General features: G+C 46.2%; 1 protein-coding gene across 1 annotated transcript; it reads left to right on the forward strand.

The window, feature by feature from the left end:
• Positions 1-6,039: 6,039 nt before the first annotated feature.
• Positions 6,040-80,937, forward strand: HS3ST3A1 (heparan sulfate-glucosamine 3-sulfotransferase 3A1). Its single transcript, XM_065416104.1, has 2 exons — positions 6,040-6,566; positions 80,319-80,937. The coding sequence occupies exons 1-2, from the start codon at positions 6,040-6,042 to the stop codon at positions 80,935-80,937; spliced, it is 1,146 nt and encodes a 381-aa protein (XP_065272176.1).
• The last annotated feature ends 63,242 nt before the right edge of the window (positions 80,938-144,179 follow it).

Here is a 144,179-nt window from a genome sequence, read left to right on the forward strand (position 1 = left end):
TGGGAGAACTGTGCTCACTGCCAGAAATATAACCAAAAAAACCATTTATAGTTGTACCATATAGTTGGGCTGGGGCCATGTATGGGATGTTTCAATCCCCCAAAAAGGAGAAGTTGAGGAAACTAGTGAGCGAGTGCAAACAGGGCTGTCTGATGACAGTCTGTAAGTAACGTTAGCGCTAGTATCTGCTGTTCAAGCCAGGCAGCATGATCCAGTGCTAAGGACAAAGGCCTGAGAATAACTAGTATTGGGATCTATTCCCAGCTGTGCTTCTGACTTGCCGGACTAGCTTGGAGGACTGATTTAACCTCCCAGTGCCGCAATTCCCATCTGTGAAAAGGGGGATAATGGTGCTCAACCACCTTTGAAAAGAGCTCTGAGATTTACTGATGAAACGCAACATGGCCCTGATTCAGCAAAACTCTTACGCCAAGATAACTTTACGCATGTTCTCAAATCCCATTGATTTCAATGGGCTGTAGATCAAGCCTTGTAAATCCTAAAGGCTAAAATCATTTTTACGATAAACTTCCTACATTTCTCTCCTTTTCCCTCCAAAAAAGGTTGCCTGTAAGATTTGAGAAAAAATTGTTTTCTGAGATTCAGCTGAAAACAAGGAATCTCTTTGAGGAAATATTGTGATCAGTTCAGGAACCATCCCACAAGCACCTGCAGGATTTTATATTTCTTTTTCATTTATTTATCACATCTTTAAAAATGTATCAGCAATTTAAATGAGGAGAAGAAGAAGAAAGTGAAACAAAGAATACACTAGCAATCAATGAAGGGGATCTGGCTATAGAATGAACTTCCAGGGAAGATTAGATGAATCCAGAGTCTTTACAATCTTTCAAAAACAACGAGGAGTCCTTGTGGCACCTTAGAGACTAACAAATTTATTTGGGCATAAGCTTTCGTGGGCTAAAACCCACTTCATCAGATGCATGGAGTGAAAAATACAGTAGGCAAGTATATATATTACAGCACATGAAAAGACGGGAGTTACCTTACGAAGTAAGGGGGTCAGTGCTAACGAGACTAATTCAGACAGAGTGGATGTAGCCTATTTCCAACAGTAGACAAGAAGGGGTGAATATCAACAGAGGGAAAATTACTTTTTGTAGTGCTAACGAGGGTGGATGTGGCCCATTCCCAATAGTTGACAAGAAGGTGTGAGTATCAACAGAGGGAAATTTACTTTTTGTAGTGACCCAGCCACTCCCAGTCTTTATTCGGGCCTAATTTGATGGTGTCAAGTTTGCAAATTAATTCCAGTTTTGCAGTTTCTCGTTGAAGTCTGTTTTTGAAGTTTTTTTGTTGAAGAATGGCCACTTTTAAGTCTGTTACTGAGTGTCCAGGGCAGGGCTGCCCAGAGGCGGGGGCAAGTGGGGTAATTTGCCCTAGGCCCCCACGAGAATATAGTATTCTATAGTATTGCAACTTTTTTTTATGGAAGGGGCCCCTGAAATTGCTTTGCCCCAGGCCCCCTGAATCCTCTGGGTGGCCCTGGTCCAGGGAGATTAAAGTGCTCTCCTACTGGTTTTTGAATGTTACCAGGGCTTTGGAGCTGTGCTCTGGCTCCGCTCCAGCTCCAGCCAAAAACCTGCAGCTCCACTGCTCCGGAGCTGCTCTGCGCTCCAGCTCCAGGCTCCGCTCCAAAGCCCTGAATGTTACAATTGTTGATGTCTGATTTGTGTCCATTTATTCTTTTGCGTAGAGATTTTTCGGTTTGGCCAATGTACATGGCAGAGGGGCATTGCTGGCACATGATGACATATGTCACATTGGTAGATGTGCAGGTGAACGAGCCCCTGATGGTGTGGCTGATGTGGTTAGGTCCTATGATGGTGTCTCTTGAATAGATATGCAGACAGAGTTGGCAACGGGGTTTGTTGCAGGGATTGGTTCCTGGATTAGTGTTTTCGTAGTGTGGTGTGTAGTTGCTGGTGAGTATTTGCTTCAGGTTGGGGGGCTGTCTATAAGCAAGGACTGGCCTGTCTCCCAAGGTCTGTGAAAGTGAGGGATCGTCCTTCAGGATAGATTGTAGATCCTCGATGATATGCTGGAGAGGTTTTAGTTGGGTGTAGGTGACGGCTAGTGGCGTTCTGTTACTTTCTTTGCTGGGCCTGTCCAAACCTTTCAGAAATCCTGCCAAACCTGAGAAAGCTTTCCCCCAATAACTGAAATAAGATTCACAGCATCGAACACCATTTTGTGCTTCCTTTAAAGCCCTAGACAGGGCTTCCAAAGAGAATAGCCAGAGATTCCATGAAGTCTGCTAGGGAATTAAAGATTTGCTGCTGTGGAAGGTACTCAGCTGGTGATGGCTGGCAATACAAAACCTTAAGATAGCTAGATAGATTAGCTAAAACTATAAAAGAAAGGAGAAAAGGACAGAACAAAAATATAACTGAATCTGTCATGATGGCAAAATGTGTATCAATATTGCTATGTTCAGTGGAACTACAGTGTGAAACATCCCTTGTTCTGAAGTGCAAACTTCCTGAAAAATCATGAATATTACCCTGAAAATGGTTATTTTGTATTAAAGCCGAAACAGTTGAGGTGCGTACATTCACAAATATAGATAAATAGATTGTACTCTTCTAATATTTCTAACATTAGAAGTACAGTATTCAGCAGTGTTTATACCAAAATGCATAAATCTAGAATAGAAATTTAACAAGACTTAATCTTGAACCCCAATTAGTGCCAAACTCTGCCTCCAGATCCATGCCTTTTACCCTAAGTGAAGTGAACGGGATTTGTGCATGCACACCTGCAGTGGTGCCAATTCAGATGTTTCTTGGGGAGGTCAAATTCCAGTCCCCTCCCAGCCAGGACCCCATTCCTGTCCTATTTTATCCCCTCCCCCTCCTCCCAGAGGAACACTGGGTCTCACTCAGCCAGTGAATCTCTCCTCTCTCTTACCCATAGTGCATGAGCTGGTGCTGCCAGGAGTCGAGTTCTCAGGGGACTCCTCTGTGCCCCACTGTACAGGAGCAGACTCCCTGTGTGCCAGGTCACGATGCTATTCACTGATTTGGCCCAGCCACCCCTCCGTCTGTATGGAGGGGAAGACGAGTCAAATGTCACTGGCATTGTGACCACAGAGCTAGTCATGATTTTCAAGGTTTTCTCTGCAACCAGAAGACCTAAAACTTACTTTTTTTTTTCAAATGAAAGTTGAGAGTCTAATCTAGCCACATGCCTCCAGGAACTTTAAGAAAAACACCAAATATCATGAGACTTGTGATAATATCACAAGAGTTGGCAACTGTAGAGACACACACACCCTGTGCCAATGTGCTTTCTTATGGAGACTTCACTTTTGTTCTTTCTTGATTTTGTTTTCCTTAGTCTACTCTAAAATAACAGTTATTTAAATTGAAAATACAGGTTGCTCTATATGTCTGGAAAAAACATAACAACCAGAGTAAAGAACTCAAGCTGCATTAAATTGATCAGATTCGTTATATAAGACCTGCTTCCAATATCACTGAAGTCAGCTAAGTTTGTTCGCTGACTTTTATAGGCTTTGTATTGGGGGCCACATTTACAAAAATATTTAGGGACTTATGATGCAGACAGATATCTAGCTGGAGTTAAATGCCTAACTTGTTCAGGCCCTTTAGTAAATACCACTAGGTGCACTTATATGCATCTTTAAGTACCTAAATACCTTGGTAAATCTTGCCCCAGGCCCATAAAGTAAGTCAGTTTCACAAATTTTAGATAAGCAGTCTTCTCTGGTTACATGTATCAGGAGTGGGTCTAGATCTTGAAAATCATCAATTAAGGATGTTTATTTGCTAAAAGAGAAAAAAAGTATTATCAAATTTCTAAGCAGACCTAGTAGAATAATTCATTGTAAATATTTGTTATGAATTATAGTCTGTTTTCTATTTACAAACACATTTATATAACTCAACCCACGCTGCAGACGGCTAAATAGTATTCCTTGCAATTTTTTTATCTTCATTGAATAATTTGAAAATACACAAGCTCTACTTCCAAGTAGCTGAAGTCTAATTGCTTAGCTACATCCACACCAAATAAACAGAAGAAAAAATCCAAGTCAAGTGTTTCATGTGCAAGTGTGTTTAAAAACTCTATAATCTATGACAAACGTTTCATATTAAAAGGACATTCCCACAGGCAATGAAATAATGAAGCCCTTAGTATCAGGCATTCCAGGCATGAAGATGATAGCTATTTCAACATTTTATTTACTCTCAAAGGAGAATAATAAATTCTGAAAGCAATATGTGTATATTTATGACAAACTGAGGGCCCAGTCATGCAACTCAATCCTGAAAGCATAAGTGTGTTCCATTGAAATCATTGGGGCTGGATCTGGTTTCAGGACTTCATGTACTTTATAAATTGCTTCCTACCAGTCTATGACCAGAATCCTGCAAAGATTTATGCAGGTGCCTAATTTTATACATTTGAGTAGTCTCATTGACTTCAGTGGGATTACTCCTATGTGTAAAATTACTCATGTGCATGAGTGTTTGCAGGACCAGGGCCTAAATCAGAAATTTGTGCTCCAATACCATGGTGATGGATATAGTATGAAAACCTAGGTGGATGGATGGTTACACAGTCAGATACAGTACTGGATAGGTCTATACTCCAGGTTTGTCTTGATACAAAGCCCTTATGGAAAAGTCCTATAGAATTTAATAGAGAATTCTTAAGCTATAGAATTTTATAATGCTCTACAAAATTCTAGAAGATGATTTAAAATAGGGTTCTATAGAAATCACCCCAAACCCTATAGAATCTAATAGGATGAGATCCTTTCTATAGAATGTTTAAACCATCCTCTAGAATGCTGGAGCAGGGATACAATTCTCTATTAATACATCCTATAGGATGCCTTAAACATTCAATAGAAAGTAGATCATTCATTATTAAATCCCATAGGGTTTTAGAATAATTTCGACAGACCCCTATTACATTTCTGTAGAACCCGACTTCATTTCATCCCTAGTTATAATCCTAATAGGGCTTCCTCCGTAAAAAAGGCGACTTCTGTGCTTGCTCTGTTTAAAACGTGTTTGGTGAAGAAGAAGAAGCTATTAAACGCTTAGGGTGAATTACAAACTGGTTTTCCCCTAAATCTGCCTGAGCTTGTGACAATAGAGAATGAGATGAGCCTTTGGCTACAAAATCCACCTCTAGTTGGAGGCTGATATAAACACGGCGTTCAATGTACCAGTGGCTCCTGCGACTAGGGGAAGGGGGGTGGGGTATTCAGCGCAGCCCACGCCCCTCTCACTCCATTGGGTCATCAGCAAGGGCTGCACGACCCCCCCGCCTCCAGAGTCCAGCCCCGGCTCTGCGCTCCGCATTCCCCTCGCTCAGGGGCGCGTCCCGCTCGCTGCCTTTGGAGAAGTTTTGCTCCAGCTCCACGTGTGGCAGCAGCTGGAGGCGAGAGGGGCGGTGACAGCAGCCCCGGAGCGCTCCCCAGCCCCCCCTAGACAGGTCTCGTCAGCCCAGGTGGCAAGAGAGCGGAGCCAGAGGCTGCAGCCGGAGGAGGGAGGCGAAGCCGGGAGCCTGGAGTGGCTCTGTCCCGTTGGTTCGCAGCGATTCTCCTGCCGGGGGTGCGCCGGGGGTGGTGGGGCTGTGGCGAGCAGCGGCTTCAGTCGTGCAGACTGTGACACACACACACACACACACACCCCGCCAGGAGACTGGCCGGGCGGGGGCCGGCGATAGGTAGGACCGGGACCTGAGCTCAGGGACTCCGTTAGCTACTCGCCCTTGGCTGGGAGACGGGATCTGTTCGCGTCGGGGCTTCCCCTCCTGCGGGGCTCGGCAGGAGCCGCCTGCGGATGATGCCCCCCTGAAGCATCACCCTTAAGAGACCCGGGGGTGAGGGGGGACACAACCCGAGCCCCCTCCCAGCTCCAGGGCAGTGACAATGCGGCCCGGGGCAGCCCTGCGCCCCCCCGCTCGCTGCTGACTCCGGGGGCGGGGGGCATGGCACCTGGCTGGGGGGCCGCCTAGCATGGCCGGGGGGCCGGGCAGATGCCTCGGGCTAGCATGGCAGGGAACGGGCCGTCTGCCCCCGCCGCCTGCCCCGAGCCTCTGCCCCGCAGCGTCTTCAAGAAGTTCCTGCTTATGCTCATGTCCCTGCTCATGTCCCTCTACGTCTTCTACTGCCTGGCCGAGCGCTGCCCCAGCTTGCCCGGGCCCCTGCTGGCGGCCGCCCCGGAGCAGGCGGCGGGCGGCGGCGGGCGGCTGGAGCCGGGGTCCCCCTCGCTGGCCAGCTGGCCGCCGGCGGCCCGGAGGAAGCGGCCGAAGCAGCAGCGGCGGCGGCCCGACGTGCCCGGCCGAGGCGCGGGGTCAGGCGGCGGCGGGGAGCCCCCGGGCACGCTGGCCCTGCTGCTGGGCGAGGGCAGCAAGCGGCTGCCGCAGGCAATCATCGTGGGCGTGAAGAAGGGCGGCACGCGGGCGCTGCTGGAGTTCCTGCGGGTGCACCCCGACGTGCGGGCCGCGGGGGCCGAGCCCCACTTCTTCGACCGCGGCTACGAGCGGGGCTTCGGCTGGTACAGGTACGGGACGGGGGGCGAGAGCCGCTGCCCTCGGGGCTGGGAGGGGGAGTTACAGAGGTTTCCTGCTCCCGCCCTGATCCCCAAAGACACCCCCTCCCCCCATAGCTCTGATCCCCAAAGACTCCTCAGAGCCCCCAGCCCTGATCCCCAAAGACACCCCATAGCTCTGATCCCCAAAGACCCCTCAGAGCCCTGATCCCTGACCCTCAAAGGCCCCCATAGCCCCTCCCAGCCCTTGATCCCCATAGCCCCATCCTCAGACCCCCATAGCCCTGATCCAAGACACCCCCTCACCCTGATCCCTATAGCCCTCTCCAGCCCCCCAGCCCTGATCTCCAGACACCTGTAGCCCACCAGCCGTGATCCTTGAAGACTCCCTATAATTCCCACTCCAGCCCTGATCCGCAAAGACACTCCTCAGCCCCATAGTGCTCCTTCCAGCCCTGATTCCCAAAGCCTTTCCCAGCCCTGATCCTCAAAGTTTCCTCCACCTGTCCGACCTCCATACCCTTCCCCACATCCCTTCTGCCAGGATCAGGTCATGGAACATGATCAGCAATGTCTCATTTGTCCACAGTTTCATCAGTGAAGGGGAAACGGGGTGGAGGAGAGAAGAGGGGAACAGCACTCATCCTAACCCCGTCAGCGCAGGGGGAGCCCAGCGTGTGGGGAGGCCACAGCAAAAGTCATTTTATAAGGAGGGTTCCTCTCAGGGACAATCAGCTCTTGAAATGGGCTCCAAAGTTTTCAACCACCTATAGCATGTGATTCATTTAGTGACTGGCTCGTTTTCTTCCTAAGGCTTCTTTAGTGATTAAAACAAACAAAAAAGCAATAGGCATTCCTATCCCCTCCTTCTTATTAAGGAAGGGAAGTACCATGTCAGGATGTTTAGGAATTGTTGGGTGTTTTTAAGGTATATTTTGAAGGCTAAGGGCAAGTCTACACTACAAAACTAAGTTGACCTAAGTTACGTCCAGGTACAGCCACTGCAGTAATTGAATCAGTTTTACATGTCCACACTACGCTCCCTGTGTTGTCAGTGTGTGTCCTCACCAGGAGCTCTTGCCCCGATTTAACTGCCAGAGTGGGGCATTGTGGGACAGTTTCTGAAAGGCAGCAGCAGTCTACATTGACACTGTGTTGACCTAATTACATCAACATAAATGCTAAGCCCCTCGCAGAGGTGGAGTTATTAAGTTGGTATAGTGGGTGAGTTACATCAGAGAGAGCTACATTTTAGTGTAGATGCTTACAGGGTTAGGTTGATGTAAGCTGCCTTATGTTGACCTAGCTCTGTAGTGTAGACCAGGCCTAAGTCCATGACAAACTATATTTTGAAAGTCTGGCTCAAGGCTATCAGTTGTGTTTTTCTGCTGTGATGAATGATCTAAAAGATTTAACTCAGCATTTCACTTGATTTTTGTGTGTGTTTGTAACTTCCATGTACTTAACTTCACACACACGATGGGATTGCTCAAATGTGTAAAATTGAGCAAGTTTACAGGATCAGGGCCTAAACCACTATTTTCAGTGGAAATTTGGCTGATAATTTTAGACACCATCCTGATACGAACATTTCTTTAGATGATCTTAAAAAAACAAGACTTGTTGCAAGAAAACTGAACGTTTTGTTTTTAAAAAACATCTCGTGGGAAAACTAAACTGCTTGTGGATGAAAGTAGATGAAAACTTAGCAATACACTTCAGAGCCCTGCTTTTGTTCGATTTTTGTTTTTTGTAAACTGCCTGGCTCATCTTTCTTTTTAAGAAGGAAAAATATCATGTGGAGGAAAGCCTCAGAATTCCCCTAAATTTGCTGTTGTATTTGTAAAATCAGGTAGTAATCCCTGTGAAAATGAGATAAGATTGTATTTTAAAGTAAGCAACTGACAGTGTGGAAATAAATATGTTATCAGGTATTACAAAATCAAGCAAATAAACAACCTCTAAGAATCTAGTCTTTAAAATATATTTCCTCCATTTAAGTATGAGGAAAGTTATAAATTTCATTCATATAATTTTGGACAATCTGATAATAAAAATGTCAGTGGTAGTAATTATCCATAAATAGCTATGAACAAAGTCAGGAAAGAAAGCAAATGTTGTTAAGGTGTCTTTGTTTTATGTTTTTTTAAAAGTAATTAATTTTTCATTTGCAGGAAAAGAAAGTAAGTGTGAGCTCTTGACAATGTGAAAACAGAAATTAAAGCCATAGGGCAATACTCCTAGTGTTATTAGTTAGATTTTTTTTCCTGATGTGTCGTAGTAATTTAAAGTTAATAAAGTTGTGTCCTCTGGCAAGTTCATATGAAAATGACTTGTTGGATCTAAGAATAGGTTGTCCTCCTTTTGCACAATAGAAATATTGGGTTTTTGCATCCGGCAAACAAGCGAAAAAGAAGGCACTTGAAGTCACTCTAAAACTTGTAACTGTCATTTAACTCTTACTGATGTTTTAGTGGAGGGTGGTATTTGGTTAAGATTGTGATGACTATACTGAAATCAGCAGTATCATCATACAGAAAGTCAGAGTCTAGCCCGAGCGTTTGTGCAATATATTTTTGCAAAGGGAAGAGACCAGTGTGCTTCCATATATTGCACTGGATAGAATGCACCTTATTTTCTCAGATTGCAGGGTGTGTGTTTTTTTTCTGAGAATAAATATTTCCTCTTGGGAGGGCTGAAGCTGCCTACAGAATGATATTTTTAGTGTGTGCTTATCCAATTTTCCATGCACTGACCCTATATCGGAAAGGAAATATTAAAAACAAATCTGAAAACCTCAAGAACTTTAATCAACTCTTGACTTTGAAAAATAAACACATGGCTTTGGGAGAGGGTCTGCCATTATTTATGGTTGGTAATTCAGGAAATCTGTTCTTTTGACAATGGATTCCTTGATTCGTTGCAGAGGAGATGGCACTGTGGGTTGGCCCAATCCTGGAAATCTTGCCTGAGCAAGGAATACAGAATCAGACCATGTGTCAGTGACATACATTATTGCACAATATATTTCTTAGTGTCTGGGGTTTAATTTTCAAAGAGTTTGGGCTTGATCTTGCCCATGTGAGTAGTTCCCCTTCAGGCTCTTCATGTAATCACAATGTTTTACCATTTGATACTGGAGTGTTTACATTAATTGCTTTAGTTTGTTTGCTGTTTGATGTGTTGAGTTTCACTGTTTTGCTATTAGCTCTGTGGAGATTGAAGTACAGTGAGTTCTTTGTATGGGGCTATTCATTACTAGGCACCCAATCCTGCAACTGTTACTCATGTGAGTAATCCTTACTAACATGTGCAGTTCCAGGTATGTCAGAGCTGCAGGATCAGAAAGTCGGTAATCAGTTAAATGGCTCTGTTTAAAAACATTATTTAAAAAAATCTTTACATGCGTTTGTCATGATCTTTGAGTAGAACTGAATACTGGGAATATCGCCAGATGTTTGCTAGTATCTCTTGATTGCTTGTCTTTGGAATCACCATCTTAGGTTTCAGATTTATTTTTATTTTCAAGCAGGCAGACTAAACAGCATCATTACAGGATATAAACATTTTAGTTCACTTTCGGTGGCCTTAGGGAATCTCCATGGGCACTGAATGCTTTATCTAAAAGGTAACAAAAAGGACCAGGATCTTTACACTGAAATGGAAAAGCCGTTAGATGCTAATATTCATAGATGTTTATTGACAGCAGCAGCTAAATAGCAGACTTAAGGGAAGAGAGGGGATCAGTGGATTTTACATGTTTTATGAAGTTGATGTGTTTGGATTCTTGAGAGATCATTCAAATTAGACTGTATATTGTCACAACAGTGCCCCTCACAGGCTGAGAAGAGAGAAGCAATGTTGACCACAGAGGAGATAAAGGGAGAACATCTATTTGGAATAAAAGACGAGCTTTAGTAGCTGTTGCATGTTATTGTGAGATCCTTTTAATAGGGACGTAAGTGTTTGGAGAGGCTGATACCAGAAGTACAGCAAGATCAGATTTTTTTTTAACCGATGAATTAAATTGTAATGCCTGTAGGATAGCAGACTCCTAAGGCAAATAACTTGTAGCAGAGCTCTGTGCTAATAAGTGAAAGTCTCAACACCTACTGTGGTTCCAGACAATAAATGAAACCGATCTAAAATGCTGTATGTTAAATCAAGTGGAATAATCACCTCTCCTCTTAGACTGCATTGCGTCTGTTTAAAAGGCAGCTCGCCTACAGTGAGGTTTATTTAAAAACAATCTCTGTGATTGTATTTGGTTGGTGTGACACCTACATGTGCATTTGCATGTGGTTTGAATATCAAGGGAAGTTCAGTGCCTACAACAGCTTTCTCCATTTCAGTTTTGCGAGTACTTAGTTCATAAGGGAAGGAAGGAGGGGAAACAGCCCACAATGGTCTCATTGACTTTAAAACACAGAAATCTCTGCTCTGGTCCTGAACAAGTCTATTGAGTTGACAGAGTTCAATAGCAGGTGAACCTGTGTATTAATAGAGCTGAGCTACCATCCCCTCTACCCAGCACATGACTGTATACAGCCTGGGGAAAACTTAGGCTATGGGGATAATGCAATCGAGTAAGAAATGTCTGAAAGAAAAATACGTGTTTGTTGATGGTATTGTGAGCCTCGCTGTTTCTCTCTGATCCTTTGTTAGCTGTGCACCGATTCAGTCGCCCGTCGGAATGTCATTATGCTGTCAGTCACACAGGGAACGTTTATTTCATATGTTTTAATCTCCCTGCCTTTGTAATGCTGCTGCCACTTGCACTAGAGAAAAGCTGAGCTAATGTCATTAGGCTACAGCGTTCTGCAAGAGATGAAAGATTACTCAAGGTTTCTCTGTCAGGCTGGGAGTTTCCACCCTGATGCCTCTAGACCTAGGAAGTTCCATGTCCTTGTATCAATATCCTCTTGGTTTTTTTTCAAGGCAAGCAGTAATGCTTGAGGGTCAAAGTGAGCCGGGAGTTGTTCAGTTCCTGAAAAAAGAATGGCAGGAAAAGCAAGTTCATAGCAGCTGGGAGCAGCTGTAAAGGACCTTCTTGTGCAGTGAGTTTCCCAACCCCTGTGCCTCAAGCCTCGATTCACACAAAGAGTCTGAAATGAAATCGGAGCCTCCGGGTCTCTGGAGGTCAGCCGCTATTGCAAGGTTGTATGGCCAGAGCTCATCTGGACAGCAAACTTCAGAGGAGCGGAGTGGGAGTCATTTGCCACTCGGCGAGTGACCAGAGGACAGTATGCATTTTGGGTAGAGTGGGAATGTTTTAAAAAGAACTAGCACGGGGGGAATGTTTTAAAAAGAACTAGCGCAATGAATGAGAACTGCGAGCAGCCCAGATGGCCCAACCATCATGAGTAAAGTACTGCAGAGCAAACTACTTGGTGTAAACACCAAAAGCCCTCTTCTCTCTAAGGGGAGGTGCTTTAGCAATTGTGAGCCACAACCGTCCTCAGTCATATCGCTATGCCTGGTAGGGGAGACTTTATGTACCGTACAAATTTCCTCAGGGTAAGTGAGATTTTTCCCCTTCGTCACGCAGCTTGGCTGACAGAGTCTTTGGTTTCTAGATGTTGATGTGTCCCCCACGATACTGGAACTGCGAGCCTTTATGTTGTTTGTATTCTTTGCGGCTAGATAATTATATTCGGGCATTCGCTTGATCTTGATTCTTTTGGTTTTTTAATTCCTGGTTTATACACCCCCCCCCAGTGTGTGCTCGTTGTCGGAAGTTTGGCCGTTAAAGCGGATTTAAGCTTTCCAATCCCTGTGTTCAAGGACGGAGTCATTATTTTTTGGCCGGTTTTTCTTTTCCAAGAGACGGTTTGTGTTGGGGAGGCTGGAGTTCAGGAAAGCTCGTTTACATGAAGCCACAACTTTAAATGTTTTTGGGAGAGGCGCCGCGTTCTATGAACTCTGCTTCCCCAACACAAACCGTCACAATTGCCTGCAGATTGTAGAAGTGACTTTGCAACCTGCTTATAATGAGCTTAGGCTGTGTAGGGAAGACAGTGGGAGAGAATGGGAGTCCTGAATTATGTATTTGTATTGCAGTAGGGCCTACAAAGCCCAGTCATAGACCCATCGTGCACGGTGCTGTACAAACAGAACAAAAAACGGTCCCTGCCCCAAAGAGCTTACAATACAAGACAAGAGACAACCAGTCAGACGGGGGAGTGCAGTGAGACAGTGTTGGCCAGCATGATGGGCAGTGGTCTGAGCACACCAGCTGCCTAACTTGTGGAGATTTGTGTAGGCCTCATGGCAAAGGAGAGTTTTGAGGAGATGCCTGAAGGAAGTTAGTAAGGTCGCTCTGTGGCCATTTAAAGGGAGTTCCTCCCTAGCCTGGGGGACAGCACAAAGGAGCTTGTTTGAAAATTTGACAAGTGGGCAATAGAAGCTGGTCATCGAATGCAGCATAATATGATGAATGGAGTCAGAGAGGGGAAGTGTGGTTCAGTGGTTCAGGTGCTCGCCTGGTCTCAGGGGACCAGGTGCAGTTCCCTGCTCTGCTACAGACTTCCTGTTTGACCTTGGGCAAGTCGCTTAGCTGCTCCGTGCCTCAGTTTCTCACCTGTACTATGGGGATAATAGGCCTGCCCTCCCTCACGGGGGTATTGTGAGGATAAACACATAAAGATTGTGAGTTGCTCAGATACTGTGGTGGTGGGTCCGGGGTCATAGACATACCTAAAATAGGTAATCTGGTAATTGGAGTTCCTGTTACAAAGTGACCATCAGGTTAGTGTGATATTTATCTGTGGGCAAAACACCTTCACTGTGAGGAAAACCCTAAACGTGCTTTTGTAGCTGTGGAGCGTCCTCTGGCAGTGAACCTGCAGGCACGGGGTTGGGGCAGGAGAGCTGTGCAAAGGGGATTACCTCGCACATGATGCAGGGCTCCATGTCCTTTAAAGGGCCAGATTCACCTGTATGTTCCAGCTGCTTTGAGCTACTCTTAAGATACAAAGCAGCCATAAACCCGCTCTGACTGTCCAGTAAAACCAGATTTATGGCTGCTTTGCATCGCCGGAGTATGCCGGTGAACTTGGCCCCCAGTTCACAATACTATCTGTGTGGAATGTCTTGATTAGGGCAAAGGCTGACTAGTTTAAGAGAGTGAATAGACAAGTCCTCAGTGAAAGCTGAAAGAGACAAGTCCCTTCTATCACAATCCGCTCCATAGCCTTGTGTCTTACGTCTGCACAATTTGACATTGCTTGGGAACTAGCTTTTTTAACCTCTCTTCACTACGCGATGTAGAGCGCCATCTAGTGTGTACACATGGGGGAAGATTAAAAAAGCAACATCGATTCCACATACCCAGCACCCCGTGGGACCCAAACTTATTTTGGGTGGTTAATTTTTTGGGGATAAACCAAAGGGGTTTTGTTTTGTTCAGCTATTTTCAAATAAATGTCATCTTTGATTTCTTGTGTGGGGAGGCTGAAAATATACAGAGTTCCTTTCATTTCTAGTCATTTAGGATAACTCGTCGTTTTGAACAGGAGGAGGTCTGTGACAGGGCCAGGTTTCCAAAAGAGCCCAGTTCCCATTTAGGCACCAGAATAAGCAGTCCGATATTTTTAAGTGCTCTGCAGCCAATAACTCCCACTGTGACCCTTACAACCAGGCTTTCAGTGCTGAGCTGGGAGCTCTTTCAGAAGCGTGGCCTCACGTCTGGCTGCCTAAATGGGAGTGGAGCTCTCTTGAAGACTCAATCCTGTTTGTGGGTTCTGAGCAGTATTGAGAATCTGGCTCTGTACATCAAAGCCTTCGTAGGCAAAAGTCCCAAGGCCCAGTCTCATGGAAATCAGCTTTGAAACACCATTTGGCTGTCATGGGAGGGGATTAGGGCCATTTTCCTGCAATTAAAACTGAGGGTACGTCTACACAGCAGCAGGGCTGTGTAATTTCCTGCTTGGGTAGACGTGCATGAGCTAGCTCTGCTCAAGCTAGTGCTCAAGCCGCAATGGCATGTGTGGCGGCTTGAGCTAACCACCCGAGAATGTACCTTGGGGGCTGGGCAGGATCATATTCAGACAGCTAGCCTGAGGGTATGTCTACACTATGGAGATAGCTGCGTATACTCTGGAGGTTGTGTCGACATTGGTCAGTTCCCAGCTGCTGCGTAGACATATCCTGAGTGGCTCATTTTAAAAGCATGCATGAAGCCAGCATAACAGTGATGCACTTATCTCCATTTTTAATAAGTAGCTGGTGCTATCTTTGATCTTGCAAACTCTTACTTACACAAATATCCCATACACAGGCCAGTAGTGCTGCTGCCTTCAGGGGGACTTTTGTGAGTAATTGTATTGAGTCTTTGGTCCCTGGGTAGAAACCTGCCTCCATTGAGACAGTGACAAAACTCCTATTCACGTCACTGGAGCCAGGATTCATCCCCATATCTTTTGAAGCATAATAAGAAATTAGGCATATGGGAGTAGTTAGTTTCTTTCCAAAGTGCTCAGAAGAGGGAACAAGTGATAAGAAAACCTGAGAATAAAAATGTTCTCCAATCTCTCTCTCATGTACACATTAACACTTCTTAGCTACTAATTACACTTTTCTTTCCCTTGAGAATATAGGAGTAACCCAAACGGTTTGCATGCTGAAAGGGGGTAAGGGGAGAAGAGGTGATTGTTATGGTCATAAATCTTAGCAAATTCTCATTAAGTACCTTTATTATGGAAGGGAAGTGGATTAGGTTGCAGCTGTAGTTACATTCCTGGGGCCAACCCTATAGCACTTTCTCACATAAGGAGCCCAAAGTAAATCAGTGAGACTATTCATGTGGGTAAGGGCTGCAGGATTGGGCTCTTGCAGTTTACTGCTGTGCTCACTAGCTTCCTTACCCCAGATATCCCAGTTGTTTCCAGCCCTCTTGGCGCTAATCTGCCTTCAGGGAAATTCAGTAGCTATGCAGAGATTTCATACAGTTTGTAAACTGAGGGACCTGATCCTGCAAGCATGACTCTTATAAGGAGTCCTTACTCATATGAGTAAGTCTATTGGCTTCAGTGGGGTCTCCTCATGTGAGTAAACTCTGCAGGATCAGGCCTATAATTAGAGATTGTTTGGGAGAGGGGGTTCTAATTATTCTTAGTCTTTCTATTTCATCAACTATGTGATTCTGCAAGAAGAAAGATGCATATTTTTGTTCCTGCTGAGGTCATTGCTTTCTTTTCTTTGCGGAGAAGTTCATAAAATAATGTTCCTGTTGCAGCACCATCTGTTGCAGTGATACGATCTAAAGTTCCCCCAATCTCCCGCATTCTACAAATCTTGTTACTGGTTTAGTAATACAGCCTAGGACACTGCAAAAAGGAAATTCCACCCTTCGCCCTGTGGGATGCTTTGGAAGCTAGAGAGAGGCTGCATTCAGTTGGCATTGATTTGTTGTTCAGATGTTTTTGATGCTGTACTGCAGAGGTGCCAGAATGTTGCTCTTTCAAGGCTGACCATGCTGGTAACTTGACACCTTATTTGCATAAATTGCAGCTGGTTGCAGATGCCCCAGTATTTAACACAGGTGCAGCCTATGGTGGCTATGGTGCTCAGCATGCAATGCAGCATTTGGGTTCCATTGGCCTGCCCCAACAATCTGAGATGTGAAGGTCCGCACCGCCACGTGAAAGTAGGGAAAGGGGAAACTAGTGGCAGCATTGTAGAACTCTGCAGATCTTGTGCGGCCTGTTATCTGTATCTTTATGTGCCCAGCTCTAGACTGTAAATCAGGATCTGAATGATCAGGCTGAATTTTCAGTTTGATGGGCCTGATCTAACTCCCACGGAAGTCTGGGGGGGAAATCTTCCCATTGATTTTGATGGAAATTTCACAGAATCATAGAAATCATAGAAATGTAGAACTGGAAGGGACTTTGATAGGTCATCTAGTCCAGTCCCCTGCACTGAGGCAGGACTAAGAATTATCTAGACCATCCCTGACAGGTGTTTGTTTAATCTGCTCTTTAAAACCTTAAAAAAGCATGAAGAACTATTTGCTTTAATTCCCTCCATGGCATATGCCTTTTAAATACTTGCCTACAGCAGCAATTTCAGTTAAGTATAACACCTGGTAATAAAGGATTTCAGTTTTTAAAGGGTTTTTGTAATTTCATCATTAATACAAACATATTCTTCCAATGTTTCTTCAAACACAATGTCTTTTCTTTCTAACCTCTGCCCCAGTCTCTTTATATATAAACCAGTTCACTGCTGCAGGCATATCTAAATGAGATTTACACTGTTTAGGATTCATGGGTTTCTTGCTTTCTTCGATCTTTTGATCTTCCTAATCGGTGGGGGGAAAACATTTTATAAAGCCTGTTTGCAATGTTAAAATTCAGGTGCTTAAAATCCAAGTTTCTTCTCTTCTGATTGTAGCAAAAGTTTGTAGTTTTCATTGCTTCAGTATTCTTGGTTTATTTTCTTCCTGAATCGTTAACTTCCTATTATGGTCTCTAGGAAGCAGGAGAGGTTATGTCTGGTTAAGGAAGTGGCATGCGTTCTGGCTTGACCCACATGCTGTTCACCTATTGAAGTAAAATGGGGCTTTGCTTGGATAGAACCCAAATCTGAAAGGCCATATTCGGGCTGGCTGGGTGCACCACACAAAACCAGGTAGGAAACTGCATGGTGGAAAATGTCCAGCTGGAATTCTGGCTGAAGAGCTTCAGAGGGGCTCTGTCTCAGGTCCTCCATAACAAGAGCCCCAGAGTTTCATTCTGGGCTAGGCCCTCAGACGCAGGGGGCATGATCTACGTAAACACGCTCCCCTGAAGTGACAAGAGCTGTGAATAGGGAAATGGGGCGGGTGACATATTAATGCTTCTTTCGCTGCGTAGTCTCTGTGGGCCGGGTTCTCTGTTCAGCCACATTCCTGCAGTCTCACTGGCTACAAATGTGTACCCTAACTCATAATGCTACTTAATCCATTTTAGACTTAAAGAGAACGACAAAGGTTTTCAATGATTAATTCCCCCCCGGAGAAGTATTATTGATGAGTAAACACCAAGGCTAGCTAAAACTCTTACCACTTTGAAAGTCTGTCAGTTGTAAAGAGGCACCGTCGCATGGTTTAGATTCCAAGGTTAGCTGATTTGAGGTTTTTTAATGTTTGTTACATGAATCTAATAATGAACAGAAAAGTACCTGGACCAAATTGTCCAGTCTTTCCAGTAGATCAAAACATGCATTGATTTCAAGCCCAGGGGAGTTCCTCCATGCAGACACCATTCATCAAAGACTTTGTTGGGGCAAGTACGTGGGAAAGGGTCTGGTGGGCCGAAGGGTTTGATTTCAATGAGAGTTTTTCTTACGCTGGGATTGCAGTTTGGCTCTTTGTGATACGGTTTGTTTTTTTCCTTAATTTCAATAAAAAGGATTTTGTTTGTAATGTTTAAATATCTTCCTCTGCGACGTTGGACATTCAAACCCCACATCACTGGGGAGAGCTGGTGGAAAAATTTTCAGCAGAGCAGTTGTTCGTTGGAAAAGGCTGCTTCATTGACATTGAACGTTTTTGTGGGAACGTGTTGATTTTCAATGAAATTATTGCCGGGAAAGTGTTGAAACAAATCATTTTGACATTTGTGTTTTGATAATGTAAAAAACCTTTTGTTTCAGCTGTATCATTCCATTTTGTTTCATTTCAACTTTGATATATCTTAATTTCAATTATATTGAATATGATATAATATACTATTTCATACCATAATGTTTCAACATTACCAAACTGAACTGTTTTGATTGGGCCCAGATTACAGTTTTTTGGTGTTTCTGTTCTGTGAGAAATTTTTGACTTTTTGTTCCAGTTTGGAACAAATATAAATTTTGAACTGTTGGACTTTCCTGCAGGACAGAAATTCCAGTTTCCGACGAGCTGTAATTCCATGGTAGCGAAGGAAGACCAGGACATGAAACTGAGGACGATAAAGGGCAATGCCAACCAGTTTGGCTTCACTCTCCAGTCAGTGCGAAATGTTGAATGTCAACAAACCCCACATATACTAGTGAATGGGATGTTTTAAAGCCCTTTCAGATTTAATGAACTGCAGTACCCTTGGCTCGGCTAGGGCATTGTTTTTCTTCTATATGGGGACAAATTCTCCCAGTCTGCAGACTGTCCCACTGGATACATGGGCCAGTTTGTGTTCACAAAGGGCCCACGCCAACTGCCAGTGAAGTTAATGGAAAGAATCCTGGTGACGTCAGTGGTTGCTGGGTTGGGCTGGAGTCTGAGTATCATCTCCTCTTGGAGCAGTGGTGTTCAGGTCCGTGGAGCCTGTGCCCCACCATCACAAGATGAACTGAGATCCACGTGGAAAACCTTCAGAACGCAGGGACATGCAGGGTGAGGACTGACTCCTATGTGCTGTTCCCTGCTGTCTGCATTGCCTTCCCGAACTGTTCCTAACCCCTCTGCAGTGGGCAGGTGGCACAGAGCTGGAAAGGGACAGCATTAACTCCTAGAAAAGAGCTTTCCTGGAGGACAGTGCTGTGTGGAGTTCTTTTTGTTCTGTGTTTGTATAACACCTAACCCAATAGAGTCCTGATCCACACATGGGGCTCCTGGGAGCTACCACAATAGAAAGAATAAGTAATAACTATAGTGACATGTTAACCTTTGTGCAGGAGCCTGGAAATCTGTTTTCACCCTCCTTTAACAATGATAATGACTTTCCCATTGCGGATAATACTTTGTCCATTAGATGTTCAAAGTACCATATGGCCATTGACTAATGAATCCTCACAGCACCTATCAGATAGCTGGATTATCATCATGCCCATTTTACAGATGGGCAAACTGAGACAGAAAGGTACCTTGACTTGCCCACAGTCACCCAGTGAGTCAGTAGCAGAGCCGGGATTGCAACGCAGGACCTCTTGATGCCCAGTTCCGTGTTGCCACTTGTTAGTCTCTCGTTGTTGTGATGGGTTAGGAGAGCACCAAGGAAAATCCAGGTACAAGAACTGGTGGTGGGGTTCTGTGGGGTGGGGAATTTCCAGCATGGTGCTCCCAGTGTATTGTCGGAGGCGCTACCTTTCATTCTACACATGAAATTGTGGTCCTTATGCTTGAGGTCGTTCAAAGTTCTCCTGACTCTTTTTACACGGTGTCAATCCTGTCATCCTGGCTGAATGCCAACTCAGGTAATTCTAGTCTCCATCCCTAAAAATTGACCCGGCGGTTTCAATTGGCTATGATATCTTTATTCCCCTTTCACAAACTGATGGGCAGTGTGCTACTGGCATCAACTGATTGCTGGATTCCAGCCCAGGACTGGTTGAATTTCAGTGGTGGGGAAGGGATCCTTTGCCTATAATCTGCAAAACAACATGGGATCCTTGTGTAAGAAAAGCTCTATGTAGTGGCAAGGGATGATGATAACGTTCTAGCCGAGCCCTGGCCTCTCATACGGCGTGAATATTAACATTTATTTACAGTCATTTCCATGGCTTTTCTCAGTGTAGCATCTGAATGACAGTGACTGTTAAACAATCAGGACAGTTTACATCCTCTAGAAGAAAGAACTAAAGCCAGCTGTCGTCATGCTGAGTGCTCAGTGCTGTCTCCACTGCATCTGATGTTGTATTGGGCCACAAAAGCAGGCTGGTCTTTCAACTCTGATCACACGGTGGATGGGCATGGGCTATGTGTGCCACTTGTACAGCTGGGGACAACATGTCTGATGGCTTCAGCAGGCCACCTAGGACACATCTGAATCTCTTTGTTGAGTTGCAGCCGCTGTGTCACTGATTTGATGTGTATATATATTGCATTAGCACGAGAAGGCCCCAGGTGAGATCAGGGCCCAATTGTGTTAGGTGCTGTGTCGACAAATAGAAAGATGCGGCCTCTGCCCTAAAGGGCTCACGATCTAATGAGACAAAGAGCAGCTGCAAGGTGGGGAAAGGGTTATGTTCCCAAGAGGGCTGCCTGGCACTCTGTGCAGTGGTGGGGCTTCTTGTGAGCACGTTCCTTTAGATATGTTATTTGTATCACCAGAATGTAGCTTTAGCCAATTTCCGACTGTGTGTGTGGGGCTGGGGGTGGGAGGCTGCTCGGGTTGGATGTGGGGGACAGGAAGGGGAGCGAGAGAGGGTGAGGGGAATGGGAGGAGAAGGGCAATGAGGAGGAGGGCGGGGTAAAGGGGAACCAACAGCCAATGGCGATACAGAAAAGGAGGGGTGGAAATCCAGAGTCTTGATTTTACCAATTATGGGGCAGGGCTGGCAGGGAGCGGTGAGAGCTCCATGAGGAGAGGAGGCCACTGGGCCCAGTGCTATGGGTCTGGCCGGGGTGGTACAAGAGGGCTCCGTGCCCTTGCTGTCGCTAGCTGCTTGGGAAAGGCGCTCTGGGAGTCTGGGGATTTCCAGCGCTGGTGACTGGGGTGGGGATTAGGGAAAGGACAAATCCAGAGCCTGCAGGAGCGAGAGAGAGGAGCGTTTCCCTCACCCAGCGAGATCCTCTCTCTGGCATCCCCTCCTGGCCATGCCAGATGAGAGAGGCAGCCAGACTCCTTGCTTGGAAAAGGCCAGAGCAAAGAAAACAAAGTCCTAGCCACATACATCACGTTCTTCATCACAAATGCCCTGTGCTTGCTGTGACGGGTTGGACCCCTCCATCCAGGGTGCCATCTGCTGTGCTGGGGTCCCACTGAGCCCACCCATTCCACCAGCCTAGGATTCCTCACCCTGTCCTTGCTGTGCCAGGCCCCCAAGCCTTCTCTGGCACACACACAGGTAAGGCCACACCCAGCTGCAGACACAGACTGAAATCAGCTCTGGAGATTTACCCAGCACTCGCGTGCACACCTCCTTTGGGGTGTAAACCCAAAATAATATTGCCTTGGGCTGTATAGAGAGATGTGTACCGTGCAAGCTCATAAAAATCACCCCCTCCCTCAATGTGGAGGGAGATATGCACAGCTTTTTGTCTTCTCTTCTCCCCCCCCCCCCCATATGAATTGCACAAACTGGGTTTTAGAATAGATAAAAACAAGTTTATTAATTACAAAAGGTAAATGTTAAGTGATTATAAGGGATAGCAAACAGAACAAAGCAGATTACTGAGCAAATAAAACAAAAAACGCAACCTAAGCTTAATTCACTAAAGGAACAGGTTACACATAGTAATTTCTTACGATAAATGTTGTTTTAGGCAGGTTGCAGAGTTTCTGCAGCTTAGAGTTCCAGTTATTTCTCTTCACAGGCTAGACCCCGTCTCAGCCTGGATTCAGCCCTTGCCGTTCCCCAGCTTAGTTTCTTTGTTTCTTCAGGTGTTTTCAGCAGTCTTCCTTCTTGGGCGGGGAGACAATGGAGAAGAGCCCTGATTGACTTACTTCCCAGCCTTAAATAGGATTTACATAAGGCAGGAATCCTTTGTTTCCAGTGGAAAAATACCAGCAGTGTCCCAAGTCGTACTCCGTACCAGGTGACATTATCACATGACCTTGCAGTGTTAAAGCCACCATGAGACAAGGCGCCTCGGCACCTCTACACTTGGCAGTTCATAGTCCTGGCACTTGCCACATCAGTTAGGAAAGTAAAAAAATTGCTTGAGCCCCAGCACCTCTTTCATTACAAATTAAGCACTGTTGCAGAGCTACCAGTGAGTGCATGGTTGGAGTGTGAAGAGCAGCGGATTGGAGCTAAGAAGTATTTGCAAAAGATCTCACTGAAGTGGGACTTCATGTTGCAGGGCATCAGTGGCCCACCTTGACCAATGTCCTCTCTTCTACAGCACCCTGCCCAGGCTGTTTCAGAGACAGACGTTGAGCCTCATTCCCACTTCACTCTGCACCAGGTCTGTTTGTGCAGTACAGTACCATTGGGCAGTATTTCTCGCTGATCCACCTGGTGAGCCGTGTGTTCACCATGCGCTTGTGCCATTATGCTGAGAGCCCAAGTCTCAACACTATTCCCCACAACCCATCCCGACTGAGTTAATTAATACTGTGCCTGACTCATGTAGGTAGAGGAAAGTGCATTATCTGGGGCTCTGTAGGGGATCAGTAAGGAAAGCATGAGTGTTCTCCTGTGCCCCTTGACAACAGAGAGTCTGCCAGTGTTTGTCATTAGACAAATGCCTCCCTCTTGCTCTCTGTGTACTCAAGTAACTGGCCATTATCTCCTTTAATCCTTGTAATAACAGTGTCAGGGTGTCAAGAAGTCTCCATTGCACAGGAGCCATTGAGCGGGGGGGAGGGGGGGGGAAGGAAGCTGGATTGTGTTTTTGAAAAGGCCTGAGAGAGCGAGAAACGAGCAGGTTCTAAAGGGAGCAATTAGCCAGGGAGAGCCGCTGCAGTGGATTTAAAGAGGGAATGCAAAGCTCTCCAGGCCCAGCTCCTGCTCCCATTGCTTTCAACACGACCGTTGTCAGTGGAAACAGGATTGGGCCCTCAATCGCCGCAATTAAATTGCAAATAATTTCCTGCGAAGGGGTGAATTTTCCAGTAGGCATATGAGAAATGTGAGGGTTTTAGGGGGAAGGAGAGAACTCTGCACTGCACCCGCGTTCCAGGGTCACCCTAGTAATAATGAAAACCTCACACTGAATAGCTTCCTCCTCCAGTACTCTCATGAGGCCGTGTTTTGCAGTCCTTACTCAATCACAATTCCTGCTAAATCTTGTTGGGCTTGGGCCTAAGGATTTGTCTGTTAAGAACCTGTCCATGGGTGTAACTACATCAGTTTAGTTACCCTGAATCAAACTGCTAATGGAGAGGTTAAATTAATTAAACTAATCTGGGTTCAGCCCCATTTTACCCTAGCGCAGCATATTTCCACTGATGTCAATAAAGCCATTCAGTTACCTCAAGGCACGCTTTCTTAATATAGACAAGGTCTGAGTCAGGACTGCTGTTTCCCATTCTCACAAACTGAATAACAGTGTAGATCTTCAAATTCTGTGATCTGGCGGGGAACAGGAGGCGAGGTGAAATGACCTAAATAACAAATTATTCATTGTGAATTATTCACTTGGTTCTAGTTATCAGGCCAAAGTCAGAGAACACTGGAAACAAATGTCCTTAGCTCTCATCTTAGCGAGGCCAGGTGAAAGCCAGGGCACTAAGGGTACGTCGACACAGCAGAAAAAGGCCCACCGTGGTGAGTTTCAAGGTATGTCTACACATTAAAAACCGGCGGCTGGCCCATGCCAGCTGACTTGGGCTTGCAGGGCTTGGGCTAAGGGGCTGTTTAATTGCGGTGTGGACAGTCAGGCTTGGGCTGGAGCGTGGGCTTCAGGACCCTGCAAGGTGGGAGGGTCCCAGAACTTGGGCTGCAGTCTGAGCCTGAACATCTACACTGCAATTAAACAGCCCTGCGAGCCCGAGTCAGCTGGCACGGGCTGGCCATGGGTGTCTAATTACAGTGTAGACACACCCTCAGAGCTCAGGTCAACTGACTTAGGCTCATGCTGTGGGGCTAAAATTAGCTGTGTAGATGTTTAGGCTCGAGTTGGGGTCCAGGTTCCACGACCCCCTTCCCTCATGGGGCTCCAGCCCGAGTCTAAGTGTCTACACTGCTCTTTTTAGCCCTGTAGCGAGAGCCCTGCAAGCCTGAGTCAGTTGCCCCCCTGGACTCTGAGACTTGCTGCTGTGGGTTTTTTTGCTGTGTCCCACCTCTCCCTCTCAATACCCATTCATAAGCCAACCCCCTTCTCTGGTGCTTCCCTTTTTTACTAAAAAAATTCAGCTTATGAATGAGTATATACGGTGTGTATATATTATACATAGATACATGCTATCCATAGAAGCAGTGTGGCCTAATGGATAGATAGCACCCTGGCTTGGGATTCAAGAGACCAGGGTTCTCATTGGCCATCTGGGTGACCTTGGCAACTAATTTTACCACCTTGTGTCTCAGTTTTCCCAGCTGTAAAATGGGGATAATGATACTGACTTCCTTTTTAAATTGCTATGAGACCTACTGATGAGAAGCACTATATGAGAGCTAGGTATTATCACAATCTATATCCCTGTTATAGAATCGATATCCGTCTCAGCATGTATTGTTCAGGGAGGTTTGATTCCCTGGGCATTACGAATGTTCCACTGCTTAGGTACCTCTGTTATGTTTGCTCAACAGCAAGGAGTGGTAGAATGGGAAGCAGGGAAGGATGGGTGAACAGTTTCTGTGGGTTCAAATGCCCACTTAAGTCACCAACCAGAAAATGCATTTCATTGTCTTCTCCACGTGTGCATGTACTAAAATCACCATGCAGCTTAGCATGCGGGCCAGCTGCTGGTCAAGAGAGGCCTGGCACCTCTAGGTGATTTAGGTCAGGAGGGAGGTGCATTAGCAAAGGCCGGTGGGTGGCTCTTGCCCCGTGCTTGCTTCTGCAGCGCCTGGTTTCAGTCTGTGCTGAGGGCCCCTTACTTTCAGGGGCAATAAATTCACTTGCATACTTTCAGGAATAAAGAATAGCAGGAAATGCAAGCAGCTGGCTGCAGTCTCTGAAGGGGCCAAGATGGGGGAAGCGCTTCACACTCTGACCCAAATACACTGCACAAGCGTTTAATTGAATTAGATGGTGTCAACCACCGTGAGTGCAATTCAGCCTCACCGTTAGCTGATGGAGCTCCATTGAAGTCACTTCGTTTGGCCACTTGTGCCTACTCCACTCAGCCCTGCCTGCATTGAAGTAACAGGACACTTGTCACTTGCAGGGTGCCTTACAATCCATGGTCTAGTGATGCCGCATTCAGAGCTGGATGGCTGTGGCTGGAATTGCATATCAGGGCTTGGAGAAATTCCTGAGCTCCAGCCGAAAACCGAAGCTATATTTGCCGATTTCAGGGGTGTGTGTGTGTGTGTTTTATAGGCTTCATCTGTTCATCGTTTCCTAATTACAGATGATTAGGAGGCCATTTGGCGAAGTGACAGCTAACTTTCAGATCCCGGCTTATGCATGGATGTTTCCGTTTCTGATTCACCCATCTGTGCAATGCTGACATTCAAGTGTCTTTGGCTTCATCAAAAAACAAACTGTTTAAAAATTAACACTCCTCTTTCTCCAACCCATCCACGCGTACGCCCCCAACACACACTCCAAAATCAAGGCTGCAAGAGGGAAATCTCTGGTTACTAAAACCCACCCTTCTCCTAACCCACCCCCATCAGCAACGAGTACAGCCCAAAGAGGGATCTTACCCTGCCGAGGTGTAAAAATTCCCCCACTCCAGGCTGTCTGCGCAAGGCAGAGAGATCACTAACAGATGGTTTCCTGCTGCTGTTGAAAGTGAAAGCCATTTGCTTGATTTAGCAGTTGGGACTCGCCAGCCCTCCTGGGCTAGACAGAAGGCTGCTGGTTTTCAAGTTGTCCTCTAGGTTCTTCAGTACATGAGATCCATCCTCTTACGTTGTTGTTGGTTTTTTGGTTTTTTGGGTTTTTTTTTTAAAACTATACAACCATCCTCCTTTCCCACCCAAAGACTATTCTGTGGAGCCCAGCTTCCATCCAGCTCTCATCTTTCATGTCATTTCTGAGTGTGCCTCAGTCAATTTCACCACAAGGCCACACCTCATTCTGCAGCAACTGGAACTCCTGTACCTTGTTAAAGTGTGCATTCACTCCCTTTAATTGTGAGTGGTAAAGGGAGCAGATATAAACTGAGGGGGATGAGAGATTTAGACACAGTGGGATTTAGACACACTGGCGAAGACTTTGCTCATGGCTGCACTGGGTAAATCTGGGATAAAATGAAGAGTGACTCTGGATTTAGACTAGTGCCTCTGAAAGCAGGATTTGTTTTGGTGGGCCAAATTCAGCAGTGATTTATAGGTAGTCTTGGCAGAATTTGATTTTTATTTTTTGTAATTTTGACGGACAGTATCGATGTTCATTTTAAAATATATTTTCATTTGTATTGATTTAAATTTTCACCGTTGTGCAAAATTATAAGTTGTAAGCATTTTTTCCTATTTTTATCAATTTAAATTTTCACAGTTATGGGAAATTATGGGGGATGTCAGACAATAATTATTTAATGACAATAGATGCTGAGATTCAGAAACTTTGAATTTGAATTTCAGAAGCTTTATAACCATTATAACACACATTGTCAACATCACATATCAAAACAGATAAAGTAAGTATCCTTAAATCAAACTCTAATAAGTTCTCAAGCAGCATTTTTCTTATTTTGCTTCTCTGTACATTTTGATTATGGACATATTTGTCTCTGTACGTACGGCGAAATTGACGTTACCGATAAAAATCTTGTCCTACCATGTGGACGTATAGGCTGGTGCTTACATGCTGCCAACCTCATTCAACCCCATGCTGGTGCTTGGGCTGCTGCAGCGACGGAGTGGGCTGCAGCTGTGATTCGCCTCCTGTTGTTATAACCCCTGTAGGAATCCTGGCAGCAGGCACTAGCTGGGGTGTAGGGAAACCCACATCCCGGCATTCCTGGCCCACCTTGGAATGCCCCGATGTTCCCACTCTGCGGGTGTCTGCAAGGAAAGAGCAGATCCAGTGCTTTGGCTGGTGGAGCGGCGTCAGCGGGATTCATTGACGGGATGGGCAGGCAGTGCTACATCTTCTAGAAGAAGATGCACATTAGAATGGAGGGGTGGCCTCCTTTTACCTGCACCTTCTTACACCCTCTGCTCAGCTGCTTTTCCTGCTTTACTCTTTTCCGGCTCCTGTGCAAGTTACACCACTATAGATTCTATTACAGGCAACTACCCCAGCAGTGGAACTTAAATCCCATTAACCATCACCTCTGACTATGTCCCAGTACAGTCCCTCTCCAGCAAGGGGCTGTCTCAACTATGTGTAATGATGTGGCGGAGATACCCCGCCCCAAAAGGACAACAAAGGATCTGACCAAGGGGCTCATTAGAGCTGAGTGCAACTCTTTTTACCCTAGCGGAACTAGCGGACAGCTGGCTGGCTTTAGTTTTCGGTGCTCATGACCCTTTTATGATATACAATCCCCCTGAAAAAAAAAAAAAATACAGGCCATTCAATTAACTCAAGTTTGCCGAAAGTATCTCTCACTCTTTTTTTTTTTTTTAAGACTAAAATAAATACTGTCAAAGTAAATATAAGAATTTTTACAGTTACGGGGCCCGTCTGTGGGCTGTAGAAACTCTGGTGCCTAGTGTTTTGTGCCTTGATATTTGATTCTTTGGCTCAGGTTTGGCCCACTGGAAATCTTTCCAGTGTTTTTCCATCCGTGCAGAATACCAAAGCTTACAGCCCATAAATCCAAGAGTTCGGCCATCGGGGAGCTGAGGGGGCCGGAAGAGGGAGATGAAGACAGAGAGGTTTGCGTACCCAAAGTTTTTGCATCAGGATTGTGTTTCTTCAGATTTTGAATCTGTCTTTCACACTGGGCATGTTTATAGGGCCATTAAATCCCAGGCTGTAAGGGAGATCAGAGGAGGCATGGAGGGACTGTAATGTCAGGAATTGGACTGGGTTTCATTCTCCCCTTCCTCTGGGGCTGCCTCAGTGGTCACACTTGGGACAGGATACGCTGCGTCTGCTCAGCTGGCCTAGTGGAGAGACCTATCTGAGCCCGGCTGTGTTTCGAAATGGATGGAGACACTGATACGTCTTTCCTCCTTCCACAGGGAGGTTTTTTCTGGGTTTCCTTTGGTCAGGCCAAGATTGATGCTGCGACATGTCGGGCTTTGCTAAAGGTCCCCCTGGATGTGTTAACTCCTGCATTTGGGGACGTTTAATCTTTTTTCCCCTTTATAGGTCCCCAAAACAATTCATAGAGTTTTTTTTCTCTTCAATTCCATCCTGTAAAGTTGGTTGTGAATTTCACATCAGCAGCGGACCAAGTACTTGTGTCCCCTCCTCCCCCGCCCGACCGCCCGCCTCATCCAGTCACTATGAGATCTAGCTTTTGCCTGGAACTAATCTTCATGTCTAAGTCCAGTTACTGCTGTGAGCTATAGCATGGCTTTTGAAACAGAATACAGTATTTTTCTGGCCATTTGATACATAGCTCCTCCTAGATTGCTCATCTCCTCTCTCCTCCCCTGCCTATAATAGCAACTGTTCGGAGTGGAATAAGATACAGATTTTGTTGTTGTTGCTTTTTGCTTTCTATCCTGGATGGGGTAGAGTCTCTGCTGTCCATCAGCTGCTCAAATTACCTTGCCTCTCCGGATCTGTAGGGGGATCTGCAAAAGATGGTGAATGCATTTAAGAATTGCTCAAGCCAATTAGTCTCCTTGGATAAATGCTTCCAAGGAAATTATCAGCAAAGGGGTGGAGGGGAAGCAGAGCCCTATCTGATCTCCTAAGCCCAGGGGCTAAACGCTTGACTTATCCTATTAGAGTGCTTTGTTAGAAGAAAAGAACCCTGTGCAGTGAGAAAGCTCCAGCTTCTGTTTTTCTCTTGGGAGGCACCTACAGTGCTGTACACTTAGATGCTGGGAACCGTGCTGGAATTCCCCTCCAGGGCTGACCACCTGTCCTTTATTTTACAGGACAGACCCTTTTTTCCTCCCCACTATTGCTTGTGTCTGATCAGCACGTTTCCAGCCGGAGTCGAAGCCCATGGAAATCAAGGGGAGGTTTTCCATTGACTTCATGGGCTTTAGATGAAGCTCTTCGTACGTTTCCAGTGCATTTCTCTTGAGTTCAAATCCTGTTTCCTTGGGTCCCAGAACTCAGTGCCTTTTGGGCCTGACTCTCCTCTCCCGTCTGCCTGTTTTACATGGCTGTCGCTCATTGACTTCAATGGAGTTACTCCTGATTTGCACCGGCCCTTAATATTTAGGGTCACAGAACCTCTGGTAAAGAGAGGTGGCCATGAGCTGGGGAGTCAAGAAGAGCTTAAAGAGGAAAGGGACTGAGTGGCCTGGGAAGGGAGGGACATGGAGTTCTTAATGGAGGGGTTTGCACCAAGTGTGACCCCCAGCTTGTGGGTGCCCACAGCGGAGAGAGAGAAGGCCAAGTCTGGAGGAGCAGAACTGCACAGAGAAGTTAGGTACAGCACGTTTCTGGAGAGCACTGAAAATCAGCATGGCAGATTTGGCCTCTCAGCTGGGTGGGCGACGGGAAGGGCTGGTACAGTTGTTCCCATGCCATGGGATGGGAGTTGCCGGCTGGTCTCAGCATCTGGGATTCTGAGACATTTGGAGAGCAGGAAGGACTGTGGAAGAGAGGATTGCAACAGTGAAGCCTGTCACTGGCGGAGCGAGACCCCGGGTCTCTTGAGTGCCAGGCCTGTGCCCGGTCCGCTGGACCAAAGTGTCTTTCACTCTGCCTGCTATGACTCACCTTAAAAGTATTGCTAGGAGAAGCCATAAAACTGAGATAGCAGTGGGAGATGGAGGCGCTGCTCAAGTAAAACTAGACAGCCTGACTAATCCATTCATCAGAGGGCTCCCAGCTCCTCCAGCAAGGCAGATGAGACATTGCACAGAAAGTTCATCTTGATCCAGGACATTTTAATAAATAAAACATTAGGGGGGGGGGGAGGGGAGAGAAACGTCTTGTCAAGAGGTTTGGTTTGGTTTGGAGGGTGGATGGAGGGGAACAGATTTGATATGTGAGGGTGGGTGTTTCCATTGTTTTACTAGCTGAATATTTCTGACTCCATTAGAATCCCGCCAGTTAAAGCTCAGTGAAAGTAGGTTTCCAGACACGCAGTACTTAACGTCTCTCACAAGGCAAATCAAAACCAGAATATGTTTTAAAAAGTGGATTTGCCTTGTAATCTAATCAGTATTAAATAACAATTCTAAATCTGAGGCTCCATATTTAAAGTGCATTTAATCTCTGGGGGTTGACAGAGTTATTTAATCTAATGAATCACCATTACTGTCTCATAAAGGTGCTGCACAGGCATGGGTTTTTCACTGTAAATTGCAGTGGTTAAATAATTGGAAGTGAGGGTCAGATCCTCAGCTGCTGTAAATCCATCTAGGTTCATTGAAGTCAATGGATTTTACCAGCTGAGAATCCGGCCTAGAATTTTTTCGCATCCCTACAACATCTTTGCAGTCTTTGGTCCTGCTTTGAGCAGGGGGTTGGACTAGATGATCTCCTGAGGTCCCTTCCAACCCTAATATTCTATGATTTTAGGGGGGGAGGGCTAGCTCAGTGGTGTGAGCATTGGCCTGCTAAACCCAGGGTTATGAGTTCAATCCTTGAGGGATCTGAGGCAAAAATCTGTCTGGGGATTCGTTCTGCTTTGAGCGGGAGGTTGGACTAGATGACCTCCTGAGGTCCCTTCCAACCCTGATATTCTATGATTCTATGAATACCAGAGGATAAATAATAGTCAGTTGTCTAATGGTCAGGCTGTGATAGAATTTTAATTCCTGTTCTGCAACTGGTTTGCCATGTGACCTGGGGCAAGTCACTTCCCCGCTGCCCCAGCAGGAGGATAATAACACTTCCCTTCCTCACAGAGGTGTTGTTAGGAGTCAGTTGTTAATATCTTCAAAGACTTTGGCAAATGTGAAGTGGTGGTGTTCTGCTTTGAATGCCGTTTCCCTGAGATTGCACACAGTTTGCTCTTGACCAAACACAGATTCCCTTCCTCCGTAATCTCAGCTGTTAGGTTGCTCCGTGTATGTATAAAGCCAGCCAAACAGCCCTGATTTTTCTTTCTGTGCTGCCATCGCCGTCTGCATTTGGTTTTGCTCTACATTTCCATTATCCTTGTGCAAAGGTGGAAATAATTACTTGGTAAGCAACCTCTTTCTTCTTCATTTTTGAGTCTGTTTATTTAGATTAGAGCTCTTCTGAACCATCTCTTTCCTTTTCTGGCCCGGACAGTAGTTATTTATTTTTAGCCCATCTTAATAGCTCATTTTTGCTTTGCAATTTACTACATTAATTCCAACGAGCCGCGTTCCAAGTTGACTTCCCCTAAGGCAATGGGGGCCATTGCATCTGTTGATTCTGATTTTTCCCCCCAAAAAACTGGCTGTACCTTTTTTTTTTTTTCTTTCTTTTTTTTTTTTTCCCATTAAGCAGTTTTCCTTATCTCCTTTCAGAGGGAAATAAGATGTGTTCCCATCCGGATTTCCCTTGCTGGCTTTGTAACAATTTCTTAGTCACCCAGTCAATCCACTCATTACAGAGAAAGCTGATCCATATTGTGCTGGTTAGTTACATATACTCTGAACTTTTTATGTTTAAATATATTGCAGTGATATCAGCAGCAGGCAGGGACTCTGCTGCTGTCAAATGTCAGCGTTGGCATGACTATATCTAGCAAAACTGGGCAAATATTCCTTCTCTGTGGTGTGCACTTTAATTTCCCATGATTATTTCTTTAATAAGACTGATACTTACTGTACATTGCTCATTTGCTGCTAAAATTGGAACCATTAGCACAATAACTGGCAATTACCTCCTGAGCAGCGCACCGTGTGAATATCTACATTGCTTCTCCAAAGGAGGGAGTATGGAAGCATGGCTTTTAATAATAGGTGTCTGCGGGCTGCAATATAAGACTCCAGTGTATATTTAGGGATCGTCTTGGCGTGTTTCTGTTTACAGACCGAGATCTGAATCTGGAGCACTTCTAAGTTGGATGTTCAGCTAGGGACCCATCTCTAATGTGTTACAATGCTAAAGTAACAATTTGGACTTACACCTGGAGAGGCAGTGAGGATACAGTACTGCGTGGGGAGTCAGGAGACCTAGGTTCTAATCCTGGTTTTGCCACTGATTATTCGTGGATAGTGACCTATCTACTAGACCACACTGCCTCTGAAATCCTGACACACAAGCAGCAAGTGTATCTGGTCTATTTGCAAGGAACCAGTGTGGGGTCGAGACTGCACGAGGCACCTCTTTTCGTTTTGTCCCTCAAAACCTTTCCACAGTGTTAAAAACAATCCGCCACAAAGAGCAAAAATGAAGCCAAAGTAGTTTTGTTTGGTGGCTTCCTCCCCTTACTGAGCAGAGGCTTCCGTCCTGCTTTGATGAGGGAGCGGCGCTTTATCACCACAGAGCACCTGATTGTTCATTAGGCTGGTCTATTGCAATGGTGCGCACCTGCTGAGGCGGAGTAAATCCCACTCTCATTGTAGACTCAATGCCCTAAATAAGTTATAATGAGGCTTAGCTAAATGAACCTCCAGATAGTAAGTAAGCCTCTAATTCAGGTGGCTGCTCGCTGACCAAACAAGAGCCTGGAGTATAAACGGGAAAGCAAATTCCACAGTGCAAGGAACTTTCTGAGTTAGGGAAGTTTCTTGCTTTAGGCTTTGCCGGTGGAAGGGAAGTGGGGCAAATGTTTCTGACTCCAGGTAGGTGGAAAGAGAGAAACTGGCCTATGTCCCTCATCCTGTGTATTTAATCTTTCACATACGGCTCAGATCTAGGAAGATAATTTTTTAACCCTTGCAAATTCGAGTGTGATGGATCAATAGAGAAGCTAGTCAGCTTGATTTCTGGTATTCTCATGCAGTAAAGGCGTAGGTAGAGTCCCCGTTAATAGAAGTCACATGCACAGTGAGCCGAGGATGAATGATTGTACTCCATAGAGTTCTCCACTTGGCCTTTATACGCACATTTCTGGCCTGGAGTCTATTTATTATTCATCTCAAAGTTTAATAATTTTGAGGGCTTTCAAAAATAGACTGGTTGCTAGCCCTGGAGACTCAGGGCTTTTATTTTCATGAAGAACGGACAGTGAAAGCCAAAGAATCTCTTGCCCTTCTTTGCCAGTGTGCGCTGACTCTGCATCGTTGAGGGATCGCCTTGGGTGGCAAGAAAGTAATTTTCAGGTTTGTGTGTGTATATATACACACCACTGTCCCTCTCCTTCCCCGTTTTCCAGTGCCTGGTTTACTGAAGATAAAAGCCTTACTACTAGCGACTGCTAATAAAGCTTCTTCTGTAGCTCAAATGGGGGCTTGAGGGTTCGGAAGCTGGTGAGCCATGTTCGGACTGCCAGCGTGGAGGTGAAAATTATTAGTCATCTGAAACCTGGTAAGAGGAAAAGGAACGTAGCTTCTGCCTTCATTGTGGGACTGGGGATGTAGTAGATTTTCTGGCCTCAACAGCAGAACTGGTGCGATCAGGTCCATTCAGCAGATCTATAGATAGAGTTGCAGTGCTCAGCTGCATACAGTTATTAATATTATGGTACCATCAAGAGCCCCAGTGTGCTACAGACACACACTGTGAGATTGTAGGCTCCTTGGGACAGAGACTGTCTGAATAGTCAAGACCAGGGATCAGCCATCTTTGGTAAGCACCCTGGCGGGCCGAGCCGGTTTGTTTACCTGCCATGTCCGCAGGTTCGGCCGATCGCAGCTCCCACTGGCCACGGTTCGCCGTCCCAGGCCAATGGGGGCTGCGGGAAGTGGCGCAGGCCGAGGGAGGTGCTTACCCTGACGGGCCACGTGCCGAAGGTTGCTGATCCCTGCTCAAGACGAAGGAAGGAGGAGAGGGGAAACGGGATGGTGGTGTAAAATGACTTGCCTAAAGATTCATAGCAGATCGCTGGTAGAGCAAAGACTAGGATCCCTGTCTCCCAGGCCAGGTCCTATGCACTGTAGCACGCTGCCTCTCATTCGAGTCAATACAATTGGGATGGCCAGAAGACCAACCTAGCCTAAACAGAGTGGCCATGTGCTGAAAGCAACCTTTTCTCAGTCCCATCTGAAAGGAAAGCCTCAGACACGGATGCAAGGAGAACAAGCCATCCCCGGCTCAGATAAAACGCAGCTCTACGTTCAAGAATGCAAACCAATAAAAAAAGAGAAGGTAAGTCCTGCTATGATAACAAGGGGGCTCCCGGAGCTGCTGTTCAGGAGAATGTTCCCCTAAGGGTGACTCCTCTGTGACAGCCTTGATGTCTGTGTTCATTATGCACATCCCTTTCCTACTGCCATCATTGCTCGCATGCTATCTAGTGTCATTAAGATATCAAGTTCATTTAGGTACATCCACACTGGCAGTTTAATTATGTCTGTGTACTACTGCGTATTTTATTCATGGACTATCTCAGGGTGGTTGTCAAACACAAGCCCAGGAGATAAAGGTTCTGTGGATATAGCATGCTAATGTCCTGCTAGTTCCCTCTTGACAAATATACAGGCTGGTTATTACCAAACTGATTATTTCATTCATTAACACCACATACATCAGCGCCCTTCACCCCGTATTATTGTGTGCATTCATCTTTTCATAAACAATCACCTGACACGGTTGGGAAAGGGGAGGGCTGGTGGAATTAATGCTCTACGGGGAATTTCCTGGCTTGGGTCAGTAGCAAGGTGCTGTGCATGGACTGCCCCGTTTGTGTGATTGCTTCATTAATCAAATGAGAGACAATAGCGCATCACATGTGTGCCGTGTTTCTCAACAATACCAAACCAGATTCCATTGTGCTGGTGGCTTAGCTGATGGGGATCTGTATCCAGTTTGCTTTGATTTGGAAGGGTAAAATAAAGCCTGGAGATTCCAGTGGGAATCCTTGAAAAGCATTCTCTTTAGAGTCCTCGTTGCTGATGTGTTTCCTGCATTGCTCGTCTTCCCTTTTCTTTTTGTATTATTACTATTGTCATGAGGATCATTTGCATGAAAACAGGTTCTTTGTTTTTTTGCCAGTTCCCTGGCTTCCTCTTATTGCTCTTCCAGAGTTGAAATCCTCCATGACAGCACAAGTGGTGGCCGTGGGAACGATTGCATTGTCGTGAACATGCTGGCTTCTGGAAAACAAAAAAGTCCCTCCTTTTCAAATCGAAATCTCTGCTGATGAAAAACCAAGGGAATAAAAAAAAGAACCTAGATGGTACCGACAGGCTTTATGGAGGTGGTTTTGAAACATCAGGGCCAGGGTTTTCAAAAGGGACTAGTGATTTTGGTTGCCAAATTTGAGACACCTCAAAGAAGCCTGACTGAAATTAGATCTACACTACAGCTGTTACAACGACAGCTATGATGCTGCAGCTGTGCCACCGTGGCGCTGTAGTGCAGACACTTCCTACATGGATGGAAGGGAGTTTTCTGTCGCTGTAGGTAATCCACCTCTCCGAGAGGCTAGGTTGACCCAGCTGGGGGTTAGTTGACCTAACTAGAGTGCCCAGGGCGTGAAAATTTTCACAGCCCTGAACGACGTAGCTAGGTTGACCTAAGGTTTAGGTATAGACCAGGCCTTACAGAAAGTGTTGCTCCTTGGCGTATTGCTGATGCCATTGGACGATAGCGGTTCCAGTCCATAGACAGTCCCTAAAGCCATTAGTGATTTGCAGAGGCAGTTTTATCTAGAGGACTGAGCAGAGGTCTAGGAACTAGGATCTCCTGAGAACTAACCCTTGCTGTCCTACACTGACTGGCCATATCACTTCCTTTCTCTGCCTCAGTTTGCCCATTTTTTTTAAATGGGCATAAATAATAGGAGCTCATTGGGAGGGCTCAGCATTTGAGCTGTGCAAGGTCAGTTTGCCCTGAATACATGGACCACATGGTTTTGGTTCCATATGTATTCCTTTAAATTCACTGTACCCTCAAACGTTCCTGCTAGAAAACTCACTCAATAGGATATCCGCAGGGAGCCACCACAATAGCGCAAAGGCACATCCAAGGCCAGTTCAGTTGCTTGCTCAAGCAAATGTTCATGGCAAATAATACTTGATGGAGCTGCTGTGTCTGCGGTTTTCAAAGCTGTCTATAGGAGTTAGCTGGGGTTGGGGTGCCTAAGTCCCTTGGGCTCCTTTTGAAAAGCCTAGAGCTTAAATAACTAAGGGGCTTTTGCAGTACCTTGACCATTGGAGATGTTATGGCATAACAGTGCTAATCGTTATCGCTATTGCTACTCCGAGTGGTTATCCAAAGTTCAGGGTCTAGCAAGTTGCTTCCATTAGGAAGAGAAATTGATGATGGAGTCAGGTTTTTCTTTGAGGCATTCCTGTTTATTTACAATTTTTTTTTTTTTTTTTTACATAACATCCTGTTTCCCTGAATGTGGCAGGAGTCAAACAACAAGAGAGATTCTTGGAACTGTGAGCAAAGTCTCTTCTCAGCTTGCACTCCCAGTGCTTGTTCTGGCTGTCTCCTTGGCTTTTGTCTGGCATTTCTTGCTGCTTCTCTCTCAAACATAGACACACAGAGCTCCACCAATCAATGCCTCAGCCCCTGCATTTTCTATGGCAGTCTCCAGGAAACCCTTTGGGGGCAGGAGGGATAGCTCAGTGGTTCGAGCATTGGCCTGCTAAACCCAGGGTTGTGAGTTCAATCCTCGAGGGGGGCATTTAGGAAACTGGGGTAAAAATCTGTCTGGGGATTGGTCCTGCTTTGAGCAGGGGGTTGGACTAGATGACCTCCTGAGGTCCCTATGATTCTATGACCCCATGGTTTAGCTTCTGTTTTGGATAGTGCTCACGTTGTTTCAGCTATCTGGTTCCACAAAGAAGCTCAATTGCATTTCCCTTGAAGGAATGACACTGGTTACACTCATCCACTCCAGTGAGGTTTAACCCAACCCACAGCATTATCTTCAGGAGTCTCTTTGATCACATCTCCAAAATCTTCACCTCCCAAAGGCTGCAGGTGCTTGGTGGAATTTTCCAAAGTATCTATGTGATTCATAGATTCCAAGGCAAAAGGGACCATTTTGATCATCTGGTCTGAGCTCCTGTGTAACACAGGCCAGAGAACTTCCCCAAAATAATCCCTAGAGCAGAGCTTTTAGAAACACACCCCGTCTTGATTTTAAAATTGCCAGTGATGGAGAGTCCACCATGACCCGTGGTAAATTGCTCCAGTGGTTAATTACCCTCACTGTTAAAAGAAGAGCCGATTCTTAAATATTTGTTCCCCATGTAGATACTTCTAGACTGTAATCAAGTCACCCCTTAACCTTCTCTTTGTTAAGCTAAATAGATGGAGCTCCTTGAGTCTATCACTGTAAGGCAGGTTTCCTAGTCCTTTAATCGTTCTCATGGCTCTTCTCTGAACTGTCTCCAATTTATCAACATCCTTCTGGAATTGTGGACACCTAAATTGGACAAAGTATTCCAGTAGCTGTCACATCAGTGCTAAATACAGAGGTAAAATAACCTCTTTCCTCCTACTCGAGATTTCCCTGTTTGTGCACCCCAGGATCGCATTAATCCTTTTAGCCACAGCTGTTCAGCTGATTATCCACCAAGACCCCCAAATCTTTTTCAAGAGTCTCCACTTCCCAGGATAGAGTCCCCTCATCCTGTAAGTATGGCCTCTAGTCTTTGTTCCTAGATGAATACGTTTACATTTACCCATATTAACATCTAGTGTTTGCTTACTCCCAGGTTACCGAGCGATCCAGATTGCTCTGAATCAGTGACCTGTCCTCTTCATTAACATTGATTTAAGAGCAGAAATCCTGCTGACTTCCAATGAGATTTGTGCTCTTAAGTCACTTCATGCTTTGGAAAATCCCACCCACCTTTCTTGGTATGGGGCCGATTTTGCCCCCATTGCAGTCAATGACAAAACTTCTTTTGGCTTTAATGGTGCAGGATAGACCTAAATGCAGACACCTCTCACCCTGTGTGATGAAATGCCATGCAAAACACTGATAGGAAGGTGTAAACATGTGCTATGTGACTAAAAGCATGTCTTTGAAATTCCTACTCTTGTGGAACATTTCAGGCTTGGACCATGTCTGTCTTAGCTTTTCGTCCCGAAATTTTCCCACTGGTGGTAGCAATCACAGGCAAGGCATTGGGGGCCACTGGCATTTTAACTCACTGTGTCTGCTAACACTGCTCAAAAGTGATCAGGAGGTGAAGGATGATCCTGTGTTTATGTCACTAGCTTGTGATTTCATGGAATCTGCATTCAGTTCCTTGCCACCGACTTCCTGTGTGACCCTGGCCAAGTCACTTGGAGCCAGATATTTAAAGATCTCTGGGCACCTAACTCCCACTGAAATGAATAGGAGTTAGGCACTTAAATACCTTTAAATATCTGGGCTTTGTCTCAGTTCCCCATCAGGGGGAGTTATGAGGATTGATATGTTATAGACTGCAAGGTGTAGTAACTGGGGTTTGCTAGATGATGCGGAGGGTGGGGAGAGGGGAGGAGTACTGGCTCTTGTAAATGAAACAATGGGGAATCCCTGTAATTGTAATGTGCAGGGTCTGTGCTGGGGAGCAGAACCCAGTCTGGGATGAGATAATGGGGAATTCATGTAATGCTACAGAATAGGTAGGAAGCAGGGTGGTATGCCTATGCTGGTATGCAGAGGCAGCCCCAGCTATTGAAGCCCTCCGTTTGGCTTTTCTCCTCCATGTGGGAACGGAGGTTCCAGTTGAGATCAGGAATCTAGGAAAGGTTTGTTTTGTTTGCTACTTCTAAGTAGCACCCAACACCGTGAACTGTTAGATGGGAGAATCCAGTGGGGGCTAGCAGAATACAGGAATGGTCTAAAATGAGGGGACGCTTATTAAGGGCCAAGAACTGAGCCTCTAAACTCTGCAGTTGGCTAAGGGCCATGAGGGTTTATTGATCTGGGCCCATGTGGCTCAAGCTGACTCGCAGAAGTAAGGGCACTGACTGGTTTCCTTTTTGTTCATTCATCTTTTTGGAGTTTGGCTGCTTATTTTGTACGTGGCTGGTTTGATTCTTAGAAATCCTGGTGTTTCACTGACTCCAACAGAACAGCCCTGAAGCTGCCTATAACTCAACCGCTCAGATGCTGTGGTGATGAACACGGTATAAATGACTTTGCCTTTTTGTACACACACGCACACATAACTCTCTCTCTTCGTATACGTATGACTCTATCTGATATAAGGTTAGACAGTAATGCATTCCCTGGTATGAGGCTGGAATTACTGAGTAGAGAGACTTGGGTGAACAACTCTTAATTTGTGACCTTTTGAGCTGTGGCTAAAATCCATTAATAGACAGCGGGGCCTGTGGAGGCCTGGATGCGGCTGCTCAGCACATTCTCTGCTGCACTGTCCCTTTCCTTGGCCTGAATTTGCAAATCGGGCTGTGGAAACTCTGTTAAGGTTCACGCCCCAGAGGCCTTTCCTTCTTGGTCACTCAGCTTTTCCACTTAAGCAGCGAAAACAGGGAGCCCTTTGCTAGCCATTTAAGGTCCTTTTAAGAAAAGGACAAAGAATTGGCACCGGAACTATGAAGAATGACTTCATGGGTAAACTCGTGTGACTCCATATACTTTAGATCATAGCCTGAGGTCAATAACTCTTTTTATAATACAAATAGATGATTTTTTTGGCCTGGGAGCAGTAGAATGAAATATATAGTGATATATAAAGAAGTCAATTTTCAGCATAATGTAAGAAACAGTATATATTCTCTAAGGGGATTCCTTTTAGATATCTAGCTCTATCATAAAACTGTCCATTGATGAGCCCAGACGTGTATATAAAGAATATCTGGCAGTAAATGGCATGTCACCGTATTTTCTGAAGGCTGAAAATTGACATGGAGTTGCTCAGGGTGGTCCAAGCAAGTCTACCTGGGAGGAGAGAAGGGGAGAAGGCAAATATCTGGGGAAATGACTTTATGGGGTGGTGTATACAACTGTCTCCCATGGAAGACATGGAAAGAAACTCCATTGCCTGGGACATTTGAAATGAGACTGAACAAAAGCACTGCAGGTGAGTACACTAGAGAAGAGTCTTAATACAGTCTTTTATCTCCAATTTAAGATTATATGTTAACAGAGCTAGAATAGGTTCCCACCCCTGCCCCACTCAGCCAAATACCCACCAAACTTTGTGTTTTCCTTTGCAAAGTTCTCATACAGAGGTGGGGAGGGAACCCTGCCACGCATCTCCTGATATACCCAAGTACTTGTGTGTGTTAAACAAAAGAAACTGGAGTCTTTGAAACACCCTCAGATAGCATTGGAACTCGAGTGGCTCTAAAGCCTGCTGTCTCCTCTAAACGCTACCAATGTCACGCACTGTCTCAAGGGCTCCTTTGCCAAAAGCTCATTTCCTTATGTTTTGACTAATGGCTGTTCCTCCGATGTGCTCTCCCTAACTTCTGATTCCTACCCTTTGAAATCTGGTGATGTGCATTCTCCTCCCCTGGAAGCAGGAAACAGGAATGTGTTTCTCCCAATCTACTCCTGGGGGAATTCTGCGCCACTGCGCACATGCAGAAGTCATGTCCCGCGCAGATTTCTTTGCTTCCCTGCAGAAAAATGACTTTCTGACAGGGAAGCAAAGGGAAGCCACAAGAGTGGTCATGCGTCCCTTCCCAGCAGCGCATGCAGGCACATCGTTTCAGACACCCAGAGCAGCTAGCGGAGAGGTAAATCACTGTGTGGGCGCAGGGCTGTGGATGCCCTGGCTGGGGCCGGGTCAGACCCACCCCCGCATCTGCCCATCCCCCTGTGCAGCTGGAGCCCCCATACCCCACTGAGCCCCCTGCACCCAAACCTCCACCCTGCCGAGCCTCACCACCCTGCATCCAGAACCCCCTTGCCTAGCCCCACCCCCTGCATCTGGACCCCCACCCCTGTAACCAGACCACCTTCCGCTGAACCCCCACCCCGATGAGCCTCACCCTCCATGTTAGCTATTTCCATAACTTTTGCTGTTATTAGAGATGGAATGAATGTCTGTGATCTATACATGAGTCCAGCAGTTAAAATTTATGTGGATTAGTCTACAACTGGCTGTACTTTTCCAGGTTTGGAAGAACACAATGTACTCAATGAGAGACATTGTCAAAAGAATTAAATGAATTCACATCACCATTTTGTGGGTCGGTGATCCAGTTTGATACACAGATCATAACTCCCATTAGCATCAGTGGAGGAGAGAGATTTATATGCAGAAAGAGAGATCAAGATTAAATAGCTTGGTTCACATCACAGCCACGGATAGGTGTTTCCACACACCAAATGTTTGGGATGCTGGGTGTATACAGAGGCTCAAGATTTTCCAAGGTTGCTAATGATTTTGGGCACTGCTGTTTTTGGGTGCCTTAGAGGGGTCTGTTTTACAGAAGTGCTGAGCATCTGCTTACAGAAAATCAGTCCCCAATAAGATGTCGCGAGTTGGGCATCCAAAATCACTAGTCCTTGAAAAATCTCAGCCTCTTTTCCATAGAGATGCTGAAAAGTTCCCTCTAAACGTGCAGCTGGTTTTGTGTGATCTGCCTTGCTTCTTTTTCTTTCTTTCGCAAGATCTCAGAAAATTCCAGGAAGGCATCAGTTGTCTTTAACACCCAAAGGAAAAATCGAAGGGAAGGGTTCAATTACTCGCATGAAAAATGAGTTGCCTACCCAGGGCTTTTCCATTTGCTAGTTGTGCTTGTTTTAAAACTGAATTATAGAGACTGCACATTTTTCCGGAGACAAATGCATTAATTTTTCTCAAAACAGACAAGAGGGAAGCAGAGGGAAAATAAGATAACAAGAGTTTCTACGGTGATTTATATGCCTTTGTGAAAAATAATGGGGGCAGAGCACAGAATACACCGGCAGCCCGCAGGGGAAACGGGGGGCAGCTGTGACAGAGAAGATTGCAGGGAAAGCTGCCAGAAGTCCAAATAAGCTTGTTGTTTTTAGATGATATAAGATCACTCTGTCTCTCTAGCTGGTTTGAAAAATATATATATAAACATATATAAAATATATGCCATATGATGCACTTAGAGTCAGCAAAGGCTACATTGTTTATACAGGAAGGGATTGTGTTCCTAGCCTGCCTCGTTGCTATCCTTATTCTTTTGACCTAGGATAAACTGGGACCTTTAGAAAACAAAGGGGTGGATATCATTTTAACAGATTTGATCTTGCATATATTTATATAGGGTGGGAGAAGTCCCTCCCCATCCCCTGGCTGATTGCAGGGAGGGGTATCGGATTCTTTTGAAATGCTGTTTGCTCAGCCTAGAGTCAACCAGGAGGAGTCCGTTTCACAGTCAAAATCACAATGTGGGCTTGGAGGGCTGAAGGGCTCAGTGGTTTGTGTGCCAGCTACTGGTCTTGACCTTCAAATTGCTGGTTCAAATCTGATTGAGGTCAGTGGTACTTGAAAGTTCTTACCATAGTTTGGCCTGTGTGAAATAGTTTAGTGGCCTTGGGTCAGTTCTTCTTGGACAGATCACGGTGTCGGAGAGCTCAAGAGCTGGAAACTGAATTCCTTTTTCCTCTCTAGAGATGGATCCCCTCCTGGGTCAAGATTAAGCTTCACGGGGCAGGGGAAGATTTTTGCTCTTCTCTGGATGGGAGCTGAATTAGCATACAGATATTAACCTGGCTCTTTTCACCCACCCTAAGTTCACTAGAAACGAAAAAGACCTCTTGATTGTTTTCAGAGGAGAACCTGCTGGCAAGTCAGCCTCAAAGACAAACCGAGTCACGCACTAATGTGATGGAGAAATTTTCAGGCCAGCTGAGAGGAAAGGTGGCTCTGTGGGTAAAGACATTGGCCTGGGACTTGGGAGAGCTGGGGTTAATTCCTGGCACTGTCGCAGACTTCTGTGACCTTGCTCAAGTCACTTAGTCTCTCTGGGCCTCAGAGAGCTCCCCAGCTGCAAAATGTGCTAATAGCTCTGACTTTGCTATTTAGATTTGAAGCTCTTTGGGACAGGGCCTATCTCTGACTATGTGTCTGTACCGTGCCTGGCAAAACGGGGCCTCCCAGGCATTACAGCAATACACGTAATAATTTCAAATAGCTGGCAATCTGTCCCTCTGGGGATGGGTCATAGAAATCCAAGAGATGGGATAAACTGACACATGGGAATTGGAAAAGGATGCCTGTCAGTGTTATGCTTCATGAAAAATGTGTCCTGGGTCAATGCAAGATACGCATGTCTAGATAAAGCGAAAGGGAAGTGAAAAGGAGCTGAGGCCCTGCACGTGGTGGAAAGAGAGAAAAAAAAATCAAGGGGGATTTGCTTGGCACAGAGTACAGGCCCAGTGGTGGGGAGCAGGGTACCGGGAGCAATGATCTACTGCAGTAAAGTATGAGTGAGTGAGTAATAGTCAGATCCTCCTGTTAACTGCTCTTCCCTCCATCTTTCATCCCTCTTGTTCTTCCCAGGTTTTTTTTTTTTCCTCCCTTGAACTTTCTATATAAACGTTTCAGCCTTGGCATCATTTCTTACCATTGAAATGAAACAGTAGGCGCTTAATTGGTTTATTATTCCAACGAGAAGTGCTGAGACTCGGCTCCTGCTGGAAGAAAGACAAAATTCCAGACCTCCGCTCCTGCTCATATTGAGCTGCTTTTTCCTTCCCTGTCTGGGGACAATGGTGTGACGGAGACAGCCACGGCGCCAGATAGCAAGGTGTGTGCCCTGAGAGGGAATGGCCGGCTCGTTGGGAATGGGTACACTGAGGTTTTCATTCATCTCTCTGCCCCAGATGAATCTCATGGTTCAAAGCCCGCTCAGGTTGGTAGGGGTTGAGTTTTGTCACTGTCAGAAGACAAATACTGTGTGCAGTGGATTCAGCCCAGTTCCTAGTGGACAGGTGTTTGTGTCAGAAAAGGAATTGGCACTCTTGTTGGTAGTCTTAGAGAGCTCAAGCTCTGACTAGCTCATGAGGAATGTACTCTCTTCTCAGCCCTAAACCCAGTTTAGGTTTGAGGCATATTGGTAGGGAAGTGTGGCCCATAACTCACACACCTCTTCCCTCTGCTCTTGGGATAAACTGAAGACCTGGTCTTGAGAGAGAACAGTCCAGCACTGGGGAACTGGAATTTCCAAATGGGGGAAGTTCCGACATTTTGAATTTTTTTCTCAGTACAAATCAGATTGAAAAGCCGAAATTTCCTGCAAAATGAAAATTGCAAAAAACTGTCCAAACACTTTGCTTTGATCATGTCGAATTGTTTAGTTTTGATGAGGTAAAAATGCTTTGTTTTCATTTCTATCATTTTGTTTCATTTTGGTTTGACTGATATATTAAAATATTAAATATAATTAAGGCTAAGATTTTGTCATGGATATTTTTAGTAAAAGTCAGGGACAGGTCACAGGCTTCCGTGAATTTTTCTTTATTGTCCATGACTTTTACTAAAAATATCCATGATAAAACGGGAAGGGACTGAGCAGCTGCGGGGTGGCTGGGAGCTCTGGGGCTGCCACCACCCATGGGGACTCAGAGCTGCAGGGTCCCCCTGCTCCCTCCCCAGCGATGGGGAGCTATGGGAATCCCCCTGCCGCCACCGCAGTGGGGAGCTGTGGGGGTCCCCCTTCCCCCCTGCGGCAGCCGGAGGCTGCGGGGGGGTCCCCTTTCCCCCCTGCGGCAGAGTGGAGATTTGAGTCCCCTGCTCCGCAGCGGCAGGGGAGCTGTTGGGGTCCCCCTGCCCCACGGTGGCGGCAGGGAGCTGCTGGGGTCTCCCTGTCCTGCGGTGGCCACAGGGGAGCTGCCAGGGTCCCCCTGCCCTGTGGCAACTGGGAGCTGCGGGTACCCCCACTGCCCATGGCGGCTGAGAGCTTGGGGGCCCACTGCCTCAGGCAGCGGGGGTACCTTACAGCTCCCTGCCGCTGCAGGAGGCGGCAGGACCCTGCAGCTCCCAGCCGCCGGGGCTGAAGTCACAGAGGTCTTTGAAAGTCACGGATTCTGTGACTTCCGCAACCTCCGTGACAAAGTCGTAGCCTTAAATATAACATCGTTTCAAATGGAAATATGATGTTAACATTTATATTTTAATATCATATATTAGTCTCAACAAAATGAATCAAAATGATAGTCAACATGAAACTTTTTACCTCATCAAAACTAAACAATTCATTTTGAATTTTTCCCATGTTCCCACAAAACATTTTGATTTTGATTAAACTAAATTTGTTGATGGAAAACTATTCCATCAGTTTTTTCAACCAGTTCTCTCCAGCCCCCTTTCAGGCAGGCACGGATTGTACAAAGTGTGTTCTGGAGTCAAAAAGACGGTGGAGCTCTGGGATATATTCTGCTATGCCCTTCCAATGAGTTAGGTTGGAATCCTGATGCTACTTGGAATAATTTCAGTGGGTCCCTATGCTGTCTTGGTTTCTGAACAACAGCAGAAAGTACTCCTGGGATGAGTGCAATATAAGTACAGAGAGAAATTGAAAGTGGCATCTTACAAAGTGAGCTCTGGATCCTTCCCAGCTCAAACGGCCCAAAATCCACATTCAGTTTGTTTGACTAATGCAAAGTGCATTCCGATCAACCATATCTGCATGGAAAACAGGTCCCTGGTGGTTAGTTTTTTTTTTTTTTTTGGCTAAGAACTGATGTGAGACTTCACTGCACCTTTCAATAGCTCCCAAGCAGAAACTCCTTTGCTAAGTGGAACTATGCAGACAAAAGCCAAAAGACCTATAATATTTGCTGCCAATGTGTTGGCGTCTCTGCTAGTGTTCTTACCCTGTGGAAGTAAGACATAGAGGTCTTTACCTTTCCCTCCCTCTAGCCCCCATGCCAGGGTGAGTTCTTTAAAGACAAAAGTGTAACTCTGAACAGTCTGGAGGGAGAGGAGTTTAATATACACACCGCAGCTGTGCTCTGTGGACTGCGGGATTTGAAAGATTGCATTTCTGTCTGGCTCATGGCCTTGGGAATGAATAAGTGTGTGGCTGTCACCTCCAGACAGTGCAGCAGACAAACTCTTGCCTTTTCTTGCTTAACATCCCGGCGTTCTGCAGAGAGATTTCACTCACACGGGCAGAGCTGGCCTCTCTCTGCTTGCAGGCCTGCCCCACAGAGAGCCGCTACTGAGAGCACCATCTCAAGCCTAGAGGAAAGCACTTTGGTATTTTTGGAAGGGCCATTTCACACCTATACTGAATTAAATAATCAGCCCCCGCAGTGAGTCCTGAGGGAATTATTTGGGTGGAGTGACTTGTCGCTACAATGCATGCGCAATGCCTAGATACGTCAGTGCAGTAGGCCAGTTGGATGGATTGAAGGACTAATGAACTGGTTAGATAAAAGAAAAATCCTATCTTCAAATATTAGCCACAGCTTTCAATGAATCCCCAAAATGTTCAAAGATACTTTTGATTAAACTGGTTGGAAAAATCCAGAATTCTGATTATTAGTATTATTTATTATTATTATTTTGGTAGAAAGTTCAAATTTTAATGGGGGGAAAAAAGGACAATTTTCATGACAGGTTTGACTCATTTTTCAAGCAGCTCTTCTCCCAATGCCTTTCACCCCACACCATACGTCTCTGCACTTGGGAGGTGCAGCTGGGACTAGAAGCATACATCACCCAAAACCATGGGCAAAGCTGTTCTTGTGGCTTTTTCGGCTTGGTTGGAAGTCTCTGAAACCCAGCAGCAAAGCCTCTTCTGATGAGATCTCCTGCTCAGTCTGCTGCTTATCGGGATGACACTTTTGGAGTTTTGCTTGTCACCCCTCTGATGTTTCTCTGTAACAAACTGGCATAGTCACTGCTGATTCAAGATGGAGGGTGCTTCCGGCCCTGCCATGGGCTGAGAAGGTGGGCTCCCCTGCGATGCTCTTGGGCCATGCCACCTTGGAGAGGCAGCGTGCCGGTCTCAGGATGTCTGTCTCTTTCAACTGTCCAGCGCTCAGCCACTGGTCAGGCCTAATTGAAAGTAGGTTTTAGGCCCAAGTGGAGAGAAAGTAGGCAGTTGCTCAGGGCCTAGTAGTCCAGCCGAGCTCTGCAATTTATGAGCCAGCTCTGTCACCTCAGCCTAGGGTGACCAGATGTCCCAATTGTATAGGTACAGTCCCAATATTTGGGGCTTTGTCTTATATAGGTGCCTATTACTCCCCACTCCCTGTTCCAATTTTTACACTTGCTGTCTGGCCATTCTACCTCAGCCCATCATTCACTCTTTCTGGTCCCCTTCCCTCTGCAGCAGGACTGAAGGGACAGAAATCTTTGCCTCAAAGCTCTCTTGCCTTCATATTCTCTTTGCTTGTCTCTCTTTCTTTCTTCTCTCTCTCTCTCTCTCTCTCTCTCTCTCTCTCTCTCTCTCTCTCTCTCACACATCTAGTGGGAGGACTGGCGCAGGAGGCCCTGAACTCTGATGGGGAGTGGGCCTGGTGGGCCCAAGTTTGGGGCCTTAAGCATGGTAATATTTATTTACACACAGGAGCTTGTGGTCCCACTATGGTTCCAGTAAAATTAACCTGGGGTTAGATAAAAGCATTGGAAAAACCATCGCCAAGATAATTTGAGTTGTGAGGGGATTGGTAATGTAATACTGCGCCTTCTTTAACTAGATTGCTAATTTCAGTGCATCCATTAGTGACTAGTTCTTGCTCTCTTATCAGTTCAGTGGCCTGCGTGAAATGAGTGTGATGATCTCAGTTCAGTTCCTGATGACTGCAGTTGACTTTCATCAGCAATCAGAGTGTCCAGGTGAAGCCCCCGCTAACACAATGTGGCTCTTTGTCCCCCTCTACTGGCTAGATCTGTTGGGTCGTGAATAGAGTTGGGCAGGAACCAGATTTTTTTATTTTGCAGGAAATTCTGTTATTTCAAAGAAAATTTTAAAAATGGAACAAAAACAACAACAAAATTGAAATTTCCAGTAAAACAAAATTCAGGAAAAAAATGGTTTTGGGTTAATTGCAATGTTTTGTTTCAGTAAAATCAAAACATTTTGTTCAAATTTTGACCTTTTAAAACATTTAAAATTTGTTTATAAACAGTAAATTGTGTTTCGAAATGTCGTTTTGAAATGAAAAATTGAAACTTTTTCTTCCAAAAATGTCAAACCAAAGAAAACCATTTGTCTACGGAGTGCTCGCCATGGGCCATTCAGACACATATGACCAGTTGTGCTTTCAGAAAAGCCTGTGATTCCCAATTATCAGTTGCTAATAGCGGCCCCGCTGTATGATCATTCATCTTTTAAGTATTTCGGCATCTGTGTTCCATTTGGTCCTTTCCCTCTTCCCTGCCCCTTGCCCCCCAACTCTGCCTCCCTCAGCCACAAGCTGCTGCCAGAGTAGTTAGCTCAAACAATTAGTAAATGCTGACTCATCCAGTGAGCGAATGGAATGAGTGTCTGTGTGAGGTACACAACTTCCTGAGTGGACCTAATTGAAGCCTAAAGAGATTTTTCACAGATTCATGGGTTTTCAAAGGAGAAATTTGCATATTAATAAGAAGCTGTTCAGACTGATTGGCTTAATGTGTTTGGGGTAAGTATAATTAAATGTCAGGGGAGATATATCATGAAGTAATGAAGCTGAAGCTAATTTATCAAAAAATGAGGCCTAGAGAGAGACATTCAAATAATAAACAGTTCTTCAACCTTCCTTTTTAAGGTGACTTGCTTAGTCGGGGCTCGGACGTGCCCTTTTTTTTTTTTTTTTAGGCTTCCCAAATCAAGGCAAAGTGGCATTTTATTTTGTTGTGTTTCTCATTTTCCCCCCATGTGAGGGTGAAAAGGAACATTTCCCAAGTATAAAAGTTCCAGTCGATCTGCCATAGTATCCAGTGGGACCAGCTCCAGTGGACGGTCCCTCTCAAGGAGTTATTGTGGAGGGTGGTGCTGGGAGCTGGTCCCCACAAACTGAGATGGACTCAAGCAACAAAATTTGGATTGGGATTTCTAATGCCCTAAAGTTTGGGTGGGTTTGGATCTGGAATATTTGCCCTTCCGAGAGGAAGGATGTTCTTGAGGTTAAGGCATTCCTATGACACTCAGGAGACCTAGGGTTTGGTCTCAGCTCTGCCACAGACTCCCACTATGACCTTGGATAACTCACTTAAGCCCAGATTTGTAAAGATATGTAGACATTGCTGTACTCAGCATTGCAATACCTAACTGATTTAGGAGCCCGATTTTCATTTCCCAAAGGGCTTTAGGCACATAGAAGACCAAGTACCATTTAGTCTCCTGGGTTCCTAAATCTCTTTGGGGAAAAGAGATTTAGGTGCCTAAACCACTTAGGCCGTGACACGCTGAGCATAGCAATGCCTACACACCTTTAAAAACCTGGGCCTTTATTGCTGTGTGCCTCAGTTTCTCATCTGAAAAGTGGGGATAGTAATCATTCCTTCCTCCCATATCGTGTCTGTCATCTATTTAGATTGCAAGGTCTTCAGGGTGGCCACTGTCTCTTGCCGCTTTTATGTACATCACAATTGAGTCTCGATCTTAGCTGGTGCCTCTGCAGACTACTGCAATAAAGAGAAGGGCCCGTTGCAAAATTCCAATCCCAGACTGGAAATCAGACACCCCCACGAGGTTTAGGCAGGGTTCAGACCTAGGGGATTGGTTCAGGCCCAGAAATCTGATTGTGACCATCTCCCTTGCCAAGCAGCCCACCCTGGCAGAAACTTGCAATATTCTGTCCCATTTAGCCACCCTTCAGTGGTTAAGCAGAGGATCCCAGAGTTCTGTGTTCATATTTCCAGAGCTGTCAGTCTGGTCTCTTTAACCAGCACCACAGTCAGAGGAATTTTTAAAAAAAGATTTGTTTTAAAAAGAAAAGCCTGATTTGCCAGTTTCTTGTAGCTTGAGTCGTCATTTACACCTGTGCAGAATGAGTGTAAAACGCTTCCATCCTAATTGGGTATCATGATGCTTTCACTTTGCACACCACATGAGGTTACGAGGCAATAAGAGAAACTGTGGGGAACCCCTCCTTTCATGTAATAAAGCACAAGAGGGATCAGCAGGTCAGGGAATGATGGGGACGTCTGTATAAGAACGCTATACTGGCGTCAGTTTTTATTAAGAAGCAAACAACAAAACCAACCAACAACTTGAATGTATCCAGGCGGGTCTGTCGGGGAAATGAGAAATCACTTCTAATTTGGGAACTGCATTAGTGACGTTAGGAGATTGTAGCAGGGCTGATTTGCTTTGATTGTTAGAATTAGCTGTTGCGCTAAAGATTTAGCAAATGACTAATGTCCTAGGGCCTGCCTGGGCCATTGGACTGTTGTGGGATTGGGGTCTGATGTGGGAGGAAGTGGCTCCGATTCATCCCTGCTCCAGTGCCGAGCATGGTACAGGGCTTAAGGGTGGGGAGGCAAGGTCCCTTCCCTTTCCTATGGCTGTTGGCAGCATGGTCAGTAAAGACAAGCTAAAATTTTCAAAGGTGCATGCCTGGCACCTGAATGGAAGATTCTGACATTGAGTCCCCAAAATTTGAATGGCCTCCAGTGCAAATATGTGCCTTAAGCTCACTCTGTTGCAGAGTCCCCCCCTTCGAGCACTGGGAGGACAGCGTTCACCCACATTTTAAAGGGTGTTAAGGTCAGCCGGCAAACAGTGCAAAGAATTGTTACTGTTATGAATGTTGTTAATTGTTGGCCACTGCCAGAGGCAGGATACTTGATGGACCGTGGTTTTGTCAGGAATGGCAGAACTTGGGGAGGAGGGGCATTCTTTCAAAGACAGACCATTTTCTCGTTCCCAGTGTCCCCTTGGGGAAGGGAAGGGTAGATCAACAGGTCAGCAAACCGGTGGGGGAGAGAGCAGCCTGAGCGGAGCCCACCTATAGCTTATTTAGTGTATATTGTAGGTGGCAGGGATGGAGTATTCAACATATTAACCCTCTGGGCAACAGGGGATGGATCACCTGATGATTACCTGTTCTGTTCATTCTCTCTGAAGCACCTGACATTGGTCGCTGTTGGAAGACACGATACTGGGCTAGATTTGGTCTGACCCAGTATGTTCTTATCAGTCCCGTGGCTAAGACCTTGAGCTCCAGGATCACACTGGGATGCTCCAACCTATTGATCACTCCGCTGGTGGTGGTGCTGGTGATGAGGACACTAGCTTGCCCAAAGAGAAGCGGTGGTGAGTCCCTCATCAGCCCAGTGGATGGCACTTGGGTGAATGATTCCTACTGCCACCATCACCCAAGCAGAGGGGGAACTGTGGTGCCACAGACAGTGCTGTGGGAAGCCCCCGTGTGTGGGATTTCCAAGGGTCCTGGCTTGCATTAGTCCAGGCTTGGTAGGTGGACAGCTCACAAACAGGACAGGGAAATTGCCTGCAGAGTACCCAGGCAGGACCCAGCCACTTCAGCAAACAATAAAAAATACCAGGGTGATTTTAATTGTTTGCTTTTGCAAGCGAGGACACTGAAAAACAACTGCAAAAAACCAGCCAGTTGGGAAGACGAAAGGGGCTGCATCGAGTGCTCAGATTGTATAAACTCAAATGATTTTCTTGTTAAAGAAAGGAAAATCAATGGCCTGCCCCGCTAATGGCATCAAAGGGTTTCTGCTTGTCAATAGCACTTAGGAGCCGACAGTCTCTGGGAGATGCCCAGATGCACTTCCCGAAATAACCTCCTTTTGGGATCTTCTTGGTACGTTTCCATTTTCCAGGCCAATCGGAGGACGGCGGGACCCCGGCTTTTCCTCCTGTGGCCACTGCTGCCTTCCTTAGGAGACAAAAAGCTGCTGTGAGCCTGCTCAGAGCCTGGAGCTCTCGAGTTACCTGACAACCTGAAAGGAAAAGCCTTGCCCATCAATAATTAACCATAGCAATTAGGGAGGGGGATTGTAATCTGTAATTAGCTGTGATCAGTGCTGTTTCCTCCTTCCCCCTGCCTAGCCCCCTAGGGTTCTATTCCTATCTTTGGCACGCCAATCAGCAACGATTCACTGACGTATCAGGTCCAACAATAAAGAAATAGTAAGAAACAGCTGTCCTGCCCTGCCCTTCTCATAAGGCCTCAAAAGCCACACTGGGTCAAGCTAGATCTGTAGCTAGAAAGGAGAGTTCTAAGGAACAGCCAGGTGCTGCGGCAAATGGTGTTGGTGAAGCATGTATTGACTAAGGGGCCTTTCCAGCCAGGCATTGAATGCTCTCTACTGCCATGGAAGTGGAGGGGATTTCAGGCTGCTCGCTGCCTCTTGGAATGGGGCCCAAAGTTGTTAAAGTGCTTGGAGCCCCTTGGGAATGTAAGATGTTGGGCCTGATTGAATCATTAAGAAAAGTGAGTGCTTTATACTGGTGTCCCTGGGAGCTACCAAAATAGTGGCGAGTGTGGAAGGAAGGAAGCTAGCTTGAGAGACCCCGGCAAAGGGTATTTCTGTTTAACAATCCAGTTAATTATAATATTGAAAACATAGTAGGGGGACAGTACCGTACAGCCCCACTATTCATGCAGGCATTGCCTTTACCCTTCAGAATATGGGGGGAGGGATGTTTTTAACATAAGGCTCCCCAGGTCACATGCAGACATAAGGCCAGATCCCCCATCAGCAGAGCTCTGTTGCCTGTGCTGATTTGCACCAGTGAAGGTTCTGGCCCAGAAGCCCTCACTGTGATTAGTCGTACACCTAATGCTTAGCTATCGGTCCTCAGAGTAAACCTCTCATCTTGTGATGCTATATGTGTTTGCTTCTCACCTCTGATCATTTCTGCCTCTCTGAGCCCTGGATTCACAGCAAAGTGCAGCTGACGGTAGGGCTTTGTCTGCACATGGAGTTATTCAGGAAGAGCTCTGTAGATAATCACTTACATTCTCTGTGTTCTTCTGTCAATTCGCCTGTACAAGCCGCTGATGCGTTTAACATATCATTAGGAAATAAAATGCAACCCTTCCTGTCTGTTAGCTGAGGACCTGGGGCACAATGGGTTAATACTCCTGGGCATCTCAGTAACTAGAGACCTGTGTTCATATCCCTATTTTGGGTCCTCTTGAAAACTGGGGTTGATGCAAAATCTCACAGGGTTATTTTCTTAATTGTGAGGGTGTTCAAAGCCACAGTGAGCACACTAAACAGAGGTGACTGCTGGGCTTGGCTCCCAGCTGCTGGGATACTATCGCGATAACAAAACTAGTCCCGCCATGCTGCAGGGGGGTGGGTTGAATGGAGAAAAATGTCTCCTTAGAGAAGGCATTTAAAGGAAGTGAATCTGATAACTCTGGGAGAGACAGTGGGACTCTGGGGTCTGTTTCCAACTCTGCCATTGACCTGCTCTGTGATCTTAAGCAAGTCACTTATCCGCTGTGTGCCTCAGTTTCCCCCTCTGTAAAACAGTTGTAATAACAGTTACCTATACGGGAGGGGACTGTATATGCCACGAGGCTTAATTAGTCAATCAGTGTTTGTCAAATGCTTTGTGATCGCTTCCACCACTTCTTTTATGGGAGGCACAGTATGTGACTATTGTATAACTATAGAGCCTAGGCGCCTAGTTATGGGCTGGGAGCCCATTGTGCTAGGTGCTGTCCAAACACAGAACAGGATGAGGTTATACAACCCCAGGGGCCTGTTGCTGCTGTGGGGAATATCGATAGGTCCCATACCAGTGGCTGGCTGTCTCTGGAGGCATTCTGCCTGCAGGGGAGAGATGCATGCTGTCAGGGGAACCTGTGAAGGATCGTCAGCCGAGATGCTCTTTCAGTGCACACAGCATGCAATGCCTGGTCTGATAGCTGGTGCAGAAGGGGTTGGCCTCACAGTTAACTTCCCCCTCCTCAGCTCACAGAGCACAAATATGAGAATTCTGGTTTCCATTGTGTGATGGTCACTATCTTGGATCCTGACACAGTAGGCATTGAACTGGGGACCTGGAGCGCTAAAAGCACAAGCTGCTACAGCCTGAGCCACAACTTTTTAAATCCAGCAGCTTTATTTGGGCATAAGCTTTCGTGGGCTTAAACCCACTTCATCAGATGCATGGAGTGAAAAATACAGTAAGCAGTATAAATATTACAGCACATGAAAAGATGGGAGTTGCCTTACCAAGTGGGGGGTCAGTGCTCATGCGGCCAATTCAATTAAGGTGGAAGTGGCCTAGTCTCAACAGTTGACAAGAAGGGGTGAATATCAAGAGAGGGGGAAGTACTTTTGTAGTGCTAATGAGGCCAATGCAATCAAGGTGGACTTCGCCCATTTCCAACAGTTGACAAGAAGGATTGGGCACAGAAGGTCCCTGTAACACACTCACCAGTGGGTTACATTCACACAAACGTGCAAGAGGAGGGGCGTTTCCACAGTAGTCGCCGTTACTTCCAATTCTAAATCCCCTGTGACAAAGGGGTGACACTTTTCTTCCTTTAACATCCCCTCCCCCCTTGTTGGTTCGTAGGATTATAGCAGTTTTAAGACCGAAGCGCATTTTGGGGCTGAACCATTGGACAAGGCCCCTTTAAACATTGTTAATGGCTTGTCCAGGGCTCGGGATTATCACACTGGTGTGAACTAATGAGCCCTGCATGCCAGTGGTGAGCCCTGCGAGCGCCTCGGTGCATTGAGGCTGAGTTCCTTTCTCCTCGGCGGAGGTGTTGCCATTGTTGTAGGACCAGTGGTGAGCAAAGTGCTGAAGCAGCAGTTTATTTCCCATGAAACTAATTACTGCTTTTCCCAAGCCCGAGTCTATGAGTGTTTTGTTTTTGCTCTTGGGGAGGAGGGGACACCACATGTTCTCGAGCTGAATGTTCTGCCTGTTGGGGTACTGGGAGGGGGGAGCAGGATAAAGCTGCTTTAGGCTAGTGAAAGGATCTTGTTGTTAGCAAAACATCTGAGATCATGAGCCTGGGAGAGATTGCACAATCCATGGAGCTGGCTGGGGTGTGTATGGGGGGGAAGCGACTGAAAACCACAGATCTGATTGATCAGAGCATTATGGGAATCTGGGATGGGAAAGCTCTATTAGATCATCCAGACTGTTTCCTGGCCAATGCAGGATTGATCGTTCCAGGAGATTCCCTTGTGCTTTAGTCAATGGGATTTCCAGCGCTTCTCACAGTGTCACTAATTCTTGTGATTTTATCATGAGTCTCGTGATAGTTGGTGTTTTTCTTAAAGACTCCGCTCCTGAAGTCATGTGATTACATGAGAATCTTAGCCTTTTTTCTCTCTTTCCCCCCACCCCCTTTTTTAAGGAAGTTTCTAGCTCTTGGGATAGCAGAGAAAAGCTTGAAACTTTTAAAAATTCATCAAGAAAAATAAACAGAAGCCAGCAATATTTTTGTAAAAGAAGCACATGATTTTTAAGGCAATCACAAGATTTTGGGGGGCCTGACTCGTGAATTTTGAGCACTTGTGGTTGGCAATACTGGGATTCCTTCCATGGACTCACTGAGCTCACTGTAAGGAAACTTTTCCTGGTAGACTAAATGCTGCCTTTTTTTGTTCCCTCCCATCACCCCTAGTTGTACTCCAATATGCCACACTAAATAATTCCTCTCACTCCATGGGATTTACATCCTTCAAATGTTTCTCATCTTTTCCCACATTCTCCCATGGTTATCTCTTAGCCAAGACTGACATTATTAGTAGAGCTGGTCAAATTTATATTCCCCCCCCACACACACAGTCCCTCTCCCATGTCCTGTTGTTGTTGTTTTTTTTTGAGCAAGTCTAGACCTGGTCCAATATTTCTGAATTTTGAATTTTGTAAGTAAAAAAAAAAATGGGGGAAAATTCCAAAAGTGAATTTTCAAAAGTTCTGAGATCTCAACAGCTCCCAATGAAAGCAACAGGGACTTATGGGTGCTCAGCACTTCCAAAATCCAGCCACTTATGTAGGCATCTGAGCTCTTAAATCCATACCTAACTTTAGGCACCCGTTTTTAAAAATCTTGGCCAAAAACTAATTCTTTGGCAGGTGCATTGTACCTTTAACCTGAAAATGATCATACCTAGCTCTCATATTGCATTTTTCATCAGCAGAAATCAAAGCGCTTTGCAAAGGGAGTTAAGTACCATTATCCCCATTTTACTGATGGAGAAATTGAGGCACAGAAAGGGGGGAAGTGACATGCCCAGGGTCATCCAGCAGCAGAGCTAGGAGTAGTCCTGAGTCCTAGTCCAATTGCTAGCTACTAGGCTGGACTCTCTCACCGTTCTAAATTAGCCTCACAACCCCCTGTGAGGGAGGTAAGATTTGACAGCTGGGGAAACAGAGAGTTGGAGCCAGGGTTTGCCTGTCCCCATCACGGACAGGCAGGGGACCTGCCCCCTTTGTACACTTCCCTCTGCCCCTTGCAGGGACCAGTATCATTTGCAGTTCCAGACTTGGGCAGCCATGGAGGAAAGCACCTGCTACTCCCTCTTTTAGGTGGTGTAGCAGTCCTATTCCTCTTTAACTCTGGGAGGCATGCCCCTCCCTGGTGCACAGCACCACCTGGTCCTCTTAGTATGCTGGAGCGACCTCCAGTGCAGGCAGTGCCACCATCTAGCCCTAAGCGACCTGCGCAGGGTCACACAGAAAGCAAAGCCCAGGAGTAGTGCCCCAGTCTCCTGACTCCCACTGCTGGGTCTTAGCCACAAGACTGGAGAAACAAAGGGCCTGAGCTGAAGCCTGCTGAAGTTAATGGGCTTCAGCAGACTTTGGATCAGGCTGTACCCAAGTCAAGTCTTTTAGCTGCATCGAGCTCGTGTCATTAGTAGGACAGCTAGGGGAATGTTTTCTTTTAATATGTGGCTATTTACTCAGCCGTATTAAGGGGCGCACTGATGACGAGGCCTGGAAGAGAAGAAAGGCTATTTCATTGTTTAATGGCACGGGGGAAAGCTAGGAATAAAAGGAGTGTTCTTCCTACCCTGGAATAAGGCTCCTATTATGCCAATCAACATCTAGAACACTGCTACTCCCCCGATGGAATTCTTAAAGCGAGTCTGCCCTTACGCACCTCTGGTTAGCTGGCGAACAGCGCTGTGGTGAAGGAAGCAGTCCGGTTATTTCTCTAGCTCAGAGGCCTAAGGAAATTGTTATCTTGATCGCTGATGGGATTAGTTACAGGCTACAGAGCTCGGTCACCATTTCAGAGCCAACCCGGATCAGGAGCCATTGAAACGTTTCCATCTCCCGGCATCTTGGTGGCCTGTGTTGAATGAGCTGTTGGTCTCAGAGCAGATTCAAGCAGGCGGGTGTCCATGACACAATTGACATGGCTGGCAGGGTCTGTAATGAGACTAAGGACTGAAGAGTCACAGAGACCAAACCGTTCTCTCCCAACCTGCCGAGTTGGGCAGGGCCACCAAACGTTTTGTCCGTCCCTGCTTCCATTGGGTGAGGATCGGGATTCACATCTCCCCAGCATCTAAAAGGGGTTGGATCAGTTTGGGGGTTTGGAGCCTGGTCCAAGAGATTCCAGCCTGGGGGCTTGGATCCATATCTGGTCCTGTCTGCCTCTGTGCTTTCCGAACCCTCATCTCTCCTACACTGGCATTGAGGACAGAGCCTTTTAATCAGAAACGAAGGGTCATGAGGGTTTATATTTTGTGTAGTTTGGGGCTGTTATCACTGGAAGTGTCTTGGCTCCCACTGCACAAACACAGACGCAGGGTCGCAACAGTTGCCATTGCCTGGGATACAAAGGGAAAGAAACAGACAAACAGCCCCAAAACGGCTGTTCATTAAGTGGAAAGGAAACATTCACCTCCCACTGCAGTGCTACAGCTTAACAAGGAAGTGACAGGATTTTGACTTCTCTAATAACCACGCTGCCAATGAAATCACTTTCCAGGTAGTCACCTGCCAATGACCGTATCACTGTCATCACAGGGACCCGCCAACAACCACTGATCGTAGAGTGGCAGAAGATCTATCACTCAGTCTGTGCAGTCGATCTGTCCATGCCCGTCATTACTGTGTTCTCTCAGAACTTCAATAGAAATGCAGATGCTAAAAGAATGGCATTGATGGCCTTCTTTCCTCAGTGATTACTGAACCAGCGCCCCAGTAAATTGGTAGGGGGTGGCATACTGCCAAGGGTTTCAGCTTGGATGTATAGCCAAGTTTCTGACTACTTGGGTGCACTGCAGATGCCATGGCACTGGATGTAGGAGTAGGGGTGTTTATACCACAAAGGTCTAGCTGGATTTCACTTTGGGGATTTAAAGTCTTCCAGTTGAAAACTTTAGGGGGGGGTTTATTTGCACCACCTGGTATGCTTCCTAATCTATGGTGTGTTGCTGCCATGTTCCAGACAGAGACCCTGGGAGTTTTTTGCCTTCCTCTGCAGCATGGAGCAAGGGTCACTTGCTGGTTTAAACTAGTGTAAATGGAGGATTCTCTGTAACTTGAAGTCTTTAAACCATGATTTGAGGACTTCAGTAACTCAGCCAGAGGGTTCAGAGTCTATTACAGGAGAGGGTGGGCGAGGTTCTGTGGCCTGCAGTGTGCGGGAGGTCAGACTAAATGGTCATGATGGTCCCTTCTGGCCTTAGAGTCTGCGTCTATAAGAGGCAGCTGTTGGGAGAATTCTAATACATTGAACTTAGAGAGTGCTCTTCAATCAGTGTGATGATTTTATGCATTCAGCATGGGGGGAGGAATAGCTCAGCGGTTTGAGCATTGACCTGCTAAACCCAGGGTTGTAAGTTCAATCCTTGAGGGGGCCATTTAGGGATCTGGGGCAAAAATCTATGAATTTCAAAATAGTCTGAACATTGGCTACTCAGTCCTCTCAATGTGCCAGTGAAGCACGGTAGGTACTATTTGCAGTTTGCACATTAGAAAAATAAAACAAAGAAGGTTAAGTGACTTGAATAAAAAGTAGGTGTGAGAACGAGGGTCAGAACTCAGGAGTTCCAGGCTCCCTGTTTTATACTAAGACCATTAGATCACGCTTCTTCCTCTCCATGGAAAATGATCAAGACCAGACTAGCAATGACATGTGCTTGGTAACCCTCCCTCGCAGGGATTCCCAGGGCCAGTGCATTGGTCTAGAGAATCTTTGTAAGATCTTGAGTAGCTCCACTAAAGTCAGTGGGGTTTCTCCAGATTTTCATTGGTATAACTGAGCGCAGGAACTTATATCCCTGTATGTGGGATCCATCGTATATGCTGTGTATGTCTGCTAAGCTTGTAAAGGCCTTTGAGATCCTTATGCATGAAAGAAACTATGTGAATATAAGACAGCTATATTACTATTATAATAATTTAACTAAGTATGGGGCTGACTTCACCCCCAGGATCTGTCAAGCACTGCTGCTCTGATATGTGCAGAGTACACCAAGCCCTTGCATTGCTCTCTTTCAGGCTGTCTGCTTAGCACTGTCTCCCTTCTGTTATTTAAAAAGAGGTTAGAATAAGCATCGGGTTACTTATCAGTGAGGTGAAAGGAGAGGAGGGAGTGGAGTGAATAGAAGGAGCTCCACTGATAAGATGTTGCTTGACAGATATAGCGTGGAAACAGATGCTACAGGCTGCCGATGTAATGAGATACATAAATACCGAGGCTTGCTTGAATAAATGAAGGCATCATCCTCCATAAAGATGTCTCTGGGAGCGCCTGACATCAGTAACTGTGTATTTCAGCACCAACCCACAGATCAGTTTAATTTCAGAGGGGAAAAGAGAGGGAAGGACCTTACTCTGAAAGTGAATTGTAATCAGCAGCAGGGCAGATTTACACAGCATATATTGCTTTCTAAAGCGTGAGAGGAGTCAGGCAAATTGACTCTAAAAATGAAATCACAGGATCCCGTACTTATTCCCGCTCAGTGATTTCCGGATCTGCTTTGTTCCATGTAAGAGTCAAAGATCGTTTTTCTAACTGCCGGCACCTCAAGCTCAGCCAGGGCTCTACCAATCCAGAGAGGCAGGATTGTCCAGTGGTTAGAGTGTTAGCCTGGGACTTGGGAGACCAGGATTCCAGTCCCTGGTCCATCACAGAGTGATCTTAGATAAATCACTTAGGATCAAATTTATAAAATAATTTAGGAACCTAAAGATGCAAATAGGCACCTAGTGGGATTCTGGTAATTAGGCACTTTTGAAAATCCCACTAGATGCCTATCTGCATTTTAGCTGCCTTAATCCCTTTAAAAATCTGACCCTTAGTCGCTTTCTGCCTCAGTTTCTCAACTATATTTTTAAAAAATTGTGGCGAAAATTATCATTGATGTGGCTGTAATGCCTGTACTCATTTGGCAGTGGGCTCAAAGACAATCCCTGTGAGTGAAATGGAGATCTTGCAGTGCATATAGAACTGAAACAGCCCCACTGATATGGTAGGAATGTAGTTTCATCTTCAGCTAAAATGACAGATGCCATAGAAATCCTGAAGAGAGGTGAATAAATATACTCTGTGCTTTTCATCCATGCATCTCAGAGCTTCACAAAGGATGCTAAGTACTCAATGGACACACCAACAGCAGAGTCAAGAATAGAACTCCTGACTCCCAGTCCACTGATCTTTCTATTGGATCGCACTGTCTTCTTTTGTAAGATGACAGCTCACGTGCTAGATGTCTTTGAATACACACCACCATGTTAGTGAAAATATAGAAGGAAAGTAAACACTGATGGACTCCAGGGGGGCGCTGTGCGGCATGGATGGGCAGACCCCTTGAGCTCTAGAGCCATCTGCTAATACCCATTTCCATCCAGAGTCCAGGCCCGTGACTCCTTCAGCAAAGGAACAAAAGTAACCCAGAATCTCTGGAATGTCAGCAGGCAAACATCTGCCAGGATCTCTACAAGTAGCCAAAAAATGAGAACAGAGGCCCTGCATCCCCTGAACATGCTGCTGCTGCTGAGGGCATTGGGTCTATGATAGCCATGCTGGAGAAAGTTGCTGCGGACCGAGTATGTATCAAGGCCACAAATTTGCAACTGACTGTTATCTCAATTAACTCCTCTCTGTAAGGGCTGACGACAGGTGAATGAAGCAGAAGGGAGACTATTATCAGTGGAAGATCAGGAGCTCTCTGCCCAGGTGTAGAGAAGCCTCACAGACTTGTCTTCTCTTAAACCTAAAGTTGCAGACCTCAAGGAAAAGTCTCGCTGCAATAATTTGAGAATTCCAGGAGTACCTGAAGGAACAGAGGAAGGCAACCCCTTGGAATTTGTTCCCTGGCTACTTTCCGGAGTGCTTAGTCTGCCTGATGATTTTAAATTTGATTTAGAAAGAGCACTTAAGTGTCTGGCTCCTAAGCCAGTCTCAAATGCCAAATCTCATGCACTGATTGTCAGATTTACCGTAAAAGGAGAAATAATGCAGCTAGCTCGTGGAAAGAAAGAACTATCTTGGGGGATTCCCAAAAAAAAAGAGATTTTTTTTTTTTTTTTTGAGATTTTGCAAAAGATTTGGTTGAACAGAGATAGTTGAGCAAGGGAACTTGCCAAGCAGCGAGGGCTCAAATATTTTATAAAGTTTCCAGCTCAGTTTCACGTCAAGGTTGGTGAGGAACTGTATCTGTTCCAAAAGCCACCAGAAGCAGAACCTTTTTTCAAAATAGCCCATAATTAATTGAGTAGCTGTTCTGTTTTATATCAAGTTTGCTTCCCAATTGTTATGTCTGTTCTACCTGCACTTATGAGCTTATCCAGTTACTGTGACTAACTTACTTACTGCTTTGGGGCGTTTCTTCTGACCCAAGCCGATACACTATTAAATTTTGGAACGTGTCTATCAATTCTCATCAAATGGCTGAATATGAAGCACCCCGCAGGGTATTTAAGGGAACAACTCATCCCAAATTGAGCTCATGGGCGTGAATCCATGGAAAGGATTTGTTTAAATTGTGAACTAGCAATAGTAAGTGCCTCTGCTCCTGTGGTTGTGCTGGGGAAGTAATGAAACATTTGACAACAACCCTAATCAACACGAACCATTTGTTTGTGAATATACCAGGCCTGTGTAGCAGTTTGGCACTGATGGACACCAAAGAGATCACCGGTGGGTGGTGCAGTACCCTGTTGCTCTGTAGAAATTTGAGGGCTCCAGCACCCCTTTTTAAAATTGGTGCCAGTGGGAGATCTTACTGTGTCTCCACGCCTGACTGCTGAGGTCCTCAAAACCCAACAGCTTGACAGCCCATGTGCTGGAAGTGTGAGATGGCTCTCCTCCCTGCAAGATGTCATGGAGCTGAGCAATGTAGTTGTACCCCCTATGTGTGCTCCCTTTCTATCTCCTTACAATGTAGAGTATGAGAAAAATAGGACGCCTGTTAATAATAATTAATTAATTAATTAATCATATTAAATGGATAGTGGTGGAGCGCCCAGCCTGCCCCCTCCACAACTTATGATTGGTTCAGTTTTGTTTGTAGTGTTTACATGTTTGATAATTGTTGCCTTTTCATTGTGATCTGCTATGCTTGGTAATAAGTTAGGTTGTTACATGTATGTTATGTGTTTTTATAGTCTTGATTGCCCTTGTTTTTTTGTGCTCTTCCCTCTCCCATTCCGGAGCGCTCTCTTCCCTGTTCCCTGGCAAGTAGCAAGGTAATCCAGAATCGGTGGAATAAGTGTCTGTCATGTCATCCATAGACTCCCCTACCCCCAAGGATTTCTTATGGGGAACAGGATGGAGTATATTAGCGCAAGTGACACAAACATTCCATCGCCTTCATTTGTAAGACTAGACATCCAAAAATCATTCTTAACACAGCCAAATGGCCCTGAATCTTAATTGTATTTCCTGGAATGTAAAGCGGGTCAACACTCCAAGAGTGTAGTCATTGTTAAAGAAAGCAAAGACAGATGTAATCCTTTTTCAGGAGAAACACTTGACCCTGGATGAGGCTGCTAAATTAGATCGTGACTGGGTAGGAAAAGCGGTGTCTTGTTGCTTCTCAACCAAATCGAGAGAGGTAGCCATCCTCTTCCATAAAGTAACAGTCACTCAGTCAATTTCAGACATTCAGCGCAGATTTTTGATCTTTAAATTCACCATAAATGAATCTGAACTAATCATTGCTAGTATGTAGGGGCCTAACTTTAATGATACTGAAACCTTCCACTGAACTATATGGAGAACCCCATCTCCCAACTCTGATTGCTGGGGATTTTAATGAGGTACTTGAACCTTTTGTGGGCAAATCTTGGCCTCAGGGTCATAAGACAACCAAAACTAGAATGGGTCTGGAGTTTCACATTAAAAATCTGGAACTGTCTGGTGGCTAATACATCCAGTGGGTAGGAACTATTCATACTTTTATCTGGTGCATGGGTCCTATTTCCGAATAGATTTCTTTTTGATCTCCAGTGACTTGATTAATTTTGTAATTCACTCCTCCATTAATACAAATGCTGTCTCTGATCATGCCCCTGTAACTCTTCAAATAGCAGCAGAGCTGGGTGAGAAACAGCCATGTAGAGGGAGACTTTATTCTTCACTTTTATTAGATTCCCCACTTAAAAAAAATTGGAAAAAGAAATTGGCATGTTCCTGCGGACAAACAAACCCTCAACATCTTCTAGCAGGCTATTGGGGGAGACGCTCAAGGCCTGTTTGAGGGGTAGAATTATAAGTTTCACATCTTCCAATAAGAGAGAAGATGGAGAAAATATTATAGGCCTTTAGAAAAAGGTAGAAGAGTTTGATTTGTCTTCTGCCACTGTCCCATCTCCAGATTTGCTATAATCCCTGATGAATTGTAGAGATGAACTCAATCAGACGCAGTAGACACAGGCAGAATTCACTCTCTTTTGATTCGGGCAGGACTTCTGGGAATGGGGTGAAAAAAGTGACAAATTGCTGGCAGACCACCTAAGACAAAAGACTTCTGCATGTATAATCATGGCCATCCATGATGAATGTGGTAAATTATGTGCATCAGCTAAAGATATTAATAAGGAGTTCTATAATTTCCATAAAGATCTGTACAAATTGGACACGAACCCCACCACAGATGCTTTAGGTCTGTTTTCAAAAAATATTAAATTACCTCAAATTACTGCAGCCCAACGTAGAAGTCATGATATGCTCCTAACTGAGGATGAGTCAACTGAAGTGATTAAGAATATGGAAGTGGGGAAAGCCCCCAGGCCAGATGGCTTCCCTGCCAAATTCTGTACACGCTTCCTTGACCTCCTGCCTCATAAGATGCTTAAAATGTTTAATGAGTCACTCCTAGAGGACACCCTTCCCCCTGTGCAGAGGGAAGCCCTAATATCAGTAGTTCCTATAAACCAATAGTACTGCACTTTTGTCCTGACATCATGGAAGGTTCTGCTTCACTTCTGTAGCTGATTGTCTGAAATGTACCTTCTAGCTCCAACGGATGTTTCTGTATTGAAATTGAACAGAAAATCCTAGCACCAGTAGCAATTGTCTCTTTATTGACACCAACCTGTCAAATCAATCGGACCGGATGTCTTGCCTTCACTTAGGAGCCCGTCATGGACCACGGCCCATTGTGTTAGGTTCTGTACAAACACAGAATCAAAAGACAGACTCTGCCACCTCAGGTTAAGCCCCTAGCTGCCCACTCTGCCTGTCTCTCTATCTCACTTGCATTCTCTTCCTCTCCCTCTACACAGATGTATACCCAAGACCTTAATTTGTGGCCCAATCCAACTTCCATTAAAACCAACGGACAGACTCCCATTGACATTAATGGAAGTTGGATCAGCTCTTAACTCCTTTTAATGCATAAAACATCTCATTCTTTTTTCCTTCTAGATTTCTCTGAACGTTTCCCACAATCATTTTGGCTTTTTGATTCCCACAGACTCTTTATTAGAAGCTGGACTGCCTCTTTCTATTGATTGATTTCATCTGGCATCCAAGGGAAGGGTAAGAAGTAGGTTCAAGTCAGTCAGATGTGCCCTGGTAGTTAATCAAAGAAAATTTATAGCCTGGCTGGATGGTTCAGGCCAAGAGAGAGAAGCTGATTGGAAATATTACCCATACCTGCCTAATGTTAGGGACACGTTAATATCTTCGGGCAGACTTTGGCTTTAGTTCGTGTACATACGCAAACCACACAGACACAATCAGTCACAAGAAAGCAGCTTCCCTTTTGTTGTCTGATCTTGCGCAAATTTTAGTTCTGCTTTTGGGAGCTGTGGAGGAAAGCAAATCTCTGGTGATAGTGGGTTTTGTTTTTAAGGAAGTAGCACTGAAAGGTCATCTCTTAAAAACAGTTTGAAAGAAGAGGAGGATCAACTGTTTTTTTCCTGAAAGAGAACTTAGTGCTGTGATAGGGAGAAATGACTTGGAAGTCCAAGTCATCTCTCTGGACAGATGCCCTGCCAGTTCCTCCCACCAGCCCTGACCTGGAAGGCATGCTGAGAAGGCAGCCTAAGTGTCTACGGCCCATTTGTTCCATTCTTTCTGGGGAAGGTTCCATATTTCCACACTGCTTCACAGTGCTGCCACCTCAGCTTGCACCGAAGACAAGCCGCACCTGGGGGATGGATGCAGGGAGATCTAAATCTTCTGGCGAAACTGAGTGATTAGAGAAGATGGTTTTGGGAACAAGAGAAGTAATGATTGGCACATCTATCTACCTAAGTTCTTCTGTGGACACCGATCTCTCTAGGATCTCCAGATGTAGAAGTTCTGTTCAGAGAAGCACCCCAAAGGCTGGACCATCCTAATGTTGTCTAAAGTGCCTTGTGATCAGTGAAGACCACACGTGGCTGGAACCTTAGTTGTTTTTTCCCACTTAGATCTGGTCAGTGAGCGGTTGTCCCGTTCTGGGGGGGAAAATTGAGATTTCAAAAAATGTCCTGTTCTGTACTGGGACAAAAGTGAGACCTTCTGACATTTTTTTGTGAAAAATGTGTGTGTGTGAGAAGGGGAGAACAGATCTTTCAATATTTTTTTTAAACAAGAGAGAGAGACCCAAACCCCAGGACAGCCAGTACCTGGTGGGTGGTTAAAGCACCACGCTGGGAGACACAAGTTCAAGTCCCTACTCCAAATTAGACAGAGGAAAGACTCTCCCATATCCCAGCTGAGTGTTCCAATCAGCAGGCTATTCTGGAGTAGGTCCTGCTTAGTCTTTCATGTCAGAGCTGTTCTATTATGTATAAATAATTAAATATTCATTGGCCAGAGAGAGAGAGAGAGAGACTGCCTCCATCACCCAGTGGTTAGGGCTCTAATTCCATTCTGGACATGAGGAACCTTTCAGAAAATTTTTTTTGTTGAAACTGATCCTGTCACGTGAAAAGTTTTGGTTTCAATGAATCATCATTTTCTGACCAAAAACCATTGTGTTGCAAAATTTCTGGCTAGCTCTATCCCCAGTGCTCTGTCTACTCACCTCCACCCATGAGGAACCGTGAAATCACCTGGCTTTTTGGAGACAGCAGCATTGCTATGCTTCTGGGTGAAAGATGTCTGATTTTCCCACTTGGATACCTCCCATAAATAGACCACTAACATATTTACCCAGCTGGGTAATATTTGAAATGTAGATAGAAAAACAGCAAACAAGAAACCAAGGCAGAAAACACTATGAAACAGGGACAAATGATCTCAGAATACAATTACCTCATCTTGAATACTGGTTGGGTTATTGGGCTGGCTTTTTTTTTAAAGCCATGTATGTTGTTGATTCTCAGCACCACAGGAAATATGTTTTTTGTTTTATCTCCTCCTGCCACATATGCAAAGCCCTGATAATTCTGCATTAAGAAGCAGGCTTCATTTTTAACCAAGCTGTCACCCAGCAGAGCAACGACACATCACTGCTGCTCCCACAGAAGTAGCAGCCGATTAAATCATTTGTAACACTGATGTCACTGACAGAGATGTGCTCTCAATAGAGGATATATGCACCATGTATTTCCCTGCTGATAGCACAGAGAAGTCACATTGGCACATGTGGTTTGCTGCGTTGGGCGTTCAGTCCCATCCCACGTTGTACAAGCACTGATTTTAAGAGCGGCCATACTGGGTCAGAGCAATGGTCCATCTAGACCAGTATCCTGTCTTCTGCCAGTGGCCTGTGCCAGCTACTTCAAAGGGAGTGAACAGAATATGGCAATTATCAAGTGAACCATCCCCTATTGTCCAGTCCTAGCACCTGGCAATCAGAGGCTTACCTTGTGTTATCCCTTTGGGATCAGAGAAGGGACTCCCATTGGGAATTGTCATATTTGATGGGATTTTTCTTTAATAAGAAAAAAAAAGCCATTGTGGGTTTGGGAGCCAGACTCACCCTGTAAAAGTAACTGTCCACCTTCCTGAAGCCTAGAGGAATGAACCACACAACACAGATAGCCAGTTCCCTTCCTCCCCTCGAAATCCTCCCACCTTTATTCCTGGGATTCATTCTTTCACAGTATAGGACCGCATCAGCCAGTTCTCCATACACAAAGAGTTAGGTGTGGGGAGCCTTATCCTAGAATGGGAACAACTCTTGCAGGATCCTTAGGTTATAGTAGGGCTTCTCCTGCTTGTGTAACAAATAGATTCCATCTTTGGACAGACACCAACTCAACAGCCTCACCCCTACGCTCAGATAATGGAACTGAATAGTGAGTGGGTAGCATGGGAATGCAGGAGATACAAGCTCATCCAGAAGGGCTGCAGGAGATGTGCACTAATCAAGCAAACGGGCTGATCTTGCTCACCTCTGCTCCTTTGAATAGGTCTTACTCAAGTGAGTAGCCCTATTGCCTTCACTGGGACTATTTACCCAAGTGAGGGACTGAAAGTCTAACCACTAATTTCTGAACTGGCAGATTGGAAACAAATGGAAGTGTTTCAAATGTGTAAGGTATTTGTTGCTTCACTTCCTCTCCTAAGATATTGTGCAGCCGTGCTGTGCAGTTGTTAAACAGCTGCCAAGTTCCACCACAGAGGTGGCTACATTTCAGCAACGTTGGACGTTGTTTATAAGACGAGAGGTTAGGGGAGGAAGGACCAGTTTTTGCCACTGTAATGAAAAAACCTTGAGCTGTAGCAAATATGTTCCTGCATCTTCTCTGAATGTCACTGTAAGCGATTTATCATCAGCTTCAGTAACTAAGACCCTGCCTCTTCTCTAGGGGGCCGATCCTGCGCCAGGAGCCCGACAGATCCCCGTGGTATGGCTACACTGTGCAACAATTGGCAGGGTTTGGAGGTGTCAGTGTCCCCCTTCTGCAGCAGGAACTCAGCTCTGTGCTGGCTCCCCTGCATGCTAATGCAGAGATGGGACCCAAGGAGAAGCTCCAACATGGATCCCCTTTCCCAGTCCTCCTCTGCAGAGGGATACTTTAGGGCTAGGGAGGGTGCTGAAACCTCAGGCTTGCAGCAGTGGCCTGTGGTGGCTCCCCAGCTGCTCTGTTGGCTGGCAGGGAGCTTTCCTTTCCCCTCTTTCCCCTTGCACATATCCCTAGTGCCTGACCCAGCTGCTGGGCTGAATATTCCTGTTGCATAGCCTGCAATGGTGTCTGCAGGCTGGATGGGAATGGTGCATTCCCTGGTTCAGTGCAGTCCCTTCCAGGCCTGTGCTGCCCAGTGAATGTGTCGCAGAGCCAAGAGGGAGGGAGGCTGAGCGCTGCCCTTATATTTCGCTATAAGCTCCATGTCATAACATCAATAAGATTCTCCAGGCCATACGGTCCTGGGACCGCGGCCCTTTAAATCCCTCGGCTCTTAATGACTTTGACTTCTAGAAAACCTAGCTTTGTGTAAACAATTTGTCATGGAGCTTCGGCGTCCGCTTCCGTTCCATTCCCATCGTTTGTCTGGCAAATACTTAATGGCCTGCGTGCCCTTTAGGGGCCATGGCTAGGTCAGCGGGAACAAAGCCAACGATAAGCATAAGCATCAGCTTCAGTGTGTGACACTGTGTTCTGCCGAGCCGTCGAGGTGCCAATCAGTTTTGCGTCCTCTGGCCTATGTTGTCCTTTGTTCACAGCACCCAAGGGCATCTGCGTGGAAATAGGATCCTCGCTACTTGGGAGCTCATCTCGCCCTGCTGATTCCTCCTCCCTTGGCGTCCCAGGCCTCTGTGCCTGATAGCACAATCAGCCCTTGCAGCAACCCACTGGGACGTTGCAAAGAGAGGATTAGAATGTGGAGGGCAGCTCTCTTTTCTGCAGCTGTGGGTACAGCTGCCATCCACCATGTCCTGGAAGAGCTGTGACGCGCATCGAAGCTGGGTAGCTTTCTATCCCTTTCTAGTTCATTAGTGTTCTGGTAGTGAGGCTGGATGGCCAAGTGGTTAGGGCACTAGCCTGGGACTTGGGAGATCTGGGTTCGGGTCCTTCCTCTACCACAGACTTCCTATGTGACCATGGGCAGATCAGCCTCGATTCCCTGTCTGTGAAATGGGATTGTGGTGCTACCTTATCTCCTAGAGTGTTGTGAGGCTTTACATTAAATTCTGTAAAGCAGTCAGCTAGATGGTAATAGAGTAAGCATGTAAGTACCATGGATTATTGACGCATATGACCTGGGCCCTATTGTGCTAGGAAGAGTTCATACACCAGTGTACCTCCATAGTTCACCTCTAGGCCTGAGAGGGTAGCTTAGTTCTCAGAGCCCAGTTAATCTCTCTCACTTCAAGCAATGTCCAAAGGGTTTTCGGGAATTCCAGAGGATCATGGAAAACAAACGTCTTCCCGTCCACCAGGACCTCAGCAATGACCCTCACCACCACGTGAAGTCGCATAAGCCCTTTTGGACCCATGCGTTTAACCTTCATCAATGCAACTTCAACCCTGTTGGGGCTTGGAAAGCTGAATGGAGGTCACAAAAAACCACAAATAAACACCTCATGAAAGACCCGATGCAGAAGATCCCTTGCTTCGATCTCCCACAAAGCTCATGGGAAACCCTAAAGCGCATCCGCACAAACCATGGTAGATGAGGATACTTGCTGCACAAATGGAAATGTAAAGACTCTGCAGTGTGCACCTGTGGTCACCCAGAACAGACCATGGATCATATAACGACTCAGTGCCCGATTCACAAATACGAAGAAGGCATCACAGCAATACACTCTGTTACTCCAGATTCAATTATTTGGCTTAACCATATGGATGTAAAATTATAGTTGTTGCTCTACATTTACATCAGCCATATGAAGACGACTTCCAGCAATGGTGCCAGTTACGATGTTGGGGTTTTTTTTCTTTTTGTCTATTTGGAACTGTAACGAAACTGTCAATTTATGTCACAGTCGCTTCACTGTATATAAATCATGGAAGGTGCTGACTTTCAGTTGCTACCAGCCAGATCTAGACTCGAATAACCTATAGAAATGTAAGCTGTATATCCTGGCTGAAACCAGTTCTTTGAGCCATCCTTTACATTCTTAAATAAGTTGCAATTCCTCAGGTGGACAGTAGGCAGCATGTGACTGGGAGTTGTTCAGGGGATCTAAGGTGAGGAAGCACAGTGAGTGAGCAGTGTAGCAGAAATGATTCTAAGAACTGCATTCAGATAAAGGAGAGTTAGTTAGTCCTTTGGGGTCCAGTTCTATAAGAACATAAGAGTGGCCATACTGGGTCAGACCAAAGGTCCATCTAGCCCAGTATCCTGTCTTCCAACAGTGGCCAGTGCCAGGTGCCCCAGAGGGAATGAACAGAGCAGGTAATCATCAAGTGATCCATCCCCTGTCACTTGTTCCCAGCTTCTGGCAAACAGTGGCTAGGGACACCATCCCTGCCTATCCTGGCTAATAGCCATTGATGGACCTATCCTCCATGAATTTATCTAGTTCTTTTTTGAACCCTTTTATAGCCTGGGCCTTTAGCTAATTCTCTCGAAGAAACGCCACACACAGAGGCAGTTCACTGTGACAGGTGCTACAGTGACACAGAGATGATTCATAGATTATCACATGGTCAGTTGGGATCATTCCACTGCACCCCAACAACACAGTGTGGCGCCATCATGTCATAGCACAGCCTGACAATGCAGCATTGTCATAAGTGACTGTTCCAGCATGGATCCAGCACAGACACCTGAACACTGAGCCTGGCCTAGGCCAGCTGGGACAAACAGGTGCCACTAGGCGTCCTAGGAAAAGCCTGGGCTTTATTCGCCAGACCCACACACCTGATGAGTGTGGGTCCCAGTAGGGCTCAGTGTCCATTGACTCCAATGGCTGTGGTTAAAGTAGCTTTATTTGTCCCTGCTGCCTGCGTTTGAATTCACAATGCTTAAGGTGCTGAGCCTGGAGTGGAGCCGCCATTGTCTCGCGGCCTGGTTTGCAACAGGATCCACTTCAGCTTTCCCAAGGCACTGGGGGTCTGGATAGATTTAGATTGGGACCATGGACCACTCACTGCATCCTATCCACCGATGCATTAAATCCTTCCCAAGCTGTAAAAGAGCCCAAGAAGGTCTTGAGGCAGGAAGTTGACTGCTGCAACTGAGAGAAAAGTGGCTGATTGTGGAAGGAAATTCTCCTTCATTTTCCCAGACAGGCAGCAGGTACTGTCACATCTGTGAGAGACGCACAGACACCAGGGCTGCTGCTGTTTGAAATGAGCCACCGCCGTTCGGGAGCTGGTCTCCAGAACAGCTCCGCTTCTGCTGGTTTTATTGCTAATCGCTCCCTGCTTTTCATGCTTAGAGTAAAAGGACACAAACAAACTGGAGGCGATAGCAGCTGTTTTCATCCCGCCTTCCAGCCCTGACAATGCGGAGACCGTTGCAGTGCCGGGATTTGATGGCAGAAGCTTACTGGGGAGGGGGGAAATTTACCTTCTGCTGTAAATGACTGTTTCTGAAACTGTGTAAAATATACATCGGTACATATGCTCATGCTAAAATGAATACAGCAGAAAGGGCTGAAGACACACGCGTGTGAATTCTTGCCTACGGCCCCTTTGAAAAATACTGAGAGTCCCAGTTTCAAAAGTGCTCAGCACCCAACTGCTCCCATGTTAGCACCTAGATTTCCAGAAGTCCTCAGCACCCAGCAGCTCGCATTGTTCTCAATGGCAACACTTACTGTGCTGAGCAATTTTGACAATCTGGCTGAGTTTTCTAGCTTTGTTTGTGGCCACAAAAGTGATCTCACATGAGACTTAGACAAATAATAATGATATCAAGGAGGAGCTGTGCCATCGCAGACTGTGGTCTCATCAGATCGAGCTGGGGTTGAGCCCACTTACAGCTTGGATGGGAAGACCTAGAAGGTCTTAGGGACAGATTTTTAAAGGCATCTAAAGATGTAGGTAGACACCTAATGAGATTATCAAAAGCGCCTAGGCACCTGACTCCTATTGGACTCAATGGGAGTCAGGCATCTAGGCACTTTTGAAAAAGCTCACTAGGTGCCTGTCTACATCTTTAGGTGCCTTAAAGCCTTTAAAAATGTGGCCCTTAGTCCTTATGAAAATCAAGTCCTCATCTCAAGTTGGACACTCAAAATCAGTGGACTCTTTTGGGCCTTCTCCTCTCTTTGTCCACTTGCCCGAGGGGCTTGAAAGTGCATGTTTGTAAATTGCTTTGAGATGCTTACAGACAAGCAGCTGAAGAAATACAAAGCATAGGAATACAAAAACGCACATGTTGTACCTGTCCTAACAGCCCCAGTCTCTGAGCTCACCACATCCCTGGCTATTAACTGCTGAGTACCCTAAGGAGTCTGTCTTTGTAACAGCTGAGCTTGGCGCTACACTGTGGGGGAGCTCTGCGCCTTTCAAAAGCCTTGTACTGTAGTCGGTGAGTTTGGGAAGAAGAATGATTGGATTCTGTGCTGCAAGCCTACAGGCGCTTCAGCGATGCATGTAGGACAAGGGCAGCATGTCTTAGTATGAAAGAGGAGAGAGGATGTTACGCTTCTTTAAGTTTTGCCATGCCCCAGGCTTTCTCTTGTCTTGCTCCTCTGAACTGTGCTCATTCCAGGTGTCCATTGTGTCATCAAGTGCCTGGCTGTGTAGTTGGTCTGGCTCATCAGTGGAATGAATAAATGCCTTCACTTTGCAAATCCAGGCTGGGGAGGAGAGATGCAGTCAAACAAAGGCTTTGCCTCCATTGGTCAACAGCTGCATTGAAATCTCTTTTGTCTTTTTGGGTGACTTGCGCCCCTTCAGGTTGTGTTGGGATGGGGAAAGGGCGCTGCTTTGCATTGTTGATTGCCTACTGTCTGCAAGGTAAAGGAGGCCTGTCTTCATATGTTCATGCCATGCATCTGGGAGACAAGGACTGTACCTCTGCTCTGATGTCTTTGCTGCATCTCATTTCCACAACATTAGGGCATATAGTGACTGCTAGCTCTGTATTGACTGGACACTAGAACAGGTGTAGCCAGTTAGCAGTCCCCAATCTGACAGCTGGACTCTCTAGGCCCGTGGTTCTTGCCTTTTCCATGCTGTGACCCCCCTGATACAGCAGGAAAAATTTGGGGAGAGTGCTGTGACACACCTCCTCCGCCCGGCCCTGTTAGGCCGCAGTCTCCAGGTTGAGAACCCACGCCCTGCCTGAGCCAAATTCATCTTTGGGGTAAGTCTGTCAAAGTCCATGGAGTTGCAGCAGGGATTGATTTACCACAGTGACTGTATCCCCCTTCAATTACCCAAATGGAGACGTTCCTTGTCTATAGGCAGCATGCTCAGCCTTGGGCTTGGGGCACCCTCCTGGTCTCAGTAGTGAAAGCACAACAGAGGCGTTCCTTCAGCCACTGCGTTCCTAAAGAGTTCCTAGGCTCAAGCTTGGAACAGGACCCAGCAGGCAGAGATGGGCGGAAGGAGCTGATGAACTGCAAAAGGTTGAATATGAATAAGTACAAACATCCCAAAGGCTCCCTTTCAGGGAAATCTTCCTCTTCTCTTAAGCAATTAAATAGGACCCAGAGCCCCACTAAAATTAAAATAACAAAATCCATTTATTCTGGCAGAGACCATTTGTGAGCACCTTTGCCAAAACATTTTTGTGGTGCTGGTCTTTTCAAGTGGCTCCTTTGCAATAAAATCCAGATGCCATCCATCCGCAGAGCCCTCCAGGCAACTGGTGATGTCCATGAAAGATGCCCTTTGTAATTAATTAATCTCCCCAACGCTGTGGTAGTGCATTCCCGGTGGTTCCCAGCGCGTTTCTTTTTGCTGACCCTAGCAGAAAAGGAGCATATTCATTTCTGAGCGCTGAAGAAAGCCTTTGTGCTGGAAGGAGCTCACAAAAAGGGTTAAGCTCCTAACTGGGAAGAGGCAGCTGGGATTGCAAGAGTTATCACAACACAAATAGAAGTAAGCAAAGCTTTTAATTTGCCTTGCTAGGCCGCCATTTCCAGAGCCCCTTCCTTTGCTGATCACAGATAGTCCCGTTGATTTACTGACCAGCTCTGCTGTGTCCTGTCCCAGTGGAATCAACTGGCCTCAATGGAGCTATTGACTTTAGTGGAGTTACACTTGGGGTTTAAAATGTTCGTCGCCTTCTGCTCTCTCCCTCCGCTGTCTGCCTCCCAGCCTCACCGTGGAGCTGGGCGACCCTGAAGGGCCAGGCCTAGTTGGTAACGAGAGGCAGGTCAGGCTGTCGTGACAGGGAGCTAAGCTGCCTTCAGAAGTTGTCTCCCTCTAAGGGCGTGGCAAAGGGTGCTTGAGCCGTGTATGGGGGCTACCTCCCACCCCTGCACTGTGAGCAGCACTCAGTGGTGTTTTGTCATGTGTATGCACACAGACAGATTCGTTATCCACACTTGTGTGAAGGTTATGAACGTAGGCGTAAATGTGTGCTCCCCTACAATCCCCAGGGAACACTGTAACTATCAGGCTAATTAAAGTATTAGCAAATGCTGGTGATTATCACAGCTGCTTTGGTGGGAACTCTCACTTTACTTTTGTTAGATCTGGGCCCTCTGCATCCTCACAGCTCGGGGTGAATCAGCATTTCCATTATCAACCCCCATCTCCTCCATCCCACTCACACCCTCTAGGAGTTTATAGCTTGCTTTGGTCATAAAACTTGTGTTTCAGGCTGAAAGCCTCTGCCACAAAGTCTCAGCACCCTCTGCAGCATTCAGTTGGGAATCTCATTTAAATCAGTTTTGTACTTTAGAAGTGAGTGACAAACCCATGGAACTCGGCTCCCCATGCCTCAGAGTAAACCTACATGCTTCAGGGCATCAGGCCACTGCCAGTTGATGAGGATCAGGAAGGCGCTTTCCCCGTGGGCTTGGTTATAACCCCCTACTGAAGGGTTTATTGCACTTTCCTCTGAAATGCTTCAAACAGGCCACTGTCAGAGGCAAGGTACTGGACTGGGTGGACCACTGCTTTGAGCCCCTCTGGCAATTCCTGTGGTGTAGAGTATCCAAGGCAAAGTCCTAGAAATGCCAAAGAGTCTGTAACCTGTCAGCCAGTCTTGTTCCTTTCTGGGTAGCAGGAGACAGGCAGCTTGCAGTATTGCCAACCCCAGCGCTCAAAAATCATGAACCAGGCCCCAGAAAATTATGAGATTGGCTTAAAAATCATGGGATTTTTTTGTAAAAGTAGTAAATGTTGGATTTTTTTTTCCTTCTGTTTTTTTATCCATTCAGGTAGCAGCCAGGTCAAGTCTTCAAGCTTCTCTCTATAATAGTGGGGAGCAAGAAACACCCTCTATTGTAATAAAAAGCAGAAAGAAAGCTGAGATCCTCACCTAATCCTTGAACTCTAGGCGCTTGAAATCAATGGGAGTTGGTTGCATAGCCTGCTTAAGTGCTTTTGCACATCCCACCAAGCACCTATCTGCATTGTTAGGTGCCTAAATACCTTTGACAATCTGGCCCTAAATGCCCAAGTCACTTTTGAAAATGGGATTAAGGCTCCTAATTCAGGTGAATTTGAAAATGTTATCCTTAGTCTCTCTGGGCCCCAAGTCCCCAGCTGTACAAAGGGGATAACAGTACTTCTCTGCCTTGCAGTGTCAGATACTCTGGTAATGTTACCATGTAAGTGCCTTGTAATAGTATAACCACCTTGGAGGAATGGTGGAACTCACTCTGTCTCACTGATTTCATGTCTCCATTGAAATGATGCTCAAAACTCCAGTCTCTTCTCTGCTGCCTACAAGCAGCTAGGTATGATCAAGATCTTACTAGCAGCAGCCAGTCATGCCGCTTTTTCAGTTGTCTGCACCTACTCTCACACTTTCTTACCGCACGTTAATGACGGTACGTCATGAGGCTGGAATGAACGGCTCGTGAACTGAAATTAAAGTGGGCTGTGTTTCTTTTGTGTGGCACAGTTCTAGGTCCTAAGCCCTTTGGGACAGGGGCTGTCTCTTTGCTCTGTGTTTGCACAGCGCATAGCACAAGGGGGTCTTGTTCCATGACTGGGGCTCCGAGGAGTTATGGCAATGCAAATAATACATGCTAATAATACATTGTAACGGCTACATTGCAAGCTCCCGTTGTTCTCTGTTGCATTGTACGTTTAGGTTCCTGCCTGCAGATAAGGTTGCCACCTCTGAAATACAAAAAGTTGGAACAGCCGGGATGACACTGAGCCCATAAAACTGGACAGCTGGCATCACATACTGAGGCCTGGTCTACACTGGAGGAGCAATCGATCTAAGATACGCAACTTCAGCTACGAGAATAGCGTAGCTGAAGTCGACGCATCTTAGATAGACTTAGAGTGACTTACTTCACATCCTCGTGGCGCAGGATCGACGGCCGCCGCTCCCCCATCGACTCCGCTTCTGCCTCTCACAGCGGTGGAGTTCCGGAGTCGACGGGGATCGATTTATCGCGTCTAGATGAGACGCGATGAATCGATCCCCAATGGATCGATCACTACCCGCCAATCCGGCGGGTAGTGTAGACGTACCCTGAATGTCCTTACCGATTTCCCAGGACTGCTACCTCAAACAAAGGAGGATCCTGGGAAAACCTGGGCAGGTAGCAACTCTACCTGCAGACCCTAACTACAACATGAGCCCCTGAAGGGGGAGAGTGCCATTGGATGGCAGCATGCAGACTCTCCCAAGATCGCATGCATGCGCTCCAGCTACCTTAACACCTCTCATTCCCTTTAAAGGAGTTGAATGCTTCCAGACTTACAGTACAAACCTTCCAAACTGGAGAGAGACAAGCGAGTACCTGCAAAATGGGCATTGTTGCAATTGGTGCTGCTGTGCGAGGAAAGCTATTCACAAAACCTGCCTTGTCCGGCCGGTGACAGCTAATCCTCAGCCTTGTCAAGGGCCCGCTCTTTGCACAAGCATCTGTGACACATGGCATGCAATAAAAAGCATTCCTCTAGAAACAATCAGTCGGTTCTATCTCATTTGTAACCTAACAACTCAGCCTAGGTTTTTGTTGGGGCCTTTTTGATCGATGACTTTAATTTTGGTGGTGTTTTTGCACAGGTTTCCAATCCAGATGTTGCCACTGCCAGACGGTAACAGCAATATGGGCCGGAGGCAGTTCATCATGGCACTCTGGTTCTAGTGCCAAGGGGAGGTCAAAGGCTAGGGGTCAGTTGCTGATTTGATTACAACCCCCATTTTTCAGGGGCAAAGGGTGCAGTTTCTTGGAGAGCTCTTCTTTGCACTGAGGTGAAACCTGCTACCAGTGCAGCAGGCATCCTGCTTATTTTCAGGGTCCTCTGGGAAGAACAGGCTCATTTACAGCAGATAGCTGTTTGCAGTGAGAATCGACAAAAAGTAGATCTGAGGTGGCTTCTCACTTGGCCCAGTACAGGTTCATTTGAATGACTGGCATTTTGCAGCCATTGGGCTCATTCAGAGGTGCCCTGGTAGGTGGCATGAGTCTAAGAGGATCGAACATGGTGCAGCTCATGCCCTGTGGCCTCCCAATATACTAGACTGAGTTTGTGATCAATATACTAGACTGGGACTCAGGAGGCTTTTGATTCAATTTTCTGCTAGGCCACAGATGCTCGGTGTGACCCTGGGCGAGTCACTTATTCTTCCTGTGCCACAGGCACCGACTTTCAGCTTTCCCTGGGGGTGTTCCACCCCAGCTGGGCCCCGAAGCCCCTTTCCCCATGGCCCCACCCTGGCTCTGCCTCAACTTGCATGTGTCTGTCTTAACCAGATTCACGCAAAGAAGCTCATAGTTCCGGCTGGCACCGTGAGTTCATTCCTCTTTGACTAAGCACTGCAGCGAATATAGGACCAGCTCTTGCAGTCTTTTCTCAGGCAAAACGCGCAGTAGCATCAATGGAAGCTTGGCCTGCATAAGAAGCCCAGCATATGTAATTTGTTTTTAGACCTCGCAGAGTTTAGGCCCAGCAAGGTATGTTGCACCTATAAGGGTGGGTAACCTTAACTCTGAATTCCCTGGCCTTTTGTGCATTGCATTGAATTCTTAGAGGCAAAGGCTGCCTTTGCTTTTCCACACCACTTCACACCACAGGCAATGGGAGTTTCGTGAATGGACAGGAAGGAAATGTGGAGTGTAGAATTCCTTGGGGTGGAGGGGAAGGAGGAACGCATTGAGGGCAGGGGGCTAGTACTGCACGTTTTTAGGTTGAACCATTGTGCTGTCTCCTGGACAACGCCAAAAGATAGTCACTGACAGTCCTGGCCCTTTAAAATTCCTCATACCCTACAGGAAGGGAGTGTCTTTCTTACAGGAACTCAGTGTTATTCAACAGAATTCAAGCCAGGAGGCAGGAAATCCCAATGTGGGCAAGGAGGAATTTAAAGGGACAGGACACTGGTAATTTATAGATTAAATTGATTCTTACTGTGCAGTTGCAAGCAAAGGTGTGATTTTTTTCTGGAAGTTCCCTGTTATGTTTTCATACCATCTCCTCCTGACTCAGACCCGCTCCGTCCTCTACTGTACATGCCGATACCCATGTGAAAATCAGTTATTCTGAAACAGGCCCATCAAATGCGTTGCCACATCTCCCTAAGGGTATGTGTTCACTGCACGTGAACAGTGTATTCTTCACTCGGGTTAGCTAACTCAGGTTAAAAGAAAAGGCAACTCAGCTTTTAACTCAGGTTAGCAACTCAAGTTCAACCCAGGCTCCCCTACAGACTTTAACTTGAGCTGCTAACCTGAGTTAAAAGCTGAGGTGCCGTGTCACACTGCTATGTTAATCTGAGTTAAGAACATCTTTTTTTGCAGTGAAGACATACTCTCTACATAACTAGAGAGTATGAAACTGCTCTGTACAGTAATTGCCTTGATAGGTGGTGTTTGTACAATGTTATAAGAAGTTATTGCAAGCGATCCTGGAGGCACTGGGACACTATAGTGTTCTCAGAGAAGCCAGAACCCCAGTAACTCCTGGGTCTTGTTTCTTTAGAATTTAGTCCCATTGAACATAAATGGGCAGTATCATAACTGACATCCTTATTGATCCACTCTTCACGTCAGTGCTGTTGATCAGTTTTCAGTCTGCTTTCTGCACTGAGAGCATTTGTGTGGATTAGCTTAATCCAGTTCCAAAACAGATTAAGCTAAGAGTGTCCACATGGGGAGCTAGTACGGAATAGCTATTCCAGGCTATTTCCCCATGTAGACAAGCCCCAAGAGCCTGATCCAGCTCCCACCAAAGTACATGGAGGTATTTCTGGTGACTCCAGTGGAAATGGATCATCAGGTGTTGCTACCTTTCCTGTTGCATTAACTTCATTAGTATGATGTTGCGTTCTTGTCTGTTATGTTTTCACGTTGAGTCTCTCCACCCTAGCTCTCTGAGTAGCGTCATGCTTTCTATAGTATTGCCCTTCTCTGAGCCATTGGGACACTCCAATGTGTCTGGCTGGAGAGGGGCAATCCATGTGCCCACCGCATTTCTGTTACTGACGCAACTCAGAGGTACCATTCAAGGGTGGAACTGTTTGTTAATGGATATGTCCAATTAAGGAATAAGAAGGAACATGCAGGTGGAAGAACATGCAGCTACAGTCAGTAAGGTCACAGCAACAAATCAAGTCACCCTAAGCAATAGAAAGGAAATGGGAAACTCCCTTACTTGGGTTTCAGTCCTGTCCCATGACCCTTGGTGTGGAGCTCAGCTTTCCCTTCTGTTTCCCAAAGAGCCTCCCATAGGCCACGATTCAGCAAAGTTCTCAGGCCGTGCCTCACTTAAAAAAACGCTCAGGCCCAGTGCAGTTAATGGGGCCACTCATGGGCTTGAAATTTGGCCTGTGCTTTAAGTACCTTGCTGAATCAGGGCATCATAGCTCTTCCCCTTCACCACCTGTGCAGGAGGAGATGGAGTTAACCCCTTGGTCACCAGGACATAGATAGTGTCCTTGCATCCTGATGCTCACTCCCAGGTCATCGTCCTCTGGGCCATGTTGTGTCCTGGACTCGCATGCCTCACTCAATGATGTTCTGCATTAATGTGTTTTCTCTCTCTGTTCCGGTTAGGGAGCTGATGCCCAGAACCCTGGATGGACAGATCACCATGGAGAAAACTCCCAGCTACTTTGTCACCAAGGAAGCACCTGCTCGAATCTCCGCCATGTCAAAGGGCACCAAGCTCATCGTGGTGGTGCGGGATCCCGTGACCCGAGCCATCTCCGATTACACGCAGACTCTCTCGAAGAAGCCCGATATCCCCACCTTTGAGAGTCTGACCTTCAAAAACAGGACTACAGGCCTGATCGACACCTCGTGGAGCGCCATCCAGATCGGCATCTACGCCAAGCACCTGGAGAACTGGCTCCTCTACTTCCCCATTGGGCAGATCCTCTTCGTCAGCGGGGAGAGGCTGATCCGCGACCCTGCCGGGGAGCTGGGCAGGGTCCAGGACTTTCTGGGCCTTAAGAGGATCATCACAGACAAACACTTCTACTTCAACAAAACCAAGGGCTTCCCCTGCCTGAAGAAAGCTGAAGGCAGCAGCAAACCCCACTGCCTGGGGAAAACGAAAGGCAGGACCCACCCCAATATAGACAGAGAGGTGGTGCAGAGACTGCGAGAGTTCTACAGGCCTTTCAACATGAAGTTCTACCAGATGACTGGGCACGACTTCGGCTGGGACTGAGGCTGAAAAAAAGAATAATTTAAGAAAAGAAAAAATATAATATAATATATATTTTTTTTACATATCAGTAGAGAGGAAATGTAAGGTGTGCTGAAAACGCTCTCCATTCTGTTTGTTCTTTTTGACACGATGTCACTGCTTGGTTTGTTTTCTTTCCTCTGTTAGCAGCGGGTTGGTGTCTGCTTCCACGGTCGAGGCAAGGTGGCTGTGGACCAAAGCTTGGTGCTATTGAAGTCAAGAGGGCTCTGGCCCTTTGTCAGTGGTTTCAGGATTTGACACTATGTCTATATAAAAGTCCAGGAACAACATTTTCAGATTTGCCTAAGTGACTTAGGAGCCTAAGTTCCATTTTTCAAAAGCGACAGAGGCACTTAGAAGAGCCTAACTCTCATTGAAAGTCAATAGGATTTAGGCTTCTAAGGCCCAGATTTTAAAAGGTATTTAGGCGTTGCTGTGCTCAGCCTTGCAATGTCTAACTGATTTAGGCACCTAAATTTCATCATTAAGATTGAGGCTCCTAATCACTTTTGAAAATGGGATCTAGGCTCCTAAATCAGTTAGGTATTGCAACAGTGAGCACAGCAACACCTAAATACCTTTACAAATCTGGGCCTTGGTGACTAAGGGCTGGATTTTTAAATCTATTTAGGTGCCTGACTCCTACGGGAGGTGCCCAAATGCCTTTAAAAATGTATCCCGTAGTCACTTTTGAAAATAGGACTTAGGGTCCTAAATACCTAAATCACTTTTGAAGATCCCAAAGCTGGTCAGGACATACTTTTTCCTGTGAACATTTTTTATCAATTTTTTTTTTCACTTTTTTATCAATTTTTCTTTGCAATTTTGGGGGGTTTGGTCCAAAAAGTGGAAAAAAATTCTGCCACCAACAACCAAGCTTTTTTTCAGCAACTGGTGAAAAACGGGAGGGTTTTTATATACAAAATTGAACTAATTTGGGTTTTGGTTATAGAAAGCAGGGGCGGGAAGGAAATAGGTTTTGACAAAAACTGATCTTTTGACATGAAAATCTCAGTGTAGTCAAAAGGCCACTTTCCAGCTCTCAAGCAGCTTCCCCCATCGCTTGTACTCTCTCCGGGTCGCTATTTCAGAGCTCACCCACCTCTGTCAAGATTCCCATTCAGAAACTTCACCAAGCCAAAATGCCTCCCATTGGATGTCCTCCGTAGAGTTTGAGGCTGTGGCCTTCATGGGGTTTCACACTAAGAGGGGAGTCATTGTGGGCTGTAGGGGGATTCCATGTCCTGTATATTCTTGAATAGGGAATAACGGGGTAAGAGCCAGAGTTGGGGGAGGGGAGGGTGTGTGAGGTATCCTGTTAAGCCACGTTCAGGAATATGTTGGACGAGGCTCTCTTGGCTTCAGAAGAATCTCAGACGACAACATGTTGGAGCAAAGGTTCATTTGGGAAAAAAATAAATAAATAAAAAACCGAGTGAGGGAAGGGAATCCGTTGTTCATAAGAGTGTGGTGAGAACCTAATGGCTGCCCTGCTGAGAACAAAATGGCAGCGCTCTTCTGGGGAACACGGGGGAGAAATGAGGAAAGAGCACATTGGGTTTGTAGGGTTTTTTCAATATGTTAGCAAAATAATCCTTCCTATTACAATACTTGGAGATCTCGATTCTTTGCCCTGATTCTTGACAGCTGTTTTGTGGCTTCTATAAAGTGAGTTGGTGGTAACTATCCATTACTTAGGCAGGTGCCCAGATCACACGATTTGGCCCTTTTGTCAGCAGTCTCATTAGATTATTATTATTTATATTAGCGCCTGGAAACCCCAGTCACGGACCAGGACCCCATTGTGCTAGGCTCTGTGCATTATTATTACTGTTTATTAGGTGTATTACGGTAGTGCTTAGGCACTTAGTGGATCGGGACTCCATTGAACAGAACCAAAAGACAGTCCCTGCCATGAGGCGCTTACCATCTAAGACAAGCTGGAGACAGCCAGGGGAGCACTAGGTAACAATGAGACAATATGGGTCAGTGTGAAAAGCAGTGGTTCCAGCATACCGTCTACATAACAGTTGTCAAGATTTTTTGGGGGCATCACAGCAGAGGAGAGAGTTCAAGAGGATAATGAGTTGATCATCAGAGAGGTCAAGATGATGTGTGTGAAATTACCGTCTAGCTCTACACATGGTCCCTCCAGTTCCTGCCTATCTGTTCCAAAGGTAAAGAAAACAGGTCAGGGTCCAGGGCTGTCACCAACATCACATTCGTGTAAAGAGAAAGAGGTTCGAGCTGGGCCTTCCACCCACTCCTGGCTCTCCTGCATCCACTTCAGAGCCCACTTCCCAGCTTTTCTCTTAACCAGCTTAAGAAATGATCCTGAACATTTCTGAGACTGCAGGGCTCAGAGGACTTTCCCCCTCACCTCTGCAGACCCAAACCCGGGTGGATTCACAAATAGGACCCACTTCCCCAGCTAATTAAAATCACTTAGTTAATGTTGGCAGGACTTTCTGAAGGCCTTAGCCCCAAGACTTTCTCCCATCTGTTGCCCCCATAAAGCCTTATCTGAGCTCAGGTTTCCTTACCCAGAGTCCAGTAACAGCTAGCCGGGAAGCTAACAGTAGGGCGCTAGAAAACTGTTAAGTCATTCTCTCTGTAGTCCACCCTCCCACCCCCAGCACGAGAGATCACAGTGACCCCGCTACCTTCAGCCAGTATGGTCATCCTCTATCTCAGTTCTTGTTTCAGAATGTTCCGGCTCCAGCTTTAAACCCTTTTTTGGCAGCATCCCGTGGCACAAAACATCTGGGTAAACATTTTATAATCATCTTAACCAAACAAAGAACAAAAGTAGCGATCAGATCAGTCAAATGCAACCCAGAACAAAGCAAAGCCACAGCGCTCGCTCGAGCGCACAGTGCTTCCCTTTGTGTCTTAATCCTCGCGGAGGTCTGTCTAAGGGCGGAGTCATGGGTGGCTACAGTGCTCGCCTGTTGTTAAGATCCTGGCCAGCTGTGGTCACAACAGCTAAAGGGGCTGCTGCAACAGCCAGACTTTCTCAGCTGAGTAAAACAGAACGGGCAGATGAATTTGGACAGTGCAAGAATTTTCATCACCACCTTGAACTTTCATCCAAAACTCAAACCAGAAGATTTCTTTTGGGGCAGCAGTAAAGCTGTTAACTTTTTCCCCTTGTTATATTTCCCAATCAACCTCCTCTGGACTTCCATTTTCTAGCCCCAAATGCCAAAATCAGAGCAGGTTGGCAAATGTTTTTTTAGCAAAAATCAATGACAATGTGTGTTTCCTTTCCCCTGAAATTTGACATTTTACTGGAATATTTCAATGAAATTTCAGAATATGAAATGCTTTGACCAGCGCTATAGTTTCTGAGGGATCATGCTCAGCTAGTGGGGGTGATGGGAGAACCATCAAACTGGCCCTTCTTTACTTGTTTTGCTATCATCGCTTAACCTGAAAATGGAATCTACGGAAAGCAATTGATTTGTTTCATTCAGGCCACTGGTTTGGTTACAGCTGTCCTGCTGGCATTGCTCATTGAACAGCCCTCTCCATATATTCCTGCTTCCCATGTGAGCATGCCATTTTACACCTCCAGTTCCAAAACTCAGCTGTTTCAGAATCATATCGCCTCCTTAGGTGTCACAGTGGTTTAAGCCTAACAGCAAGGCAGTGGCTCGTTCCTTGGAGGGTTGAGGGACCGATGCATTTTGAAGTTCACCAAAGGCTGAAGCTGTCTGAGCACCTTGATTCTGTTACCCAGAGCTTCTTTCAGCTTGGGGGTGAAGAGCTGGTCCCAGTCAAGTGTTTAAAGCCTGATCCAAAAGCCACTGCAGTCAATGGAAAGGTTCCTATTGATTTCAGTGGGCCTCAAATCAGAACCCTCCATGAAAACAATAAAAAGTCCCAATATGTTTCATCCAGACCATCAGTGGAAGTTTTCAAGATGTGGCTTTCTTGGTTTTGGCCATACCACATCCATTCAGATGAATTGGAACCAAGCATCTGAAAACCCCACTCCCCATACCTAGCACTTTGAAAAGGTGCTCTTGAGGTCTGGTGACAATTCCCCTTGCTTTTAAGAGAAGGCTACAGTATTTATGGTCCTTATGCATTCCCAACACACACAGGACACACTGAAGGGAAATGAAAGCCCTCTCTGTGAAATGTGGCCTATTAGATCGTGTTTCCAGACAGCTCTGACTCATGTAAGAAGCTCACTCATATATTTATATGACATAATGCTTTTCCCTCCCCCAAAGCTGCATTACTCTGCAACAGGGAGTCTCTTGAACTTTGAACTTCCTGGCAGTGGAATAGAGACTCATTTTAAAATATTTATAATGGCTGAACATTGTATTCAATATTGGTGATTCCTATGGCAAGAATCCCCTGGGCTGCAGATAACAAACCTCGGTGTCATTTTGCAACCTGGCTTATACATGTAACCAGTGCCAGAGGTGATTTGTATGGGAGTGTAAATTACGCTCCCATAGGCTAACTTAGTCTTCCCAGGTGGGATTTTCAGACACACCTAAGTGACACAGGAAGAAAAGTTGCCTTGAAAGCCAATAGGGTTTGTGCTTCTAAATCACTGAGGTGGCTCTGAAATCTCATTTAAATTTTTCTCAGCCCCACTTGGCAACATCTGAGGGTATGTCTGCACTGCAACGGAGGTGTGCCTGCAGCACATGCAGCTATACACAGGCTAGCTTGATTCTGGCTAGCTCGGGTACCAACAGCGATGAAGCCGTGACCACACAAGCTAGCAGCTGCCCAAGTAACTACCCAGGATTCTGGGCGGTTTTGTACAGCCCACACGCTGCTGCGGCTTCCCTGCCCTTGGCACTCACGCTAGCTACCTTAAAGCGAGTTCAGGTCTCGTTACACGTGCTGCATTCAAGTTCTCTGATGGCAGTGTAGACATACCCGGAGAGAGTCTAACGGTCTGCACGGTGACAGCGTGGGGGTTCAGAAGGAGGTATAAAGTACACCAAAAGTCCTTCTAAACTTAGATCCACTGCTGAATTTAGCCCACGTGATTGTACCATGTCACCCAGTAGTGGCCATTGGACCAGGCATTGCGACTTCCTAAGAGCTCCAGTGAAGCACCCTCGCACAGTGAAGAAATCAGTCATGACCTTCCATTTTCCCCAATCGCTTCCCAGACTCAATGACTTGGATCTCTTATAAGCCATCATCTCCATTTGAGAACATCGACAATCCCATCGTGAAGCATTTGTTAACAGAATCAAGGACTAGTCTGTTTCATAAAGTGTTAATTGCCTTTAATCATTAGGTCTGCTGCTGTCAGATTGAGTATGACTAAGCATGTCGTGGGATGCCTTTGGAACAAATTGTCTTGCAAAGGTAGAGGTACAGGGATGTAGCATTAATCTCGGTGCAAGGTTCTCCCCCTAACCCTTGTGAAAGCTAATGGGCGTCAAAATCAAATGGCCTTATGGCACCAGTTGGGGGAACTAGACCACCTGCTTAGTTACTGAGCATCGTTTAAAAGGGACACAGTCATGGAGTTTAGGGCCAAAAATTAGGCTTTGTTACAAAACAAAAAAGTTTCACAAAACTAAGAGGTGGAATTTTTAAAAGCAAATAAGTGCCTTAGGCACAACAGGGAGTATGTTTCACAGGCATAATGACACATAGATGCCAATGCCCATTGTTTTTCAGTATAATGAAGGCCTGCTCTATACACAGGTTTTGTACCAGTAGAAGTGTTGGTTAGGGGTGTGGGTTTTTTTAAACAACTCTTTCCTGCCCATTGACTTTCAAAGCTCCTAAACCACTTAGGTGCTTTTGACAATCCCACTGACTGAATAAAAGTTGCCATTTTCCGAGTAGCCTAAGAAAAGTTAGGTCCGCAAATCCCGTTGAAATCTAATACGATTTAAACCTCAGATCCTAAAAGGTATTTAAGTGAATTCAATGAGAGTTAGCCTCTAAAATACCTTTGAAGATCTGGGAAAAAATTACCTAAGGCCCTTAGTCTGATTTGAAAATCCTCAACAAAGGTCTGGAATGAATTTAATCAGTCCCCTGTGTAGGGAAACCCCCAGCTCAACATTACTGAGCAAGTGTTGCAGAACTGGAAAGTGAAATTGACTTAAAGAGTTTGATTTTTCCCAATGGAGAAAAGTAGGGGGAGGAGGGGGAGAATTGATGATGAAAAGCAAATTCGATGTTTAAAAATCTTTCCGTTTTAATAAGCTAAGGTGTTCTTGGGCCCAGATAAGGGTTGGGTTTGTGTTTTGTATCATATGCAACTTTTAGACTTTCACAGTGTCTCTTTAAAGCGCTGTATCAGTATGGAGGGTCATAGCCTTCTCGCAGGGCTTGGCTACACTTGCGAGTGACAGCACATTAAAGGCACCCCGGGCGCACTAGCTCACTACCCGTCCACACTGGCAAGGCACGTAGAGCGCTCTGACTCCACGGCTACAGCGCTGCTGGTACTCCACCTTGGCGAGTGGAATAACGTTTGATGCGCCCCCGCTGGAGCGCCCCAGCGTCAGTGTGAACAAGGCGTTGCATTACTGCACTCTGATCAGCCTCTGGAAACGTCCCATAATCCCCTTAAGTCAAGTGGTCACTCTTCTCATTGTTTTGGATATGCCCTTTGAAAGCTCCGTTTGACAGCTGAGACAAAGCAACCATTACTGTGGAATGCTGTGTGTGAGAGAGAGAGAGGCCGGGGGGGGGGTCTGTGCTGTCTGAACTTACAAGACAGCATGCTGACATGCTCTCAGCCCTCCAAAAACTCTCTCTCTCTCCCCCCACATAGACACAGCACACTCCCTGTCACACTCCAGCCCACCCACCCTCATTTGAAAAGCATGTTGCAGCCACTTGCATGCTGGGATAGCTACCACAATGCACTGCTCTCTGTGGCTGTTGCAAGAGCTGCTAATGTGGCCATGCCAGTGCGCTGTCAGCTGTCAGTGTGGACAGACTGCAGCGCTTTCCCTACTGCGCTCTACAAAGGCTGGTTTAACTCAAAGCGCTCTACATCTGCAAGTGTAGCCATGCCCTCAGTTACACAGAGGCATCTCCCACTTAGCCTCCAGCTGATCGCATTTACACCACTAAATCAGTCTCAGCTGATACTGCTTTATATCTGTACATGGCTAGCACAAAGGGGTCCAGGCTCATGACAGGCTCCAAGGTGTTATTGTATTATGAATAATAATGAGGCGCTGGTGTAAAATGGGTGTGATGTTGGAATCAGGCCAGATGGGAATTGCACAGCATGAGTACACAATTGGACCCCCCCCCCCAGTGATTTTAAATAACTGACAGCCTTGTGATCAGACGCGCTGCACATGTGGAGCTCCCTTCAACTGATTTCAGTACGACACACAGGTGCTCTCACTGTTCAAAATCAGGCCATGGCTTTTGGCGTAATGGTACAAAACCAACCAGTGCATTTTCCTTCTTTAGACGCTCTAATGATCAGATGCAAAGTCAACAGGCATCTTTCCATTGACTTCAGTAGGTTTTGGATCAGACTCGGAAGCCCCAATTCAGCAAAGCATTTAGGCCCAGATTCTCAAAGGCATTTAGGCACCTAACTCCCATTGATTTCTAAGAGAATTAGGCACTGAAATACCTTTGAGATGCTGGGCCCTAGGCACATGCTTAAATTTAAGCACATGCTTTGCTGACTCAGGGTAGACTACTGAACTGAGATCTAGCTGCCTGGATCTGAAAAGATCAGACTAACAGGGCTTACTTTGCAGGGCAGCTTGTGACTTTTCCACTGATGTGTTAAAAGGATTTTTGTTGGTGTGATTTCCCTGGGGGGGGGGGGGGGGGGAAAGCTGCTGTATCAACATTCTGTGCCATTGGGTATATAATAACCTCACAAGGAATTGTCTTATCCAAATATTTTAAACACTAGAAATGAACCTAAGCCCCAATATGTCATGGGATTCCAAGGAATGAGGCTCCTGTATTTAATGCAACTGATATTCCAGCGGGGGGGATATAACCTTAAGTGATATTTCAAGCAATGACATGCTTGGTATATAGAAATTTATATCCTGAATTTAATTTATTTATTTTAAATAACTGATATTCAGCCTCCTTTTTTGCACCCCACATAAGTTAGCATATATTAAGTTAGATCTCCAGGGCAGGAGACTTGTCCATATATTTTTAAACATAGAAAAAAAAAACTTGTGTTTGTACATAATGTTTTCTGGATTTCCTTTGCTTTGTGATCTTCTCATTTCCTCCCTTTGGTGCTGTTTCTGTATGGACCAGATTAATTTAATTTAAGACTGAGGAAGCACACATTTAATAAAGTTTACGGGTATTGAGAGGCTGTGCTGTCTTTTTGCTGATGGCTTAGCTGCAAAGGAGGGGGAAGGTATATGATACATACTAAAATGGAAAATTATTCATTTGTATGTGTTTTCTTCACTTTAAAATAATTCTCTTAGGCGCAATGATCACATGTTCGTGCAGATGTATAAAATGGTTTGAAACATGGGGCGAATTCTTCTCTCACGCTGGCATAAATTTGTTGTACCTCCTGTTTACCAAATAGGCATTTCTGTGGCACTCATTATGTGTTCGCCAGATTTTTTAAGGCATTTAGGCACTGAAAGAAGCAGAGAGGCACCTAACGGGGTTTTGAAAAATGTCGGGATGCCTAAATCCCATTGAAATCAATCCCACTAGATAGAACTGCATGATTAATTTGGTGGCCAAAGCAAAAGACTTGGGGGCGGCACGGGAGGTGGCAGGGGTGGGGATTGTTTCAGCTCATCCCAAAACAAAAAATTTCAGCAGAATGAAATGATGAGCAAAGGCGACCAAAACGCATTGGTCGGCCTGAAATAAAATCCTTTGTTGTGATTTTGAGGGGTTTTTTTTTTTTTTTAATAAAACGGAGGGCAATTCTGAAACAAAATGTCTTTCCAAACCAAAAAGTGAAAATGCTTTGTTTTGGAAGTTCTGAAACGAACCGTTTAGCCATCTCCGCTATATCCATAGCTCTTTCACAGCCGAAACAATTCACCAAAACTAGCCCAAATTCACAAATTGTTTCAGTCGAATCAAATGAAAAATTTCGCCCAGCTCTGGCAATAGGCACCCACCTGCCTCCTTAGGCAACTAAATACCTTGAAAAAATCTGGCCCTGAATGCCTCACAACTATTAATTAGTCCATCCCAGACGTCTGTGATTTAGGGCAGTCCTAGAAATGAGGGAACTGCAGCACAAAGAGGGGTAGACACGTGCCCGAGGTCAGGGCCTAGTGGGTGTAAATCAGAGCAGCACCACTGAAGATACAAAGGGTGGAACGCTGGCCCTGTTGAAGTCCACTTCAGTGGAGCCAGGATTTCACACACGGCATAAGAAGTTGAACATACACCATTTTAGGTCCATTAAGTGAAATCCAAGGTGGAAACATTTAACCAAGAAACATATGCGGCAGCACAGCCATGATGTATCAGGTTCTCTGTGTGGTCAAGTAAAGTGATATTCTATTTACTTTTTTAGATGTATAAACAGATTAAGTCCCAGGAAAAATATGCTCCCAAACTTCATAATAGTTTATTAAACCACAGAAGTTTAATAGAATCTTTTGGCTTTCACAGAAAAATGTTCCATTTATTTCCTGAGCTGCTTTGATTTTATTTTCTTTTAATTATTGTTATCCGGAGTGAACAATGTGGGTTCTGCACTCCACCCAAAAAAGACTACCCAGCTTGTAAGTGGGGAGTTTAGTTTAAATAAAGAAATAATTGTGCGGTGTTCAGAAGGCGCTGATGCCTCATGGCAAGCACAATATAAAGAAATAGTTCTGCTTAGACACGAAGTAATAATCAGCCTACCTCGCTTCATATGCTTTATTAGCCAAGATATTTGCATGCAAACAGGTTTGACTTCATAGCAGCTTTTAATGTGTGTGACATTGCAAATGAGAGGTGATGCCATCTCATGGTTAATGCAAGGGACATGGATCCAAGACTCGGGAGTTCCTTACTTATTTTGGGCCTGATTTTCAGATGTGCTGAGCACTCAAATTTCCAAGGATCTGATCTAAAGTCCTGTGAAGTCAACGAGAGCTGCTGGGTGCTCTGCACGTTTGAAAAAAATCAAGCCACTTGCTGCTACACTTGAAATGCTACAGTGCTTCAGCTGTGCCATGGTAGTGCTTCAATGTAGACACTGTCCGTGGGTTCTCCAGAGGGGTTCTCTGGTCAGCATAGGCAATCCACCTAGGTCAACAGACAACAGACCAATTCTTCCACCGACATAGTGCTGTCTGCATCAGGAGTGAGGTTGGCTTAACTATGTCACTCGGGTGTGGATTTTTTCACACCCCTGAGCGACGTAGGTGGGTCGACCTAACTTTTTAGTGTAGACCAGGTCTTAGGAGCCTAAATACCTTTTGTGAATCTAGGCTTTAATTACCTAAATATGATCTTAGGAGCCTAACTTTAGGCACTAGGTTTGGAAATCTTAATAACATATAGCACTGGTCAGAAAATGGCACACACCCCCCCAAAACAAAAACAAAAACAAAATGTTTTCAGCCACACACTGAAAAATTTGATGGTTTTGAGATTTATTTTTTGGACAAAAAATATGCATTTTTTTTTATTAAATCAGATATTTTCCATGAACATTTTCATGTAATCAAGAACCCAATTTTCTGTCAAAGCTTTTTTGACAGAAACTTTTCAACCCTCCTTACTGGCATGACATCAAACCAGCTGTCTAACTAAAATATTCCCCAAAGCTTTTCCATATGACCAAATCTTAGGATTTTATTGTGATTCTTCTGACCTCAGCTTCTGGAGTCATGCGAATACATAAGAATCTCAACTTGCAATTTTAAAAAGCAAGTTTCTAGCTCTCATGGTTGTGGAGAAATGCTTGAAATCTTGACTCAAGGTACCCAAACGGCTCAAAAAAACAGAAGGCAAACAAAGCCCCAAATTTATTATATTTAAAAATCTCACGATTATCGAGCCAATCTCATGATTTTCATTGGCCTGACTCAGGATTTTTGTACACCTGGGATTGCTAACACTGGACATCAGTGTTCTTTAAATTCAGCCTGTCTATGAATAACAATGATCTTTGTAAGTATTCCCTAGCCACAACTTTTCAACTGTTTCCCCTGGATGTTTGTGGGCCCCAACTCATGGTCCTTGTTGAAAGAAGGAAACAAATTATCTGAGAATTACAGTGTGCGTCATAGGACTGCCGCATGACTTCTTTCTAAGGGGCTCTCCCCGTCATAAAGACAACCTGCAAAGGAAACAGGCATGAAGAAACCATTATCTTTTTTTTTTCTACTTTTTTTTTTAAACATTAGTTGCAATATTTGCCCTTGTCTACAGGTGTGAAATTGACATGCGATCAGAATCAGGCCTGACATCTAGAAGTCCTTTGACAGACACATAGTGGACCGGAGTGCCAGCTGGTGTAAATCAGCGTAGCGCCAGTAAGTTCAGTGGGACAATGTTGATTTACACCAGTTGGGGAGCTGGCTCAGTTTCCTGTATTTTCTCCAGATAATTTCTTTTGTTCTCTAACCAAGGCCTATGGTTTGGGGAATGCAAGCAACAGCTAAAGGAAATGACTGAAAGGTACTGGCTGGGAAATGTTATCTCCTCTCATTCAGGGCTTATGGAATAAAATCAACAGACTTCCCATACTGCTCATTGCTAGCCATCCCCTCTAGTAGCATAATTGAAGGCAATGGGGAAAATATAGTCTCATAAGAAGGATGTGCAAAATAAGTCACTAATCTAATTACCAACCATTCTGCACATTTACAGCTGGCTTCTGTGTTTTCTCCTAATAGGGAGGGTTTAATGAGTTATTTGCACTACCATAGTGCCTAGAAGTCCTAGTGATAGACCAGGACCCCATTGTGCTAGGTACTGTAAAAAACAGAGGGTGAAAAGACAGTCACATTTAATATGCATAGTATAGGAACTACATATATATAATATGGAGATATACCTATCTCACAGAACTGGAAGGGACCCTGAAAGGTCATCAAGTCCAGCCACCTGCCTTCACTAGCAGGACCAAGTACTGATTTTGCCCCAGATCCCTAAGTGGGCCCCCTCAAGGATTGAACTCACAACACGGGGTTTAGCAGGCCAAGGCTCAAACCACTGAGCTATCCCTCCCATAGGATATGCAGATGTATTATTAGTTTTGGTAGGTGTAGTCCTACCACCTGGGCTGTTCTGTTCAATTTCACATGCTAAGCAAGACAAGGCTTGTTTAGCACTAACAATGGAGACCTAAAATGAAAACACTGGTTTATTGCCATTCTTCTCCTCATAGTCAGTGATGACTAGATGCCTCAGCACGATGCTGGTGCCATCGTGCTATGGAGGTACCAACTTTGGGAAGAGACTTAACGACAACACCTTAATCATATGCATCCGAAGAAGTGGGTTGTAGCCCACGAAAGCTTATGCTCTAATAAATTTGTTAGTCTCTAAGGTGCCACAAGTACTCCTGTTACCTTAATCACTGGTGAAGCTTTAGAGACCCTGCAGCACTTTTGCAGGAGCAAGTCTGTAATTCCTTTGTCTCCTGGCCAGATTTTAATTGAGCTAATTACATCTGTATGATCAGCAGTTCTGGAAGAAGGCTATAAAAGTTGTTGACCCCGAATCGGGAAGTGGCAAGAAAAAAGACAACAACAACGACATCTGACCTCCATAAACTTCACTGTAATTTCAACTGACGACAGCATCCTTCTTCACTTCCTGCCCTGACCTGTTGCGTAGCCTTGCTCTGCAATGTTAAACAGCTGCTGTCTTCCTCCCCAGAGATGGCTGCATTTCTGAGGTGGGTAAAGTGATTCATATCCATAGTTTGTAAATTGCTTTGGGATCCTTTGGCAGGAAAGGTACTCTATAAATGTCAGCTGTAATTATTAGTGCTAGGTTTGTTTCCCCGGGAGGACCTAGCTTTTTCCCCTCTTCATCCTCAAGCCATTATCACAGACATCATCCTCCCGGCTAAGGCGCACAGCACTCATTGCTTCAGATTTTGAAGGTATAAAAGCACCAATCATGTAGTCTCTGAACACTGAACAATATTAAAAAAACCTGCAAGTTAGTCATCCAGTGTCAGCAGTGGATGGCTCTCCTCCATCATTTGTTCATGCAGTGCTCCTGCAGGCAAAGGTCTGACAAAGCCATAACCCAGACACTGGCTTTGGTCGTCCAATGGGGAACTGGGGTCCAGCGTTGAGGGTTCTCCATTGAGAATGCCCTGGCCTCCTGAGGCTGAAATCCGACACTGTTCTCTCAAGCACCCCAGCTAATACTAGCTGCCATGGAGAGACAAAGCTAGACGCACCCTCCAGGAGCCAGCACTGAAACCACGTGGGACATTGCAGCTCAGAATCAAAGCCTTTAATTTTACCTGGAAGCACAAGAAAAGGGGTCATTGCATGCCGGGAGAAGTGTAATATGCTCCCTGTGGCGCACCTCACCGAGCAGGTGGGCACTGCAGCCTGGCCTAGCTACAGCCCCTGAATGGCTTCCATGCAGAGCCCATGGTGGTCAACAACCTGGAGGTCATAGAGGCACAGGTAACAGTAGCCCGGTCCACAGACCTTCACAAGCTGTAGATGTAGGGTGACCATATTTCCCAAAGGGAAAACAGGTCACCCCACCCCCCGCAAGCAGGGCTGCACACACACCCTGTGCACACAGGGCTGACAGTCTAAGCACCCGTCCACCCACCCTCCCCCCCCCCCACACACACAGGTCTGGGGCTGGCTCATCAATTGATGATCAGTTGGCAAGAGCAAACAGAACAAATGCCCAGTTTTGCCAAAAAAAGTTGGGATGTCCGGGACAGGGCTTAAAAAAGGGACTGTCCCGGCCAAACAGGATGTATGGTCACCCTGTGTAGATGGAAACATGGTGTCAGGACCAGGCTATGGGTGTGCCTGCGTGCGATCAGTTACCAAGCTGCGTTCAGGAGACGAGGGGTGGGGGGTGGTCTGTGTTGAGCTGGATCAGGAAGTCAGGGTCAGGCACTAAGTTGCAAGTGGGAGACAAGTAGCAGAGTCAGGGATGAATCAGAAGCTGGAGTCCAGGGGCCACAGCATGGGAAGGTCTGGAGCGGAAGCAAACAGGTGGCCTGTGTCATTATTCAGACAGTTCCCTATGATGGGTTCCTGATTTACATGCCAACATGAGCCAATCAATGGGCTACAAGGAGCTGCCATTCAGGCACTGTTGGGTGGTACTTCCTGCAGTGCCTAGCTTCACCCGCTCCTCCAGCAGAAACCTAGCCTAAGCAGAAGCATTGGTGGCCAAGCCCCCCACCCCCCTCCCTATGGTCCCAGGGTCTAGTCCTGCAGGTTCCTACACATGAGGCTTTTGGCCTGAGCTCCAGGAACAAATGAGCACCCAGAAAACACCCTGAAATTGCAGTGACAAAGGCTGGGTGAGCCCCATCAGGGACAGATAGTATCCCCCAGAGGCGACGTGGGGGGGCATGAGGGATCATGTTGCCCCCCCCCCCGATTTCTGTTAGAGTTTGCCAGCCCCGCTCTGCTTTGTTTGGATTGAGCTTCAGCCAGTTTGCCTTTACTCAAGCCCCAGTCTGGGCAGGCACTGGGAAAGCAAAGACGCTGGGCTCTTAATGACTCCATGCGCTGAGGGCATCACAAGTGAGACAGGAGGGGGGTAATAGAATAGTCCCCTCTGGACGAAACCACTGGCCAGATAAGCGATTCCTTGATAACACCCTGTGGGATCACTCTAGTCCGAGATTTCCTGCAGAGCCTGTAACTGTTCAGAGGCGTCACGCTGGAGCAAAAGCCATTTAAAGGAGCTACCTATGTTGCTATGGCATTAATGTGATGGGTCTGCCCAAGTGAAGTGTCTATAACCCAGTTTATTATCTGACCAGGGTCACAGGTTACGGCCCTGCCTACCTTTCGTCCACCGCACACACCCTTTGAGGAAGAGTGTGAGGGGCTTGTTAGCCTGGCTGGTATACAGCGCCACGGAGCTCTCACGCAATAAGAACACAATGCGGCAACGCCACCAGAAAGGCACAAGTGCAAGCCCCGTGGGTAGGCTCACAGCAGTCAGAGATGGAGTGCACCCCTCCAATCCCCTGAGCAAGGGAACATTAGCTATTTAACTGAAGCAATGTCTCGTTTTAGCTACAAGGCCAGAAGAAGCATGTGAATACCTGCCCACAGCAGATGTTTCACACTTCAGCATCCTAACCCCCCTCTAAGACAGCACATTCTCAGTACCTGTGGACACTGGAAGCTGATAATGAGAACACTGGACTGATACTGCTATTTTTAATTGTATTTATTTGAACTTGGGTGGGTTATGCTACAAAAGCGATTATGACACCTCCCCCAGCGTTGCTCGGTGGGATTGGTCCTGCTTTTGGCTCACATTTTCACCCTAGGGGTCACAGTGGACGAGAAGCTGGATATGAGTCAACAGTGTGCTCTTGTTGCCAAGAAGGCTAACGGCATTTTGGGCTGTATAAGTAGGGGCATTGCCAGCAGATCGAGGAACGTGATCGTTCCCCTTTATTCGACATTGGTGAGGCCTCATCTGGAGTACTGTGTCCAGTTTTGGGCCCCACACTACAAGAAGGATGTGGAAAAATTGGAAAAAGTCCAGCGGAGGGCAACAAAAATGATTAGGGGTCTGGAGCACATGACTTATGAGGAGAGGCTGAGGGAACTGGGATTGTTTAGTCTCCAGAAGAGAAGAATGAGGGGGGATTTGATAGCTGCTTTCAACTACCTGAGGGGGGGTTCCAAAGAGGATGGAGCTCGGCTGTTCTCAGTGGTGGCAGATGACAGAACAAGGAGCAATGGTCTCAAGTTGCAGTGGGGGAGGTCTAGGTTGGATATTAGGAAACACTATTTCACTAGGAGGGTGGTGAAGCACTGGAATGCATTACCTAGGGAGGTGGTGGAATCTCCTTCCTTGGAGGTTTTTAAGGCCCAGCTTGACAAAGCCCTGGCTGGGATGATTTAGTTGGGAATTGGTCCTGCTTTGAGCAGGGGGTTGGACTAGATGACCTCCTGAGGTCCCTTCCAGCCCTGATATTCTATGATTCTATGATTCTAATACAGGATATGGCGACAGTGCAGTCAGAGGTGTGATTGCTACGTGGGTAGACGTACCTGTGCTTGTAGGGCTAAAAACAGCAGTAGAGCTGCAGCAGCGTGGGCAGTGCGAGCACATCAGGGACTCTGGGTACCTACTCGCCTTGTTAGCTTGTGCCGAAGGCCACGCCACCTCACGGACACTGGGATTTTTAGCTACGCTGGTGCGAGTAAAGGCAGCACAGGTATTTCTACCTCAGCTGCCATCACATCTCAGATTGCAAATGGAGACATACCCAAAAGGAGACAGTCAGCTCCTGTGCTGAGCTACTGCACTGCTCTACTCTTCTAAGGGCTGGACTGGCCTTAGCCATTGTTTGTCACAAGCAGAACCTCGCCGCTTCAGTCTCCTCCTTTGATTGGCAGCGTGCACTCAAATATTCATCTCTGGCACCAGCCCCCACTGTAGTTACCAAAACAGATGCCTAGGAACCGGCAACAGTGGAAAACAAGTCCCGTCATTTCCTCTGCTCCTTAGAGTTCACTGGGAGCGATCTAGAGGCCCCCCTCATTGAAAAAACATCTGTCTTTACATTTCTGCAGTGAATATGTCCTCAGTATTTTACCTCGCACAATATTTTTCGAAGGTATGGAGACCAACCTGTTTTAAGCACTGACATTAGCCTTGTTTTCTGTTTGCAAATTGCTCCCGAACTAATCCAGACTCCTGCAAATGCATACACTATCTGTTGCTATATGCCGAAAAGTTTGGACAAACAATTTGCAGTGCATGTGTTGTTTGGGAATTATTCATTCCAACAATGTGTTATCGGTAGCGATTGGTCAACCAAGTCACATGGTATTGCTTCTGGTCCCCCAAAACCTTTTTAAAAGAAGTAAAGTAAGTAGCAAATAATGTATTCTCCAATGTGAACTTTCAGATGAATAAATGTCCATGCTTGAATTCATCCGCCTTTAGGGATTCACTCATGTTCTCGGCAGTTGTTCACATTTTTGCAATTAAAGTATTCGCAGAATTGTTATTCATGAAAATACATGTGGGTCTGGATTTTTTTTAACATTTTAACAGCTCTGTTACTTCCCAATTCCCAACTATTTGTGATCCAGTGCTAGAGAAAGTAGTTGAGATGAAGACCAGGAGACTGAGTACTGCTAAGAAGTAGCAATGCCATGCCACGCTTCGTGTCGACACAGGCTGGAAAATACTGGCCTGAAATCATGGGTCATTGAAATCCAAGTTCCATTTGACTAGTGGCAAAGGCTTATTATTATTTAGTCATATTACAGTAGCACCTAGCAGCCACAACCCAGATAGAAACCCATCTTAGGCCTGGTCTACACTACAGCGTTAGGAGAAGGCAAGGCAGCTTATGTCAACCTAACTATGGAAGTGTCTACACTAAAATTTCACTTCCCCCAATGTAACTCCCCTGCTATGTTGACTTAATAATTCCACCTTCAGCAGAGGCACAGAATCAATGTTGATGTAGTTAGGGTGACGTCTTGTCAGTGTAGACACTATGTGGCTTACGTCAACTGGTACTGGCTTTTAGAAGCCATCCCACAATGCCCCACACTGGCAGTTCAGTCAGTGCAAGCACTCCTGGTGAGGACACGTAACCACTGACACAAGGAGCCAAGTGTAGACACGCACAAGCGATGGAATTACTGCGGCAGCTGTATGCCAACCTAAGTTAGGTCGACTTAATTTTGTAGTGTAGACATGCCGTTTGGATCCTGCAATATACCAGCCCCTGAACATGCTCTTGTCTTCCACCTCACTTTGCACGCCCACTGGCTTCCGTCTGAGCACTGGACCTGCTCACTGGACACCCCCTGGCCTAGCTATTGAGCACACTCACTGACCATCCCTGAGCAAGACCCCCCTGGATGCTCTGATGGGAAATGATGCAAACAAGCCACCCTAGGATGTGTTGCCTTTTATGATGATGATTATTTCCTGCCTGGACTCAAGCTGCTGTATAATGGAGACAACCAGGCGAGAGAGTGTGCACAGCTGCCCAGAGCATATTACGAGGAGGATGCGAGTGCTGATTCCTGTCCTCTGACAAGCTGTCCAGTTGGGGAGCCTGTCGGGGACTGCAGATGGTTAAACAAATTAATAGGTCATCTCTGGGACATAACTGATTATCAGCAAGGAAGCCCAAATTTCCCTCCCTTAGATCCTTCACCGTCTTGCATTAATATTCCAGTCCCACCCCCCTGTATCTGTAGGCTTCAGCTTTAACCTTTCAGACACACCAACTGGAGGGGAGCGGGTAAGGAAGAGAGGGAATGAAAGGAGAGGGAGCCCATTGAATGCAATGAAAAGATTTCCTTTGGCGTCACTTGGCTTTAGATCAGGCCCTTTGCGCTCCATCGCGTGGGGCTGGGAAAGCATCCCAGGTGCCCCTCGAATGTTCCTCTGGATTCTGCTCCATCCTGCGACAGGGATGGTCGGTGCTCACCCACAGCAGGAGCTGAGCTGCAGCAATCCCCTCCCCCCCTTCCTAGTGCTTTGGCTGAGGAGAAAAGCAAAATTTCTTTCTGCATTGGCCAAAAACACCCAGTTGAAAAGAATGAAACAGAAGGTTACAGAGAATAAACTAAGAGGGATGGGACAAGGCAAATTGAGGCTGACCAGGCTGGTTCTGCAGGGCTCACCCCCTTCATCACTCTCTCCTTCTGGCCACAGCATTACAGGAGTCCTTGATATCCCCGTCTTCCCCTGCTCCCTGGCTGAGATGTACGTTGCGCCACTCCACACCCCATTACAGGGACCCACCCCCTGCTCCCCATGTGCTCCACTCTCTGGTCTGCAGCATTAGAGGAGCCCTGCCTACTTTCCCATCTCCACTCTAGTCTGCTGCCCTACAGTATTACCAGAGCTCTCCCACATTGCCTCTACTTGGAGACCTGCCCATTGGAAGTAGACCCTATGCCGTGGACAGTGCTCCAGAAGCCTGCAGACCCTGCTGACTGATAACCCATTCCATCGCTCAAACATTTTTATACCTGAAATGTAGCAATGGTCCTTTTTAATATAAATAAAAAGCCCCAATAACCCAACACCAGAATTTTTTAAAAAAAGCTAAGCATCATAATCCAAGAATCTCCCATCTACCTTTTTATCTCCCTTCCAATTTGTTATCATAAAACCCATCTGTTTCCGTTGGCGGCCCCCCAGTGGAAAATTCATTTCACAAGCACAGCCGCAGCCCCTGTTCCTTCCAGCAGCAGAACTCTCGTCTCCAGCAAGAAATAAGACAGGACACATTAAAATTAATGTCTGGCGAAAATGAAAGTAACGACAGATTTGAAATGACATTTGATGAGCTTGGCACGCTTCATTTTAAAAGTTCCCCAGTGCAGTGAGCTGCTGTGTGTGTGTGTGTTTCTTGTGTGTGGCTTTGCTGGTTAGCTCAGTGACACACACGCAGGTGACTTTCTGATGTGTGGGTTTGTGTCATGTGGGCCGAGACATGGGTGGGGTGGTTTGTGGCTTTGCACTGGTGAGACGCTATAGAGCCCGAGGAGTTATTTCACTCCCTACCCTCTGAAGGATGTATGCATCAGCATCAGACAGTGCGTCACCACCACCCATCTTGCTAGCACAGATGCTTGCCACATTATTTTCCGGATAAGAACTTAAAAGCCAGCAGTAACAAATTTCCCTTTAAAAAATGGACTAATTTAGTATTGTAAGAATAGCAACAATACTCATCGCTTTACACCCAGAGACCTCCAAGTGGGAGACAAGCACATTTATCCCTATTTCAATGGCCTTTAGCTCCCATTTAGGCACCTAATTAAGGGTATTTCAAAATACTCTGCACCCAGTACCTCCCTTTGTGACACTCCTGTGTCCTCCTGAGAGATTCTGCCGTTCTTTATAAGCGACATACCTCCAAACACTGAAACTCAGCCACGTGTGGAGTGGCATCGGCCCTCAGGGAACACCTGGTGCACAGAAAGCAACACGCGGGTGAGACAGGAAGGAAAATTCATCGCAAGACAATAGGACAAACCTCTTCTTAAAGCAGAACAGCCGGGACCTTGATTCAGAAGGTCTCTGAAAACCCCCAGCGCTCAGATTCCCGGCCTTCAGCTTAGAAGGTTGTGGAGCTGTGTCGAGCCTGCTGGGATTCGACCCTCTGGAACTGTCCATGTCAAATGGCATAAAACCCACAGAGGCCTGGGTTGCTTCTGCAACCACCCCCACCCCCATGCCTTCAGTTGAAGAGGTGAGTTGTCGCCCTGAAGTCGGTGGGTTTTAGTGGCCCCGCCAGCTCAGGAGGAGTCTAAATGGGTTTAAATCTGAAAGGCTCAATAGAGCAAAAGAAGAATGTGGATCAATATCTCTGTGCTTCAGGATGCAGAGGAAACTCCCCTTCCCAGGGCCCGGCCGAACTCCCAAGCTGCAAGGCCACTGTGAGTGCATTTCCATGTCATGCCGGCCATAATGGGAAGTGACAGCCGATGAAAGCCACTATTCATAGCCTGGCGAAACGGCTCTTCCCCCTAGATGAGATTCAGTGTGGCATGAGTCTAAACACACAGACCAAAGGGCCTGGAGAATGTATCCCCGTGTCCCCAGGGGCTGACACAGGCCACGTTTTGTTTTGCTAAGGGGGTTTCCTGATTGCGCATCAAAGCGGCTTGTGTTAAACAATGGGAGTCTTTGTGCTGCTCTCTGTTATCCATAGTGAGTGGCCCACCCCTGCCACACCCCCTTTCTGTTTTATTTTAGCTTGCATTACATTTCAGGTTGGACACTGCCAGTTAGTTACCAAGGCCCACCACTCTCCTATACTCCTTTGGGTTTGTTGGGAGTCCACGTTAACTCACTCAGCAGGCAGACTATTTACTTACTCCTGTTTGTCTTCAGCTGGTGCCATTAGCTCAGACATGAAGCCTGCTGAGTATTTGAACTGGAGCTCCCCATAGCTTCACTCACATCCCAAACTCCTCACCTCTCCCCAGACGCTCCAGGACACCTTCTGATTTTTTGCTTCTTGGCTTTCCCAGATTAAAAAGCCTTTTTCCTTCTGGCAGGGAGAATATACTGAAGGTCATGAGATTCATTTGCAGCTGATTACATCTGTCAAAAGTGGGAATCCAGGGGAATCCTGTAATACAACTAAATAATAACACTGCTCTACAGCCAAAATGCTTCCGAAATAAATGTAGTCAAACTTTACTAATTCTGGGTCACTGAGAACGAAAATGATGCTTAAAATTGTTGATTGGCTCTAGTTTTCAAGATATGCTATTGGGTAAGTATATACAACCCTTGACTTGGGAATGATGGAGGATAAGTGAGTTATAAAGGGAAGGGATCTCAATTTAAACCAGAAATGACTAAAATACATCTTGGACTGGATCTATGAATAAATCTATGACTGGGTTTGGACAGTACTTGCTTTTTAGGCAAAACAATGAATGATGCAATCTGAAGCTGGTATTGCATCATACATGATATGAATTGCATCATGTTATTCCTAGAAGTCATGGATGATGCAATCATAACAAAGCTTACATCACTCTGCTGAACAAATTGCCCTATATCAGCTCTAGAAATCATACAGTGTAGTGCTCTCTTATTTGCCAGTGTTTGATTTTGCAAAGGGACACATTTCTGTTTAGCCAAAGTGAGCAGAGATGCCTCGTACTTGTGTGAACAGTGCAGATAACTTCTGCTATGTTTGTGGTGAAGTGACTTTTGCATCACAAAAGCGCAGTATAACCACTATGGTTAAGAAAGCCTATCACCTTTATTTTGGCTGCAAAATTGGAGATCAGGACAAGAGGTGGGCCCCACACATATGCTGCAACACTTGTGCAACAATTCTTGGCCAGTGGTTAAACAGGAAAAGGAAATCTATGCCTTTTGCAGATTTGGAGAGAGCCAACAGATCATACCAGCAATTGTTACTTCTGCATGGTGCCTCCAGTTGGGAAAGGTGTGTCAAAGAAGACTGTGCATTATCCAAACATTCCATCAGCTATACGCCCAGTACCCCACGGAGAAGGACTGCCGGTTCCTGATGCACCAGAATCATTCTCACTTGAGTCAGACGAGGAAGAGGAAGAGGATGAAACTTCTGGTCCTGAACCATCAATGTCACAGGACCCTCATTTTCTCCCATCCTCCTCCTCTGAACCACACCTTATAACACAAGGTGAACTGAATGACCTTGTCAGGGATTTGGAACTACCCAAGAGTAAGGCAGAGCTGTTGGGCTCCAGACTACAGCAGTGGAATCTCCTGGCAGGTGATGTTAGTGTTTCCATGTTCCGTGACCGACAAAAGGATCTTGTCCCATTCTTCTTCATGGAAGGTGATCTTGTAGCCTGCAACAACATCGATGGTGTGATGGCAGCCCTCAACATCGTTCACGATCCAGATGAGTGGAGACTGTTCATTGATTCATCGAAGACGAGTCTTAAAGCTGTTTTACTGCATAATGGCAATGTTTTGCCATCAATTCCAGTTGGTCATGCAGTCCATATGAAGGAAACCTATGACAACATGAAACAACTTTTGAGGTGCGTAAACTATGACCAACATCAGTGGCAGCTTTGTGGAGATTTGAAGGTTGTTGCTCTCTTGCTTGGTCTGCAGACTGGATACACAAAGTACTGCTGTTTTCTCTGTGAATGGGATAGTCGTGCAAGAGATTCCCACTACATCAAGAAAGATTGGCCATTCCGACAGTCATTGGAGCCTGGGAGGAAAAGAGTTCAGCATCCACCACTTGTTGAGTCAAGGAAGATAGTTTTTTGCCTTTTGTTTCGTAATAAATTTTATTTATATAACCCTTTTGCTGATTTTTAAAGTGTTACATAAACAGGACAGGTGAAATATTATCATGTAAAGCAACCATAAACACATGAAAAGACCTAGGTTTACAATTTATGATTAAAACTCTACTATCTACACAATATACATAGACATAAAATGTAAAAACTTAAATATCTTAGAAACAGTAGCCAATCAGTTGTTTTAATTGTCATATTTGAATTCAGCACATCAAAATACATAATAAATAGCACATTTTATCTCTGAAGCAGACGACTTCTCAAAAATTGTAGACCAGTGTAATAAGCCTTTGCCACTAGTCAAATGGAGCTTGGAGTTCAATGATCCATGATTTCAGGCAAGTATTTTCCAGCCTGCATTGACACGAAGCCTGGCATGGCATTGCTACTTCTTAGCAGTACTCAGTCTCCGGTCTTCATCTTAACTACTTTCTCAAGCATTGGATCACAAATAGGGAGTTGGTTTGTTTGCGTCTTAAACTGTCCACGTGATGCTTTACAGACTTGCTAATTAGTACACAGCAATCTGGATTGTTTGCTAAGCTGGGCACAAGCAAACAATATGTGTTTCAATACAGCAAAATGTAAGGGCATACATCTAGAAACAAAGAATGCAGGCCATACTTATAGGATGAGGGACTCTATCCCGCGAAGCAGTGACTCTGAAAAAGAATCGAGGTTCATGGTGGACAATCAGCCAAACATGAGCTCCCAGGGTGACAGAGCTAAATAGATTCTTGGATGTATAACCCGGAGAATATTGAGTAGGAATAGGGAAGTTATATTATCTCCCTCTGGTTTTGGCACTGGTGTGACCACTACTGTAATACTGTGTCCAGTTCTGGTGTCCACACTTCTAGAAGGATGTTAATAAATTGGAGAGGGTCAGAGAAGAGCCATGAGAATGATTAAAGGATCAGTCAGCATGCCTTAAGCTCAATCTATTTATTTTATCAAAGAGAAAGTTAGGGGGTGATAAGTACCTATATGGAGAATAGAGATTTGATAGTAGAAGGCTGTTCAATCTAGCAGACAAAGGTATAACAAGATCCAATGGCTAGCAGTTGAAACTAGACAAATTCCAACTAGAAAATTTTAACAGTGAGGGTAATTAGCCATGGGAACAACCTACCTAAGGCTCTGATGGACTCTCCATCACTGGACATTTTAAAATCAAGATTGGACGTTCCCCTCTAGTTCAACCATAGCTATTGGACTTGAAGGAAGAATTAATTTGGAGAAGTCCTCTGGCCTGTGTTATGCAGGAGGTCAGACGGGATGACCACAGCAATGGTCCCTTCTACCTTCATGGGGAAACAAAGAGATCATAGAGCTTTTTCATACCCCACCCACCAACCAGCAAGATTTCTGTTCACCTCCAGCTAAGAAAGGCAAATCCAGCAGGTCCAGCTGACCGCATCATCCAGCCACCCTTGAAGGGCAGATACAGAACTAGTGGGCTCCCTGGGCAAAAACCATATCATCACTATATCGTACACCATTTTCTCTCATTGTTTCCTTGTCTCTCTCTGTAGCCACCTCTTGTCTTATACTTAGATTGTGAGCTCGTTGGGGCAGGGCCTGTCTGTCCTGTGTTTGTACAGCGCCTAGCACGACAGGGCCCTGGTCCATGACTGGGGCTCCTAGGCGTGACCGCAATTCAGACAATGAATGCTGCTTGCTGTCAGAGCCTCGCATTCTGTTACTCCATGGAAGTCTGGGGTACTGCTGTAAGCAGTGCAGGATGGACAGTGGTGCCTATATTACAATTGGTGGGAGCACAGGCAGTGAGGTTGGGGGCACTTGCCCGCTAACGTAGCAGGGTCTCACCCCTTTCCCCAGTGAAGCTTTTCCTTCTCACTGCAGGCTTTTGAAAATATTAACAGCAACAACCAGAGAAGCAAAATGGTCGTTTGCGGGTAATAAAACCAGGCCGATGCCTTGTGTACACAAAAAGTCAGTGCCTCTGAGACGGGCAGCTTTAAATAAATAATCAAGTCTTAAAGCTGAATGCACAATTGCTATTTGCATCATAAATAAATGAGGAGCCTTTTATTCATCCATTCTGCCTGCAGCACAGAAAGCACAGAGGGACTCCTCAGAGCGCATACACCAAGGATTGTCATTACTTCACTGGCTCCACTCAGGCGCTAGCCAGCTGTTTGCCTCTGTGTGTCTGTAGCTAAACACAACTTGCTAATGAGGATAATGAAGCAACAAACAAACAAACCATCTTCGTCCTCTGTAAACCCTCAGGTCCCAGTTTTACAGTCCTCTCTTTTCACTGTATGCAAGGGGTGGAAACGTAGCTGTCATCATTTGAGACTCTTGGATTTAAAAGATCTGCCTGGGTGTTTTGTCTTTGGAAGTGGGTGTTTAGATCATGTATTGGAATACCAGGGGTTGCTTTCCACTTAAGTGTCTGTGTTTGTACTATCAACACCCTACATTACAGTATATCAAAATAGAATATACACTCAGCTCAGTTGTGTTGCTAGCCAGCCCCCCTCTCTCTCTGCATCTCAACAGAAGCATATATTACATATATACATATATATTTCTTGCTTTGAAAGAGATGAAGGCCCTTCTCTTATTAGTGGAGTTATACAGTGACAGCGTCACTCAAAGAGCATTGCTCTGTCCTATAGGCCAGAAGATTTGAAGCCACAGGGCCAGATCCTCAGCTGGTATAACTAGGCGGAGTTCTGCGGATTGCAGTGGAGGAGCATCAGTTTACATTGGCTGAGGATCTGGCCTTAGGCTCTGAGGGAGGGCTAGGGAGATGATTTCTTGCCACCCCATACCCATAACTTGATTCAGGCTCCCACAACCCCTCCAGAAAATCAGGGAACCCACAGTCATGGCCTTTGCAAGCTGCAAACCCTGCCCTTGGGTGATTCTGGTGGGGCCTGTGGTTTTAGGCTACCCACCTTGGCCATGGCAGACTGTCTGGCTGAGGAATGAGGCAGTATTTTGATGTCTACGTTTCCAATGGAAAGGGCTAGAAACGGACACCATTTTTTTTCTTAATAACAAAAAGCTGAGCTATTTAAAAGGGTTGAGAGACCGGGGCAGGGAGGGCAGGGCAAATCCCTGAGATTCACAGGCCCCGAAGTCCACTGATGGGCAGAACTTCAGCTTACACCAATTGAGGATCTAGCATGTCATCCATACTGCAGTTCGATACTAGGTGGCTGCTCTGCTGCTAGACGTTTACAGAACTCTGGTGAGGGGGCATCTCTCTTTTAAAAAGCAAAGTGGATCTTCTGTGCAGTGACTAGAAGTATAGTGAGGAGCAACATCTTCATCTTAGGATCCTTAGAGAACCACGTGAGCAGGGCCGGCTCTAGGCACCAGCAAAACAAGCTGGTGCTTGGGGCGGCACATTTTTAGGGGCGGCATGGCCGGCGCCAGAATGCCGCCCCTAAAAATGTGCCCCAGCCGCCCTAGCTCACCTCCGCTGCCGCTCGCGCGCCGCTGCTCCCCCTCCCTCCCTCCTAGGCTTGAGAGCCTGGGGGGAGGAGGCAGGGCTGGGGATTTGGGGAAGGGGCGGAGTTGAGGCGGGGCCGGGGGTGGGGTAATTAAAAAACGGGGGGAGGGGGCGGCCAAAATTGTTTTTGCTTTGGGCGGCAAAAATCCTAGACCCGGCCCTGCACGTGAGGAAACCAGAACCTGAAAGGTTCTGCGAGGAATGCTATGACCTCAATTCAACCTTCAGCTTTTTCGTCAGGAATTAAGGACTCCAACTCCACTGGAAATACCCATAGTACATGGGATTGACTTGTCGGGTCAGGCCATGCTACACAGATGTGTTCATTCTTGGAAGCAACTGTGAAGCTCCATAAATGGAGCCCTTTGTGTTACAGCTCCCGGCTGACACATGGTGGTCTGGAGCATACTACTTGGGGCCTTGCACTTTCCAAGAGTCTCTGCAAACCTGGCTACTTGTGAGTTGACCCAGCAGCTGGACCGGATGGGGAAGCAACTTTTTGCCAGCTTGTTCCTTCATGCAGCTTAGGGACCTGCTGCGACTTAGGCCTTGTTCTGGAAACTCCCTACCTGTAGCAGTGCTTTAAGGCAGCAGGGAAAGCCTGCGGGAGGGCATGCCACATGACTAAGGGCAAGTGAGAGGGTTACTAAAGCAGAGAAAAATGAAAGCGCTGTGTGAGGAAATTCATCCCCTGCCGTGAGCCTGCATCAACAGCATGGAAGGAGGGAGCAGATGATGGCACTCCTTTTTAACAGACCAGGAGAGAATTTAGTTTTGCATGTGGCCTCTCTTAGGCACTTTACAATATGAGTTAGTTACTGGCAGGAAAGTGAGTGCCTAATTGCAGCTTATCTCCTTGGGAGGAACCCTGTTAGGTCCCCTCAGACACATTTTGTTATCAATTGGTCTCTTAGTAGACTAGCCAAGAATGGGGCTGATTTTATTTGTGGTTATTAAATGGTGGCTGTTTAATTTCTGAACCCGAACTTGGCACTGGAGATTGTGATACAACTTCTTCTTCACATTTAACCCAAGGGGCCAAATTCACCACTGAAGTAAAGGAGTTGAATCTGCCTATGCCAACCATGCATCTGGCTTACAATGAAATTGCCAAGTAATGATGGATCTGGCCAGACCAAAATCCCAGATCCAAATTGCCTGAACTTTGTGGTGGGAACAGAATTGGGACCCACATTCTGATCTGGGTTAAAATTTTCTGGCTCTGGTTCCATCTCATATGTCAACATGCTTGTGTGTTTCACTGAAGGTTCAATTCCCCTCTGGACGAAGGACCAGCACCCCTTAGTGGGATTGTGATATATAGGCCTTGTAGTCCATAGGCCTGGTGCTAGCCCACTGCATGGGAGTGAATTCCACCCTGTTCTCTATAAGTGATTGCCATTTGCTGAAAGCTTTCATTTACTTGGGATAGTCTTGCAATAGGGTGCCTATGGTTTCTAATCTAATGGTTCATTAGAATCAGAGAAGGCAGCAGTAGAGCAGACCTATCTGGCCATACGTGGCCATGTTCCTGCCAGGGCCGGCTCCAAGCACCAGCCGACCAAGCACGTGCTTGGGGCGGCACCTTAGAAGGGGCGGCCGGGGGGCGCTCGCGGTGGTTTTTTTTTTTGTTCGGCGGGGCGGTGCTCGAGGGTTTTTTTTTGTTTTGTTTTTTTTGTTTTGGCCGGGCAGCGCGGGGGGTATTTCGGCGGCGCGGCACTGGGGGGGGTGGGGGTTCGGGCGGCGCGGCACTCCGGGGATTTGGCCGGCCCGGCGACACGCTCGGGGGTTTGGCCGGCGCGGCGCCGCGCTCGGGGGATTTGGCCGGCCCGGTGCGGCGCTCTGGGGGTTTGGGCGGCTGGGCAAGGCACTCCGGGGGGGACGGGGGTTTGGCCGGCCCAGCGAGGCGCTCCGGGGGTTTGGCCAGCCCGGCGAGGCACTCGGGGGGGGGCGGGGGTTTGGCCGGCACGGCGCGGCACTCCGGGGGTTTGGGCGGCCCGGCGAGGCACTCGGGGGAGGGCGGGGGTTTGGCTGGCCCGGCGAGGCACTCCGGGGGTTTGGCCGGCCCGGCGAGGCGCTCGGGGAGGGGCGGGGGGTTGGCCGGCCCAGCGCTGGGGGGGTTGGCCGGTGCGGCGCTCCGGGGGTTTGGGTGGCCCGGTGCGGCGCTCGGGGGGTGGGGGTTTGAGCGAGGCGATGCTCTTCTTTTTTGCCTGGGGCGGCAAAAAAGTTAGAGCCAGCCCTGGTTCCTGCCTCCTCAGCATTGTTCCCTAGAGTGTATGCTTCAGTGCTTTGTCCAATCTCGTCTCAACTGACTCAAATCAATGGGGTTTCTGCCACGCCCCTTTGGGAGACTCCGCCAGAGTTGACTAGATCGCACCATTAGGACACTTTTCCTGATATTCAGCCTAGATTTGCCTTTGCTCAATTTAATCGCATTACTTCTCGTCAAATCCCATTAGGCCACCCTGAGTAGAAAGGCTTGGCTTCTTTGTTTATTCATTTGGGACATTGGTATGCCCCACTCCAGCCCATGCAGTTCGCTGAGGCACAGAGAAGGAATTAAGGTGATGCTAAGCGAACGAAAGGAGAGGTCAGACAGCAGAGGAAAACAGAGCTGGCTACCACAGCCGCGCTCAGCATCACCCATTCCTGTCCCCTTTCTGTTGCCTGGAGGCACAATACGCTGCCCATTTGGGATCTTGCATGTCACAAGTAGATCTGTATATGCTGTCTGTCAGGCGGGCCACTTAGACCAGGCATGTTTTTTATTCAGTTATTTATACCAGCAGAGTCTATTATTGCAGTAGACTTCCTGGTCTGTTTTACTCCCTCTTTTTACTTAACAGGATGCTGGCCTGTCTCTAATTCAGGGCTCACCTCTGCATAACCCCTGCGGATTTCACACAAAAAGTCATCATTTCAAAGGCAGCAGGAGGCTCCCACTGGTATGAAATCTGAAGGCGTCATAGACCTAACATGCTTTAAGAGAAAGCAAAGCAGCAGTTACTTGTCTGAAGTGGAGCCCATCCACATTCTTTTGTCAGAACCTTTTTTGATAAGAATTGGGTATTTGACCAAAATGGAAACTTTCACTGAAAAATTTATTTTTGGTCAGAATTTTCTGGGTTTTTGGCAACCCTCCTCCTCCCACTCCCCCCCACCCCCAAACAAGCAGATTTTTTTTCTTTGTTTCACTGAAAAACAAAAAAATCCATGAACATTTTCAAATGAAACAGGAAATTTCATTTCAATTGACTTTTTTTTGTAGAAAATATATAGCATTTGTCAATGAGTTCAAGTTTTAATTGAAATAATTGCTAATGTGAGACATTCACTTACTTATATTTACTTAGATTGTAAGGGCTTTGGGGCAGAGACTGTCTCTTTTGTTTTTTCAATGACTGTACAGGGCCCAGCACAATGCGGACATGGGCCATGACTAGCCCTAGGCACTACAGGAATACAAATAATAATAATTTAGTATTACTAATCTGATTCTCAGCTTCAGTGGAGCTACAATACATCACATCCACTGAGGCTCTGGACCACTGGATGTTGCACTCATTTATAAAAAGATTTGGGGACAAATTCTGCCCAAGCTTAGGGTGCAATTCACCTCTGTGCAGCGGGAGCAGCTCCCGGTTTATGCATCACCTGAGTCCCACTTCAGAGAAGGATTTGAATGGCCCCTCGTGCTGCAGGGGGTTTATGCACTGGGGAGAATTTAATCTCAAAGTTCTAATGAAGTCAGTGAAGGCAGAATTTGGCCCCTGATGTCTAAATAAATTAGATTCCCTCGTAGCCAGATTTTAATACATAAATTTGACTTAATATACATCAGCCTGAACTTTGCTGAAAGCCTCCATTCTTTTCCCTGAGTGCCATGTAATAAAGCAGTTGTGTAATTACTACTGACTGCTATGTACAGTGCATTCTACTTATGTGTGTAACCACCAGGCCAGTACTTCGGAAGTGAATACTTGTGCGGATACAAATTTGCACGAGGGCTTGTGTATATTCACGGCACGGCGCCTTTTCCACAAACTTTCTTCTGAACAAAATTTTCCTCTCCAGTGCACAAATATGGTCAGCAACAGGGGGGCACAGAGACCCCCCCCCTTCTCCGAGCAAAAGATAAGGGTCACAGAGAGAGCCAAAAGGAATTATAGGTCTCATTCTTATCAACCCAATGTTCGCTAAGTGCCTCCTCTTGCATCCCTCAAATGACAAAGCTTCCATTGATTTCAGTGGTGTAAGATCATCCCTAATAGTTTCTGCTGCATTCACCCAACTAGTGACAATAGCAGCGATGGTGATAATAATGCAGATAGATCTTTAAAACCAGTGGCAGGCACTCCGCTGCTAATACACAGAGCATTGTGATCCTTTATTACTCAAGCAAAAGCCAGACCAAGACAGAGGAAAGAATCAAAGGAGAAAGGTCTCATTTCTTAGCCTACCATAATTATCCCTGGTACAAGTAAAATAGCCATGGGCCACATGGCAGGGGAAGTTTTTTTAGATAGTTTCCCTGAGCAGCAAAGTTAACCTTTAATCCCCAAAACACGTCCCTAGAGAACCAAAGGCCCAAGGTTGGGCTCAGTTTCCTTTTTTGTGTATCCAATCTTATTGATCACTCATCTGTTGGCTTGAATCAAATCAGCAGGGGAATGGGGTAAAAGAAATCCTTCATGCATGTACCTCTTTAAAATTGCTCTGTGTTTTTCCTCTTATAGTCCGAGGAAGGAAAGCAACCAGACCTAGCGGACGCTCAGAAGGCACACTCCCCCTCTTGAAGACTGCCCCATCCACCAGAAGCAGGACAATTTCAGAGACATAGTCTTTTGGTTCATTAATAAAATACAAGACAAGGGGCGGGGGTAAATGCCCCATCTTTGTATGAAGGCAAATCCCCCTCCGACCCAGCGGAAGGAGATGACTTCGGAAAAATGCAGCATCTGATTGGTATTTGGCAAGAGACAGCCAGTAGAGCCAAGTCCAGATCCCCATCCTGTCAGACTTAATTACCTCCATACATAATGAGCTGTGATTGCACACTTCCAAGTCAGCTAGGCATGAGCAAACACTAAGGTGGTGATTAACTATTTACAGGGCAAACGCATGTCAGCCCAACCTCATTGGGAAAGGAGCGGAACAAACAAATCGATAGCAGAAGGCCAGACTATAGAGTCAGGTCTGCAGGGGAGTTTCTGGGCCAGATCCTCAGCTGGTGTAAAGTGGCATAGCTCCATTGAAGCCAGAAGAACGATGTTGATTTACACCAGTTGAGGATTTTTCCCTGTAGCTTTGCAAAAAGTTCCAATTTTGCCTAACGGGCTGCAGAAAGACACAGAAGCCATATATGGGAAACACAGAGTAGAAAAGATTAATCTTGTGTTGTACTAGACACCAAGCAGAATACAAGTTATTCTAGTAGGAAGGCAGGACCTGATCCTCCATTGGTGTAAATCAGTGTAATGCTACGGCACTCAAGGCAGCTACACCAATTTACATCAGCGGAGGATACTGAAGGGGGAAAAAATGGATACTGGGCTTCGCTGATGTAAATTAAGTCAGTGGGCCAGTAACACTAGCGCCTACAGCATTTCCGCATCCCAGGCCTGCCTTGGTTCTTTGCACTCTAACTATTATGGCTCGATGTCTAGTTGGCAGCCGTATCAAGCAGAGTGCACCAGGGGTCGGTCCTGGGGCCGGTTTTGTTGAACATCTTCATTAATGATCTGGGTGATGGGATGGACTGCACCCTCAGCAAGTTTGTGGATGATACTAAGCTGGGGGGAGAGGTAGATATGCTGGAGGATAGGGATAGGGTCCAGAGTGACCTAGACAAATTGGAGGATTGGGCCAAAAGAAATCGGATGAGGTTCAACAAGGACAAGTGCAGAGTCCTGGACATAGGACAGAAGAATCCCATGCACTACCACAGGCTGGGGACCGACTGGCTAAGTGGCAGTTCTGCAGAAAAGGACCTGGGGATTACAGCGGACGAGAAGCTGGATATGAGTCAGCAGTGTGCCCTTGTTGCCAAGAAGGCCAACGGCATATTGGGCTGCATTAGTAGGAGAATTGCCAGCAGATCAAGGGAAGTGATTATTCCCCTCTATTTGGCACTGGTGAGGCCACATCTGGAGTACTGTGTCCAGTTTTCAACCCCCCCCCCCCCCCCCCCATTACAGAAAGGATGTGGACAAATTGGAGAGAGTCCAGCAGAGGGCAACGGAAATGATTAGGGGGCTGGGGCACATGACTTATGAGGAGAGGCTGAGGGAACTGGGCTTATTTAGTCTGCAGAAAAGTAGAGTGGGGGGGGATTGATAGTAGCCTTCAACTACTTGAAGGGGGGGGGGTTCCAAAAAGGATGGAGCTCGGCTGTTCTCAGTGGCGGCAGATGACAGAACAAGGAGCAGTGGTCTTAAGTTGCAGTGGGGGAGGTCTAGGTTGGATATTAGGAAACACTATTTCACTAGGAGGGTGGTGAAGCACTGGAATAGGTTACCTAGGGAGGTGATGAAATCTCCATCCTTAGAGGTTTTTAAGGCCCGGCTTGACAAAGCCCTGGCTGGGATGATTTAGTTGGGGTTGGTCCTTCTTTGAGCAGGGGGTTGGACTATATGACCTCCCGAGGTCTCTTCCAACCCTAATCTTCTGTGTTTCTATGATTCTATTGCTCACTGCCAAAGTGTCCTTTGGGGACCAGTTGCCAGCTGCTTCAGGTCACAGAGTGAGTCTGTGGCTGAGCCAGGAACTGAAGCTGGGTCTCCTGAGTCCCAGTCTTGTGCCCCATAAACTAGGCTCTCCTAATGACCCCAGCCTCTGTCTCCTGACCTCTCATTCACACTATAGGTCTATGACATGAACTCTCAGGGCTGCCCCTGCATATGGCTGCACAGCTTCCAGGAACGTCAGTAGCCGCTGGATACTTCTGAGGAAGGAATCGGGCCCTTGCCATATACTGTGTGAGAATTCCCATACAAGCCCATGAGAAAGCAACTCTTTCAGGGAGAGAGTTTTAACTAAAAAAATCCACGGTCTCATTCTTATCTGATACTATATCTATCATCTGATAACCAAAGTACATTTCTATGTATATAAATAACTCTGGAGAAGAAGAACTGCTTTTAACATACCCGTGACCAAATATATATATATATATATATATATATATATATAGCATGATGCTATCACTCCCCTTTTAACATGCAAAGAAAGTTTAGTGAGGTATTTTCAGCTTGCTGCTCAGAAATTTAACCTCATAATTTCATGTATGGCCAGGTAAGAAAGGCCCCATTGAAAACACAAGCATATAGCATGAGTATATCTGAAGCCCAGCGTACTAAGCTTTGTACGGGTTGCCTGTGGTAATGTGAATTGCCTTCGGAGTTCTCTAGCTAGCACTGAAGAATGTGTGTGTTGCGGTACTATCGAGCCTGTTTAAAGATACGGCTGGCTGCACATTTTCCATCAAAACTGTTTTTCAGTGGAAAACTGGGATTTTGAAGGAACAAAACTTTTCACAAGAAAGTGTGTGCTTGCCATAGAAAATATGGATTTTTCATCATAAAAACTCCCAAAACCAAACACCCAAAGCTGAAATACTTCAACAGAAAACCAAGTTATTTCAATTCAAATATCCCGGCCCAGGCGAGACCTAGCCTGATCAGGGAGCTCAGCTTGCAGAAGAGAATTAGGAAATACATCCCAAAAAGTATTGCGTCCTGACATGTATTTTAATTAGCATAATATTTCATAATATTGAAGTGTGTCTCACATCATTTTATCCATGTGGAAACAGCAACTATAGTGACAAACACTGGGTGAAATTCACCCCTCTACAGAGGGACCAGCACGCAGTCTATGCACCACTTAGGTCCTAATTAAGGCTTATTTTGAGGACTTCTATGGAGCAGAACCCTTGTGCTGGCCCCTCTGCAGGGGAACACACAACACCAGTATTCTGAGCACTGCACTGGCTGCCAGCGTGTTTACAGGTGGAGTTCAAGATGTTGGCTTGAAAGCCCTAAGCGGTTTGGAAGCTGACTCCAGGAGAGCCTGCCCCTCTTCCTGTGCGGACTGCCACAGCTGTCATCAGGAGACGTGCCTGAAATTGAGCACCTTCCATATAAACGTGGCAGGCGTGCTGACAGGCCATTTCCCATGTAGAGTCCTTGACTTTGGAACTTATTCGCTCCCTTGATCCAAGAGAGCCTGAATTTGTTAACCTTCCAGGTATCCCGTGCAGCCCAGCTAATTGCTCCGGCCTTTGGGAAAGACGTGGCTTTCTAAGTGGCCGAGTTGCCAATCATAGTAAGCTATTGAGGGAGCCATTTGGAAGCTATTGAGGGATTTTTGGAAGCATCAGTCCACTCATTCCCCTGAGCATTCATCTGGCTAGCAAGCTAGGACAATGGCTGTGGAGTACGGGGTTAAATACAGGTGCAGCCTATTGTGTGAAATATGGTGAAATCATGGCTGTCAATTACATTCAGTTGCTTTCTCTGATTTAAAAAATTAGCAAAATATTCCCTGTGCCAGTTAGGCAATTGCATGAGGTCATGAGGGACACATTGTGCTAATTAGCAGGAGTCAAGTTTAAATAAGAACTACATGAAATATATTAGATTCAAGATGTCCCCATTTTGCAGTATAGAAGCTTGTGAAATTGATGGTATGGTGGGTACCTTGATTTAAGGAACCCTGAATACCGCCACAGAGTCACTGAGAAGGCCAGTATGTTTCAGATGTAAATACAAAAGAGATGGTTTCTAGTAGCAATCTGTACTGCCATGCAAGTGACATGGGTTTAGTTTCTGGTTCTGGTCCCAGCATTTCTTCAAAACCTCATAAGAACATAAGAACGGCCATAGTGGGTCAGACCAAAGATCCATCTAGCCCAGTATCCTGTCTTCCGACAGTGGCCAGTGCCAGGTGCTTCAGAGGGAATAAACAGAACACGTAATTATCAAGTGATCATTGAATACATATGTATTACACACACAAAACTATGTCAAAGGAACATTATTAATGTTGCAAAGTCAAGCCCTCAAAAATTAGGAAATGCCAGAATTCAGGCTGCCTGGACAACCTTACTTTGAGCCCCTTGTGTGTATGCATTATGACATGGTCTTTCATTGCAGCTCACATAATTTTTCCGTAGGACCCCTGCCTCATTCAGTCCACAGAATGGATGGTGCTCACTTAATTTGTTCATTGTGTCATCCCGTTACTTACTGCACATTATTCAGGCCCTGCTCTGAACTTAAGACAGAACTATTAATTTCCTCATGAGTTCTTCTATGGAGCTCATCACTGTACAGCTGAGTGCTTCACCAACATTAACCAGTCTTCACAACATCCCTGTGAGATGAGCCAGTATTGTTATCCCCATTTTACAGATGGGGAATTGAGACACAGAGACATTAAGGTCAAAAGAACCCACTAATTTTGGGTATCCAATTTGGGACACGTAGGACCTGATTTTTCAGAGTATTTAGCATTATAGAGGACTTTAGATGTTCAAAGCACAGCTCCCGTTGATTTCAGCACTTCTGCAAATCAGATCCCAGGGTCTCAAGTCCCAGAAAATGAGGAACACACAAGTAGTGACCACCTGTGAAATCTCTGATTTACGTGACTGTGGCAAAGGCAAGGATAGAATCCAGTTTCTCAGGACAGCCTTCAGGTGCCTCAAACATGACGCCATCCTTTCTCTTCCTGCATTCCCCTGCCTCATCACTACACACCTTCGGACTTCTGCAGCAAATGAGGCAGGAGTCCTACAGACAACAGTCTCCTTTTCTATATGGCTCTGATTCATCAAGTCCATCCTGTGCACTGAATGAGGCAGGGGTCCTGTGGAAGAAAGGAGCTAGTGATCACAAAATTGAAGACTGTATCATAATACATACACACAGAGGGGATGAATTAAGGTTGCACGGGCAGTCTTCATTCTGGCATTTCCCAGCTTTTGAGTGCTTGAACTTGCAGCCTTGATAATGTTTGTAATGTACATTTTTCTGTGTAATGTCCTAGTCTTTGTAAAAAAGCAAACTGAACCCCCCCCCCCCCCGAAAATCCATTATGTGACTTCATATTGATGCCCACATAGGTCATCGGCAAGGTTGGAACCTTTGGATCCACAGCAGAGAGCTGACCTAACAGAATAACTGATAGCACTAGTAGGTTTTCATCCTCTATGTGGACCAGCCCTAGAGAGGAAGAAGACACAGTCCACCAGTGGGTTTCACAGATATTTGCTGACAGCAGAGGAATGGTGATACACATGAACCTTGGTTTGCATTCCGGGCTCTGGCGGGGAGTGTGCGGTTGTGAGCACAGACTCTTCTGCCCATCTGTTCCCCCTCAAGCTTGACTCCTTCTGCTCTGTCCTCTCCAACCTCTCCCTGTCCTAGTTCCATTCTCTTTGCCCCTACCCTGTCCCAGTCTCCATTCCTCAGGCTTCTCCTCCCAGTACCAGTCTCTTTTCCCAGCCAGTTCCAGTTTCTTCCCCACTCTCTGGCTCCCAGTCCTACTTTTCCTCCCAGACACCCTCATCCAATATCCGTTTCCCCCATCCCTCCCCAGTGCCTTGCTCCAGTCTCCCATCTCCCTGGCTTCTTGCCCAACCAGTGCCAGCCACCCCAATCACTCAAAGGCTCCCAATCCCAGCCTTCACTTACCCAGCTCCCAACTCCAACTACCCCCTCTTCCCAGCCCGTCTCTTTGCCCAGCCTCACCCACTCACAGCTTCTCCCCCCCCCACCTCCAGTCCCAGTCTCCCCAGACTCCTTCTCCCAATCTGCCCCTTTTCTTGGTCCACTGTATGTCCCCTCTGCATTTGAATCAGACTCCTTCCTCCTCCATGCTGCCCGGGTGCCAGCAGGGGGGGTCACTGAGAGCATAGGAGAGACAGGCTGCCAGTCTCTGTTTTGGTGCCTGGCTTAGAGCAACTGGGAATACATTACAGGAAAGTCTGGCTTGGCCCCCGTAGCCCGGGGCTGGAGTATGCTCAGTTGTTCTGTGGGGATGGTGCATACACAGTCTGGTCACATGTGGGAGCTGTGAGGGGACAGAGCATGCTCAGTGAGGATGGAACCCCTAGAGTTTTTAGCTGCTAAGCTCTAGCAAGTCTCTACTGAACATGTGTGAGCTGTGATTTTCTAAGGGCTTAGCATCTGGCCACATTTGGATAGATTTTCACAGGGACAGCAAAAGGCACATCCCTGACACAAAGACCATCCTCTCCCCCTGTCATATTTCAGGTCCCTACTCTAAAGCATGGGGACGCTAGAGCTTTTCAAATAAAAGTTTGCCAGATTTTTTTTAAATGGGCAGGCAGACACCTGGCATGGAAAATTTCAGCCCAAATGATTAAAAGTTTGGCAAACTTATAAGCCATTGAAAATAGGATCTTAAAATGGAAAGAGTTGGTCAACTTTAATAATAGGTGATGCTACCAACCTGACTCTAAATATATTTTTGCAATATTCACCCAGCTCTGTATATAATAGGGAACACAACCAGACAAATGGATCTGTGGTCAGTGCAGGAAATGTTGCTCTCCCCAAATTGGTCTATAGAGCTGTGCAAAGATCCTTTGGTACGAACTGTGATTTTCCATGTCATCCTCAAAATCGGGGTGACTTCTTATTGTTATATATAACGTGGACAGCTACATGCTTACTTTGAGCACTAAGGAATCAGTTTCCTATCTCACCTAGACTCATTCAATTCTGGAGTAACTCAACTGACTTCCATTGAGTTACTCCACTGGTCAACTAACATTAGAATTTAACATTGGGGACTGGACACTCAGCTGATGTAAATCAGCCCAGCTTCATTGAAGTCAATGGAGCTTGGTTTACATTTGCTGAGGACCTGGGAAATTTCCTTTGGGCCCAGATCTGGGCCAAATCCTCAGGTGGTATAAATCAGTGTGGCTCTCCTGTCTTCAATAGAGCTTTGCTGATTTACACCAGCAAAAACTGGATCTGGCCCTCTGTTTTCAATTACACACATGCAGCCCCAGTTACTGTTGTAGTATCATGTAGATCCCTCCAAGAGCAGAATTCTGTGCTGTATTTTTAAATCGCAGTAAGAGCTAAAGATGGAATTCAAATAAGAGCAATCAGCATACTGACCAATCAGGATGTAACATGAGCATTCCACTGGGCTGCTACTATGAGGAAATCTAAGTGGCTGGGTTAGTGGTAATTCTTCTAATGAATGTTCAGACCCATCCACTGGGCTCCAGCTAATCAGTTCCTAATGCTGTTTTGTGAAAGTGGAGATGCTTATCAAATTCAACTGCCCCTTTAACTCACCTTCCCAACCTTGCTCCAAATCTGTACACGCCACGGGTTTGAAGCTCAGGCTTTTCCCATCAGCCACTGCATTTCCCTTGGGATTTGGGGGGCATTTCTTAAATCTTTACTAACTGATGGTAATTTTGACCTACAAGTGAACAGGAAGTGCCCTTCAAATTCCTTCCTGGCCTCCATACAATCTATTAAGGTGCTTAAACTGCTCTTTCCCCATAAAACATCTTTTTTTAAACAATGCAAACTTTTCAATTGCAAAAAAAATAAAAGGCATGATTAATTATTCTGAAATAGGCTGCTTATTGCCTGAACTCCATAAAACATACGGCATGATTTAATACACTGCCCAAGAATGTGCTGTTTTTCATTTCTGCACAATCAAGATCTAAATCTCTGTCACACTCTCCTGTATGAGCTGGAAATGGTTTTATATTCCATCTTGCTTTAAATTATACACATCAAGCTTATAATGGGACATGGCCTGTTTTGTTGCCAAAACCTGCTCTGTTAGATCATCTATTAAACTGTATTTATTTTTTATGACAAACAAGAAAAATGTCAAAACAGCTCCTGTTAATGAGGACCAAATGCCTCCCTGGGCACCATTCATATTATGCTCGTTTGTACAGTAGCCGAGTTAACTTCCTCCTCTTCAGGAGCGCCTCCTCTACTGACAAGGACTTGAGGAAAAAGCTGCATCAACGTCCCCAGGAATTAAGGCTCTTGCTCTCCCCAGGAATTAAGGCTCTTACTGTCTGCATTCGTGTTCTAGATCTGGGGTCAAAAGTTTCATCACAGCTGAATGCAAGCAGGGAAAGGGAGCCATGATGGGCGGGGGGAGGAAAGGGCTGAGTTTGAAATAATGCAAAAGGAGGGACAACGGTTTATGAGCGGCCCCTTGCTTTGAGCCAGTGCATGGGGGGAAAACATTTATGAAATGGTTCTTAAGAGATCCCGAGGAGAACCGGTCAGTGAGTAAAGTAAAAGCGTCAAGGGGTAAAGCCTGCTTTGTTATACCAGTGTTTTCCCTTGAGTCCATGGACCTGAGAGCATGGGTTGGCCCTTAAGGACATGTCTACACTACAGCTGCTAGAACAGCACAGCTGCGGCACTAAGTTGTGCCATTGTAGCACCGTAGCATAGACAGTTCCTACATCGGCAGAAGGGCTCTTTCCATCAGTGTAGTTAAACCATATTGGAGAGGAGTAGCTAGGTCAATGGAAGAATTCTTCTGGCAGCCTAGATGCAGCTACACTACGGGTTAGATTGACCTAAGGACAGCGCTCAGGGTGCAACATTTTTCACAGCCTTGAATGACATAGCTAGGTTGATCTAATTTTTAAGGGTAGCCCAGGCTTATGTCTTTCATCAAGTTACCCTGAAATAACAGGTTGCCCTGAAACTCAGGTATAGGGAAACATGACAGGAAGAAGATGGGCCCTTTTTGGTAAAGACCTTAGACTGAGATGCAGGTGATATGGGTTCAGTTCTCCCCTCTGGCACAGAGGAGGATGGATGGTCCCGTGGTTAGTGGGCCATTCTGGTGTGTGAGAAACTGGCATTCAATTCCTTGCTCTGCTATAGACTTCCTGTGTTACACTGGGTGAGTGTTATATTCTCTCTGTGCCTCAGTTCCCTACCTGTGAAATGGAAACAAGAGCACTACTATGCTGCCCTAGGGTTACTGTGAGAGTAAAGGCAATAAAAATTGTGAGGTGCTCGGATACTAGTGATGGAGGCCATATACGTACCTAAGATAGATAGAAAGCCACAAATCCTCAGTGTGACCTTGAGAGAATCATTTAATCACCCTATGTCTCAGTTCCCAATTTTCTAGATGTCCGCTTTATCCCACCCATTTTCTGTCTTGTCTGTTCATATTGTAAGCTCTTTGGGGCAGGAACTGTCTCTCACTACATGTCTGTACAGTGCCTATCATAATGGGGCACCATTTCTGGTTGGTGCCTCCAGGCACTACTGTAATAAAACAATATATACAGTATATAATAAAAATTCATAACCAGTAACTTACATGATTACTTTGGTCTCTTTCCCTGTTTATAGAATCCCTGTGAACAGATTGCAATTTTCTCAGATTTATTTTTTGAAACTCTCTAGATAATTTCTGCCAATAATTCTTAATCTGTGGATTGTATACAATCAACCAAAACAGTCTGAATTTCAGATACTCTGAATTAACTGGACAAATAGGTCACAGGGCAAGTTTCTGTTCCTTGTAACTGAGAATTAGATTTAACTAGAACTGGTTGAAAACTTTCCATCAAAACTGTTTTTGAAAAAAAAATTCTTTTCAAAAATGTCTGTTTTCTGTGGAAAATTTAGATTTTTCATTGAAAAAAACCCACAACTTCTGAAAACCGAAAAGCTTTTGGTGTTTGGCCAAACCCAAAATATTCAATTTCAATATATTGCCATAGTGTCCCCTGGGAGCTGTAGTTTAGTTGCCCCATGCCCCCATTCTCCTCCATAAGCTGCGCTCCCCCACCAGTCTACATCTCCCATGATACAGCATGACCAGGGGCTCCCATGATGCACCACTTCTCCTCAACAAGGAGGGGAAGTCTCTAGCACATCATGATAAATGTAGTCCAACCAGGGAACCTGGCCTATAGAGGAAAATGGGAGCACGAGGGACTCAAAGTACAACTCGCATGAGGTACTTCAGCAGCATTTCCAAATCTAAATATTTCAGGTTTTGGCCAAAATATTTTAGTACTAAAATTTTTGGTTAAAACATTACATTTTGCATAAAAGATTTTAAATTTTCATAGAAACTCTCCCATTTTCTGGCCAGCTCTAGTGAACACTCAGATTTATGAATTCCAAATTTTCTTTCTGCAAATATACTACAGTATTCAGTTACGATTCACTGTTTCCACTAATGTGGAAACTCAATAGCTACAACATTTCTAGGAAGCAAACACAAGGAAGGGCACAATGATGATTTAACCAGTTTGGTTTAAACATTTCACTGGATAATCTGTGAATATTTTTTGCCGTTATTCAGCCAGCTTCCCTCAAAATGTCAATATGGAGAAGCCTTGAGAAAATCCAAGCGTGTTACAGGTCTGTGCCTGTTCATCAAAGGATGCGAGTCTGTTACAGCCCCATGTACAGAGCTTTACCTCAAGCTCTAGAAGCTCATGCTTTTAGCTCTCGAGGTCCCTGGTTCATTTGCTAGGGTGTCAGCCAAGATGGCAGCTGTCACATTAGCAGCATTATCACCCGCTGGCTTGGCCAAGGCATTCCTGTGTTATCTATGGGGAGCAGGCTACATAAGGTGCTTCCTCTGCCCTGGACTCCCTCCACACTAGGGCGGCGAAGCCCCCAGCTGAGCAGGTTGGGGAAGTTCCATGGATTCCAATGACATTTTGGCTTTGCTTCCCCTTCTGATGCGTTTCCTCTCCATTTTCTTTTCCTTTGCTCTTCTCTATGCTTCAGAGTAGAGGGCAGCACAGAGGACTTTATTTTTAATACGACTAAGAGCACTGCTTCCTCTTTCTCCCCATGAGCCCAGCATCTGTTTGCTCGCTGCCTAGTCCTATCCTCTCCAGAGCTGTGACCCGTCAGGAGCCAGGCTGCCACCCACCATACCAGCTTTGCATAAAGCCAGGAACCACTGGGGTCCATGACAAACACGAGCAACACACAAGCCAGGCATGATGTTTGTTCCTTCCTCCTATTACTGCCCCTAGCCGCACAATTTGCCTAGCAAATGAGTCCTGTCTGTGAACATATACAAAGAGAGCCCTTTGATCTGATGCAATTATCCAAAGCAGATTGCAAGTCTCTGTGGCGTTTCTGTGATAGAATTACCCCAGGAACCTGTGTCTGAAGCAGTCTGTGTACACAGTAAGAATAGGCTGATCTGAATCAATTTGGAATCTCCATATTTATTCCAGGTACAAGGGGATACTGTCAACATAAAACTCACATGATTAGAAGAAATATGTCCCCATTCATGCTGTTACATTGCATTTTACACTTCACATGGAGATAAACCAAGGTCACTTTACTGTGCAGAGACCTTTCAGAGAAGCCCTCATAATCTGATGCCCAGTCTTCTCTGCCAAGACACTGAAGATCCTATGGTGCTTTTCTTGTCAGCTGGGGCTTTCCCTATTGTCCCTGGCCAAACTTATTGCTAATCATATTATTGGGAAGAGCTCTAGGCACCAGTTGACCATCTTAACTGCCTTATGCCCTCCACCCCAGAGACAGCTGCATTTCACATCACTTTGGGATCTTACATTATAGAAATGTAAACCAGGTTATTATTACTAGACAGGAAAACTGGGCTGGCGAGTTTCACATTTGTTTTGTCAGTTTCAATTTCTTGTTCTCATATACGAATACAATGCTGTTGTGCTTGGCTTCAACCCCTGCAGCGGACGGTTTAAATCCTCAAACTCCTTCACTGAAATTTAAAAGAAAACTCCATTCATATTACAGTACTGGTGTAGGAAGCTTTCTTTCTTTTTCTTTCACAAAATCCTATTTATTTTAGCCTGAAGCTAGCTGACAGTGATCTAGACACAAGTCACTGGTACTGTACATACTGGGCAGAACACACCATGCCACTGGAATAATCACTTAGTACATCATATGAATACCCAGACACATGAATAATCAAGCCATGGTTTAATCAAGGTTAAAATAAAGGTGTAATCAAAACCAACTATATGTCTTCTTTCTTTAAAGGAATTACAGACCAAGGCTTTGGCTGTAGGTTCGGTTTCTGAACCCCAGGCATATAGGAAGAACACACAGAGCACATATTATCCTCTGTGAAATTATAAATGAATTAATCATCCATTTCTCTGTGGCGCCAACTAGGGGAAGACTGGAGCGAGTTATCCTTCCTCTCTCCCACCTCACAATTGAGATCACTAGGCACAAACCACAGAGCTAGCAGGATCCTATGGAAAGGAGCTCATGGAACAAACATCTATGCCAGCATTCCAGCCTTGCCTCAGTTAGGAGGCGGGTTTTGTGCCAAACTTGTGGGCCCTCACATTGGCTCGTTGCCATGTGTACAGCCTCATCAGGCAGAACAAGTAGAGTCCTGGAAGCCTGTGGAACACCCGTGGGAGCAATAACTTGGGAGCAGTGCAGGCCCAAATTACAATTCCCATGCAGGTTGAGAGGCCATGGACATTTCCCTAAATTCAAGGGACAGATTGGGTTTGGTGGGCAGCAGAGAGAAATGAAAGGGCTCAGGCTAGGCAGAGAGAGAGAGAGAGAGAGAGTTAGCTGCTGTTGCACAGAAGAAGCAGCCAAACAAAACCAATGGAATACAGAAACCTACTGGGCTAGACAGCAGCTGAAATGAGCAAAGAGCAGAAATGATCTTCTCTGAATATTTGAAGATGAATTTCAATTCAACCATGTTTGCAATCCTTCCGTGAGCCTTCGGATACTTGCGAAGCACTCAGCGTTGGCCTAATTCTGCTTCTTTTGAAATCAGGGGTCAAACTGCCTTTGATTTCAGTGGTAGCAGAGATGGGCCAACTCTGAATGCTTCTGAAAGTCCCGCCCTTGAGATTTACCAGCACGAACACTGGTGAAAAATGAACTATGACATGCAAGTGTCTGAATATTTGCCAAAATCATTTTCAAGATGTGTGTGTGTGTGTGTGTGTGTGTGTGTGTGTGTGTGTGTGTGTGAGTGTGTGAGAGAGAGAGAGAGAGAGAGAGAGAGAGATTGTAAGAACTACATCATAGCTGGTCTCAAGCCTAGTTGAAAAAGGAGGAGGATTGGACTCAGACTCTTTGCCGGCTGTAAAACTTTGCCAAAGAAATCTAAGAAATGAGTCTTTTATACTCTTGAAGGACTTGAAGAGCCAATCCCCTATAGATGGGACTAGGGCTAGAAAAAAAAGATATAAGCAATTGTAAGATTCACAGTTTACACTGTCCTGGTTACTTATATGCATCAAGTCACATGAGGTATAGTTTCTGTTCCTTGACTGGATGCCTTGTTTGACTAACCTACACAGGATGAAATTCATCCTGCAAATTTCCAACACTTCAGTAAAAAATAGAGTTTGAAATTGGCACTTTGGCTCAGGCAGTTAACTAAGTTAGATCCATCAGTTGGCTGGAGAAGTTACATGTCGGGCTGATTGAAAAATTTTCGTCAAAACTGGTTTTCAGCGCAAAACTAGGTTTTCAATGAAACAGGGTTTGTCATGAAAAAATGTGTGCTTTCTGTGGAAAATTTTGATTTTTTTTGGTCATAAAAGCAAACACCTCAAAACTGACAAATTTCTAACCTGTTTTTGCCAAAAGCCAAAAATATTTTGATTCTGAATTACCGCTGCACCTCGTGGGTGTTGTGGTTTGGGTGCCCGTGTTCCCATTCTCCTCTATAAACTGGGATCCCCAGCTGGATTACATTTCCTATGGTACACTGAGGCCCCAAGACTGCCATGATGCATAGCCTCCCCTTGCTAAGAGGGAAGACCGCTGTGCATCATGGGAGACGTAGCCCCACCAGGCAGCCCAGCCTATAGAATACAATAGGGGCACAAGGCATTCAAACCACAACTTCCATGAGGAACAGCAGCTGCATTTCCAAATTTAAATATTTTGGTTTTTAATCTTTTGTCAAAAACTCAAAACTTTCTATGGAAAACTTTGCTTACAATGACAAAAATATTTTCCCACCAGCTCTAGTGGCATGTCAGCTGCGAAGTGCAAGTTGTATATTCAATTGTAACAGTTCCATTCAAACAATCCACGGACCAAAGGGAATTGACAAATACATTTGGTGCAGAATTTCGCAATCCGTTTGTGGATATATTATTTTTAAAGGCAGATTGTGTTGAGTACATTTTTCATTATGGCATATGCAGGACAGCCAGGAGCACAGTCATGAGTTTTGGAAGAAGGCTATAAAAGTCACCAACTCTGAATATGGAAGTGGCAAGAAAGAAGACGACAACATTATTCACTGTGAATTATTCACTTGGCTCTAGACAAAAGATCATAGATCATCTGCAAGAGGAAGACCCAAAGGTCATGGAAGTTTCATAAACTAGAAATGCCTCCTGAAATCTTAAAAGTGGAGGAAGGGCATTACCAAAGAAGGTCTTTGGACACCATGAATGTGCCAGTGAGAAAGTCTATGTGTAAGCAAAGGTAAGTATTTCCATCACCACTGACATTATTATTGTTAATTACATACCCTTTGCAAATGTAACTCCTCTATTTGAATTTAAAAATGTTTTATATACATTGCATATGTTTCCCATTCTGTTGTTTGCAACTGAGCCAGTGACAGAAGGAGACAGCTGGTGCCTTTGACATACAGTACATCACTTATGATTTGCCTTTGTAATAGTAGCATCATACTTGAGAGCTGGTGAGATTTTAAGTGACTGAGTGAAAGATAGTTTAAAAACATGACCCCAGTGGAAGCCAATCAAATCATCTCTCTGGGCTATTCCAAACACTCTCCAAAGACGTTATAAATATAGAATCTCTCTTTGCCCACATCCTTTAATTTATTAACTGTTTTAAAGAGAGTTTATGGGAGTTACCTCTCTGCAAGCTCTCATCCTCCAACACTGGCTCAGAGCAGAGTGCAGAAGTTCCCTTCTCTTCAAGTTTCACAGTGACTCTCTGTCTTTCTTCCAGTACCCGAAAGGTTTTATTATATTGTGCTTTCTTTAGACAAGAAACACATATTGGCTGGGGGAGCTGGAATGGCTTTGGAGTGCTAAAGGCTCAGGCAAAGCCATGTAACAAGGTTATAAAGTCCCGAGCACTAATACTAGAGGTGGTTGGAAATTTTTCTTCCACCCATCTCTTTTTTCTATGTATGAAAAATGGCCATTTTTCAAAAACAAACTTTTTAGATTTAAAAAAACAAATTCAGAAAAAAAAAAAAATCAAAATATCAGAAACAAATTAGTTTTTGAAAACCCCAAACATTTCTGTGTTTGTTTTTTAACCCCTCATCCCTCTCCTTTCCCCCTTTTTCATTTTACCACTGAAAGAAGGGGAAAGAGGGAGAGAAATGGGGGAAAATGTCAGAAACTGAATAAACAAAAAAAATCCATTTTCTGTTGTTAATGGGGGGCTTTAATTAATTTAATTAATCAAATTAACCAATTGAATCGATTAATTGTTGAAATTAAACAAATTAATGTATTTCGTTAATTTAATCAGGAATTTTTAAAAACAAAATTTCAAATGTTTTCATAAAACGTACTTACGGTACAGTTCTGACTAACATGCTGACAGGATTAGTACACACTGCTTTTATAATAACTGCTGAAGATTTAAATCCATGTTAATTACCAAGTAGTTTCAGGGAGTCTTCATGACAAGTACTTCTGAAAGAGTCAACTATGGGATAAGAAAAGAATTCCATCTCCACTGCCCTTTTTGTTCCTGACCTCTCTCCTGAAATGGCCAACAAGTGATACGGCAACAGGCCTCAGAATCTTACACATACAGGCCAAAACAACTGTCTCAGCTTCCAGCCACTACCAACTTGATCTGGAGACCTAGAGATGAAAGCCCACTAATCTCACTCCCACTCCGCTCTCCACGCACCAAAAGAGTTAAGAAATTGGGGGGCCGGGGGAGGGCGCTGAGGAATGGTGTCTGATATCAGCTGACAAAAGAAGCCAAGATCTCATTTTGAGGCACCCTGACAAGAATTTTACCACGGTGTGATCTAGAGCAGTGGTTCTCAACCTTTTTTCATTTGCGGACCCCTACAAAATTTCAAATGGTGGTGCAGACCCCTTTGGAAATCTGAGACACAGTCTGTGGACCCCCAGTTACCACTATTCTATGGTAACAACAACCCTTAGACATGGTCTGAGGACACCCGGCGATCCACAGGTTGAGAACTACTGACCTAGAGGATCAGCAGTTACTAAGGCCATGTCTACACTACAAGTGCCACAGCCAAGAAGCGGTAGCTAGGTCGACAGAATTGACCTAGTGGTGTCTACACTGAGGCTAACGTATTAACTGTGCCCCTTGTGGTGTGAATTTTTCAGGCCTAATTCATCTAGAAAACGACTCTGTTAGCACCCAAATTGCCACCCACATTCTGTGTATGAAAAAAAGAGCTAAAGTCTAAGCAGATCTTGGAAAGGATGGGTCAACAGACAGTCAAACTTCAGTGCATAAAGCAATCCCCACCTACACTGAATCAGCCACTATGGGCTGGGCTGTGCCTGTCTAAACCATTTATTCCCAGTCACAGTGAAAAATCCACAAAGTTGTCTCCCCTCCTCCCATGTTATCCCATTAAGCTCCGTCTTCCTGATCAACTGTTTTAAAACAAACACCATGCTGCTGCTGTTCCCAGCTGTGACTGGAGAGCTATGTTCTAATGCCCGCCTAACAAAGCACCCATTATGTCTTCCTTTAAAGTTTTCTGTTTTACATTCAGAGGCACCAAATAGATTTTCTTTCTGTGCTGTAATTATCTGCCAGTGAAGTAGAAAGAATGAGATTGACAGACTAGGTGGGATCCATTCCTGCGGTTTCTATACATACTCTGATGTCATAGCTACACCCCCCTGCAAATATAACTGCAGCATAGCGAGTCTGCATCGGGGCTTAATGGGGCTTTGGCTTAGAAAGATTAAATGCAGCTCCGTTTTTGGACTCGGGCTCACAACAAGGCTAGAGAGGGAGCGTGAGATCTGTATCACACTCTGGTGGAGTCAGTCTGTCTAGGGGCTAGGGAAGCTGGCTAATCGAGGGTCAGGGGGAGAGCGAGAGAGGCTGCACCATGGCCAAACGGCTGGAGTGAGCCTTCTAGAGGCGGATGCTGAAGGAGCAGCGGTTCTCTGGATCTTTTCAGTCTCGGCTAGATCTTCCTTCCGAAGGCGCCTGATTGCCCCAGGTGGATTTACACATGGAGAGGCTCTGTGCATGCGGATCTCTCCGCAGGGAGAGAGGAGTTTGCGGCCTCCATGGCACCACTTGCCCCCTTCCTCGCTCTTTGCAGCTGCTCCTCCACTGCAGTGCTCAGGAGTAAGGAGGGTTGTAGGTGGGACAGGGCGGAGCAGGAGAGGGGCTGCTCGGTGTGGCATTATCCCCTGCCCTGCTCCTGAATTTCTAGGCACAAATTCCGGCAGCGAAGCTAAGAGCTGTATTAGGTCCCTTTTTGGCTGCTATTGAGCTGCCACAAGGGACTCTCAGTGGCAGCATTGCTTCAGGAGCTGTGCTGCCTAGAAAAGAGGGGAGAGATATGGATTTGCAGTCATCCCTGCAGGACAGCTCCTGTCTCTGTAAGGCATAGGTGGGCGTTACAGGTTCCCCTCCCCCCGTACTCGATCTGCAGAGGACAGGGCCTGCTGCAGGCCCAGCAAGAGCCTCTTTAGCTCAAACTGTAGCAATTGATAGTTTTAGCTTTGGAGGTCCCTGGTTCAATCCCTGATGTGTTGACTGAGATAGTGGCCGTCAAACTTGCACCCCGTGAGAGTCCCTACCCCATGGAACTAGGAGATCTGCAGGATCGGGAGCAGGAATGGCCTCCAGAATACACTGCCCCCGACCTCTTGCAGGGATGGCAAGAACTCCAGGAAAGCTCTGTGCAGGAGCCTTGCAAAGTCCCTCCTCTCCCCAACTATACCTCCTGCAGCTTTTCTGGGGGAGGGGACAGTCTAGCCCAAAGTGCGGTAGCAAGATTGAGCACAGTACTTCAAAAGAGGGTGTCCATTGTTCCAGGGTAACGTACATAGAGGGGAGGCTACATTTCTTTGAACTCACCAGTCCTGGATTGAATTTGACCCTAAACCTGGGAATCAAATGTTGGCTCAGAACCATAATGAGCCTAGAAGCAGATTTCCACTAACAGACCAGAGATCAGAAGGGACAGTGCCTAGGATTGGCTAGTTGGAGTGTTTCCTGGTAAGCATTTGATCCAATCCTTGCGTCTAGTCCGTGGATTCCAACTGGGGAAACAAAACAGATACTTAGTTTTGAGAAAAAGAAATTAAGATCTGAAGCTGCAAGCTGGGTCAGAACCTGCCAGAATTAGGCCATTATAACATTGAGCCCCCTTTTCTAGGGAAGGATGGGAAAACATTTTGGGACAGGTCCTAAGCTGACTTCCATAGAGTGACGCTGATTTACACCAGCTGAGCATCTAGCTCCTTCTGTCTACTGGCCAGAATTCATCTGACGGTGCATATAAATCACCCCCTTATTTAGCAAATCCTGGCTGTGTCATTCCCAGACAGGCGGCTGAATGTACAGTACCGTACGGCCCTGATAAAGATGAACCATTGTACCTTTAAGTCACTGCTCCAGAACGAAAGGGCCTTTCACAAGAGTGAATTGCATCCTTTTTTGCCAAACACCATCTGTTTTCTAAAATGAAGGGTTCTGGGCTGCTTGAGACTTAGTCATTTGGACAAGAATTGGTCCCCCTGTACTTGCACGTCTCAGCTCTGAAAATAAAAATTGCAACCCAGTCCCTGGCTTTGCTCTCCCTGGACTGAGCAAAGAGAGCAGGCTCCTCTAGGAAAAGCCCCAGCTCGTTAGCCGTTATCTCTTTAAAACACAGAGAGCGAAGCTGTGCATTAACACACTGCTTTGGTACCACTAGAGTGGCTGTTCTTTCCAGCGAAAGGCCTTGCTATTTTTCAGTGGGGGTCAGGAATTTATAGTGTGTTTACAAACGTTCACTGAGAAATTTAGCGGAGAAAGAGCCATGTCATCCCAAACGTGAGGGGAAAATGCCAAGACCTAGCATGCTTTGAGAGCGGAAAGTCATGGAGCTTTTGTCAGGTCATGCCAGGTCATGCCAGGGCTTGCCCTGCTTACCCCTGAAACAAGCTGGGCTCCTACCCCTCCATGGGGAAATGCAGCATCGCCAGCCCATGTGTTCAAAAACCTCTGAGTCAGCCCCCCACAAATCATGAGATTGACTGAAAAGCACGAGCTTTTTGAAATAATCCATTTTCCATCTTAGTTTTTGAAGCTGTAGGGGGAAGCTGCCTGCCCCCAAAGTGTGAGAGTTTTAAGGGTCAAAACCCAGCCATAAATACACATGCAATGTGTGTCCTGCCCCTTGGCTGCTCAGAGGGCTCCCCTTCTTCTCCACTGCACCCAGCATGGGAGAGCTGCCATCCGATCACCTCCCTCTCCAACCCCCCCTCACTTTCCTCTCCATCCCACTCAGTGTCCCTCCAGCCCCTCACAGCACCCTTTTCCCTTAGCCTCCTCTTCCCCCCCATGTTCTTCTGCACCCACTTTCTACCTCCTGTCCCCACAGCTCCCTGCCCCTCATTCCTGTGTGTCTGTTAAACCACCTACTGCTTTCCCCTCACACTCTGCATGCACCTTTCTAGGGCCTCCACTGCTCCTCATAGTTCCTGTGACCTAATAGTGTCCCGTCTAGCCCCACCAAACCATAGAGTGCCAGTCATTTTCCCTGGGGGCATGGCTTTGGTCTCATTAACAGCAATGTGTGGGAAGCTAGCCAGAATCTTTAGAAGGGGCAGCCTCCCTTGCACAGGTGGGGAAATGGTGGCCATCTTGCTGGCTTCAGTCCAATGGACCGTAATGGGAGATAGTGGCCATTTTGAATGAGGGAAAATAAACAAGTTGGCCAAACCCCACTCCAAAAACAGGTGGTCTAGTGATAAAAATCACAAGAGTTGGCAACACAGGCAATGCTATAGCTCTTGGCACACAAGCAAAACCCAGAGGGATTGGCATGGATGCCCACGCTGCTTCTTTGGCCACCCTCCCGTCCCAGAGCAACCCATCTCCCCAGTGGTCCATCTTCCCAAGGGATCCCAGCCGGCCACCACCTAGGGTTGCCAACTTTCTACTCACACAAAACCGAACACCCTTGCCCTGCCCCCTGCCCCGCCCCTCCTCCGAGGACCCACCCCCATTCACTCCATCCCCCTCCCTCTGTCGCTCGCTCTCCCCAGTCTCAATCACTCACTCATTTTCTGGGGTGAAGGAGGTGGTGAGGGCTCCGGATGGGGATGTGGGCTCCAGAGTGGGGCCAGAAATTAGGAGTTCAGGGTGCAGGAGGGGGCTCCAGGCTAGGGGATGGAGCTGAGGGGTTCAGAGTATGCAGGCCAGCTGACAGCAATTCTGGGCCCCAGGGCAGAACAGTCAATGGGCTGCACGCACGCACAAGCTGCGCCCACCTGCCTGCGCTCGCTGGTGCCCAGCGAGCTGCCAGCTGCACTGTTGGTGCCCAGTTTGTTGCTGGCATGGCCAGGGCTTCCACATGCTTGCTGGTAGGGTTGCCAAATGTCTAATTGTGCAAACCCAGAAACCCTTGCCCTGCCCCACCCCTTCCCTTAGACCATGCCCCTTTCCCACCCCTACTTCAAAGCCCTGGCCCCTGCTCACTCCATCGCTCACTCTCCCACACCTTCACTCACTTTCACCAGGCTGGGGCAGCAGGTTGGGATGCAGGGTGCAGGCTCTGGGAGGGAGTTCGGGTGCGGGCTCTAGGCTGGGGCAGGGGGTTGGGGTGCAGAAGGAGGCCAGGGGGGGTCAACGCTTACCTTGGGTGACTCCCGAAAGCGACCAGCACACTGCTCTGGCAGCAGCTCCTAGGCGGGGGGCCCAGGTGGTCTCCGCGCGCTGCTGCCTGCAGGCACCGCCCCCAAAGCACCCATTGGCTGCAGGTCCTGGGAGCAGCAGAGTTGGTGCTTGGGGCATGGGCAGCGTGCGGAGACCTCCCCCCCCCCGGCTGCTTCCAGGAGTGGTGTGGAGTGAGGGCGGGCAGGAAGCCTGCCTTAGCCTGCTGGCGGCGGTGGCCGGGGGCCTAGGGGCCCTTTTAAATCACCCGGGCCCCTGGACAATTGCCCCCTTTGCCTCCACTCCCATCGGCGGGTCTGCTGGCTTTTATGTCAACCCCATCCCTGTGGCCAGAATAAATAGCACAGGATATAAGTGGGCAAAGTAGGGTGACCAGATGTCCCGATTTTATAGGGACAGTCCTGATTTTTGGGTCTTTTTCTTATATAGGCTCCTATTCAGAGGCGTAGCGAGCGCCCTCCGTACCCTCCGACCGGAGGGGGCCCCGCAAGGAAGGGGGCCCCTAAAGGTGGCAAAATAAATACCGCATTCCAGTTTCTGCATTGTAAGGGGCCCCGCCCGGACATATGTTCGGAGGGGGCCACCGTTCGGAGGGGGCCACCGTTCTTTGTTGCTACGGCCCTGCTCCTATTACCCCCCACCCCGTCCCAATTTTTCACATTTGCTGTCTGGTCACCCGAGGGCAAAGCTAGGACTTCAGTGGGAACTGTTGTATGCTCTGTGTTTTTGAAAATCTGTCTAATTATTTAGGTACCTAAATATGGATTTATGAGATTAACTTTAGACACCTAAACACTTTATGGGAGGGGATCAGGGCTGCGGCCGGGGATTGGGATGCAGGGGTGGAGGCTCTGTCTGGGGGTGAGGGCAGGGGATGCGGGTTTTGGAGCGCAGGAGGGTGCTCCAGGCTGGGACCGAGGGGTTCAAAGGGCGGGAGGGGGATGGCTCCGGGTGGCGCTTACCTCAAGCAGCTCCCAGAAGCAGCAGCAGCATGTCCTCCCTCCAGCTCCTACATGGAGGTGCAGCCAGGCCAGGCGCCGCCACCACAGGTCCCATTGGCTGTGGTTCCCGGCCAATCATAGAATATCAAGGTTGGAAGAGACCTCAGGAGATCATCTAGTTCAACCCCCTGCTCAAAGCAGGACCAATCCCCAGACAGATTTTTGCCCCAGATCCCTAGGTGGCCCCCTCAAGGATTGAACTCACAACCCTGGGTTTAGTAGGCCAATGCTCAAACCACTGAGCTATCCCCCCCTCCTCGATGGGAGCTGCGGAGCCGATGCTTGGGGTGGGGGGAAGTGTGCAGAGCCCCTCGCTGCTCCTACACAGGGAGCTGGAGGTGGGACGTGCCACTGCTTCCAGGAGCCCCACGGAGCCACAGCAGGCAGGGAGCCTGCCTTAGCCCTGTTGCACTGCCGACTGGACTTTTAACAGCCCGGTCAGCGGTGCTGACCAGAGCCATCACGGTCCCTTTTCAACTGGGTATTCTGGTCAAAAACCAGACACCTGGCAACCCTGCCAAAATCCCAACCTGCCCTCACAGGGCTGAGCCTGGCCTACTGTGAGGAAACTGGTCTAAAATAACATCGAGAGGAGTAAGATTATTTGAAGCTGCAAATTCTCCCCACCATACAGTGGGGATGATGCTCCTTAGAGCCTCTATCTGTCTGGTCTCAGCCCCTCCCCAATCACAGAGCCTGACCTCACAGTGTACAACGCTTGTCTTTACTGCGGTGTTAGCCTAGCTCCAATGAGAGCGGTCTCACCACAAAACAAACACTGGAGCTGCGCAGAGCAACTGGATTAGCTGCACAAAGCTGCGGAGTCTCCCACTCCATTACAGCGTCAGCAGCGTTTGAGCTTCAACTGCCACCCCGATGGGCCAGCTTAAAGCACAGCTTACCTCAAGCTAAAGATCTGGGTGTAGGTGCATGGGAGTCACGGTGAGAGGCAACACTCAGGTTATGACTCCAGCTAACATTGCAATGTGACAAGCTCTGAAGGCCTTCTGGTGTAGGGGGGATTTTGCTCTGGGTTCTCTCCATTAGAGTGACGTGAGCAGAGGCTGATCAGCCTGGCGGGCTTTAGCAGTCAGAGACTGGTGTTCCCCAACTCCATTTTGAAAAATTAATATACAGCCAGGTGGTTTTGAGGCCTGGTTTCTCTTGTACTCCTTGGGGAGGGTTGCTTGTGAGCACAGCAGCCGGCAGTTTATTATTGCAGAGCTGTGTGTGAGTGGCTAGTGGGTTGCACCACCTCCCCTCCACCCCCCATTTGTTAGTGTAGGGTTGTTGAGTGCTGCAAGACGCCCCCTGTTTCGTTGCAGGGTCTTTACACACACGGGCTTGTTATTGTAGGGTTATTTGTGAGCACTCTGCTGTCCCCACTCGCTGACGATTGCAGGGTTGGTTGGGGGTGCGGCAGCACACCCCTGGATTTGTTGCACGCCTCGCTTGTGTGTTCTGCTCGGCCCACAATGGTTTGTTGGGGCCGGGCTGCTGCAGTGGAACTGCAAGCTTGCCCCTGGATGTGATCCCGGGAGCAAGCTTGGGAGCACAATTCAATTTTAATATGTAAAATATGCTTTCTGTGAAAGTCCCCTCAGGATAGTTCAAAGCAGCCCTTTCAGAGCCATTATTCTAGGACATTACAGACATGCCTTCAAATGTGCCTCCATACATTTTGATCTGATACATACTGGAACAGTTTCTAGTCTATTAAGCAGATGGTCTCATTTGACCACAACTCGAAATATATATTTAGTTAATATCCCAAGGGGAAGCATTTGGATCTACTGGGTAAATAACACTCTGTGGGCCAAAGTCAGTTGCCTCCATGCAGCTGCTACAGGAGGAAGGGAGAGCAGAATCTGGTTTACCACCGTTCGTAACAGATTAAAACAGGAAATAAAGGGAATTAAACCCCAAACTTCCCCCGGGCTTCAAACCATGAGAACTGGCCCCAACTAGCATGTGTCAGGAACTCCAGCACCTAGGGTCTGATTCTGCTCTCAGTGCAAATCCGAAGGAGTTCTGCTAAAGTCAGAAATAGGTGTGAGAGAGGAGTGGGCTGTAAGGGCCAGATCTTCATCTGATGTAACTCAGCATAGTCCCATTGCTGTCACTGGCCCTGAGCAAAGGAGCAGTCCAGCAGCCTGGGACTCGGGAACCCTGGGTTGTAGGCCCAGGCCCTGCCATTGATCTGCTGTATGATTTCATTTAATCTCTCTTATTCTCTCACTCTGTGCCTCTGTTTCCTCCTACCACATTTTTGCTTTGTTTGTCTGCCATGTGTGGCAGGCTGTGTAGTCTAGTCACAACTGTAATATCAATAACAGGATTCCTGCCAGTTTATAGCCACTGAGTCTCTGGCTAAGTATCACTGGCTTTAAACTAAGTCCACCTATGTCCCTCTTCCTTCCCTTCAAAGAGACACAAACTTCGGGCGATGTCTCCAATTCTCCACCTGCCTGGCACCTTGGGAGGTCAACCACCAGCACACGGTGAGCATAAAACCTCGCGGCTCAGAATATGAGCACTTTGCACAGGTGCAAGTGACTGTCCAAAGTCATCAGACCCTACGACAGCCCTCACTCTGAACTCCCTGGGTTTTGTCAGTTCACATCCCAATTCAAACCGTATTTAAATGCCAATCCCCCCACCACCACACCACACACTTGGTTCCTTTTTGTCATCTGCGAATTTAGATTAACAAGAAGGTTTGACAAAGTGCTACTGTATATGTTAATAAACCCATTAGTGTCGGCCTGCCTGACATATAACCTACGGAGTCGCCAATGTTTACTAATATGATTGTCAAAGCAGAGGAACATTACTTTTTAATGACATTTCTTATCACTTCAGTTAAAGTAACACCCTGGGACATGATAATCAGCAAGGCATTTAGCCACAAGACCATGCACTGAATAAAGGCCAGTACATGAAAGATACCCATTTTGTCAGAATTAAAACATTCCTGTTTGCTTCATAAGTTGTGAGCGCAATTGTGAAGGGGAAATATATTGCAAAATATTTATTGGAAGCAGCTCATTTCAGGTAAATGGGGCTTCAAAATGAAATGTGGGAAAAGGTTATTATAATACTCATTACATCTTCTGCATGCAATACGTTTATGGGCAATTTATACATATGATATGCTTAATAAACCAACAGTATTTTAGAACCTCTCTTTAAAAGTGAGTTTCTAAAGTGGTACAGCCAGCCATTACAATCCTAGCACAATTTATTGCTGCTTTCAGCTGTTCCAAAGCAGAATAGCTGCAAGATAGAGCGGAATGGAATTTGACTTTATAGAGCACCTTCCATGCTCTAGGTAATTCCAAAGTGCTTTACAAAGCCTGTATAGGCAACCACTCTGCCTTCATTAATGGTTCATTCACAGCCTTGGGCATTAAGGGCCAAATCCAGTCCACTGAAGTCAATGGGAGTCTCCCCTGAGTTGACTAGACATTGGATCAAGCCTTTGCTTCTCTTTTTAATCAGGAGAGAATACAGGCCAAACCTCTGGATGTATCCTCTGCTTTCTGGAAATTTACTGTGGGTTCTTTTAATACTGAAATGATTATGATCTCTCCTCCATATTATGATGACAAAGCGCTGACTATTTAAAAATAAAAGTTACAACAACATTCTTTCCCCATGTCTCTGTTCTTTCCCAGCCTGCAGGAAGAATAGCTTGCTTAGGTTATCGAGGGATATTTGGTTTACATGAGTGAGTGAGGGTGTGTGTTGCACACATCCACGTGGGAGGAAATGAGGGGAAATGAGGTGTGTGCACATGCAGTTGTTTGTGCTGAATGTGCTAAGGGAAAGCTAAGTCAAAGAAAGGAGTTTTTGCATTTCGTTCTGAACACATCAGAGCCAATTGCCATTCTGACCCTTGTGGGAGAGAGTTCCATAGACTAGGTCAGATTCCTGTGAAACTTTCATCTCCCACACTGAGAAGCTTGCCCTCATCTGGAACTTGGGTTGCTCTGGCCTCTGTGAAGGCCCTTGTCACAGTGGCTAAGACATATTAGAAATTTTCCTTACTGAAATAATTGGACTGTGATAAAGGGAAATAAATGGCTCTTCAGAGCAGCGAGGGCTGCAATAAAACACATGAATTATTAGTCCAAGATGGAAATCGCCTCTGATAAGTGACTGGATTAGAGCAAGGAACGTCTCTGCAACACATGATGGTGTCCTTCACGTTACATGACCAGACGGAAGGGAAATAATGAACCATATATGGTAAGAAACTAAGTCGTGATGATACTGCCTTAACCAGGTAATTCACCCTACTTAGTGCACCTCGTTTTTCTCTGGGCACTACAGTGAATCAGATTATGCTACCCTTACTCACAGTGGGTAGCAACTTACTCAATAGGCCTGCTTGCAGAGTAAGTGCTGTTCATTGAAGCACAGTTTGGCCACTTATTAATAATGTTCTAATTCATGATTTTTAATCAGATTTCGTACAGGTGGGGAAAAGCCCATTAACTGCACTAAGTGTGAATGAAAGCTGTCAGCTTTATGATAAATTCATGAATAATCCCACTGAAGGCGGTGGGCTACATCATGCTCTCAGGTTTTAAGCCAAGTACCTGATTGACTTCAAGGTGGGTTTCTGCTTAATGTTGAGGACATGATCAGATTCAGTATGATTAGCCGTGAGTAAGGTACTACAAATTTAAGAAGGGTGGCAGAATTTGGGCCTGGCTAACCAAAATGTATACATCTTTCAGCTGAGGATCCCAAAATTGCTTTACAGACTGGAATTGAACCAAATTCAGCCCTGATATAAGGCCACTAAGACCAATGGAAATCACTTGGGATGAACTTCGCCAAGTATATCTAGGGATCAATCACCCAGCTTGAAATGCAGCTATCACTGGGGAGAAGCACAGCCGTTCTGTGCCAGCAACGCCATGCACTATTCTGAAGGGGTGAAGGAAACAAACTATGGGGAATTTTTTTCTAAAAAGTCTGACTAATGACTCAAGCGGGAATTGCAAAACACATTTAACTCCCCTGTTTACCTTCCCGCTACTGCTATCAAAACATACCTCCACCTAATGAGATTAGAATGTACAATGCGAGGCCTTTATTAGCTAAAGCTGACTATAATGCAATACTTGGAAATGAATCATGAATAAAGCGAGTGCCAGAATGAGATGTGGGGCCAGATTTGTTCCAAATGGGTCTCTATTTGTCCTGTTTTGTTCACTTTAACCTGTTGAAGACTGTGAGCCAGGTTTTGCCTCTATTTGTTCCCCACTGAAGCCAATGATCCGGTTTTGGTTTCTCACACTAGTTTATTGCCATTGTAACTCCACCGGCTTCAGTGCAATTTACACTAGTGCAAGTGAGAGGAGAAAAAGTCAATCAATTTCCCATGGCTTGATTGAGACCAAGATTTAGCACCATGGTCATAAAATTGGCAATCTGTGTCCTCCTCTATACTCATTTGACTAGCCGTTTGAAGATGCCAGAGTTCTAAGCATTAGTTGTGGATAAAAGGGTTATTTATTTACAGCCAAATCATGTCCTCAGCCACGTATACATAGCTCCCACTCTGTGAGAATAAAAGCCACCAATCTGCTGTTAGTGGTCACTAGGAAAATCCTTCTCTAGCTCTGCAGTGTCAGCTCCTGCTCCACACCCAGAACTTCTTTTAAAGCTATCCAGAGGTTCTGCATGTGCCTTGAGGGAAAAAGTAGCCCATCAGAGTTCTACTGTGTCCAAGTGTTTAACTGCAAACAAGTTGCTTACTTTGGAGTAGAAATGTAGAGCATACACAGAAGGCCTGGTTTCCATCAGCATGTTATTTATAGCAATAGCTTTAAACCATTAGTACTGCATATTAGTGCTGGTACTTCACACTTCTCATACTGCTATTCTAGGCTCCCTTCTTACTCTTAGTGAAGAGTCTGTGCACTTTGCCTACATCCCATTCAGTTGTGCATGCTTTAATAGGCCACCACAGAGCTTGAGCTTGCATTTGTGAAGCTAGGGCACATTAGAACAGAAGAATGGCCCTACTGGATCAGACAACTGGTCCATCTAGCCCAGTATTCTGTCTTCTGACAGTATCGGGCACAAGCCACTTCAGAAGGAATGAACAGAACAGGACAATTATTGAGTGATCCATCCTCTGTCCTCTAGCCCCAGCTTCTGGCAGTCCGAGGTGAGGGACACCCATAACATGTGGCTGAATCCCTGACCACCTGGACAATAGTCATTGATGGATCTATTTTTTTTAACCCAGTTATACTTTGGCTTTCACAACATCCCCTGGCAACAAGTTCCACAGGTTGACACTGTGTTGCATGAAGAAGTATTTCCTTATGTTTGGTTTACACCTGCTGCTTATTCATTTCATTGGGTGACTTCTGGTTCTTGTGTTATTTGAAGGGGTAAATAACACTTCCTTATTCACTTTCTCCACACCATTCATGATTTTATAGACCTGTAGCATATTCCCCCTTTGTCATCTCTTGTCTAAACTGACTAGTCCTAGTCTTTTTAATCTCGACTTATACAGAACTGCTCCATACCCCTAATCATTTGTGTTGCCTTTCTCTGTACTTTTTCCAGTTCTATATATAGACAAGTTACAGCAACCAAAGCCAGCACAATGTTAACAGCAACACTTCGCTAAAATGGAGGCCCATCCCTACTCAACCCACTCCCTCAGAAAACATCTAAGTAAATAGACAGATTTTGCCACATGCCCTGAAAGTTAATAGCCAGGCTCCATCAGACACAAAAGGAAAGTCCATTCCATAGATGAGGAGTCCCTTCTGACAATCTCCTGCCACCACCAGCTGCGGACAGAGACAGTCTCTAAGATGCACAGGTCATGACCCAAAGTTGCTTCATGAGCATCAATACAACAGTTGCTCATTTGAGAGATGATACCATGCTTGGACCCTGCAAAGAGCGGCTCTGATAATCACCATCAATCTCTCCCAACCAAGAAGGACATGGGTCTAAGACAAGTCATAGCATGATGCTTCCCTCCAAAACAGCAAGGTTCAAGACCAGCTGGAACCCAACTAGATAAGATGCTGCAGTGATCTCCCCAGCAGACCTGCCACTGTGAAGGACACCCGTCTGGTGCGAATTTGAGGAACTTCATCCATTAAAAACCCCTGGAAGACTCCTCATGACAAAAGGACTCAAGTAAAGGGACTCCGATCACCAGGCTGTTCCCTGCTTTGAACACTACCAGTGGCTGGGACCTCACAGCTGCAGTGACGCAGGAACTAGAAGTGGCTGTGATGTTCTGCAGGCCCTCAATGGCAACTGTGTCTCTCTAACAGCTGAGTTGCATGGGCAGGAAAGAATCTAAGAGCACAGGCTGAACATGAGGACCTTATGCCATTAGGATCATCAAGCAAAGAGTTAATTCCCAAGCTCTGGAGTCCAGTTACCTTTGTTTGGGTATAAAAGCCAATTCCTGTCAAGCTGGCTTCCAGAAAAGGGTGATGCTTTATATAGAGATAATTTTACAATGTCATGACTAGCTCTTTCCATCATGATCTCAAAGTGCTCTACAAGGGAGGTGTGGATCATTATCCCCATTTTACAGATGTGGAAACGGAGGCAGAGTGGGGAAAATGCCCAAGGTCATCAAGAAGGCCAATGGCAGAGTTGAGATTAGAACCCAGGTCCCCCGTCCACTGTTCTATACACGAGGCTATACTACCTTCCCAGGAAAGACCACACTTAAGTTCCCCTCTCCCCCAACCTTTTATGTAATAAATCTTTACATTCTTGGGGCTGTACCAGCACACGCCAGAGCAAGGACAAGGACACTGCTAAAGGAATTTGAATGTGCTATTTTACTCATTGAATAGGGTTGGTTTCCAACCCTCTATACACAGAGCCACGTTCTTCATTCTGTCATGCCAAGCCATTAGAATCAGGGCAAATCCAACCTGTAACATCCTGTAAGGTTCCCTGCTCAAGTCAATGGATTTGCACAGGGTTGTAAGTTGCTGAACCATTTGAACCTACTTGTAGCAGGCTCCGAAGCTGCCACAGTGTAGTGGGCACCTGAATTGGCACAAGGATCCTCCTCGCATCAGCTGTTTTGGAGTGCGATAGTCCCTCCCTAAGAATCCTTTTGACCCCCAGAAGTCAGGCTTTCCTTGGGCTGCTTTTCTACTTTGCAAGTTCCCCTTTGCAAAGGTTTGCTTGCAAGCCAACTTGGGAGGAGCTGGTTGTCGAAGCCAAACAAAGGAGAGCACAATTTGGGTCCACAAGTTGCCTTCCAGAGGCAGCTCCTCTCCATGGGAGAGAGGGACAGGCCCTGCCATCGGTTTTTGACCTGTTTTGCAAAGGCAATGGTTAATCAGTAGTTTTAACAAGACAGCCGCATATTCTGGCTTGCACAGCAATCCTGTGCTGGCGGATTTTCTTAGTGGAGTTGTCAAGCACAGAGCTTTGCACCAACAAAATACGGGAAGTTTGGCCTTGATAGCCAGTGTTGTTTTTGAAACTCGTGCCATAAATAATGAGAGACTAGCAGACTGAACTCCACAGATGTAAGAATCAGCCTCTGCCGAGGGCATGAATGGCCCGGTGCCCACAGCAAGATGTGCCAAGACTAAAAACATAGCCTGCTTCCCCCACAAACACAGGCTGCTTTGGGTCCTAGGGCTCCCACTGTTATGACAGCACCACCAGCCTGGTGGGGGGGAGCACTGGTCTCGTAAAGGCTGCGTCTGGGGCCCTGAGTTTAAGGGTTATGTGACACCACCACACAGAGCCTGGAAGGCACAAGGAGCAGGCCATCTGCTCCACAAGAGGGGGAGAAGCGATAGTCGCTGCCCCGCCTTCCTTGGCAGCTTTGGGTGCAAGACTGCTCTGCCCAGCCACCCCTTCATCACTAAACCAGATCTGGTCTCCAGTCGCACCCCACCTGGGCTGAACACAAAGAGACCCAGACAACCACAGCCAGAGGTGGGCAGGAGACCCCGACTGCTGCTCTTCAGCTCAGAGATAAGTCTGCTGAAACAGGCAGCTCTTCCTCCTCTCTGCTTGCCTGCTATGGGGGCTGATAAGCTGGAGGAATGGGGTCCTGTGTAGGGGTGTGCCTAGCTTCCCCCCCACCCCAATTTCTCATGGGAAAGATGGATCAAGGCACCCTGGACTCAAGCAGGCTGCACTTTGCACAGGCTGCAATGTGTGTTTTGCAGCTATGGAAATGCCTCCTCCAGGTGGACTGAGTTTCATCAGAGTGAAACTATCAAACAGACCATTCGGCCGCCCTTGTCACAGGACTCAGCTATTGTACTTAAGTTAATGTTCCATTATACAGCCCAGTCCCAGGCGTGTCTCTCAGCACATCGTTGCTATTCAGGGTATTTCTGCAAGAAGGTCTTCAAGAGCAAATGCTTCACCGCGGCCTCCTGGATTCTATTCAGCGGCTCAATGGGAAGCCACGTGACTCAGCTCTGTAAACTCTCCCCCAGTGGATTACTTAAAGGACTGCACCGTCTGAGCTACCTGAGCCAGACATTGTCTGTGGGCTTCCCATGTGTCTCCTGTTAGAAATCTTCTGTCTGTTGCTGTATCAGTTGAAATACATTTAGCTAAAGCCCTGGAGATCACTCAGTGGTACACTGAAAATTACCAAAATGTCTTGACTTCCACTGAGCATTAATGAGTTATTGTTTGTGTTACAATAGCATTGAGAGGGCCAACTGAGATTGAGGCTCCACTGTGCTAGGTGCTGTGCGTACACGTGGTAAGAGACAGTCGCTGCTCTAACACTTATGGCTAGCTAGTACTTGCAGCATGGGGGACTGTATCCTGGAAAGCAGTGACGCAGAAGAGGACTTAAGGGTCCTGGTGCATAACCAGCTGAACACAAGCTCCCTGT

The sequence above is a fragment of the Emys orbicularis genome, chromosome 13 (assembly GCF_028017835.1).
Source record: "Emys orbicularis isolate rEmyOrb1 chromosome 13, rEmyOrb1.hap1, whole genome shotgun sequence".
NCBI classification, from domain to species: domain Eukaryota; kingdom Metazoa; phylum Chordata; order Testudines; family Emydidae; genus Emys; species Emys orbicularis.

Bases quoted from the DNA above. Each gene is read 5' to 3' on its own strand.
- HS3ST3A1 (XM_065416104.1), top strand. From the start codon at position 6,040: ATGCCTCGGGCTAGCATGGCAGGGAACGGGCCGTCTGCCCCCGCCGCC. The intron at 6,567-80,318 runs GTACGGGACGGG...TGTTCCGGTTAG, and splicing joins CGGGGCTTCGGCTGGTACAG to GGAGCTGATGCCCAGAACCC.